General features: G+C 40.0%; 1 long non-coding RNA gene across 1 annotated transcript; it reads left to right on the plus strand.

The window, feature by feature from the left end:
- Positions 1-124,290: 124,290 nt before the first annotated feature.
- LOC119797390 lies at positions 124,291-124,677 on the plus strand. The gene is made up of 2 exons (XR_005282582.1): positions 124,291-124,516; positions 124,588-124,677. It is a non-coding gene; the product is annotated as an uncharacterized LOC119797390 (long non-coding RNA).
- The last annotated feature ends 19,502 nt before the right edge of the window (positions 124,678-144,179 follow it).

Consider the following 144,179-nt stretch of genomic DNA (forward strand, 5'->3'; position numbering starts at 1 on the left):
TGTAAAAAATATGTAAACATTTTGCTTTTAAAGGAAAACACAGGTTTTTTTTTACATTTGGCCCTTGATTTGATGTTATTACATCATGTTCTACTCACCCATATGAGTTTTGTGTCATTTGGAGCTGTTCTGAAGATATTCCGTTAGGCTATATCCAGTTAACGTCTTCCTATGGGCGATCGAGTTGAAGGCACAAACTAAACTTTTCATAATTTATTCGTTATGGTACGCCAGCATTCATAAGAAGACGTTACCTGGATATAACCTAATGGAATATCTTCAGAACGGCTCAAATTGACAAAAAACTCATATGGGTGAGTAGAACATGATGTAAGAACGTCAAATCACGGGCCAAATGTAAAAAAAAAAAACAGCTTTTCCTTGAAGATAAAAAAAGTTTTTGTCTTTTAATATTCTCCGTCCGTAACTCCTGAAGAGGAAAAGTTTCTGTGTCACCTAATTTAATTTACTATAAAAGTTTCTTTAAGGAACCTTTGGCTAAAAATAATCGACAGATTACCGTATTTTCACGACTATAAGGCGCACATAAACGTCTTTTTTTCCCCCTCAAAATGTGCGGTGCGCCCTTTGGTGCGGTGCGCCCTATGTGTGTTGCAACTGCGACTTTTGAGACCACCTCATTGAGGAGATGATGAAAGAGTGGCTGAATGTACGGAGACCAGGTGTTTTTTTTCCCACTCATCACCACACCATCGCTGTTAATCTGACTCCATGCGTGCCCATCTCACAGCTGATGTGAAAAACATGGTGAAACAAATTAATGCTGTGCTCGCTGTGCACCGGACGCAGCAGGTGCAGCAGAAGCAGCGAGTTTACATGCAAAGTCAACGGTTGACGAGCGTATAGACGCAGCAAAAGGTCCCGCAGCACGTTTTGAGCAGCAGGCGCAGCGAGTCGGGAGCGCGCCGCCAACGCGCTGCTGCTGCCCGAGATGGAAAAATTGAAGTTTTGCTGCTGGAAGCGCCGCATCAACCAATCAGAGAAGCTGATCTGGGAGCTGACAGCGAGACAGACACATCGCTCTGATGACATATGATTTTAAAGCAAATGAAAAAGGCTGGATGTATGAGGAGATGATGAAAGCGTGGCTGAGGGAGGTGTATGTGAGGAGACCAGGTGGTTTTTTCCACGCATCACCATCGCTGCGTGCCCATCTCACAGCCGATGTGAAAAAAAAGGTGAATCAAATGAACGCTGTGCTCACCGTTATCCCGGGAGGTCTGACAAAGGAACTTCAACCGCTCGACATCGGTGTGAACCGGCCGTTCAAAGTAAGGCTGCGAGCGGCGTGGGAGCGATGGATGACAGACGGAGACCACAGTTTCAGGATAAGTGGAAGGCAGCGCCGGGCAAGTTACGCCACCGTTAGCGGATGGATTGTAGATGCTTGGACTAATGTGTCTGCTGGCTCTGTTCAAGCTTTCGCAAAAGCCGGCATTATTTCTGAGGAGCTGCGCTGCACGGAAAGTGACTCTGACAGCGAAGAAGGGGAAATTGGCATGTCTGATTTAGCGCAGCTGTTTTATTCAGAAACAGAGGATGATGACCTTGATGGGTTCGATTAATACTTTGTAATAAATACATGAATAAAGCACAAACATACTCAGTTTTGCTCCCGCTCTATTTTTCTACCTGAAAACTTAATTCAACAGCAGCCTCTGGGCCAGGTCTCCTCCTCTTCACCGCGGCGGCTGGCAGGTGTTTTTTCATCTAAATAATCTAAATCTTGCAGCTATATTTGCTGTGATCAGTGGGAATAAAGTAGTTTTAATATGTTTTTAAGTGAGAAAGTCCACCTGAAAACTTAATAATTGCAGTCAGTTCATCCAGATTATCTATTTCTGTCGGAGGCGCTCAGACCCCCACATACCAGCGGTGCGCCGACAGTAGAAATCCGTTCAACAGCAGCCTCTAGGCTGGGCAGCCTCCGAGCAAAACGCGCTGCGGGACCTTTTCCTGCGCCTATACGCGCGTCAACCATTGACTTTGCATGTAAACTCGCTGCTTCTGCTGCACCTGCTGGGTCCGGTTCACACCGATGTCGAGCGGTTGAACAGCGAGCACAGGGTTAATTTGTTTCCCCATGTTTTTCACATCAGCTGTGAGATGGGCACGCATGGAGTTGCATATTAACAGCGATGGTGATGAGTGGAAAAAAAACACCTGGTCTCCGTACATTCAGCCACTCTTTCATTATCTCCTCAATGAGGTGGTCTCAAAAGTCGCAGTTACAACACACATAAGGCGCACCGCACATTTTGAGGGAAAAAAAAGACGTTTAAGTGCGCCTTATAGTCGTGAAAATACGGTATACTTGTAGAGGTGCTAAACAATTGATTCATCTTGTAAAAATTCTTCGTGAGAAACTTTCCTGTATCATAAGGATGAATGGTCTATAAAATGGAAATTGGGTTTTCAGGGGATAGTTAGGGATGTGTACCTTTATTCCCAAGCAAGGGCGTAGGTTTGATTTCAACTTTGGTAGGAACACTATTTGTCTTCAGTTTCATTGGTCTGATGTCATTGTTCCTTTGCAAAAATATGCAAGCTCTTTTTTATGCTTAATGTGAGCATCAGGGCTTATTTTGTTTAAAGAGACAGCAGCATTTCTTTACTACATTAATACAAATCTTATAAGCACTTGTGAGGGACCGAGCCATAAAATCAGAGAAGCACAGGGAAGTCATTAATGAAAAAAATGGTAACAAATTTATTTAGCAAAAATAAAGTTCAAACAAGACTGGGCCCATCAAGGAAAACAAATGACAAAAATCAGCATAATCCAAACCTGACACAGGACCTACCTAACTGACACACAAGGGAAACATATACATATATATATATATATATATATATATATATATATATATATATATATATATATATATATATATATATATATATATATAAAACTACAACAAAAGACAAAACTAATCAGCATCATACTAAATCAGCAACCTATGAGGAAGAGGACTTAAATATTAAATTTTCCAAATGTTATTATAGAAAACAAAACCACATACAGAAACCTAAACCCTTTCTACACCCCTTCTAAATGTAAGTGGAAGAGTCCACTCAGTGGAAGAGCTTCACTCATGACAGCCTCCCAGCAACTGGCAACTCAAATGAAAAATATATTAATGTACAGAAAACCAAACAAGCAAGAAATGACAAAATGAGTCAACTAAATGTGTGCACCCAAATAGTTAACCAATGCCAAATCAAAGTAGAAAAAAAGGAAATACAGCACAATAAAATAGAAGATTTAAAGAATTACCAGACCATTTGTTGTGTGGTTGCACATGCGGCCATCAAAGCACTACACACACTAGATGCTGTTTATAAATGTTTAAAGCATCACGGGCGCTGACGAATGTGGAATTAGGACTTTTTTCCACTTTGAAAAGGATTGCATTTAAACTTACCAGTGCCTATTTAACCAAATATAGTCTAAATATGCCTGTTATATGTGGATTTATCCTGTGTTTTCTTTTGAAGATATAGAATTGTGCAGAGGTAAACAGAGGTAAAACACACTCTTATTTTTTTTTTTTATCTAATATGCTCTCTCTGTATCAAGCAAAATAATACAAGGGACGGCAAATAAATGTATTGTATTTACATGTGCACTGAATCTATAAGAGGAACTGACACTTAGCATTTGAAATATTAATTTCACTATACAAGTTGTACATCTGGGCTGTAGTTACTCTGTCTAGCCCATTTCATGTATTTTATCTAGGGCTGAAACAATTAATCATTTTGATCTATTACTTAAATAATCATCAACTAATTTAGTAATTAATTAATCATTAACTGGAGTATAGGGCCACTAAAATGTGCCTTTAGCTGACAGAGCGACACACTAAGAGCAGGAATTATAACAAGATTGTAAAAAAAATATGTAAACATTTTGCATTTAAGATAAAAAAAAAAAAAAAAAGTTTTTGTCTTTTAATATTCTCTACTTAGGCAATCTGTTGACGACGAACCTGGGGAAGCAATATGAGAGTCCGACAAATGACCAGGATTATGAAGGCTGAAAGTGATGGAAAGACAAATGAACAGTAAAGCCTAAATCACTGAATGTACTGTAACTGTAGGGAAAGCATGAGCTAAGCTACTGAAGGAGAATAGCTGCAAATAATAAAAGGGAACACAGAGAAACACAGGGATTAATTAAATCATAAGTAAGCTCAATAAGCACCAAAGAAACACAAAGAGCTAAAGAAGCAGGCAGACTTTTAAAGAACAAGTTCTAGAACACAGAACTCAGATAAGGGTAAAGTTAAACAGAACCTGAATCCATGCCTCCCAGTCTTCCTATTAAAGCTTTTTATATTTGCCATATAAAAGCCAGATTCTTTCAGCAGCCTGATATACATATTCTAGACCCCAAGATTAAAGTCCACCTACCTATCTGTTGTGACGCCATACAACCATCTGGATGGTCTCACAATTTCTTGGTTTTTGAGTGTATTAGATTTTGTAAAAAGCTTTGTTATAATTAGGGAACGCTTTAACTGAACTGATAAGCCCCATCTGGCAGGTTGACCTCCTGCTTGGTTGGTCCCCATATCTGGCCCCAATTACGACTTTGCCCATCTGGCCTGTTTTTTATTTTTGTGTTTCGCTTTTTCATGCTGAAAATTATTTGAATTGCTTTGTGGTTTTTATCTTTATGTCAACCAATCCACTGTCATTCGGTATAATTACTGTACAGGACTTCAGAATGCTTTGAAAAACCTGATGTTTACACAAGAACACCTGAAGAATCTACATCTTGACCCCATTGGTACCTTTAAAAAGACAAAGGTTAGAAATCAGTGAAGCTTAACTTTATCAAAGCTTGCGAATAGAATATAGTTGTTCACTGTTTTAAAAAAAATGCTGGGCTCAGAGCAGAAGAGGCATAACAGCAGCCCATGGGTCTGTCTCTTTGGCTGCTTATGATGATTGTTTTGCAGCTTGCATCAACGGGTGCAGTGTCCATACCAAAATTTATTTTGGCTAATCTTATACCTTTTTGTCCAGTAAAACATTTAATGGTACATTTAAAGTGGACCAAATGTGGCAAGTGTAAATATACACTTTAATAATTGCTCACTCCCAGAAGCTCAGGGGATTCCAGTATGATAAGATGCCCCCTGTCCAACAAGTCCAGAAAAGGGAAAGGAGTTGGGGTCAACTTCAACTTAGCTACAATCTGGTGGGCTCATAAATTGATCACTTCAGGCATTCAAACTTTATTAGATTAACTCATAAGCAGTGAGTGTGAAAACATGGAATGGGTTCCCATGGCTGAGCAGATGAATCTAAGCCATACGTCACTAAGCACAAGTACTAGTCTGACTCCTACTCCTTTAGTACCTACTGCTGTTATCCTTAAGAATATTATCAAGGCTAAGCGGCAGTGACATACTTATCTTTACTGCTGCGCCCCTTTCTCTAAATGTCTCACTAAGGCTGCACAAAAAACACTTTAAATTAGATTCTTCATTCATTTTTGTCCGTTACTTTCCCTTTAATCCTCCACAAATCTTCTTTGAAAACTTCATTGACTTTATTATTTCTTAATTGATAATAATAAATCCAGAAGATTTATAAAATTTCTTTCCCCGTCTACTCAGTTATTTCAAAGGGTTTTTCTTTTTTTAAATCTAAACCAGCTGGCATGACACCATACATTTTCTGACTTTCATAAGTTTTAACACGAAATAAGCTAATGTTACAGTAACAAAACTACCATTTGAAATTAGAAATTGTATTATTCAATGTGAATTGCTGCCCGAGTTCACTTTTTCTTTGCTAAAAAATAACAGTCTATTTTTATTTCTGCTTAGAGTGAGGTCATTATGAAAACTGTAACCCACACATCATTCAAGCTGACAGTGAATATGTGCCAATGACTATTTTATTTTTTCACAAAATGGGTGAGAGGAATACAGCACTCTGTAATATTTTCAGCAGAGTATATAAAAATTCCTTACAAGCAAGTCAAACTCAGAGCTAATACATGGCTCAGTGCAGTGGCCACATAGTGGGAGCAGAAGTGACAGGGCTTTGACAGGAAATGCATGCTTTAGCTGACACTTCAGCTGCTTGAGCTGACCAACTGTCATTGTATGAGACACTGCTATCACTGCATGGATACAACACATTGATAAGACACAAAAAACGGATTAGTCAGTGAAAATTATTATTCATTTGTTTAAGTGACAACAGCTTGGCACCAAAATTTTACACAGAAAAAAATAAAACAAGAACATGTCCAACCTTGCTGAAGCTTTTCCAAAATGCAAGACCCAAAACCTGCACCTGGTGTTATTCTGATTAACTTCAAAGGTTAAAAATATTATGCATGTTTCCACGTAAAGGTCTCCGGATGTGATTTAATTCTATCAATTTTAAACGGTCTCTTCATCTTGTAAAAGCTCACATTTGCAGCATCGTTTCACTAAAGATTGCTGGTTATAATACAGCTTCTAGGTTTTTAAAGTCTTTCTCAATCACACACAGGCTATTTAACCTGCTTTGGGAGGCTTTCCTCATTGTTGAAGCATGTTGGAATATTTATTTTTATACTGTTCCCCTAAATATTTCTTACACACAGCTACTTAAAGCCATGTTGAATTTCAAAACACTTATCTTTAACCCGAGATTTTGGTACCATTACTTTTAATCCAGGATGTATGGTACCGTACTAGTAATAACACTATTAATACTGATACTACTTAAAATGATAGTTATAATATATACCCTTCAGAGTCTTGCTTTAACATTAAATACTTTTTATTTTTTGAATATATACACAGATTCCTTTTCGAAAATAGCAGCAAAGTGGAGCTCAAAGTCCCTCCGGTTCCTTTTGTTGCTGGTTAATCAGGGATTGGTTTTAACCTTTAACTATTAAACAAAGGCAATTAAACACCTGACATAAAAGCAGCAGGAACACGGGTACTGCTAAGTGGAAGAAATGAGAGTATGGGGGTAGAGATCTCCCTTCGAAGTCTGCCTTTTCTCTTAATTCTACTAACGCTGATTTAATTTGCATCTCTAACTTTGTTCACGTTTATTCAAAAACTACTACTTTTATTTGATAAGGTTTGCCAAAAATATTATCTTCATGTTATGTCCTTTCTAATGCATGCTTTTGTAACAGCTTTTCTGTTTATTATTATCCACCTGAAAACCATTACCACAAAGTAATCACCACTTACCATCTGTTTTCTATATTATTATCATTATTATATATTTTTGAAGACATGAGCAGTTCACATAGTGAGAACATATTAAGAATGGTAGGGTACACATAAATCATTTTTTTTTAGACCTTGTAGAAAACGCACACAGGCACATTGTCATAATTTTGACCATCCACACAAAAAATAAATGTTTGATCTGCACCAGAATCTGGAACTGTAAGATGTTGGTCATAACTAAACTGTTTTGAAATATAAATTCCAAGCAAACCATTTTATATACAGAACTCATTTGATCAGAATTGGTATTTTAATGAGGCTCGCAGGTATTAAACACTCTCAGCTTTTCTGATGAAATTCTAATCTTAATTTGTTAAACTTTGTTTTAATAAGGTGTAAGTCGGAAATCATAAGTAATGGAAATTAAAGTTTGGAAAACATTTTGGGTTTAATGAATCTATTAAGTGTAATTTATCAGGTTATTTTAGTTACTGTTCAAAATAGGACTTGTCAATTATTGTTTATAATTGTGTATGTTGTCTATGCGGTATACTCTATCCTACGTTTCAATGTTTCAGTACGTACTGCCTAACAAGCTGTTTTCTCTCAAGGTCATCAACGACAAAAACCATTAGCTGGTTGCAACAGCGATACAAGGGAACATAAAGAATGAAGGATACATATTGAGAGATAGAAGTGAACTTCTTTAGGCTACATCCAGTGCTAATGACACTTCATTGTGGCAGTAGTCTGCAAAACCTGACGGTGAATGCCACTCAGTTCCGGGAAAGTTTAAGAGAGGAGCATATTATCGGAGAATTACCTAAGACCATTTTAAAAGGTTTTCTTCTACATGGCGTTGCCTGGATGCAGAGAGCCTTTGTCCTGGACAAAAAGTCATTGTGTTATCTGTTTTAAAGCAGTTTTCACTTAAAAAAAAAAGAATCAGCAGCACTATTGGAACATTAATGAGAACACTATGTATCAGCCACTGTTTTCACCATATGAGCCTTTGGAGGTGCTGGTGTTACAGTCTAGGCAAATGGGTCTACAACACACAAAAATGCCCTATCCATTCAGAATAAGACTAACAGAAGACCAAACATAATCAGAGCAGTTATTGTGCACACAAACCTAACTTTGAACTTTTCTGGCTGATAATGCCCCCATTTCATCCAGGTCATATAATCAGGAAATGACTGCTGAAGCCTGGGGTAATGCCACTGCATTGTCCTTCACTTTCTCAACACCTGCATACCAGCGAAAATGAAATCTCTAACCTCACATCATCAAACCGTAATAACCTGATGGCTGTTTTATGACATATCAGTCTAGCATAATTTAACTGTTAGATTTATTGTCACAGAAAATTATTTTACAAATATTTGAAAAGCAAAGACAGCACAATTGTTGATACTCACAGTTTAGGTTGTAGATGGACATTTTTTATATTCCCAAAGCCTACCCCCGCCCAACTCCACAATTGGATCTGTCTCTTGAAATAATGTGTATGATGGAAAAAGTCATAATTTATGCATTTAATCTATCAACTTTGGCATGCTGTCACATTTGCCTGGATTTAAAGAAAAAGTCCAGTCAGCAAGGAATAATCAATGGATCATTAACTATACCTAAAACAAAAAGCTTTTGCTAGGATCAAATGCATTGTTTTTAGCATCTTGTAATAGGGATTTTGAGTAAAAATAGCTCATGCATCTGTGTGGCAGATGCATGAGCAAAGATCACTTATTGATGTCAGCGATCCCAGAAGAATGAGCAGACTTCAATAAGAACCACATCAGGTTTCACCATTAGCTTAGAAAAGGAAACAGGCTACAATTTAAACAGGCTCACTTTAATGGGACAGAAACAATTGAAGAAAATTTGCTTTGACTGATGGATGCTGATTCTACATGTGACACTAAGATGGTAGAGTCAGCCTATCAAAGTATGTGTGCCTTATGGATTTCTTCTTATTTCTTGTGTTTGACAGGGAGTTAACGTTACTTCAATGCCTCCATAGTCACCAGAAAACAGTCAAGCAGACTACCTTTGAGATGTGATGGAGAGGGAGATTTGAATAATTGATTTGTTGCAACAAATTTATATCAACACAGATTATGTTTTCATGTAAATATGGACTAAAATCTCTTAGGTACAGTAGGTTTTAGGAATCTTGTTGAATTTATGCCACAGATATTTAAGACAGCTCTGAAGCCAATGAGAATCAAATCTGCTGAGAGAAAGATATTTAATAAAGTGGCCCAAGGGTGTATTTGCATAACATTATCTGTGGCACTAGAGATCTCTTTCTTTGTTTTTTCTCTTTGTATAAGTGAGACAGTAGAATCATTTGATAGCTGCACTTGATATAAAGTTGATCTCATATGTTTTAACTGGGCCCTGTCATCCCATCACTTCCTCATTCTCATGCTGGTGACTATGAACTGTATGTGTGCAGAACATTTTACAAAGCTGGCTTTGTTTCCTAGAACAGAGTAGCAAAAAATTTTTTTTGCAACCCTGACTTGTCAGAAGGTTCTGATAAGGACTGCACAGTAATGATAATGCATACCTTACTGTAAAGTAGATAAACTCAAGGAAACAGAGTTGCACTGTAATAATTTAATGAAATATAAAAGAAAAAAAAACACATACACACATTACTACACTAAAAAGATATTTCCCCTTTCTGCCTTGAAAATTGCAAAAGGAAAAATTCCCAACTGCTTAAGTTCCATTTATTCTTCTATCAAAATTCTTTCAAAGGCATTTTTTTGGGGACTACTATTGAGTACTAAGTTGAAAAGATCTCAGGATTTATTCAATGGTTTCACACTGAGGCCTCTTTTATGACCAGTTAATGAAAAATCACCCAGGGACGATTTTAGCAGTAACAGTAAGATACATGTGGAGCTGTAGCCCTGGTAACATATCCCCCCCACTGGGATGGATATTAAAAGAGTCTAATCATGAGCAAGAAGCAAGAATTGGACAAGAGAAATGAGAAAAAAGGGAGTAAGTATGTATGTTTATTGGCTTTTTTATGCAAGTGGAGTTTTTCTTCTGTACTTTGACTTGAAAGCCTCATGTAACAGCTAAAGGTCAGCAGTTTGCTGAGGAACCTATTCATATTTCACTGCTTTTGAAGTAGGGAAAATAAAAGATGGCACATCAGCTGCAGGGATTGAATAAGTCTTTAAACACACAAGAAAGACTTGTTATCTGACTTCTGAAGTATGTTTATTAGATTTTTTCTTATTCCACTCTTTGTCCTTTTATCTGCACTTTGTCCATTTTAAAAATCATTTGGATTTCACAGATATTTTCCATTGAAGTCCAATATTTTGAGATGCCTTTTTTGATTATTTAATGAGTTTATAATCTGTCCTTTCCCAAATCAACTAGAGCGTTAAAAATGACTTATAATAATCGGTATTGGGTAAATGTCGTGGGTGCATCTTCTTGTACCTTCATGACACATAAATTAAGTAACATGGACAAGTTCAAATAGCTTTTAGATGAGTCTCCAAACTGAGGGTCTGAACCTGAAATTAGATGACTATTTGTCAGGAGCATAGAGAGAAACTGACATCTTGTTGGGAACAGGCAGATATGAAAGAACACATGATTATAAATAGTTTATCTTCTATTTTATCCTCCACTCTTATGAAGTGGTGTTTTGTCTCTTTATCCCCAGCTTTTTTTCCCCTCATTAATTCTTTCTGTCCTTGTTTACTTCAATTCTCAATAATTATTACTTAATTTGAGTTGGTCACTCAGACCAGGCCCCTTTGGCCTCTTGTTCTAAAGTGGTGGTATACCCTTGGGCTAGTCAAAGAGATAATAAGAGCAAAATTTAATTTGAATATATTGCTAACCTACGGCAGTGGATTCCTATATTCTACCTATCAATATTTTAGCAAGTGAATGACAAGACAACCCCCTTACTTCAATGTTTGAATTGCATTTATTGTTAGGTTTTAGCCTGAGGGGAACTGATTAGCAGTACTGTGACAACGTTTTGTTTTTCACGAAAAAGGAACACTGATTCTTGGTGTGTTCTAATTACACACCATGGCCCCAGCATGCAAAATTGTTACTGTAAAGCTTAAAATATTTCTGTTTATGAACAGAAAACATTCCTACTTGTGCTTTTATTTGCTGTTGTTATACACTTTTTACATGCATGAGCAAGGAATACTTAATCACCTTCAGTTAATTCCAGACTCTGCAGGAAAACTCCTAACCAGAAGAAGCCATGGTGCTTAAATCACTGCTGTTTAAATGTATCCACTCTAGTTACTTCATCATGTCAGAATTCATTTTAAAATCTCAAATCAAAATCTACTCATTGTACCAAGGACCAAATACAAAACCTGAGGGGGATCACTCATCCCAGACAATTACATCCCAACTGTGGTACAACCTTCCTTTTTTCCCCTCTGACTTCAGAGCTCAGAAGCATATAAGAAGAAAAAAGAAACTAAATCCAAGGAGCTTAGCACTCACCTGGATAAAGAGCAGCAGGCAACAAGAGGCTTTATGACTCCGCTGTGGGCGTATGACAAAGACATTTCAATTTCTTGAGTCATTTGAAATTCCGAGAAAACCTAATAAGTCTTTTGCTGTAAATAAATCAAATGTCATCCTCTAGTCTCCAGGAGGAGAAACAATACTGATAAGCTGGATCGCAATGTTTCATAAGAGAAGAACGGACAGGGGAAGCTAGAATATTGCTGATAGGGAAAGCCTTGACCTGAGGAAAAGAGCTTTCAGTTCAGGAGAGTGTTGAAGATAAAACTGAATGAGCCAAAACCCTCGGAGAAGGTTTGGACAGTCTGAATAGATTTATTTCTGACTAAAGAACAGTATATCATTTGTCAGCTCATTTAAAGTGGTAAATTGTTAGGCATAGTTTTAGCCCAGCATTTTCATACAATGAGGCACTTTTGCAATAAACATTTTTTTTTCTCCATCAAATATTTTACAACCCTATACAGTATATCATCAGAACACCAGTAAAGACATTTTTTTAGTTCCATTCTCATCATACAGGAGTTAAATATTTGACGGTATAAGATTGTTGCTTGAGGAAGTCTGATAAAGTCACCATGTGGGATTTATGAAACTGATGTAACCAAGCAATAAAGTGTCTGCCTGTCAGACCAATTTCAATGTATCTTCATTAATATCTGGTTCACTGAGAATAAATAGCACTTCTTCTCCGTAGCTGGCTTGATAGAATGAAGCAGACATTAATAAACTTGCTTTTATTACATGTGCCACCCACAGTGACTTGGAAGAAGATTTTTGTTACGCCAGCAGAGGCAAAATAAGATTAAACAAAGACCAATAAGCAACACAGCATACTGTTGGACCTGTTTGCTTGTCAATACCTTCGAAACTGGCCTGGTGCGCTGTTTAGCCATGACACCATCCTTGAGGGAGGCTTGTATCCTGCAAGTTTTAGATCCATCTTTGATCCAACACACCTGAATCAAATGTCTGAGTTACCTCTTCAGTATGTAGTCAGTTTCTCTAGAGTCTTCTCAATCATCTAAGTACTTGGTTCAAGTGTGTTGAACCAAAGGCACATTTACAAGTTGCAGGATACCGGCCCTCTGGAACTGGAAATGTCCACCCCTTGAGTAGATAGAACTGGTTCCGTATCTCAGTGTTTAGTCCAATTATTCGGTTAGACATAGACATAGTATGTATCGGTCAGTGCTTCTATAGCCTTGTTTCCATCAAAATGTGATGTTAATTTTGACGTGAAATTTTCAAAACTTGAAAAAGAAAATTAACTGGAAGTGTTTTCATCCATTGGAGCTCACAAACAAGTTATGCAAAGACAAGTCCTCATACATTGACATTATGACCGCTCACACTGAGCCTGGTTCTGCTGGAGGTTTCTGTTGTTAAAATTTAGTTTTTCCTCTCTACTATTGCTGCGTGAATACACATTATGAGTAAATGCTGCCAGGTGGGAGCTAATCCTGCAAAGTCAATGACTTAATGCAAACAGTTGTGTTTCCTTCGATAGAAAACCTTTACCAATCTGTTTGTGTGATTTGCATGATTTGTCTCTAAAGTGCCTTGAGATGACAAGTGTTGTGAAAGGGCAATATATATCTATATATATATATATATATATATATATATATATATATATATATATATATATATATATATATATATATATATATATAGATATAGATATAGATATATAGATATACACACATATATATAGATATACATACATACACTTGTTTAAATAAAATTTGGACCGAAATAAATAATTTGTTTTAAGACAACATTTTAACATATGTAAATTGATTGCCTGTGCTGACAGACCAAAGTTGAAGCATTTTGGAACTGATTTGTCAAAAAATGGCTCCAGGGCCTTAATTTGGACACCCTCTGCTATATATTAGTTATTATTAATTGTTGCAAAAGTAAAACTGAAAGTACAAAGTACAATGGGAGAGAATGAAAAAAAAAGTAAGATGGAGGAACAGATGACAAAAGAAAAAAGGTAAGTCATAAAACAGTTGCACCGGAGTCAATGCCAGGGGCAAAATATTGTCCAAGTAAGTACCTCAGCAAAATTGGCAGCAGCCCAGTTTGTCACTTATTGACTTTTTCTCTCCATGTTGCAATGCATTTTTATGATATATCTATGAACGGCTAATAGCATGTCATGGCATGGCTTCTATTTATTGGACAAAAGGGAGTAAGGTGACGAAAGAGAAGAACAAAAACAGGAAAATGGACTTATAGATTTTAAATGGATTTTGCTGTCAGCTGTCAGGGTAATGATGATGATGTGAGTGCCTGTGAGGATTCAGGCTCAGACACACAAAAGCTCATACTGTGTAAGTCCCAAACTCTAAAAGAAACTCACACCAACTGCACTGATTAAAAAAGAATGCGGCTTTTTAAGCAGGTTTAACATTTCAGCATTTAACCCCCAAAATAACAATATAACAGACAGACAGCCCACTAAAAGTAAATATGCACTTAATTAGTTCACTCTATATGCAAAAGTTGTTTTAGATGCATTTTCAGTTATATAATGGGACAGTTAATTTTTCAATTTTGCATTTAAAAATGTAATTGTCAGGTTTGGCTTGAGATTGGTTGAGGACCCAAATCCAGAGATGAGGGAGGCAGATAAGTTCTTGCAGGTTTAATAAAATCAAAAATGGCAACAGAAAACAAAATCCAAGAACAAAATACAGGAAACCAAAAACCAGAGGAAAACACACACAAGGAGCCAAGTAACAAGAAACCAGCAATGAGGAACTGCACAGGAGGTGTATATATGGGGGATAGAAAAAAGAATGGGCTAATAAGTTGATATGGAGCAGGTGCGGATAGAAGTAACTAGAAGGGAGCCAGGGGAAAGGAGACTGGCACAAGGGGGCAACAGAGAGTAACTAAAAAAAATGCAACACAGCTTAAATATAACACGTAATGGAAAAGAAACCAAATATCAACAAAGTAGAATGACATAGATGACTGAAAACTCAAAAAGAAAGTCAAATTGATGTCCCAAAGGGGGGAACCATAAATGTAATGGTATATTTAATATATACTAATTTGGTACAAAAAAATATTTAAAAAGACATTGCCATTTATGAGTTTCTGTCATGATGCATGGTTGGTTTGCTAGCCCAAGATGCAGAACTCACAGACTCAGAGGCAGGATTAAAGTCCAATGTTTATTTGGATCAGCACAGGGTTCTGCCCTGGAAGGCAGAGGAGACAGAGCGCAGGTTAAACTCAGGGAAAAGTAAACAAACTGAAACTCACAGGTTTGCAGACTCAGATAGGCAGGTTTAAACAGGCAAGAGACTCTGGTTTGCTTCCATGGCAAGGACAAGGACAATGACCACGATCCGGCTCAGAGTGAAGCTTTCACACAGCTTATATGGGGAGAGGTTAATGAGCAGAGCTGATGGGAAACAGCTGTGCGCTGAGAACCAGCTCCCAGGAGAAGGATCCACATCGCCCTCTGGTGGGCAACCTCTGGATCCCCACAGGAAAAGAAGCTCACAGGAAGGGATACAAACAGAAACAGAAGCTACAGAATGGGATCCACACTGCCCTCTGGAGGGCAAAACATGGATCCCAACAGTACCCCCCCCTCAAGTGCGGATACCAGACGCCCAAAAACAAAAAACCAGAAACCAAAACCACCCACCTAGGGCGAAAAGAGGGGGAAACAGGCACGGGGGGCCAGGCACAAAAAACAACAGGGACCAAAACTCAAAACAACCCACCTAGGGTGGGCGAGAACAGAGAAAGTCTCAGGTGACCGGCCGAGGGGCTGGTAGCAGGGCTAAATCTCAGGTGGCCTGCCGTGGGACCGGCAGCAGGATAGAGTCTTGGGTGGCCGGCCGTGGGGCCGGGGACAAGGCAGAGTCTCAGGTGGCCGGCCGTGGGGCCGGGGACAAGGCAGAGTCTCAGGTGGCCGGCCGTGTGACCGGCAGCAGGACAGAGTCTCAGGTGGCCAGCCGCGTGACCGGCAGCAGGATAGAGTCTCAGGTGGCCGGCCGTATGGCCGGCGTCTCAAAAGCTGCAGGGGCCATGGAGGAGGGCGCCTTCTCTGCTGCAGCAGGAAGCGCGGAGGAGGACGCTGTTTCTGCTGCTGTAGGAAACTCCGAGTTGGACGCCGTCTCTGCCTCTGCGGGGAGCAACGAGGAGAACGCCGTCTCAGCTGCTGCGGGGAGCGTCGAGGTGGACGCCGACTCAGCTGCTGCGGGAAGCGTCGAGGTGGACGCCGTCTCTGCTGCAGTAAGCTCCGGGGAGGACGCCGTTTCTGCTGCTGCAGGAAGCTCGGAGTAGGACGCCGTCTCAGCTTCAGCGACACAGCAACAGGCTCAGCAGCAACCGACGACTGTAGCTCAGGGGAAGGCTCAGAGGAAAGCGTCGACTGCAGCTCAGGAGGAGACTCAGAGGAAAGCGTCGACAGCAGCTCAGGAGGAGGCTCAGGGGAAGACGCCGACTGCAGCTCCACCCCTGGAGCAGGGGAGACCACCGACTGTGGCTCCACAGGAACCCAGGAGGCTGCAGATTGCGGCTCCGGATCAGGAACAGAAGAGGCCGCCCCTTGCGGCTTCACATCAGGAACAGGGGAGCCCGCTGGTTGCGGCCCCCGGTCAGGAACAGAGGAGCCCGCCGATTGCGGCTCCCGGTCAGGAACAGAGGAGGCCGCCCATTGCGACTCCCGGTCAGGAACAGAAGAAGCCGCCCATTGCGGCTCCGCATCAAGAGGGGAAACCACCGACTGCGGTTCCGAATCAGGGACTGAGGAGGCCGCCCATTGCGGCTTCGCATCAGGAGGAGAGGAAACCACCGATTGTGGCTCCACAGGGTCACAGGAGGCTGTCGATTGCGGCTCCGGAGGAGGCTCAGAGGAAGCACCGGAAACCACCGACTGTGGATCCGAATCTGGAGCTGAGGAGGCCGTCGATTCCGCTTCAGCAGGAAGCACCGGGAGAAACTCTGTCTCAGCTTCCGCTTCAGAAACTGAGGAGGCCGTGGACTGCGGCTCAACGTCAGGAAACGAGGAGGCCGTCGATTGCGGCTCCGCATCTGGGGCAGAGGAGTTTACCGGCTGTGGCTCCACTGGAACACCGGAGGCCGTCCCCTGCGGTTCCACCTCAGGAACAGGGGTCCTTGGACGACTCCAGATCTCCCGACTTCTGCGTTCCCACTCCTCTTCACGTTGACGCCGCTTCATCTCCCATTGGCGCTCCAACTCCTCATTACGTCGACGCCGCTCCATCTCCATCTCCTCTACACGTCGACGCCACTCCTCTTCTTGTCGACGCCGCTCCTGCTTCAACCCATAATCCAAAAAACGTCGGCACAACCTCTCCCTCACGACCTGCTCTGAGGTCTCTGGACGGCACAGGGCCAGCTCTGGGGTCTCTGGACGGCACGGGGCTAACTCAGGGGCAAAGGAGGCCACTAACTCATCATAGCGTCGAAGCAGCGCCACCTGCCAGGGAGACGGCGGACGGCGCTGAGCGGGCCTCACCAGGTGAGCGTGGATGGACTCTGCTGGGCTAGACTGTTGGCCGGATCGTTATGTCATGATGCGTGGTTGGTTTGCTAGCCCAAGATGCAGAACTCACAGACTCAGAGGCAGGATTAAAGTCCAATGTTTATTTGGATCAGCACAGGGTTCTGCCCTGGAAGGCAGAGGAGACAGAGCGCAGGTTAAACTCAGGGAAAAGTAAACAAACTGAAACTCACAGGTTTGCAGACTCAGATAGGCAGGTTTAAACAGGCAAGAGACTCTGGTTTGCTTCCATGGCAAGGACAAGGACAATGACCACGATCCGGCTCAGAGTGAAGCTTTCACACAGCTTATATGGGGAGAGGTTAATGAGCAGAGCTGATGGGAAACAGCTGTGCGCTGAGAACCAGCTCCCAGGAGAAGGATCCACATCGCCCTCTGGTGGGAAACCTCTGGATCCCCACAGGAAAAGAAGCTCACAGGAAGGGATACAAACAGAAACAGAAGCTACAGAATGGGATCCACACTGCCCTCTGGAGGGCAAAACATGGATCCCAACAGTTTCATGATAGACTTTGGCTAAAAATTCTATTGTCACCCCTCACTTGGTATTTTGCAACCCTCCAGGGGTCCCAGCCCCCACTTTTGGAACCCCTATTGTATGTATAGAATTTGAGTATAGTATACTGCATACCCTGGTTCAATTGTTTGCGCTAATAAATGCACACCAAACAATACATACACAATCATACAAAATTAGATGCCTCAATGAAAATAACTGCTTAGTGAAACATTCCCCTCAATTCTTCAAAGACAATATTACACAGACCTTGCTCAATGTGTGCACTGCAGTGGGTAGGAAAGTGAGACTGCAGGACAAATAAGTAGCCTTCAGCAGTTTTTAATGCTTTTCCTTTGTCAGATTAAAAGCCTTCTGTTCATTCAACAAGCTTTCCATTATCTCGCTGCTCTAAAAAAAAAAGATAAAGACCAAATAATAGAAGCATAATATTGATCTTGTGAGTTAGTAGGTCAGTGTGCAAATGCAGTTAGGTTATTTTGAGTCACATAACTAAAGAGAAGGGTTAATGAAATATGATGTTTACATATTTCTTTACGAATACACATTGCTATAAGAAGTGATCTATTGAAGTAAACAGAGTCGACCTTTTTTTGATTTATTGCCAGTATAATTCCAGCTGTTTTGTGAAGGCCTTATAGGTTTGTTTGTTTGAGGAAACCCTGGTGTACAAAAACCAAACGAAGACCAAGGAATGGGGCATAGAGGTCAAGGATTAATGTTTAGAGACCTCTTAAGCAGGGCGAGGTTACAGAAAACATCCCAAGCATTGGACTTTTTACAAAGCAAGGTTCAATCCTTTATATTAAAATGGAAAGCGTTTGGCTCAACTGCCCACCACCCAGGGCATGGCCTTAACTGAATGTGAAAGAAAAGTATTAATCACAGAAATAATCAAAAGAACCATGGATTCTATAAAAAAGCCATTTACTCAACAAATCTGGCTTTCATAGAGGAGTGACAAGCCACTGTTGAAGGAAAACCAAACAAAGTTTTAAGATTTGGCACAATTAGCCTACTTCAAAGGACACAGCAAAAATCTGAAAGAAAGTACCAAGGGTAGATTAAATTATAGTACACTTTAAACCCCCTTCCAAATACCATGTATGACAAAAATTAACACTTCACATCACCCTACACACCAAATATTGAAACAGTAAACACAATTGGTGGCATCATTATTCATTGGAAATACAATATTTTTCTTCAGAAGATGCAAGTTGAAGATGAAAATGGAAAAGAAAATGTATTGAAAGATGAAAGATTTTTGACTCTTTCAGAGGTAGCTATAACATGTTTTAAAATGTACACCCAGAGCTACAATTTAGTGATTTGGATTAAAAAAACTTTACAGTAATGTACTCTATATGTTTAAATGGCACAAAAGAGGGCCAGACCTAAATCTAATTATATATCAATAGCAAGTCTTGAAAATACTCAATGCTCAGTGTAATCTAATATTCAAATTGTTATATTTTTATTTATGCCATTTTTACACTCCCAGATATTTCTCTTGCATCTTTAACCCTTGGGGAGCAGTGGGTGCAGCGCCCTAGGACCAATCATGTGCTAAGTTTCTTGCTCAGGGACCCACAGTCTGTGGGGATCTGAGATGCATCATTCAGGATGCTTAGACCTAGACTTAAGCTTTAACAAACTTTTTTGTCATTCTGTATACACAGAATGCATTGCATTTTAAGTGGAACAAAGCTTCATCTACAACCAGTTCCCGATTGCCTGCAATATTGCGATTTCATAGAAAAGTTTAGCTCATTTCAGCTTAACCGGTCCCCGCTCTGCTCTCTCAATGCGGTGCTGCTGATTGACAACACCTCAGCTCTATAGAGTAGCATGAGGTGAGAGTGGAGCAGGGAATGCTCTCTTCTCTCCACCGCTATGTGAATCAGCCAGGTTTGTCACAGCCACCGCCTCCGTTAGCTGAACAACTGCATGTATGTTTTTGTGTTTCTTTCTCTTGATACACATATATTGTTTGCAGTGTATTAAAGAGATCACTCTGAATTACATCGTTTAGGCTTGCACTTTAGGGTAGTTAATTACTACCCTTTTAATGAAGTATCATAACGGGGGTGGGCGTGGGGGCACAGCTAGGAAGCCTAATCCCGGTAGAGGCCAAGATGGATTGTTTTTATGTTTACACAGTTTTACATTTGCATGAAAGCCAAAATAAAATTTCGACATGCAAGGGGCAGAAGTGGAAGAACTTGGGTTGAAAGTTAGAGTAGCACTATATAACACTATTTTGCCCTCGACATGTTGCCATAAAATCACCCTATAGAGAAGCATGGTGGTCATTTCTCTCAACACAGACCATGACATTACCATTTTGCCAGCAGACCAAGGTAGATGCATAGTAGTACTGGACTCAAAACTTATTACAAAAAGAGAATTATAGATTATCTCCAAAAACTGGAATAGCAGAAAGCTATTAAGCTCTCTTTGTACTATTAACTAAATCTATGGGATGCCATACCATGTTAATATGGCCTTCTGAAAGTTCCCACAAAGGTAGGAGACCCACTATCAGCAGCATTAACTCTGTCACACCCAATATTGGAAAACATCTGGCCACAATTTTGCCTCCATTTTTGGAAACTACACAGATTTATTTTCCAATGTCCGACATTTAAGAGTGGCACGTGGTGAAACAACTGCTTCTTTCAAAGAATGTCTCTCTTCACCTCCAACATCAGAAACAATCAATACAAGCAGGACACAACTGGAACATGATTAAGAGAGGACGAATTTAAGACATAATCAGATTTTTGACATTTTTAACCTCTGCCTATTTGCCACAGCAAAGACAGTGACAACTTTTATGAACAGAGACATGAGTGACCTAAACGTACAAAACAATATCTGTATTTTGTCTCATGTCAACCACTGGAACATTTTATATTGTGAGAAATCTTGAGTTAATGGGCTGACAATATTTACTCAATTACAGAGGAGATATTAAAATTGCATAAACATGTTAGGAAAGTACTCGAAGCATTTGGTTATCCAAACTGCGCATTTTTTAAAGTTGGAAAAAAAAAGACTAGTAGGAAGAGCATCACTACATCTTTGACAGATGAGAAAACAGAGGGTTACAAATACATTGCAAATCCATATGTGTCAGGAGTATCTGAGAAACTCAGAAGAAATTGCTTTAAGCACAGCATACCAGGAAATTTTGAACCCAACAACACACTCAGACAAAAACTGGTTCAGACAGAGCACCCAAACCAAACGCTGTTTATGTGGTCCAATACTGTGAGCACAGTTTGGACTCCTGCAATGGATTTTGAACTCTCTGGTGTCAAGTACAGAGGACACATCTTTGAAGACCCAAAGATTCAGATTTTGGACGGAGAGGAAAGATGGTTTGCATCAGACTTGGAAGGAATGTGCGTAGAAGGAAGGGCCTTCATGTTGGTTAAAACATCAATTCTTCAACTACAGGTTGCTCTAATGCGGGGGTCAGCAACCTGCGCCTGCGCCGCATGGGGCTCTTTAGCACCTCTCTTGCGGCTCCCTGGAGCTTTTTCTAAAATAAAACATTTTGTTTGTTTATTTTAATATGGTGTGCAGGAGGTCAAACAAACACTCATTATTTTTTCCAATGCTGGAAACTTTTGTATAATAAATAAATTCAAACAATAAATATAAACAGAGATCAGTGGCGTGGCGCCAAGCAAACAAGTCGGCAGGTGTGTGTCGGACCATGGATCCCAAAGGAACAAAAGGAAGATAGCTGATAAGAAAAGAGGATTCAAAGAAGAATGGACTGAATCATTTGTTTTCATCATCCATGCAGAAGGATTGCCTGCATTTTTGCTTTGTAATGAGAGGTTGTCAAAAACTAAAAAGAGTAATCTGGAAAGGCGTTTCCAGGGAAGGCATGCTAAATATGCAGCCGATCACAAAGTTAGGAGTGAGTGAAAAAGCACTATTGCAGAAATTCTGGATAAATTAGAGGAACGCAAAGATAGATTTAAGAAGTAGATTACGTCTCCTGCTGCTAGTTTTGTTGCAAGCATGGAAAATCGTTCACAGATCGAACAGGTAGCGCTATGATGCAGGTATGGGAATTTTCTTATGTATATGTGAATGTTCTCCTGTCTCTTGTTTACAAGCCATTCCCCCCCAAAAAATAAAACTGTATATTGCAAATGATAATGGCGGGACTGATTTTCTTTTAACCTGTTTGCTGATGTTGTGTTCTGGATGCTCTGATGTTCTTTCTTACCAAAAGCTCACATTAGAGTGAAATATTTCACAGATGAATGAAGAGAGCAGAAAACTTGCGCTTGCTTCTGGCTTATTGCTATTCTAAATGGCCAGTGAAATGACTTACATTAAAAATGAGACCAGCTTAGTTTTTCTGTGTTTGAACACATATATTATCTTTTATTACTCATGAGAAGATTCTTTCTTATACCAGCAAACCATTGTTTTTCTTTTGTTTTCATGCTCTGGGGATATAATGTTTCATAGGAGAGGATGAATTGCAAAGTGAAAAATAAGAGAACATGCAACAGTGGAGATTGAACAGCCTTAGAGGTTCAAGAATAAATGGAGAAAATTATGCTGCATGCAAAAAAAGATAAAGATAATAGAAAAAAGAAAGGGACCACTTTAGTCTTAAACGTCTTTGTTAGGAGACAGATGGAGAACTTGTTTGTTTCACTATTTTAGATTTTTATAACATGCTCTCTAAGTTATGCTGGAAGGGATATGATCTCATACACTGAGGAAATTATATTTTATTCTCAGTCCTTTTATTTAAGCTATAAACTTCCTTTATTCTTCTCTCTTTATTGTGTCCATGTTAGGAAAACTAAATTTCTTGTTTCAGCTAAAAAAGATTTTTGGGCATTTACAAAAGTTTTTTAAAGAGGTAATTCAAACTGCATACAGAACATATGTGCAAAGACATACAAGGACGTAGGCAAAGATAGAAACACATTTGTAACTACTCAAAAAGTAAGCCTATGGAGGTATAAGTGTCTCATTATTCACACATATGACTCACATATGCAACGGACAAAATGCAAACATAATTCAATAATAAAAACTCAATAATTAATTCAGAATGTTTACCTACTGCCTCAGAGCAAGAAGTTATGTTAATATCGCATCTGTTGGATTTTGAGCATCCTGCCTGAACGATGACCAGAGGGTGCAAAGAGAATGCAAATACATAATTGAGTAGTAAACATAAAAACAAGGCAAAGACAAAAAAATATTCTTACACACACCAAAAAATGGACTAGTAAATGGACTAACATACAATCACAGAAAAGATTTCCAAAGGAAAAATGAAGCAAATGACAAATGCTGCAATCACCGAAAATAGAAGGTGTCAAAGTGCAAATGGTACTAACGCAGACAAAATGCATGTAAGAAAAAATACTGCAAGAAAGAAAAAAACCTGAAAGTTAAGAAAAGCTTCAAACCAGTACAATGAAATAATTTCAGACCACTAGATGATCAGTAACTCATATGGGACCAGAACAAATATGTAGACTATTGCAAAGACATAACAGGAGGCCATCCAGAGGGCATTTGTTGGGAAGTTTTTCTGTTCATCTTTTTTAGAGCACTTTATCCCCCGGAGCATCTTCTTTTTAGTCTTTACAAAGGTCCTGGTCTAAATTGTGAATTTTACACCTTTGAATCCAATAAACAAACACTATTGTCTCTGTAAATTGCCTTGACATGACATGTGCTGTGAATTGGTGATATATAAATAAACTGAATTGAATTTAATTATTCATAAAGGGAAATTGAAAACAATAATTTATAGAAATAACATCCTCATGTTTCAGCCTATTTAAAACTTGTTTTCCATCAAAACAGATAAAGTCAAGATAAAGTAATTATCAATCAACAATAAAATTACAGATTATGGTGAATAATAGTAGATATAGTGGTAAGGACTCTTTATATTTCACAAAGTTTTTTTTCAAAATCATTTTTATAGTTATTTTTTTGTGAAGAAAACGTTTTTTTTTTTTATCATTTTTTAAAATATTTTATTTACATGAAACTGCTTTAACTAGCAGTACTTTTTGAGCCTACAGCACTGGCTCTGAAATATAAATAACTTCTTGCTGTTCAACTTTTGGTTGAGTAGCCTTAAAAACAGTTAAGGAAAAAATAGGCTTTATGCACCAGAAAGTTAATGAGCTCTATCATTTTGTGTCTGTTTCTTTCTCTGTTTAAGTCAGCAGTTCATACAGGCTTAGATTTCAAAATAAAGCCAGGAAGCAGCCTTTATTTTGAGGCTAATCTTTACCAAAGTAGTTTTGATCTGCAACCCCATTTTAATTGAACTATTGTAGAATGCATCAAAATTATGCCGTCTGTCAAATCTAACATAGATATTTTTTTTAAACTGCTCTCCTCCTGTTGGGAGCTGGAGAAATTCCACCTTTCTCCAGCAGAGTCCGCCGTGGATCCTCTGAGGGAGCCTCCTGCACAGCTGCAGCTCGTCAAGATCATCAGAGGATCCACTACTTAAGCTGTCTTCAGACCTTGCCTCAACGTCGCAGTGTTGTTCCAGTTGGTCAGCGCTTAAGCCTAGATCCTCAGAGTATTTCGATGACTTTTGAATCCAGCTTGGATTCTAATCCTTGTTCCTGTTTTCCAGGTAGCCTGTGCCTCCTCTGTGAAAGCTCAGGAAGAGCTAACCTGCCGAGCCGACCCTCAGAGCCAAACCTGAAGATTCACAGAGAACCTCCAAGCAGCTCTGGACTAGAGCTGGAAAACCCAAAGCCAAGGTCTGTTCAAATTAGACGTGAGACGCTGAAGCAGCAAACGGACTCTGCTGATGAACTCTTCTCCAGAACCAACAGTGACTCTCCCAAAGCTAACCTCAAGAACCCTCAAGGTACAATCAGTAAACTTCAGGAAATCAAACCTCTGTTGGCAACACTGACTGAACTGTCTCTCACGCAGACTCCGGTGAACCAGAACCCAGGCCCCGAACCTGAACCAGTATATTCTGTGTGCTTGTCCATAAATAAACTGTTAAACTTTCATCCTTGTGTCCGTCAGTGGTGTTCTGCATTCTTGGGTCGCTTTTAGTGAACCCATCATGACAGAACACTGCGGCCAAACTCAAGGCCCAGCAGATCACCTCACCCGTCGACTGGAGGAGCAGGATGCCCAAATTCAGGGACAAACCCAAACGCTCCGTGAGTTATACCGTCTAGTTGACACTCATAACCAGATGCTACAGAGCTGTGCTAATTATCTGAACAGCGCTAATGCTGTACCACAACCATTTCCGGGTCCAGTTCCACCTCCGAGGTCACCTGCAGTGACGTCATCAGAGTTCCGTCCTAGTCTCCCAGAAAGATTTTCTGGTAACATGAAAGATTGCAAAGGATTTTTATTTCAATGTCGGTTGATTTTTCAGAACTCCCCTGGCTGTTTTTCCACGGATCACAAGAAGATAACTTTCATTCTCTCGCAGTTAACAGGAAGAGCCTTAGAATGGGCTCAGGCAAGATTTGCCGCTGACGATAGCTTAAACTGTTACTACTCTGATTTCGTTTCTGAATTTACCCAGGTATTCAACCAAGAAACTGACCAAACTATTGATTCAAGAGCTCTTTTCAACCTTAAACAGGGAAACTCTTCGGTGGCTGAATTTTCCATTAACTTCCGGGTTAAAGCGGCAGCTTCCGGATGGAACCAAGACGCCTTAAAAGGAGCCTTTTTCATGGCATTAAACGAGCACATTAAAGATAAGCTCGCAACCCTCGACGAACCTGCTACCCTCGAAGATTTAATTCGCCTCTCCATTAGATTGGATAATAGAATCCGTGCCCGAAACAGTTCAAAGAAGCAGGGTACACTTTCTTCTGCCTCACATAACGTGACTGTTTGTTCTCCCTCTACAGAGCAGCTGCCCATTCAGAGGCCTAAGTCCCAGACTCTACCGTTGCCTGTTCAGGCCTCTCATTCGGGCGAAAGGGATGTCGAACCCATGCAGGTGGGACACACCAGGCTCACTTCAGAGGAGAGACAAAGGCGTTTTCTAAGCAAACTATGTATCTACTGTGGTGAGAGTGGACACTTCATTGCTTCCTGCCTGGCTAAATCAAAAGCCTGGGCCCGCCAGAGGATCTGAGGAGTCTGGCGGGCCAAATAAACACTAAGAAATCTCCTCGACTGTTGCTGCCTGCCACGCTTTTCTGTGCTAATCAAAGCCTCTCCTTCTCTGCATTCATCGACTCAGGCTGTGAACGTAACCTAATCGATTCTAACCTCGTCCAGCAACTCCAAATTGAAACCATTCCTCTGACTCAGCCTCTCAGTGTATCCGCTATTGACGGAAAAAGACTCCATCAAGTTACCCACCAAACTCAGCCCCTCGAGCTACTTCTGTCAGGTAACCACCGAGAGACAATAACATTTTTTGTTTTTCCCTCTGCATGTTCCCCGCTGGTGCTCGGTTTCGAATGGTTGGAGAAGCATAATCCTCACATTAACTGGACTGAACGTCACCTGGAATCATGGTCCATCTCATGCCAGGAGACATGCCTTCGTTCTGCTGCCCCCTTGGTGGGGTCTCCTAGAGGTGGGGGGGAGATGGACTCTCCTGACCTTTCTTCAGTTCCTTCTGAGTACCATGATCTTGCCCCTGTCTTCAGTAAGGTCAGTGCGACGTCCCTACCTCCACACAGACCATACGATTGCGCCATTGAACTTTTACCTGGTGCTCCTTTACCTAGCAGCAGACTGTATAATATTTCCAAGCCCGAGAGGGAAACTATGGAAAAATACATCAACGAATCATTAGCTGCTGGTATAATTCGCCCTTCATCATCTCCATTGGGCGCCGGATTCTTCTTCGTGGGGAAGAAGGATGGTTCCCTGAGACCTTGTATTGACTATCGAGGTTTGAATCAGATCACTATTAAAAACAAATACCCACTGCCTCTCCTCGCCTCTGCTTTTGAGCCCGTACAGGGAGCTACTGTGTTTTCTAAACTGGATTTAAGAAACGCTTATCATCTCCTCAGGATCCGTGAAGGCGACGAATGGAAAACTGCCTTCAAAACACCCTTGGGCCAATTCGAATATCTTGTTATGCCCTTTGGTCTAACCAACGCTCCAGCCTGCTTCCAGGCCCTCGTTAATGATGTTCTAAGAGACTTTCTCAACGTATTTGTTTTCGTATACATTGATGACATACTCATTTACTCCAAGAACCTCGATGAACACAAGAAACATGTCCGTCTTGTTTTACAGAGACTACTGGAGAACAAACTGTTCGTGAAAGCCGAGAAGTGCGAATTTCATCAACCTTCAGTCACCTTTTGGGGGTTTGTGCTCGAGGGCGGCCAGGTTAAACCATCTGAGGACAAGATTAAGGCAGTTTTAGACTGGCCAGTTCCAGAGAACCGCAAACAGCTACAAAGGTTTTTGGGTTTTGCTAACTTCTATCGTCGGTTTATCAGAAACTACAGCCAGACCGCCCTTCCATTAACTTCCCTGACCTCTGTCAAACGCAGTTTTCAGTGGACTCCCGAGGCTCAAGCAGCGTTTGAAAAACTAAAGTCATTGTTTTCCAGAGCACCAGTCCTTATTCAACCTGATCCGGCTAAGCAGTTTATCCTTGAGGTGGATGCTTCAGATTCCTGTGTTGGAGCAGTCCTATCCCAGAGACTCGACTCTGATCAAAAGATACACCCTTGTGCTTTCTTCTCCCGTAGACTTTCTTCTGCAGAGCAAAATTATGATGAGGGTGACCGGGAGCTTCTGGCCATCAAACTGGCGTTGGAGGAATGGAGGCATTGGCTGGAGGGAGCTGAGCACCCAGTTCTTGTATGGACAGACCACAAGAACCTGGCTTACATCCAGTAAACCAAACAAGCTAATCCCCGCCAATCCAGGTGGTCAATCTTCTTTTCTCGGTTCAATCTCATCATCTCCTACAGACCCGGATCCAAGAACGTGAAGCCCGATTCTCTCTCCCGTCTCTACTCAGTCGATCATTCCGAGACACCTGAGCCTGTTCTTCCGGCTTCCTGTACAGTGGGAGTGGTCAACTGGGAAATAACTGACCTCATCAACTCAGCCCTGGCCACTGAACCCGATCCAGGTAACGGTCCTTCTAACCGAACCTATGTTCCATCTTCCGTCAGGTCCCGTCTCATCCAGTGGATGCATGCCGCCAAATTCTCTGCTCACCCAGGAGTCAGTAGGACTGTAGCTCTCATCTCCAGACGCTTCTGGTGGCCCACTCTCCACAGGGAGTATGTGTTGGCTTGCCCCACATGTGCCCGTAACAAAGCCTCACACCAACCTCCTTCTGGCCTGCTTCAACCACTTCCTGTTCCCTCGCGTCCTTGGTCCCATATCGCCATTGATTTCGTCACCGGTCTCCCTGTCTCTCGAGGTATGTCCACCATATTCACTATTGTTGACCGTTTCTCGAAGTCTTGCCATCTTATTCCCCTCAGAAAACTTCCCACGGCCTTCCAGACAGCCCAGCTTCTCATCAAACATGTTTTCCGGTTACACGGCATTCCCCAAGAGATCCTCTCGGACAGAGGTCCACAGTTCATCTCCCAGGTCTGGAAGGCTTTCTGTTCCGCTCTCGGCTGCAAACCCTCTCTCACCTCTGGTTACCACCCCCAATCGAATGGTCAGACTGAGCATATGAATCAGCAATTGGAATCCACCCTTCGCTGCCTCACGTCAAAGAACCCCGTGGACTGGAGCCAATTTCTTCCATGGATAGAATACGCTCATAACTCCCTCAAATCTGCATCTACTGGACAATCCCCATTTCAGGTCAGTCTCGGCTATCAACCACCTCTTTTTCCCGCAGACGAGAGAGAGATTTCGGTGCAGTCTGTCAATCAACACATCCGCCGTTGTCAAAGGATCTGGAGGGAAACCATCGCCACTCTCAACCAGTCTTCTGAGTCAACAAAACGCTTCGCCGACGCCAGGAGACGTCCCGCCCCCGAGTACACCGAGGGCCAGGAGGTATGGCTGTCAACTCGAGACATCCCCCTCAAGGGGATCGAAAACTCTCCCCTAGATTCATCGGACCCTACAGGATCACTGGAGTCATCAACCCTTCAGCCATCCGTCTTCAACTACCTCAGTCCCTCCGAATCCACCCTACCTTCCACGTGTCTCAAATCACGCCTGTCTCCTCGAGCCCTCTGTGCCCACCGTCCGACTCCCCACCATCTGCCCTGGAGGTCGATGGTCATCCGGCCTTCACGGTTCGCCGCATCGTGGACTCCCAGTCGACGAGGTCGCGGTTGGCAGTACCTCGTCGACTGGGAGGGCTACGGACCGGAGGATCGCCAGTGGGTTCCAGGCTCGTACATCCTCGATCCAGCCCTTATCGAGGAGTACGAGCGTTCCTGCCTATCAACCTCTTCCGGACCGCCAAGGGGCGGTCGTTGAGGGGGGGGTACTGTTGGGAGCTGGAGAAATTCCACCTTTCTCCAGCAGAGTCCGCCGTGGATCCTCTGAGGGAGCCTCCTGCACAGCTGCAGCTCGTCAAGATCATCAGAGGATCCACTACTTAAGCTGTCTTCAGACCTTGCCTCAACGCCGCAGTGTTGTTCCAGTTGGTCAGCGCTTAAGCCTAGATCCTCAGAGTATTTCGATGACTTTTGAATCCAGCTTGGATTCTAATCCTTGTTCCTGTTTTCCAGGTAGCCTGTGCCTCCTCTGTGAAAGCTCAGGAAGAGCTAACCTGCCGAGCCGACCCTCAGAGCCAAACCTGAAGATTCACAGAGAACCTCCAAGCAGCTCTGGACTAGAGCTGGAAAACCCAAAGCCAAGGTCTGTTCAAATTAGACGTGAGACGCTGAAGCAGCAAACGGACTCTGCTGATGAACTCTTCTCCAGAACCAACAGTGACTCTCCCAAAGCTAACCTCAAGAACCCTCAAGGTACAATCAGTAAACTTCAGGAAATCAAACCTCTGTTGGCAACACTGACTGAACTGTCTCTCACGCAGACTCCGGTGAACCAGAACCCAGGCCCCGAACCTGAACCAGAATATTCTGTGTGCTTGTCCATAAATAAACTGTTAAACTTTCATCCTTGTGTCCGTCAGTGGTGTTCTGCATTCTTGGGTCGCTTTTAGTGAACCCATCATGACACCTCCACTGTTATTAGAATGAGCAGAGGCACCTGACTCTCTCCAAATGTGATCATGCCTATAATACCAGGCCCTTTCTGTCAGTTTGTCTCCTCCTTGCCTGCAGTCATTGTGTGCATAGCCTGCCTTCCTGTGTTCCTGTGCTCGACCTGCACTCACTGGATACTTCTGTCCTGCCTCGGACTGTCGGCCCTCATCTACCTGCTGAAAAGCCACCCACAGCCTTTTCAGTCATCATGTGCCTTAACAAGTCTTCAGTTAGCCTGTCACCAGCTTTTTCATTTGTCATCTGCCTTTCCTAGCCTGCTACCAGCCTGCTTCTCTACCATTCCAGTTATAAACTAGCAATAAACCTAACCTAATTTAAACCTAACACTGTGTCTGGTTAATTATTAGATCCCCATAAGCTTTTCTTAACCAGGACTTGTAATTACAAAGAATCCCTAGACTGAAAACTCATGATAGGAAAACAGTATAATTAATTCAAAAGTTTTTTTCTTAGAATTTTACCTCAATAAGACTAAAGTCTTTCACAAAGCACCTTAAGTGCTAGCAAGTTTGTTGGTCGTGGCCGTGGGCGTGAACGCAGGGAGGATGAAGGGAGGATCCATCACATTCATTTATTCTCACTCACCCTATGATGGGGATGAAGTCTGGAGAGGAAGCCATAGTTTCCTCCTGTGAACTTCCTTTTATACCAAAATACTGCCAATATGCTATTATACATTAGCTGTAAGTTAGAAACACGTTCAGCAGTCGTCTGGAACACGTCAAAAATGTCGATATTCATTGGAGACAAGTTTTTGATAAGTTATGCATAAGTTGTGCACAAGTTACTTATAGGTTTTGGATAAGCTAGACACCACGACTTATAAGTAAATAACACTTAACGTATGTCAATGATCAGATAACTTGCCTGTAACTTATGCCCCATGTAAGAGCATACCCATGCTTAAAATTTCTTGACGTACTCCCCGTATGTTGACATGCTTCAGCGTGCTCATAAGTTATACAAAATGTACGCATAACTTATCCAATGTATGCAGCGTTTTTGCCAGATTTTACATACATCAGGCATACACTAGTTTAAATTGTTAAGGTGTGACTAGGGGCATCAGATTTCATCTCAGCAACTACCTAAACCACTCTTAAACTAGGACTCCTTGGTAAGAAGTTTTAGGCTAAAAAGGGGCTCTACTGTATGAAATGATAATCTTTGTAAGCGCTGACCATGAAATTCATATTAAAGAGATCTGGATGTTTTAATCAAACACATAATTATCAACTAACTGGCTAGTTTTTAGAATCGAGTTGCCCAAAGTCCTCCATTTTTTTTTTATTTCTAGTTCTTCCATTTCTCATCTCATTATCCTGTGTTGCAATCTGTCATTCTCTGCCTGCTAGTTATTCTGTCTCTATCGCTTGCTTTCTCTCTTTGTCTCCCACACCTCATGTTAATGAATTGGCCACATGTGTTAACCAGCTGTGACCAGTCTGAACCTCTGTAAGACTCCCTTCTTTGTCCAGAGTATATGTACCAGCTGTGGCCAGCAGCTGTGTGTATAATACATTATTGTGTGTGTTTAGCTATTTACAGATGTGCGCATGCATTTTGTGTCAGCAGCATCTGTGTGTTATGAGTGTGTTTGGTTAAAGACAGCTGTTTAGCACCAGGTGATAATATTAGCAGCCAAGCAGACGGTCAATGAGGTATGCAGCCAGGGGCATGATAGTTGGGTCTTTATTCTGCTGTGATATTTCCTGCTAGATGAAAGAAAGATCAGTTAAATATTGCTGTCAACCCATACAGTACATTTCCCAGTGTTTACAGTAGTGTCTTTCCGGATAAATTCACCTTTGTTCATTGGGATCCACTACTTAAAGCAGTGCATAGTTAAGGGAGAAGAAAGAATATATAATCTTTAATCTTTGTACACAAGTAGATATCCTGAAATGATAGCATGGTTCTTTATTTAGTCTGCTTAAGTAAGTACTTTACAGAGTCACCTTCTAATGCAGTTGATTTAGCAAGTTTTGTTGTTTCTTTAGACTTTTTTTTGGACTTTAGACTTCAGACAGATTTTATTTGTCATTTTGTTTACTCAAGTGTAAAACAAAAAGAAATTTCGTTTGGAAACAGCTCACATCTTTTAAAAGTGCAGCCTTGAAAAATAGTAAAAATGACTGTACATTTACAGTTCTAACAATTTTTTTTAACCATCTTGTTCAGTTGCATTGGATGTAAAACAGTTGTAAGAAATATGTTCAAAAGTTTCGGAATCATCACTTATGATATATATGTCTGGCCTTTGACAGCCTACCATCTGAAAAGAAAATGCTGCTGCAACTTAATTGAATTACTTAAATTGGCAAAAAGTAATTGAATCGAGTTAATCCAACTTAATTTATTAACTTTATAAGTTGAAAAATTAAACTAGAAAAGCACTCTGAGAGTGCAGACCTCTGCTGAGACCTGTGAATTCCCTCCATCTCTTCCTTTTTCTCTCATATGGGATTTGTTTTTCAAATGACAAGGCCAGTGTGATCTGCTTTACAGCTGATTTATTTAATGTTTTAATTGGTGTGCGGGGAGACACTGACATCTAGAGGTCACAACATTTTTCATTTAGCTGCGGATGTCTTTTTATGTGGTGAAATAAATTACTGCTACCTTTTGAAGCAATGGTTTTACGGCACGTCTTACAAATTACCGTTTTTTGCTTGCGGTGTCACTATACGATCTCTACTGGTTAGCACGATCCGTACCATCAGCTAATTTGTGCATGCGCAACCAGATATAAATCAGGGTCGCCCTTGGTTTTACCTTTTATAGAATATCTAAATTCGTTTTTTCCCTCCCTAAAATTAGTAAGCTTACTATACTATAATTTGTTGAAGGTTAATAATTTTCCTGAGAAAATAAAGGTATGCAAATCCTTTCTGTGATATCACTTGTCTGTGCCCGATCTGTACTGGAAATGGGAACCTATGCTGCTTCCGGGAGCAAACTTTTTTGGTTTTGGATTTAAACATAAAACTACAGTAGTTTTTTTTTTGTTTTATTTTTTTTTTTCCTTTTGAGTTAACCGCATGGTTTATTGGGTGTAATCTTAAGAAAGAAACAACTAAAATACATATAAACATGGTTTAATAATATTCTGCCGGACTACTCTGAGCATCTCCAATGATGATGTAAGATAAGCAGTTTAACCTAGAAAATGTGAAAATCATCAAATTGTCTCAGATAAGTCATAAAACTTTTTTTGAAGATGTGTTTACATTACTTATGACAACATCTGCCTGCACATGTGCGAATGAGCTGACGATACGGTTTGGGTGGTGACATGACGTCCTCGGTGTGAAATCCAAACCACTGCCATATATTGCTTAGCTGAAACACCTGCTGCCGCCATATTTCGTTTGTCGGTTGCTGTAGTGTGCATGCAGAGCAGAAAAAAATCCTTTTTGGAGAAGAGGATTATGATGCCTTCAAAGTGTTATGCCATTCCATTTATTGGAATCCTCATGTCTATTCGCTGCTAGCTATTTCAAAGCGGGTAAACAATCATTAAACTAAAGGTTATTGGCTACTGATTAAGCAAATCATTAAATAAAACATTAATTGGCCAAATAATATTTTATTCACCTCATGGATTTGCATTTTGAATTGGTCTAAAAACATTCCAATTTCTTTAAATTAGTGAAAAGCTAATTTGATCATATCCCAAATTCTTCCAGATAAACTTTGGTTTTCAAACTCAAAATGCATCTTAAACTGTAATATGGTTTTCAACCCTGTTTCCCCCTTCCTCTTTGTACATAGTAGTTTAGTTTAGTTGCGTATCACTAGTTTTAGCTAAGAGTTTTAAACTGAAATATGTTTGACTTGGATCTGAATGATTTTTGTAAATAAACTCTTATATTTTGAACAGAAGTTGTGGTGAATTTATTCCATGTATGTGCAGAATTAACTGTTTGACCATGATTTAAGCTCGAATAACTCTTTCATTTATTGTTCTAACAAAACTGCTAGTAGGGCGTGTGCTCATACACAATATATAACAGCCAAAATAATATCTAATTAAATAACATATTTACCACCCCTGACGGGGAGGGCAATAAACATTTTAAAGTTTCAGAAATATAAATTCACAGCTTGTTGGGAATTGAATAGAACAGTTATTCACAACATAAATATGGCATATAACCTGGATTGGCATTGAATATGAATCCACAACAAAAGTGTGTGGAAAAATGAAAAATCTCAGTGAATTAGATGCAGACGGTTTAATGTCATAATGCCAATTTGTACTTCAAGGTTGCAATAGAGTCATTTTAACTATTGTGCATGGGAAAACTCGAGATACATCGAATATATTTGATATATCGCCCACCCCTACATCAGAGCAGACTTTTCCGTTCTCAGGATTGACAGCTGTCCCAGCATGCACGGCGGCAGCAAGAGCATCCAGTGGAGAGCTCACGGAGCTCAGAGTATTAAGTTAAAAGTTCACTCTTCTTTTCCCATTGTTCTTAACAAGTATGTTTTAAGATAATTTAAGGCTAGAACATTCTACCTTTATGCTTCACTATATGGCCCATTTTCTGATTTTGTGTGTAATTTAAAAAAACATTCCCATGTTGAGGGGACCATAGCAACCAGCGTCAGCCCGTCTGCAGCAGCCCTCTCTCTGCATGTGTAAAATGCTGCTGGCTCTGATGGCTTTTTTTCTTTATTTGGCGAAACCCTTATTTGATTTGGGTTTATCTGACTGCGTCAATCATTATTCCCTCTCTAAATGAAAAAAGTAATAATTTATTATTACTATAACAGGAGGTGAAATGCAGCTCCAGACTAGCTTTGAATGGGGTGATGCCACAAGTACGCTTCTTTTCTAGTTGACCCAGATATAGTCTGTATGCTCCCATTCTCCCGAGTCCATAATTTTTCTGTGTTCTCGTCAAGAACGTACTTGGCGAGAACATGAGACCGTACTCACGTCCTTGTGAAGTGAGAAACGGCCTCTGTTTACATTCGATAAACATGGCACAGCACTGGCGAGGGGGATTCAGAGGGACAAAGGAGCGAAACAATAAGGCTCATTTATAGAGGAGAGGTTGTTAGTGGAGATAAACAAGAAAATGTATGGCAGAGAATTGAGCTTTAATTGTGTTAGAATCATAGTTAAGCTCAATGAAAAATATATAAGACATGTTAACTTTAGAGAGAGGGCTTAGATAAAAAGTATGTAATGATCTATAATGACAGAAAACAACTGAAACAAAAAAAAGTGATGCACAAAACAATAAAACAGAGCAGAAATCTGCAGCTGTCAGCAAACTGTTAAACTAAGTGCTCCCTATAAAGAGTGAGTAGGGAGTAAATGGGACCCATATGGTTCCCCTCTGTCATTCCATCTATATTGAAGACCTGTCTAAAAACCTCATTAAGCCCTTATGACACCAGCCATACCTCCACCACCAAAACCAGACAGATGGTTATCAAGCTCTGTGATGGTGCAGCAGCTGTGGCTATGACATGCTGACACACTGTGTCTAAGATACTGGGCGAAAAACAAGAAAGCAAATGCTGTGCTTGCTCAAAATGCATTAAAAGGTTTATACATAAATGTACTTTTTGAGAAATTGTAGCATGTTTTTGCATGTGCCATTCGATAATTAGAACTAAAAATTGACAAACTATTTAACACTTTTTGAATTGTGAATTAAAATTTAATAAAACCACCCCATAATTATGTGGTAAGTATTTGATTTGCTACTGTACAATACATTGATTGATAAGTCCGAGAGAAAATATTATCATAAAAATAGAGCTTGAAAAAAACAGTAACAAGCTGTTGTTACTATGTTTCCCAAAATAGACACAGATGGCATTTGCAAATCTGAAAGAAATGTCACCCTCAGTTAAGGCCTTGCAGAGGAGGGAGAGCATATTACAAAATGTTCAAATAGATCTTAAAAGCTGTACAAACTATTCTCATCATTTTTTTAAAACCAGCAGTTATTTTTTTTAGTTAATGCTCATTGCTCATTTTTAAATGAGTGTATAGCTTTATTTAGAAATATTTAAATCCACTTAAATTTTATTAAACACAATTCTACTTTGTTAAAGAGGTATGATGCTTGGCAACATGTATCAAGGAGGTAACTTGCCTCAGCCACAGGAATAATGCTTATTGATAATTTAGTTGATTAAAAGCCTCACAGGTACTGTAAAATATGTCTCCAAGTTTACAAGAAAAAATACGCAATGCTATAATAAAATTCAACATATCTTTTTGTCTTCTGTAGTTCAGCAAGACTCAGAAATAGCTGTGCCAGCCAACCCAGAGACAGCCAGACTCACAGGAAACAGACTTAGAATTAAAATATAAGAAATCTAAAAGAAATAAAGCACAAATCATAAAAATCAGTGTATAAATGATTTTTGAAATATAAGGTTCAATACATAGACTTTGGCTGTCAATGACATATGGGAAACATTTCTAAATTTGATTTTGCTGCTTTTCAAGGAGGATAATCACTGATGCAGCTTAAAGGGAAGCCATGCATGGATGGATGGATAGAATTGAAGTTGTGTCCATAATAGGGATGCATGATATATTGATGTTGGCATCGGTATCGGCTTTAATTTGTAAATTTTTATAACCATAAATATCAGTGTACTGTGGTACTCTTGTGTTCTCAATGATAGGAAAGCATTCAATAAATATGTGTTTGAGCTCAATTTTCAAAAATATAAATGGTATTGAGATCATTCGGGTTGAGTAGCTGTAGGTCCATCAGCCACCACCCTTTGAGCGTCCCCACCAACTTTTATCAAAAGTAACACCCTTGGACTGACTAAAAGCTAAACATGGGAGGCAGGCACCTCTTAGTGATTTGCCCAAACATCTGAAAGAAATGTAATGAATGTCCCTCTGTTTTGTGTATTCCTTCTACAGCAGCCTTTTCAGATGGATACTGTGCAGAATTAAAATTGAAAGACATCTATCAATCTGGTTTACTCCAGGTTAGGGCATTCAATCCACTGTTAAAACTATCAATGGGGTGAAAAAGAAAGCACATGTATGTAGCTGCACAAATTGCTGGGTTATAAATGTTTTGTTTTGACCATCTAAAGCACCCACACACTTGCTGCTTTTTTTCACAGTTGATGTTCAGAAACCCTCTGTTATCTTTAGTTTCTAAAGCTTCACCTTCAAAAAGCCAAAGCCAATTACCTGCAACCAACGACAGCATTTATTTTTAACCTTAGAAGATGAGAATCTCACATGAATCACACAGAGCACAGCAGTGATGACTGTTTTAATAAAAGCGAATTATATGACAGGTGTTGAAAATGTATGCACAAAGCCATTCACGCATACACGTGTTAGCATGTGTACATATGCAAACTATGATTTATCCTGATGCGAAGACCTGGAATATGGAAATACCTAGTCTAAAAATAGCATAGCTACTCTGCAAGGACAAATGAAACTATCTAAGAATAAAGGGGAGATGAAGAATGGGATGCCATAGATACATATGCACATATACACAAGCCTACATGCCTATCTGGTGCTTTAATACTGGTAAGACTGTTAGCACTGCTGCCTACACATTGGCCTCTGAGAGAGTGGCATAAAGTATAAAATAAAACAAAGGTAATTCTGCACCAAAGGCACCATTTTGTGATACATCTGATTTTGTATTGCATCTAGTAAGCAACATTAGACCTTTGGTATTTCATCAGCCGTCTGTGTGTAATACTGCAAAACACCTAATCAACTATATTTAATTTATTTACCACGTTTTAAAATAAAATGTAAAGCGTTAAACAAATTGGATTAAAATGGCTAAGACACATTCTCGACAAATCTGAAAAAGTTGAAATGATACCCTTATACCAAAAATAAATGGTTGGTGTTAGGCTTGTGTAGACATTATGCAAACTGAATGAACGAGCATATTCTGTCCATATACTCTGTAGTAAAGATGAAGAGGCAACATGTTCAGAAGCATATGAGCTACATCTTTAAATGCTTTATTACCTTTTGATTTTAGCCCTGTTTCAGAAGTAAATAATAAGCCTAAATAAGCTGTTTGAAGAACATCAGTTCTGTCCTTGCTCCTGTTGGGGTTTGTGGAGATTTGGTTTGGATTTCACCCATCAGTTGGCGTCACAGAGGCTGCTGAATGAGGCGAATCTAGCCTCACAGGCAAGCCTGTCTGTCCCCTCTTGTTCTCAAAGTAATTGATTTTAAGATTCTGGCTCCAAGATCTAACCATGTTATTCTCCTTAGATGCGTTGCTGTCAGGATTTTTCTTACTTTTCAGTTCAGTTTATTTATACAGCGCCAAAAAGTGACAAAATATGTCACCTCAAGGCACATTACAGAGAAAATTCCACCAGATAGAAGAGTCAAATTGATTCAGTTATATATCTAAAGAAAACCAGTTGATTGCATCGACTCATCGACTCAAAGGTAATCCGTCACACCAAGCATGCTTGTTTGCAAAGTGGGAGGAAAACTCCCTTTTAACAGGAAGAAACCTCCAGCTGAACCAGGCTTAGTGTGAGCGGTCATTTCCCGAGGTTGATTGGGATTCAAGAGAAAGAAGAAGATATACAGAAAGAAGCAAAGATAAAGAAAAGCTTCAATCCTACCCTTAAAACTAGACAGGATGTCTGATCACAGATTGAAACTGGTTGTTGGTTCCACAGGAGAAGAGCGTGATAACTAAAATACGCTGCAACTTTTTGGATCATCTGAAGCTTTTAACTACAGTTTGAGGACTTCCTGATAGTAAAGAATGGTAAATGCTAAACCACCTGTACTTCTATAACGCTTTTTCAAGTCAGGACTTGGAGCTGGGGGTCAAACCGGCAACCCTCTGATTGCAGGGCAATCAGAGACAACACCACTGTTGTGAAAATTGTAAAGAATTACAATAGTCTAGCCTTGAAGTAACAAGCATCTCAGCATCCCCCCTGGACAAGATATTTCTAATTTTTACAATTTTCCAAATTTTCCATTTAAAGTTTCAATTCAACCGAAACTTCAAACTTTGGTTTAAAATCACAGCAAAGATTTAAGATGTCGCTGAAAGATCTAAAAATGATGATATACAACAAAACAAAATAGTGTCAAATACACAACCAATAGGACCTCCAAGTTTAAACCAGGATGTTTTAGATTTGATTTTAGATTAAAATCATTTGTGAGACAGTTCTTTTTTCTTGAACTTTTAAACTCTTAAAAGTTAAGGTTATTTAACTAATCTTTATTGAAAGTTTCTGCTAAACAACCAAGGCATGTTTAGATGGTAGGCTACTACCTTTAAATAAGGGAAGTATACATTTGATTACTAAATTGTTTTACTTGATGAAATAGTAGAGCTGGAAAGAGTATTTGGTGTAAAAAAAAAAAAAATCATAAATCTATTTATTTTTTATTACAGAAACCCAAAATAACTTAAAAAAAATATATATCATCAATAAATTCAGCAAAAGTAAATGATTCTTGATTCTGATTTTATTGTTTAGGCTGGGTAGCAGTGGGGTACCGAGGTATGTCTTGTTTATCTTTCTTTTCTCTTTCCATTTTTCTCCCTCCCCATTTCTATTTCTATCTCACCCCTTTATTCTTAAACACTCTCCCTTTCTCACCTCCCTTCGTTTGTTTCTTTTGCATATTATTATTATTTTTTTCCCCAAAGCCCTTTCTTATAAAGTTTCATACATAACTACCAAGTGGAGCATTATGGAAACAGCCATGATGATTTTCAGGCTGTATCTGAACACGTTCTGATTTTTGCATGTCTTGACATCTCACTTGTTATTTTGTTGTTTGTAAAAAAGGACCACATACCATGTTTGATTCATGGATGGATTCTCTGTATGTGATTTATACATTTAAAATGTTTATTTAGTACCTTGTTCAAGTTCATATCTATTCATGACTAAAATCCTTTTTTTAAACACAATCACCATAACCATATCAGCAGCAGCTGTGGAACGAGCCCATTAAATTCACTATGGAGAAAAAACAAACAACACCATCTGGTATGAAATTCTTGAATCAGCTTATAAACATGTTTTGTGTTGAATAAAAAAGACTAAAAACTAAACTTTATCAACCCTTTTCAAAAGTTAGGTTTGACAAACAGGCTTTTTGTATCTGAAAATTGTCCACTCTGTTAAAGACGATTAAAATGGCAAGATTACTTTAAAATAATAGGGGGAAAAATAAGAGCATGTTCCACGTTCACCAAATACCATTAGAGCAAGACAAATACTAATTTTATTTAACTTTGCTAGTCTGTGTCAGGCTTGAAAGGTTCTCATCTGAGCCATCATCTTATTTCTTAGGTCTGGGGTTCTCTTATTCATGTTTGCTTGGAACCAATGGTGGTGCCCTCATTTTTTCTTGGGGCTTGTTTCCCTATTAATATAGCTTGCACTTGTTGGATCTCCAGGCACTTCTAACTGTTTTAGGAACTGCTGTTTTTGAATGTTGGAACACTGAGCTACTAGGTGTTAAGCTTTTCAGACTGTGGGTATTGAAGCTTCCATATTTCCCACAGCTGTCTGGTTACTGAGTAGAAGCGTTACAATAGTGCCTTATTATGTATTCAGTGACAGGCTTTATAAGATGATGTCTATCAATGTTATAGTGGAGGATGTTCTTTTTCTGGGTGGATCATCAAAATAAGTGGTCCTCCTTATTGTCAATCATTCTGGTGATATGTTACGTAAGGCCGTCTTACGTGCTCGTCACCATTTTCACTTACTAGTGGTGAGTCTGACATAGTGGAAAAATTGCAAATTTTCTTTTGGAAAGTAAGCTTGTATGAGTAATGCAAACAGCAACTTTTAAATAAAACGTGCACAAGGAGAAATAGGCGTGTGCATGCTCTTGCAGGTGTTTAATAGGCATTCCCTCTCGGGAGCAGGTACAGGGTTGTGCATTTTTTTTTTTCAAGGGGAGAGGGTGGGTCTGTTCAAAATTTTGCGAAGATCCTCCACAATACCTTTAATATAGAAGAGGGTTTCCTCTTTCTTAAAAAATCTAGCCTATTTAACAACTGATCTTTGTTCACCCATTTGTTTGCTTCACCTATTTTGTTTGCTGGCAGATGACTCCCAACAACTGCAGTCCATATTGGCCAATCTGGAGAAGCTCAAGGTTTTCCCTTGGCAGATGCTAAACTATTCCAACTCACAGGGTGGCCTCCTTTGGCTGCTCATAATATTTCTATGTTCTGTCGCTTACCTCCCTGTGTATTCCCTCTCAGCCACTGACATCTTGTCCAGTCCCTGGTACTATCCAAGACCTCAATCCATTGCCTCAGAAATCTTGAAAGAAGTAATTTGGAAATCCTTTGTTTGACCTCATTAAATCTAGTCTTTCTTATCCCCTGGACCTGCTTTTAAAAATTCTCCTAACTTCACCAACACCACTTAATCTTGACTGTCTGAGATTAAAACTAATTCTGGACACTGATTTAATCTGAGCATCAAAGCTGAGATCACTGTCTAGTTACATCCAGGTCTTTAGCAGCCGGTGGTCAAGTACTGACTTAAAGGACCAATATACATATTGATGTTGACGATATCGCTATGACCTCTGTCATTTTATTACTTGGGTGTAAAATATTCACAGTGACTTAATTTCTAAATGTATTTCTTCATAATTTGTACCAGATGGTTAGCATAGAAATATAGAATAATTATGTTTTTTATCATGTGCACCTGCTGTTTTTTATTCCTTCGTTTACTTTTTTCATTTTTTTTTTCATTCAACAATAAATAGTAAAATACCTTTCCTACCATTTTAAAAGCTTATTTATATTACAAGAATTTCATAAAACTGATTTCAAATATCTAAATGTCCAAACAAGGAATGTTGGAAATAGAACCAGGTGCCTCCTGGTTCTAGATGTAAAGTGTCTCTGATTTTTTTAATGAAAATATATAGGCTTTACTGCTCTAGAGAGTTTTTAATAACAGAGCATTGTAAATAGTGATAAACTGAAAAAGCACATCAATTATTACATTGAATAATTAAAATCAGTTCTGACATCTTTGACTCTGACTTCAAATTAATATTTAATTTGAGCTATTTCAGGTCCCTGGCAGAATACCTGCCTCAAATATATGTCATCTGCACCATATATTCCATCTACGACATTTTTCAGACTATTCAAAGCGACAGACAGACTTCCTGTGAGAAGGAATGCTTGCGTCTGGATATCTGTGTGTCTATAAAGAAGAAGTACAGAGCTGTCTAAATGTCAACAGTATGCAATTAATGTCATCCTGAGTGCTGTCAATAGCTGATGACTGCTATTGCGAACAGGTGTAATTATGGACCATAGGGCCCCTCTGAGGGGTGTCTACAGGTGTCCGCTGTACTAAATGCATCAGGAGACACACACCAGACCAAACATTGATGAATATTAATCTAAGATGCAAATCTTCGTTGTTATTCCACTCACTTTACCATCTAAGCACTGTTGCATTCAACTACACATAGTTTATTTCTGAGATAAATGTGTGCATCTGTATGTGGGTGCATGTTTTGTGTGTGTGTGAGGCTGTGCACATACTGTTCCATCGTCAATTTCCTCCTGCTGTGTCTGTAATGAAAAGCTAAATGGCCTGGGTGAGCAATGATTAAAGATGGACAGCTACCTGGAAAGAAAATGGGTGGATGGTAAATGACAGTTTGAGGTAAATGACAACTCTTCTATGTTAAGGATAAATGGATTTTACAGCTATATTCAGCCTTCAACATCAATTATTCAAGAGCCCCCTGATAAGAAAAATGTACAGGAACTGAGATTCCTCTGCTGCAAGTTTAGAACTACATAACTCACAATTTTTAATAAAATTCCCCAAGCTGGAGCCCTTCGTGTTCTTTTCTGCTATAGCTCCAGTAATATATTTTAACTATAAGTGATCATCAAAAATTAAGATTCATGTGGTTTAAACCAGAACACGTTTTCATGAGAATATGTATAAATACCTCAGTGTAGATATGTGTCTGTGTTTAGGAATCTGAGAAAGGACAATTTTTTCCGATTTCACCATCACACTGAGGACCAGTTGTTGTAAAGTGAGGACATATTGTTGGTTCTCACAAGGTATTTTTCTAATGGTAAGGTTTAGGGCTAATATATCAATTGGGTTAACATGAGGTATGTATTGGTAATGGTTAGGTTTAGGATTAGTTTTAGGGTTAGGGCATAGAAAGGGTTGAAAATGACTGAAAATCAATGGTCAACACATGGTGCTCACTACATATAGCATAACAAAGATGTGTATGTATTGGTGTGTGTGGGAGTGTTCTTGTTTTAACTACAATGTGGAGGAAGTATTTTGTAAAATATCCTACCCCTCCTGCGGGGACTTACGTGGTACATGGGGACATTCAACTCGTTCTCATATGGTAAAGTTCTGCTCTTTGAGTTGGAGTTAGGTTTAAGACTAAGGTGTAAATTCAGTTTAGGTTTGGGTTAATATATTGACAATAATTGGGGTAAGGGTTTGGGTTAGGCTATATAAAATGAATGCAAGTCTAGGAAATATTCCCATATGTCATGAAACAAAGCTGTGTGTGTGTGTGCAAGTCTGCCTTTTTATTTGCATGTAGATAATGTGAAAATGACAGCTTTTTTTTATTTTGGCTACTGGTAATCATGCACAGAAGAGAGGATGATTGTAATATTTCTGGCTGAGAGCGAGCTGATAATAGATGAATGAAAGGGGTCTTTTGTCAGTTTTAATGAGTGTCTGTTTTAATGTGAACCTGTTTGATGTCCATTATAATCAGGGTTGTGTGTTACATTTTGACTGTAAGATTGTTAGCTGCTTGAAAGCTACAGGGAGCTGTACAGTAGTTTAACCCTCTCTTTTTTGGGATTACATTTGTTATTTTTTGTTGTTCATGTTTTGCATACCTTATTTGCTTCTTTTCATTATTTACAATTCTATTTTAAACCTGTACCAATTTAATGTAACTGAAATATAGATGATAGAATGTTTCATTAAAATCAGCAAATTTCTTGTAAGGTGTTTGCAAATATGAGTGCTAATGCTGTTTTTAAGGAAACACAGTATTTAGTTATATCTATTAGACACAGCTTTTAAAAACAAACTTTGAATGTCCGTTGGATGAGGATCGCCAAACCTTGGAAACCAAATCCAGTGGATTGTTTTTTAAAGTTTTACGGAATATTGAGGATCTTATTAAAGAATGATATGTGCTATGAGCAACATGCAGATTTTATTCTTCTTTATTTATTTATACAGCATCAAATTATTAAGCATTAAGCATTAAATTATTCTCCAATTACACCCCTCCCCGCCCCGTGTCATTTTTGGTTTAGGATTAGAATTCAGTCAGTGAAAGCAACCTACAGAGCCTTCTGACACAATCTGAAGTCATTCTATGGGACTGATAACCTCCAGTAACGGCCATTTATTGGGATGACTACATCCTTTGTAAGAGAAGACACAATCAAACTAAACCTCATGAGACGATAACCAGATTCCATCAATTACAAAAACTTTTAGACTTCATTGTCACCTCCTACCAGGTGATGGACCCTAAATAGATACATTGATACACTACCATTCAAGAAATGCCTTAATTTTATTGCGGTCACAACAGGCTATGGCAAGCTGTTTGGTTATGTATTAGTTTTACTGAATATGTAGTCCTAAGATATGAAAAAAGTAAATTTTCGAAATAACCTTTTCAAATAAAATCTCATTATCATTATCATCTAGAACAAACATTCTGGATGTCTTGAAATTAATTTCAGATCTCAATATTCCTAATATTACTGGTTAGCATTTGTTATATTTTGACTATGAAGAAATGTATTTTAGATATCATAAACACATATTATATATATATATATATATATATATATATATATATCATAGGCGTAACTTCCTTAAGGACTGGTGTGGACATGTCCCCACCAATCTTGACCAATATTTTGTACACGTATTTTGCTTTCGGTGCTGTGTATATCTGATTAAAACCCCATTCATGCCGCTCCTCAGAAAGAAAATTAAAAAAGTTCTCCCCGCTGCTCACCGTCCACAAACCCCGACAAAAAACTCAGAAAAAAGAATCTGTTGCCTCTCGCTTTCTCCCCATCACCCCCCCCCCCAGCCCTCTCCCCATAACACCTGTCGCTTCCCTCCAAAAATGCTAAGGACAGCAGTGGACTCAGACTTGCAGGTGAGAGGGACTTGTGGAAATATTAAGACCTAATTTTAGTCAGGAGAGACTTAAAGTAGTAAAAGAATAGAGAATAGTGTAAAAATAAGTTAATACCGTATTTAAAATATAACTGAACCATTGGAAAAAAACTCAAACCACTCTTTTCCGGCCCTGTTATGTCAGCTACACTAGAGTCCTGCAACGGGTCGGGTACCCGCGAAAAACACATAAAAAAAATAAACGGGTCGGGCGGATATTTTTTTAGTGCGGGCGGGTAGTTGGGGATTTTTTTATGCGTGTGTGTTGTTATGGACATCAGAAATGTTATATTAATCAGGCACTGGGTGCAGCGCAGCGTACAATAGCCTATGATGGGTTAACGGGTCGGGTTGCGGGTTAAATATTAACGGGTCGGGTTGGGTTCGGATTTGAATTGAAGATATACGCGGGTGACGGGTCGGGTTTGGTAGTCATCCTAACGGGTTCGGGCGGGTGCGGGTTGGTAAAACTCGACCCATACAGGTCTCTAAGCTACACTACATTCAGTATTGTTGCCATAGAAACAGACAACAGCGCCAATATATCAGAATTATACTAAAACACACGCAAATAATTTCCCACATAAAAAACAGGACTTTCAGTCCATTACAGTTTTCCGTTTTTAGAGGGTTGTTTATTTTGCGTTTATTAAGTGATGGCTGTGGTATATTAGCTTTCACTGCTATAAGCTTTCGCAGCAGTGAATGATTAATTTAAACACCTGCTCTACTGATGGTCTATCGGAGTTGGTGTTTAGGTTGAACATGAACACCTTTTATTTGAAGCTTCTTGTAGCTACTGTTTTAATCCCGGCTTTACTTAAAACTTTTTCCTGACTTTGATAGTGTTGCCATTCAGTAGCAAGCACTGCGTCCCTTTTTCTTTTATATGTACACGTACATTTAAGATTTAGCGTGTTATGTTGTCAACCAGTGGCGGCTGGTGAAAAATATTTTTGGTGGGGCTGATATAGCCTAGTGTATGTCTCCATCTAATCCGGAATAAGAATTCAAATAAACAATTGGACAATACATACAATTTAACAGTAATGATTTAATTTTCTATATAATAACTAACAGTGATGATTTGGGTCACTGTGACGGGGTTCTTTGGCCTCCAAGAATCCAGGCTCATTCGGGTTACGGGTGTTGGTTATTTATTGTGCTCAAAAACTCAAAACAGGGTGCAAAAGAAACTAAACATATACAAGATCCTCTGGGCCTCAGCCTCCCTCCAGTTACCAGCAATGTAACAAAGAAACAGAAAACAAAAATTGCCGCTTTTCTTCCCACAGCCCTCATTAAATAGTTTAAGCCCCTCACCTCAGGCTCTCTTATGTCTGATTTCTTCTCATTAATCAGTTTTGTCCATATATTACCTCCACAAACAATTGATGTACAAAAACAAATAATTTTTACAACTTAATTCTTTTACACAGATTCATTGACTTATTCAATTACACCAAACTGGGTTTGAACCCAGCAAAGACGCAGCCAGACTGAAGATGACAAGTCCCCATAGCATAAACACGTACACACCCCCCCCCACCCCCCCCCCCCCCCCCCCACACACACACACACACACGGCTAACCCCACTGAAATATTAAGTGTGCACCCTCAATATGCCAGCAGGTAACCAGGAACAGCTTGTGTGTTTTAAGTTCATGGAGCTACTTGGCTCAGCGCGAGTGTATTGGTCCTCACAAGCACAGTATAACAGGAATGTGTGTGTGGCGCGCAAAGTTAGAGAGGTTGTTTTAAGCGACGAGGTGGATTCGTCACAGTCACAATAACCATGACATGAAATGTTCATATCCTACAACAGGGATGTTCTTCTGGCAAACGGGTAGATAAATAAGGATCTCACCGAATTTGGTGGAAGCTGCATCTCGGTCGTTACATTCGCCATCTTCCCTCTAATTGTCTGCACCTGCGCTTGGGTTCAGAAGCCTGTTAAAGCGCAGTATTTTCAGCGCCCCAAGACCATAAAGTTCCGAGACGCTGATTGGCCATTAAATTCACCTAGCAATAGTACATGATTGACAGATTCTCTGCAAATGTGGGTCAGTCTGATCACAGCCCCCAGAACAGAGACGGTATGAGTCTGTCTGTGGAAATCCACAAATTAATGACAGTAGATAGGGAAATGTAGTTTATATAATTTGTTTTGCTTATAGGTACACAGTCCTCGAGAGTAAAACTGACATTTATGAGTTAATTTCTAAAAATATATTTTACGTTTCTCTCTTCTTATCAGGGGGGGCGGTGCCCCAGCGCCCCCTATGGGCCGGCCGCCACTGTTGTCAACTCATGAGCAAGCTGCTTTTTGCAATCTAGCAGGAAGGTAAGGATAGGATCTTGCAGGTGTGACGTCACTCTGCAGGGGGTCCAAAGATAAAAGATTTAAACAATTTTGGCATTGGAATTTCAGATTTAAGGGAGTTAGAAAGTTCACTTAGTAAAAGTGCAAATAATAAATCTGATTAGCGATTACTTTTAAGCTGGTTGAACATACTGCGACAGACTGGTGACCTGTCCAGGGGGATCCCACCTCTCAGCCAGAACAATATGCACCAGCACCTCCTGATCCCACTGAGGGATAAGGTTAAAGAAAATGGATGGTTGAACATAGTCCGCTCTCCCAGATTCTATCAAATCAGTATTGATACCCTCAGGGGCGGATTTAGGAAATTTGGGGCCCTAGGCAAAGACAGGCAGGGGGCCCCCTGAGAAGAAAACCCATAAAACAGCCCCATTCTACAGATAGAGAAATGTTAATAGAATAGACATCCATTATTTGTTCTAGGTTTTGTTCCTCTCTTCTTGTCCCTTTTTCCTCTCTATATATCAGCGTTCTGATGGCATTTTAGCCAAAGGATTTTTATCAAAAACATAATTAATGTGCACAAATAAGGATTAGTTGTATTAACCATACATGGAAACAGAGTTTTATGGGGCCCCCAGGAACTTGGGGCCCTAGGCAACTGCCTAGTATTGCCTAATGGTAAATCCCCCCCTGGATACCCTGCTGGTGGGTGTTCTTGACAGAAAGGAGTTGCTTAATCATATTCTGCTTAAGGCCCCATAAGATCTTGTCCGAGTCCTGGTTTAAAAGTAAATTAATTTAAAAAAGTGACCCAAAATTGACTGTCAATAAATGTTCTACAAAATTGATATATTTATTTGATTTCTTTGATTTGTGCTGTCTGTTTAGATTTATGTGATATTTTTTGCACAAAATATATAAGTGAATATTGTAACAGTTATGTTTTCAACTGTAAGCATTAAATTGATAAATGTTATTCACATTTTTTTTGGCTTTATCCTTTCCAACAAAAAAAAAGGCGTCGCCCAGGTAGCTCCCTTTCCTTATGAGCCGTCCCCACCAACTTCCAACACAAAGTTACACCCTTGATATATATATATATATATATATAGTCAGGAGTAGGTTGTGGTTTAGAGGACCTAAATCAAGTGGCAGAGAGGCTGAGGTGATTTCTTGCAGTTTAATTGGTGAAAATAGTAAACAAAGGCAGGAATCAAAAAATCCCAAATGTAAAACAAACCAGAACCATGGAGACATCAGGGGAAACCAAGCACGAGGAGCCAGGGAGAGACAACAGCAACAAAGAACCAGCGACGAAATGGAACCTGCAAAGAGTGACAGCAGTGGGAGAGTATATATGGCTGATTGACTAACGAGCTAACAAGCTGATAAGGAGCAGGTGTGAGTGGAGAGCAGTCTAAAAAGGAGCCAGGGAAAAGGAGACCAATACAAGAGGGCAACAAATAAAAACCAAAGAACTCATATATCCAAAAAATACAACTAAATATGAATTAAACCAATAAAAATAGAAAACATGGAGCAAAGTAAAGCATAACAGAACCAAGACCATGACATATATGTATATATATATAAATCCCTTTATTGTCAATGGGGAAATTCGCTCTCTGCATTTCACCCATCCTCTTGGGAAGCAAAGGGCTGGCATTGTGTGGCACCCAGGGAGCAGTGTGGAATACAGAGTGGAGGCTGTGGGGATCAAACCTGGTACTTGCATTATTCTCACAGCATTTATATTTTTTCCTCTTTCTTTAGGTACAACCCACCACTTCTGTTTGTGTTCCCTTAAAGATCAGTTTTAAAAGGTAGAAAATTGGCTCCTGATTTACTGCTAATTTACATTCAAATCCAGAACTATGCTCATGACATAGGGACCTTAACCGAAAGCACAAGATTCTGGGTGGAAGAGGCTGTAAGAGCTCCCTCTGTAGGCTGACCATGCTCTGCCTTTAAAGGGTAAGGTGTGTGGAGCTCTGTCATTTGAGTTGAGCTTGTTTGTGCAAACATTTGTTCAGAATGCATCTTAAGTTCCTCAGTTTGAAGGTGTTCCAGCCACAGCTCACTGCAAGGAGATCTGGGGCAGACAAATATGAATGAATGCCTAAGGCTAATTATATCCTAAAAAGCCTTACAATGATACTACCTCATAATTTCATAGTTTTGCTTTAGGAGCATAGCTCTTCTTGAAAATACAGATCTAAAGTTCTTCTTTGTTACAAAATATATGAAAGAAGAATGAAACTTGGAACTTGTTTGTGTTTTTTTGTGTGTCATGATCTAAAAGAAAATATATATCTTTTTAGAAACAGAAATTGTATTTACTGTCACTTCCCATGGATTTTGTATCTTAAACTAATTGCTATTAGAAGTAAAAATAAAAAAGAGAAACACACCTTAACTTAGAATGTGTTTTATATTTATTAGGCAATCTAAACCAGTAGAACCCTTTTATAAATTAGGCATGAGTTTTTTTGTTTGTTTTTTTTTTCGGTCAAGGCAGCGTTTCATGCTGTTAGCAATTCTGTTCTCATCCTGTTCTATTAAATTAAAAGGGGAAATGTGGGTGTGGTATTGGTGTGATGTTGTATATAACAACCAGCATTGAGTACTGGATCAGAAAAATGCACATTTTATTAATAATTGTTTAGTTATAATCAAGGATGTTCAATGCTTTTATCCCTGTTTTTATAAGATATTCCAATTACGGGTTTCAGCTAATGAGAGTGGGAAAAGAAGTGATATGTATCCTACTCATCAACATATGTATTTCCTATATTTATATCCACAGGGTATAACATTCTCAAAGAGCTCTTTGGTTTTATTATTTTTATTTTCCTGTCTGTCTCCCCATCAGTCTTTCGTGTCTTTGAAGAGTTATTTTACTTTACTATACTCTCTTTTTCTAAATATATGTTTCTAACACTGCTTCTAGTCCTTCTCTCAGATATATTTTTTGTGAGTCAACAACTTGTCCATTGGATCAATGATGGAATGACAACTCTTGTTATTTGTCTTAACAATAAATTCTAGGTTTCTGGTGTTTCACTGAATGCTGTATACTTAGAGAAGATGACACCCTGCAGCCTGGTGTGATGAAATATTAAAGGTATGACACACCTTGGTGTGTGACAGGTCAAAAAACACATTATTCTTTTTGTTGTATTTTATTTTCTACCAAACCATAGAGTCTTACAATGGCACTTAGTAATGTACAGTACTTAAACCATAACTTTGGCCATATGGTAAAAAGAGGCAGTATTGTAAAATAACCCCGAAAAAGCATATGTATGCAAATGAACCAGTAATGCAATTTAACTTTTTTTAAAGGCATTGCCATGAGATCATACTAAATTATGTAATGCAGACAAATTTTAAGCTTTGTTAAGTTTTTATTTGTTTGTTTCATTAACAAAGTGTGCTGCCACACTGTTCCTTATGACATCCATGCATAGCTGGAAACCTTTTTTTTTTTACCTGGGTCTAAAATAGAAAATAATGATGCAGCTTCTCTGAAAAAAATAAATAAATAATCCAGTACTGTTGTGTCTTGAAGAAAACATGTTGCTTAAGATCCAGTCATGTTTGTATATTATGTGTGTATCAGAAAATAAGTAAGCAACACTTTCTGCGATGTATTTGGGGTTTTCTTGGTTTTCTTTTCCTGGACACCTTTCTATAAAATGTCCAAATAGACAAAGTGCCCCTCAGATTATTGCCTAAATCGATAGTAAAAAACCTACAACTCCCCTGCCCCTGGGGGCGGTTCAACCATTGAACATGATGAGGTGAGTAAATCTTAATCAGGCTAAACCTTATTGTCTGCATAGCTTAGGAAGACCTCAAGTATTGTTATTATTACGTCATTGTCACATCATTGAACACTCTTCCAAAAATTCTGTAACAGTGGCACTATATAAATATAAACTTGCAGGGTGGTGAGAACATGGCAACAAAGTTGTATAAAATACCACCTACAGATGCTAAATTGAGTTTTTGCTGATGTCTCTCCTCTACTCTCTCAGTCCATTGTTTGTCTAAAGGTACGGTAGATAGACACTTTTTAAACATATATGCCTTTTTATTCTCACTGTCTGATCTTTAATCAGACATAGATTATTTTATTATAATCATTTCAGATTCAGTCGACACATTTCCTCGGTATGAGCTACAATAGGCCATTTCTCAATATGTGTATTTGTGCGTTCTCATGTGCTTGTGTACTCGTGAAGCTTAATCAGCCTCAGCCCTAGTACTGTTCCAATTCAGAAGAACACAAGACCGAGAACAGACAAAGTTCCTGGATGTTGTTCTCGCCCCTCTCTCTTTACCCAGCATGCATCAGAGCAGACTTGTCCATTCTTGAGATTGACAGATGTCCCAGCATGCACTGCGGCAGGAGCAGCAGCAGCTTCCAGGGGAGCGCTAACAGAGCTCGGAGTGTTAAGTTAAAAGTTCTCTTTTCTGTTGGGGTTATTCTATAAAAGTACATTTTCAGATTATTGGAGGTTAGAGCATTATACCTTTAAGCATCACTATATGGTCCGTTTACTGATTTAGTGCATAATTTAAAAAAAATTTCCAATGTTTAGAGGACCACGGCAACCAGCGGACCTCAGAGGGTAACCGCAGCCAGGGCTAATTTTGGCCCGTCTGCAGCAGCCCTCTCTCAGGCATTTATTTTATTTTTTTGGCAAAATGTGAATTTGATTTGTGCTTATCTGACTGTCTTAATTATTATTCCCCAACTAAATAAATAAATAAATAAATAATTAAAATCTATTGTATCATCTATGAGACTATTAATAACAGGAGGTGAAAGGCAGTTGTGGTGATGTCATGAGTATGCTTCTGTTACAATCGACCCATATTTATGCTGCATGCTCCCATTCTTCCTAAATCCATACTCTCCTATGTTCGTCGCAAGAGCATACTTGATTTTCGTCCCCGTAAACCCCCGTAAACTCCCGCAGATCTGCCTGATTTTCGTCAGTTTCCGACAATTTGCAACCCGTGCTTGTCCGCGTTTGTCGTGCCACAAATTGTCGGAAACGGACTCTGACGTATGTGGAGAGCGATCAGCTGTACTAATGGCCCTAATTAGCATATGAATGCAGCAAACCCGCGCGGCTGGCCAGGTCTGGCTTGAATAACCTTCTCAGTATTGGCTGAAACCACTATTCTCAAACAAGTGAAATCGCTCGTGATTGGCAGCAAAACCACACGTGGCCACGCCAGGCTTTAATTTTCTTACTGAGTATTGGACGGAACCACTTCTTTTTAAACAAGTAAAGTCGCTCGTGATTGGTTGGCATATATATATATATTTACATATATATATTTATTCATTCATATATATATATATTCATATATTTATTCATTCATATATTTGTTCATTCATATGCTGTGTATTTATGTTATTCTACACTACTACACAATTATTATGCTACCATCAAGGACATGAATGAATTTATACAGGAAATGAAGATTTGCCGGGAAGCTGTTTATGCAAAGAAAGAGCTTTATTAAAACACACACAACTATATACAACGCGTATCCAAACACATGCGTATCTAAAAATTACAACTCCGTGAACGGTCCGTTTGCTTCCTCGGGGTTGGAGGTAACTGGCAGCATTCCCTCCGAGGCAGGTCCGATGTGCAGACGCATACTGTGCGTGGCCCTGTACTTCGGCATCGCTTCTAACCGGGACTGCAGTTTAACACAGAGTTCAGTGAGATCCGGCCTACGAAATGGCGGCGACCGTACAATCCATCCAGAGACACCGCCGACGACGCCATCTTCTTCGTCGGACATGAGGTCGACGGTGGCGGACTTCCAGAGTTCCACTTCCTCATCTGCCAGCACACTCTGCCTCGCCTTCAGCAGCTGAAAAAAAAACAATGAATCAGCGCACTGCATATGGACACAACACATCTATCAATGCACCTGAAAAATAGTCACCAAATAAAGTCTTACCCTCTTTCTTCTGGCCCGACTCCGAGCAGATAGCCTGGCAGCCTCCGCACGCAGCGTGCTGGCTAGCAGCGTGTATCTGAAGCTCCTGCATACCGTCTCATAATACGTCTTACAGGCAGCTGGAAAACAATTAAATGAGAGTGGTATGAATAAATAAATAAAAAAAAATCAAACGCAAGTCACAGTAACAAGGAAGGAGAAAACATTAAAAGAAGTCACTTACACACAATGTCGTCTTTATCAACATCGTGCAAATCCGAGCAAATAGGAGGTCACCGCCTCATTGTGAGGCGACTGTAGTCTGTGAAAAAAAAAAAAGTACAGCTATGGTCGGTATCCATCCGTATCCATGTCCTTTTACCGCAGAATGAAAGCATATTCTTTAAACCTTACCCCTGCTCCGGTTCATAGCGCCTGCAATTAGTCTCCGAGTTGTTAAGACGGCATATTGCTTCCTGTGAATCACAAAAAATACACTTTAATAAAGCTTTAGGCTAGGCTGCTTTTAGCTTACCTAGCTAGGCTAGGTTGTCTTTAGCTTGCCTAGCTAAGCTAGGCTGCTTTTAGCATAGCTACCAGTAATCGAACATATATTTACCGCTAGCGTGGCGTTGTGCACCCGTCTTCTCTTCCTCGAGTTCGTAGCATCGAATTCTCCAGCTGAGTGAGGCGCTCATTAATGTCGGCAGTATGTTGGGCAAGCTGACGAGACAGTCCGCTGATAGCAATCAGCAGTTTCTTCTCGTCAGTCTGCGGGCTGGCCGAAAGTTGTGGACTAAGAGCAGTTGGAGGCGAGTTGAACGCGAGACGTCGTGCAGCCATTGTTCACGTAACAACAAAATACAAACACGGTAACTGGAGATGAAGCTCTTCTGAGTATAGTAACACAAACATGTCTGCTAATATGCTGGTCTTGCGAGAAGTCGTAGTGCACAAAAGCTCACACGTGATTGGACGATGGGGCCGAAGGCTCATCAGGCTACTCCAATCACATACGACGTCATTGTTATACGGAAGGACTCACGAGAAGAGCTCGCGTCGCTCCATTCTGGAAGGTGGCGGTAATGCACCTATAAATTGTTTGCAATTGCAATTGTTTGTCTCCATAAGATTGAATTTGAGCAGGTGGACATTAGAGATAATAAATGCAACAACAAGTTTTTGAATCAATATTCTATAAATAATATGTACCCAGGAAGAACAAAAAGCACAGCTCTCTTACAAAATTTTAAGAAATCTATGATAGTCAAAATTAGGACAAATTATTTGAAATTCCCAATTCCTTCTAAATATAAAGAATTACAATTTAAAATAATAAATAACATATATCCTTCAAATGAGTTTTTAAGAGAGAGATTTAAGTTTAATGTTGAGAATTGTGGCTTTTGTACAACTCAATTGGAAACAACTAAACATCTTTTTTATGAATGTAAAGAAGTATTAAACTTATGGGATCAACTTCGAACCTTTCTGTCTTCTAAAACAATAAATTTAGATTTTCTTTCCTGGCAAAACATTCAATTCGGTTTATCCATTAAAGAAAAAAAATTTGGAATTTTTAATCAATATTCTAATAATTGTAACAAAGTATTATATCCATAAATGTCGCAATGCAAAATGCTCCCTCTCAATCTCTGCTCTCAAAAATGAACTTTCCCTTTTCAAAAGATGTCTGAGAAAGATGCAGAATTTAAATGCAATTAAATTGTTTGAGTTAATTGAAGAATTTCAGTTGGTAGTCCCCACTGATTAATTTACTTTAACTACTATTATTATTTTAATTATTTTTATTTATTTTATTTTATTTTATACTTTGTTCCAGCCTGTGCATTTAATTTTATTTTTCAAAAGCAGGAGTTGTGATATTTCTTCTTGTATTGAAATATTTGTTATTGACTTGTTATTTGAGATTGTTATTGTTTTCTTATATATTCAATAACAAAAAAAAAAAAAAAAAGTGGAAATCTAAAAAAAAAAATTAACCATTACAGCCAACTGATTCTGATTAAAACTAATTTTTGAAGTAAATTATTTTGTGTATTTTTTTTACATAACATTTGCATACACAGTAATCTAGCGTACTTTAATTAAATAAATCAATTCAAGCTAAAATGTAAGAGTCTATAATTAGGCTATACTGAGCCTGATCTATTTCTACCATCTATTTGGGGGATATTTATTGCCACACTTTGGGCCACTTAAAACCAATTTAGCATGCTGACCTATGTCCTTATGACCACAGTGTACCAATCTTCTGATGGTTACTTCCAACAGGATAATGCGCCATGTTATAAAGTGAATCATCTCAGAATCATTTCTTGAAACTTTTCCACTTAAGTAATTGTGAATTGAGCATATTGACAGACAACATTTTATTTTTTATCTTAAATGCAAATTTAAAAAAAAAAAATTACTGCTCTAAATGTGTTGCTCTGTCAGCTAAAGATCTGTTTTGGTCTCTATACTTTAATTAAATAAATCAATTCAAGCTAAAATGTAAGAGGCTATACCTGATCTCTTTGTATCAGAGATTTTCTTACCCAGGGTTGCAGGGGGGATAAAACCCCCCCTGCAACCCTGGTTTGCATTTGTATAGCTCACAGCATGTTCATTTACATGTTAAAGCCTCCCCTAGAATTCCATGTCAATTTCTGACAATTTACGGGAGTTTTCGGCGAAGCCTGCAAATTGCCGTATACTGCCGCTAACCTGAAGTTCCACGACAATCTACAGTGCCGTATATTGACGAAAATCCCACTTTTCATGCAGTGTGGTTGAGAGGAAGGACTGGTAATCAGAAAGTCAAAGGTAAAGCTGGGGCTGATGAATGGTAGCAGGCAGCTTAACTAGAGGCAGGAGCAGGTGGATCAGATGAGAAGTAATAAGAAACCAGGCAGAGTTAGACAGGTGAACGAAATTAGTAATTTCATTATTATGTAATTATTCCAGTCATCAGCTTCAAGATCATGACACCTTTGGTCATGAAATCTGGATCATGGCCAAAAGAAGGCAATCTTGCATACAAGCAGCTGAAATTAGCTTCCTTTACAGGGTGGCTGAGCAATCCCTTATAGATAGGGTGAGGACTTAAGTGATCCGGGAAGGGTTTAGAGTAGTCATCCACATTTAGAGGAATGAGCTGAGGTGCAATCTCTTCTGCATGTCCTCTGGGTGCGTCCCTTGTGAGGTGTTCCATGCACATTCCTCCGGGAAGCCTAGGGGATGGCCCAGGACACATGGGAGAGACTATGTCTCTCAGTTAGCCCTGGAGTGCCTTGGGCTTTTTCAAAAGGAGTTGGAGAAGATGTCTGGCGAGGGAGAAGTCTAAGAGTCTCTACTGAGACTGCTGCATCCACGCTGCTTATCTGGTCGCGGATAAGCAGAAGTACATTGTATGCAAACATCTGTTTTCACCTCTATAGCAAATTATCAGATGCACAGAGCTAATGTTGCAGGGTGACACTCAGTATTTTGGTATACAGATGATACAGATTATTTTCACACAGTAGATCTTGTTTATATAAGTTAACAATTGCACAAGATGCAGTTGGCTGCTATTACTGGCATTGAACTTCCCCTGACCTATCAGATTCCAACAATACCATAAATAGTAAGACAACAAAAGGGGAACAATCCATCAATAATACATGATGAAGGGATAAAAGACTATCCCAGCTCACTCATATTGCTCGAAACAGGAAAAACTTAATTAAATTTGATCATCTATAAGTATTTGATGAATATAATTGATGCAAAAACACATTTTGTTCACAAAGTTCATGAGAAGGCCTCATATTTTATGATGCCTAAGACACCAGATCTGTTTGCAGACTGTTAAAACGGGATGTTCCCTCTCATTCTAGAAAGCTTTCTGAGCATCATTTCTCTTTTCCACTTGTGCATGCTTGATTCTCACTTTATTCTCACATATTTGAAATAAACTTCCACAAAAGAAGTGTTGCTTCATATAGCATATTTAAAAAATATATTTCCTTAATATAAACTATATATGTACTTAATAATTTGGAACAATAACATAAAAAGCCTGGGTTTGTGGGTGAAACAATTATTCTACTGAAAGTTACAAAGTAAGATCAAAGCAATATCACAGCTTAATGTGATTGCTAATCCATACTTTGTGGATCTTGAAAGAAACAGTTACCGGTATGTCAAGTTCACATTGAAGACTGTGCAGCTTTGTTATTATCAGAGATGGGAAGTAACGAAGTACAAATACTTTGTTACTGTACTCAAGTAGATTTTTCTGATATTTTTACTTTACTTTACTACTTATTTTTATGGTGACTTTTTACTTCTACTCCTTACATTTTTACACAAATATCTGTACTTTCTACTCCTTACATTTAAAAAAATTGGCTCGTTACTTTAGTTTTGAATCATTTCAATGGAGTTACCGTTATTATTTTTCACGTCATCAATAACAAATTCAATCTAATTGGATGGGAATCTACGTTGCATTTGACGCACCACTACAAGATGAATCGACAGATTCGGCGGTATTCATTCGCGGCAAATCATTGCAGCTTGGTGGCGGTGGCGTTAGCATAGTAGTATGGACGACGAGTTGATTGAAAATGAACACAACGGAGATCTAGTCCTATTGGCAGACATCCATTTAAAATGTAGGCAACGGCATGAAAAAAGTGGTTTCTACTTTTACTTTTATACTTTAAGTAAATTTACAAGCCTGTACTTTGTTACTTTTACTTGAGTAAAGAAGTTTAATCAGTACTTCCACTTTTACCAGAGTATTTTTTAACACAAGTATCTGTACTTTTACTCAAGGACGGAAAGTGAGTACTTTTGCCATCTCTGGTTATTATTATGTCAAATAATCTGAGCGTATCTTTAACTGTTTTAACTTATTTTTGCAGAGAAAAAAAAGATTCAGTAAATAATTACAGTATTTTGTTTGACAACTCTGACATAAAAATACAGCAATTTTAGAGTATTTGGCATGTTGTTATTTTATTACTTTCTACAAGATTGTCACATTTATTAAGCCTATTTAATTCCTCACTGGTCTCTGGAAGTCTATGCTCTGTAACACCCTGTTATTTTCAAAGCATTTAATTATATTTTATGCCATTATTATGCAGTCATATTGTGGGGTTCACAGTCATGTTGCAAATGTTCTAACTAAATGCATGTTGAGATCAAAACATCCAAGTTTCCTTGAACTCTTTCATGACAGTTTTTTTTTTTTTTTTTTTTTTACATAACAGTGCAGTGCAGATGTCTACTTTGGAATGTGCTTTCTTCAGCTTATCATCTCATTTTCCTATTATTTCTCCCACTCTGTGTCATGATGCGTGGTTGGTTTGCTAGCCCAAGGATGCAGAACTCACAGACTCGGATGAAGGATCAGTCCAATATTTATTAAAGAACACAGGGAACCTGCCCTGGAAGGCAGAGAGGACAGAAAACAGGTTAAACTCAGGGAACAAAAACTAAACTGAAAACTCACGGGTTCGCTGGTTCTGACAGGCAGAGAAGCACAGGTAACGGACATGGCAAGGCGTGGCAAAACATGGCTAGGAAACACAAGGCTGAACATGGCTGTGGGTAACACATGCTACATGGCTAGGGAACAGATGGCTGCGATCCGGCTCCGAGTGGAGCTGTGACACAGCTTATATGGGGAGAGGTTAATGAGCAGAGCTGATGGGAAACAGCTGTGCGCTGAAAACCAGCTCCCAGGAGAGGATCCACGGCGCCCTCTGGTGGGCAAACCTCTGGATTCAACAGAAATAGAAGGCCAACAGAATGGGATCCACACCGCCCTCTGGAGGGCAAACCTTGGATCCCAACAGTACCCCCCCCTCAAGGGCGGATACCAGACGCCCAAAAACAAAAAACCCAGAAACAGAAACAACCCACCTAGGGCGAACAGAGGGGGAACAGGCACGGAGGACCAGGCACAAAAAACAGATCAGAGTCCAAAAATCAAAACACAACCCACCCGGGGTGGGCGAGGACAGGAAAGTCTCAGGGGACCGGCCGTGGGGCCGGGTAGGAAGGCTTAGTCTCAGGGGACCGGCCGAGGGGCCGGGTAGCAAGGCTTAGTCTCAGGGGACCGGCCGTGTGACCGGCAGCGGGACAGAGTCTCAGGTGGCCGACCGTATGGCCGGCGTCTCAGAAGCTGCAGGGGCCATGGAGGAGGACGCCTTCTCTGCTGCAGCAGGAAGCGCGGAGGAGGACGCAGTTTCTGCTGCTGTAGGAAGCTCCGAGTTGGACGCCATCTCTGCTGCTGCGGGGAGCAACGAGGGGAAAGCCGTCTCAGCTGCTGCGGGGAGCGTCGAGGAGGACGCCGTCTCTGCTGCAGTAAACTACGGGGAGGACGCTGTTTCTGCTGCTGCAGGAAGCTCCGAGTAGGACGCCGTCTCAGCTTCAGCGACACAGCAACAGGCTCAGCAGCAACCGACGACTGTGGCTCAGGGGAAGGCTCAGAGGAAAGCGTCGACTGCAGCTCAGGAGGAGACTCAGAGGAAAGCGTCGACAGCAGCTCAGGAGGAGGCTCAGGGGAAGCCGCCGACTGCAGCTCCGCCCCTGGAGCAGGGGAGACCACCGACTGTGGCTCCACAGGAACCCAGGTGGCTGCAGATTGCGGCTCCGGATCAGGAACAGAGGAGGCCGCCCATTGCGGCTTCACATAAGGAACAGGGGAGCCCGCTAGTTGCGGCTCCCGGTCAGGAACAGAAGAGGCCGCCCATTGCGGCTTCACGCCGGGAACAGGGGAGCCCGCAGGTTGCGGCTCCCGGTCAGGAACAGAGGAAGCCGCCCATTGCGGCTCCGCATCAGGAGCTGGGGAAACCACTGACTGTGGTTCCACAGGAGGAGGCTCAGAGTAAACCGCCGACTGCGGCTCCACCCCAGAAGCTGGGGAGACCATCGATTGTGGCTCCACAGGTAGACAGGTGGCTGCCGGTCGCGGTTCCGGATCAGAGACTGAGGAGGCCCCCCATTGCGGCTTCGAATCAGGAGCAGGGATCCCTAGACGCCCCCTCATCTCCTGCACAAAACGAATCCTCTCCTCGTCGACTCGTCTCAGCTCCGTCTCCACCTCACGAAGGTAATCCCCTAAACTCCGGTGCATCCGCCTCCTTAAGAGCTGCTCAGGGGTCTCTGGAAGGCACGAAGCGGGCTCAGGGGCTAAGGAGGCCAATAACTCATGGAAGTGTTGCAGCTGCGCCTCCCACTTGGGAGGCAGCAGATTGCGCCGAGCGGGCCCCACCAGGTGAGCGTGGATGGAGTCTGCTGGGCTAGCTTGTTGGCCGGATCGTTCTGTCATGATGCGTGGTTGGTTTGCTAGCCCAAGGATGCAGAACTCACAGACTCGGATGAAGGATCAGTCCAATATTTATTAAAGAACACAGGGAACCTGCCCTGGAAGGCAGAGAGGACAGAAAACAGGTTAAACTCAGGGAACAAAAACTAAACTGAAAACTCACGGGTTTGCTGGTTCTGACAGGCAGAGAAGCACAGGTAACGGACATGGCAAGGCGTGGCAAAACATGGCTAGGAAACACAAGGCTGAACATGGCTGTGGGTAACACATGCTACATGGCTAGGGAACAGATGGCTGCGATCCGGCTCCGAGTGGAGCTGTGACACAGCTTATATGGGGAGAGGTTAATGAGCAGAGCTGATGGGAAACAGCTGTGCGCTGAAAACCAGCTCCCAGGAGAGGATCCACGGCGCCCTCTGGTGGGCAAACCTCTGGATTCAACAGAAATAGAAGGCCAACAGAATGGGATCCACACCGCCCTCTGGAGGGCAAACCTTGGATCCCAACACTCTGACTCTATGCTCTATTTGATATGATGAAACTTTAGCTGAGAAATATATATTTTTCATTTGCTTACTAGAGCTGGATCCACCATGATCCTTCTTACTTCCCCTTCCTCTATTTTCAGATGCGTAGCTAAGGTACAGCATACTCATCCAAACCCTCCTCATTGATTACATCCTCTTTAACTGTATTAGAGACCAACACCTCAAATAAAAATATGATGGCTCATATGAAATTCCTTGCTATAACCTGAAAAAAGTTCAGAGATTGATGTATATGATGTCCAAATAAAAATAATAACAATAACAAAGATGTGTTTTTATGACTTCATAAGACATCACATTATTCTCTGGATGTTCTGTATCAGGCTGAATAATATCATAGTTCCCACTAATTGGCTGTGTGACAGTGCTTTTGTTTATAATATAACCCTCTGGGTCAAATAGAACTAAGTAGTGCGGTGGAGAAGCAGAGTAGAATAAAAGGAGGGAGAGAACAGCATTAATGTGCCGAGAGGGAAAGAAGAGATGGTGGCAGGGGTAAGACTGTTCTAAAAATAGTCAAGGGAAAAGCATTGAGAGAGTAGAAGAGGTACAGACAAAAGCAAATTGAAATGTTGAAGAGGATGGTTAAATTCATCAGCCTAAAATATGTTCTTAGCATCTGCAGTCTAAAGCAGACAGCTGCTTAATGGAACAGTAGCTATTTTAGCATAAAGCTACCTAATTGAGCAGCATTAGTTCACTTCAAGGGCTCATTTAGTCACTTAGTGTTTCTAGAAAATGCACAAAGTGAGTTTTCTGAATCTGAAAAGTAGGCTTGGATACCCTTTTTCAACAACAGCATTATTTAATCCATTGTGAATGGACATATGAATGAATAAATATGGGCATACACCTATAATAGAAATATATATATGCAACCCTGTTACCTATATTCTTGTTAAATACAAGAAAATTGAGTAACCCATGTTCTTCACACACTCATTGTAAGACAGAATTGTCTTTATCTTTATCTACTGTAACTGTACATCCTCATAGTTTTCTGATAACTTTAGGTGCAACAGTTTTTTGCTAAATCTGGATTTTATTCGGTGAGGTGAAAAAGTGAAGCATTTTGGTGTGTTTGACAGCATTTTCTGGTATTTTACGTGGTTGGATTGTAAAACAAAAAGAAGATACTTGTGTAGTGTTTTGTGTTATCCAATGAAGTTTAGAGCAAAACTGAGTTATATTTTGACTTGTGAAATTGTTATAACAGCTTATTAATCTTCATAAAAAACTGACCTATTGCTCTCCTTCGTCTTTTTTAAAACTGTTGTAATCTAATATAATTGATTAACAAAGTGTCATTTTTTCCCTTTAAGATTGGCTTTTGTAACATGGTTGATGAAATTTAAAACTGTACTCATACAGTACCAATTAATTCATGGTTTGTCAACCTGCAATGTCGCTACATCTTTTAGTAGGGGTTTATTGTATACACTAGTAAAAAATTATGTTTTCCAATAGTATTTATGGGATTATGAAAGTAATTGCATCTCAAAGGAGAAGTCCGTTTATATTCAGAATTCAAACTTCTGAAAGTACTTTAAATATGAAATTATTAAGCAATGTACTATAAATGATAAGTGTTTTAATTAAGTGTAATTTGCATTTGAATGTGATTTACTGGAGACATTCATTTTTGTCAAAGAACACTACTGCCACCTAACAGTTTGTGACGTCACGGTGCAGTATCGGCTGTTAAAGCTACAGTGTGTAATAATTACAGGGATATAAAGTCAGAATTTGAATATATTATACATAACTATGTTATTTATCATCACCTATGAGCTCAGCCTTTTAACCATAATATTTGCGTTGCCTTAGAATTCGTTATTTATGATTACATAGGAGCGGGTCTCGCAGCCTTGGAGGCAGACATCTTTGCGCTACGGCAGCGCAGAGGCAACAAACTAGCGAGACTGAGACGGTACTGAACAATAGATGGCAGTATTATGCCTGAGAAGCGTTTAGTCTGCCTGAAACCAAAGAAGAAGAAGAAGCAGGTATACTGCGCTTCAGTAACAAGTAAGGTGAACAAGGCGGCAGGAGTGAGTGACTTTGCAAACTGTTTGGCACTGTGTGGCCAAACATCAGACGAATGGAGGATCATGCCTACTCTGTATCACAACGAAAAGCGGCGGACACCGAACCCCCGTCATCTAAGAAGTGGAAACACGACGAGAATAAATGCAAGCGTGACAAGAAATGGCAAAAAACACGGATCAACATTGGCACGGCATTTACACGATGGAAGTCACTGATGGAGGAAAAAGGTTTTCAAAGTGACGCTCAAGTTGCCAGTTTTCTGTTGGACAGGTCATTAATCCTACACACACAATTGTCTTTTTATACACGTAATACCCCACCCCCACATCCCGTTTCAACCAAACTATTGTCAAGATGTCTGGTAGCATTACCTAGATAAGGCCACAGCTTCATAAAATTACCACAGCTGATAGTGCCGTGTGTGAGTGTGAGAGAGACAGATATATGAAGCTGCATATTAGCGAGCTACGGATATATACCTTGGTTACTTCTCTCCGGCTCCTTTGGAGATCTTCAAGCCTTTCCTCCTCTGCTCTAGTTACTCCACTGGCACCTCTCCCTCGCCTGGCCCTGGCTGCACGCCCACCCCGGCCTCTCTGCCCTCTTCCTCTCCCTCTTCGTCGCCTTGTAACCCCCATGCCACAAACATGACTTGGACTCTGTAAACGGGGAATATACAGGTGCTGGTCATAAAATTAGAATATCATGAAAAAGTAGATTGATTTCAGTAATTCCATTTAAAAAGTGAAACTTGTATATTATATTCATACATTACATACAAACTCATATATTTCAGATGTTTATTTTGTTTAATTTTGATGATTACAAATGACAACAAATGAAAATCTCAAATTCATCATATCAGAAAATTAGAATATTGTGAAAAGGTTCAAAATTGATGGCCCCTGGTGCCACACTCTAATCAGCTAATTAACTCAAACCACCTGCAAAAGCCTTTAAATGGTCTTTCAGTCTAGTTCTATTGGCTACACAATCATGGGGAAGACTGCTGACTTGACAGTTGTCCAAAAGACGACCATCGACACCTTGCACAAGGAGGGCAAGACACAAAAGGTCATCGCTAAAGAGGCTGGCTGTTCACAGAGCTCAGTGTCCAAGCACATTAATAGAGAGGCGAAGGGAAGGAAAAGATGTGGTCGAAAAAAGTGTACAAGCAAGAGAGATAACCGCACCCTGGAGAGGATTGTGAAACAAAACCCATTCAAAAATGTGGGGGAGATTCACAAAGAGTGGACTGCAGCTGGAGTGAGTGCTTCAAGAACCACCACACACAGACGTATGAAAGACATGGGTTTCTGCTGTCGCATTCCTTGTGTCAAGCCACTCTTGAACCACAGACAGCGTCAGAAGCGTCTTGCCTGGGCTAAAGAGAAACAGGACTGGACTGCTGGTGAGTGGTCCAAAGTCATGTTCTCTGATGAAAGTAAATTTTGCATTTCCTTTGGAAATCAAGGTCCCAGAGTCTGGAGGAAAAGAAGAGAGGCACTTCATCCACGTTGCTTGAAGTCCAGTGTAAAGTTTCCACAGTCAGTGATGGTTTGGGGTGCCATGTCATCTGCTGGTGTTGGTCCATTGTGTTTTCTGAGGTCCAGGGTCAACGCAGCCACATACCAGGAAGTTTTAGAGCACTTCATGCTTCCTGCAGCTGACCAACTTTTTGGAGATGCAGATTTCATTTTCCAACAGGACTTGGCACCTGCACACAGTGCCAAAGCTACCAGTACCTGGTTGAAGGACCATGGTATCCCTGTTCTTAATTGGCCAGCAAACTCTCCTGACCTTAACCCCATAGAAAATCTATGGGGTATTGTGAAGAAGAAGATGCAATACACCAGACCCAACAATTCAGAAGAGCTAAAAGCCACTATTAGAGCAACCTGGGCTATCATAACACCTGAGCAGTGCCACAGACTGATCGACTCCATGCCACGCCGCATTGCTGCAGTAATACAGGCCAAAGGAGGCCCAACTAAATACTGAGTGCTGTACATGCTCATACTTTTCATGTTCATACTTTTCAGTTGGCCAACATTTCTATAAATCCTTTGTTTTTATTGGTCTTCAGTAATATTCTAATTTTCTGATATGATGAATTTGAGATTTTCATTTGTTGTCATTTGTAATCATCAAAATTAAACAAAATAAACATCTGAAATATATGAGTTTGTATGTAATGTATGAATATAATATACAAGTTTCACTTTTTAAATGGAATTACTGAAATCAATCTACTTTTTCATGATATTCTAATTTTATGACCAGCACCTGTATATTCTTCCAGCGAACACAATCTCGCTGTTAAACTAATGACTACAATTACTTCGTCTGTTTATATCACCATGCAAAGCAGCTCACCAAAACGTCACAACGATGTAGAAAAAATAACGGGTATATTTATTATCTTAAGACTACATGAAATCTATACCCTACACAGACTAATGAAATACTATCTGTAAAATTATCTATGTAAACAAACCTCATCACTTGAGAAGGTAGGTGATGCGGACGTCGTGGAAGACATTTTGTCCTGTAACACTCGCCGTATTGTTGGGGGGGAGAAGCGGTGGGGGGGAGATGTTCATGTTGCTGCAGTCTGCAGTCTGGACGTTAGATGTCGCTGAAAATTACACACTGTAGCTTTAAGCAAGTCCCAATGCTGTATCTGGTGTTTGTCACAATGTGCTCTTATCCAAGCCATCTTGAAAACATTCTTCTTCGAAATGTTGGCTACATATGATGCGTTTTTTGTACCAATGGCGAACCGTCTGTGGTGGATCATGAATCGGAAAGGTGAAATAAAAAATTATTTTTCACTTTTACCTGATGTATTACAACATCCAACTGCCATGTACGTGGGTATTGTCATTACTCACACAAATTTCAATGGTGAAGTCCTCTCAAAATCAAGTAAAATAATTGTTGTTCATTGCAGGTGTGTGTAATAGTTCCTATTGATTGATTTTTGTGAAGCGGGGAGAATGGCGCTCGCCTTACCGCACTGTGACGTCACTGCCAGAAGATGTCAGGAGTAGGGTGTCACTATATTTGGGCAAAAATGGCCGATCCTAGACTCAGTGACAGCAACCAAAATTATTGTTTTCATTTTTTACTGATTAACACTAAATTCATTAAATCACTGTGTACATATTACTTTTAGGTCTAGATAATGATCAACTGATTATTCCTGGCTAATCCGTGTATCATTCGTTCTTTCTATTTTCAATTGTAGATCAAAAAACAAAAAATAAAAAATTGACTGGTTATTTTGTTTTTTGTTCTTTATGGTTAAACCAAAAACGAAAAAAGGATTTGTTTTTCATATATCAATTTTAAGCTCAGATCAAGAATACGAAATGGAAAAACGGACAGCAACGCATAATTTGATTTTAATATTTAATCGGTACAGTTTACGTGACCCGGAAGTTTGGTGGAGCGTTAGCTAAAAAAACAATTGGCTTACCCCCACCACGTTCGATCAAGCTGCACCAGATAAGGCAGTCGGACCTATCAGCCATGGACAGTTACGTGTTATTTCGAGGATCCAAGCGTGTGACTCTTAAGGAGGAGGACATGACAACGGAGAAAATCAGCAGGATTTTCCAGGTATAACTTTTGTCTTGAAACTTTTCTGTGCACTGTACTTTTAACTAGCAACAACAAACAGCTTCTCATCAACATAGTGTATGGTTCTAGCGTCGCCATGGTAGCCACTTCATTACCCCAACTGCTGCGCAAAGAGCTATTTCCGGGTCACGTAAACTGTACCGATTAAATATTAAAATCAAATTATGCGTCGCTGTCCGTTTTTCCATTTCGTATTCTTGATCTGAGCTTAGAATTGATATATGAAAAAACAAATCCTTTTTTCGATTTTGGTTTAACCATAAAAAACAAAAAACAAAATAACCAGTCAATTTTTTATTTTTTGTTTTTTGATTGGCAATTGAAAATAGAAAGAGCGAATGATACACGGATTCTGGCTGACCAGACTTTTCCTTTAATAGCTTCAATGTAGCTCTACTTTAATTTCAGTCCTGTGGTACATATGAGAGGGGAACATTTCGTCAAAAGTATTTTACAGATATTCAACGACTCAGCATCTATATTTTCATCTTCTTTGTAGCTGATAAATAAAAAAATCATCAAAGAATGATGCTGAAACAATAAGAAAATGTTTAGTGTTTGTTTTACCGCCACTCAAAAAATTCTGCATGTAGGTAGAAAGGTTTAATTTAAGTCTCATCTATCGAGCACATTATGACTCTACAAGGCTTGAACATTTTTTTTTTGTCTCATTATAACAAATGCTTCTTTTTTCTACATAGATAATGTCCTGGATGGTAAAATTAGAAAAATGCTGCAATATCATGGAACCTGTTTTTAAAATTTTGTTTAAAATGTATCAATAACAAACAACACTGAACAGAACCATTACATGAAGATTGTATGCTTTATCTAGCCAAAAATAACTGGAACAGTATCCAACCACACTCAATGATGGGAAATGGTAGGCCCGCCATGAGCCAGGTGCCTAAGTATTTGTATAATCAAACACCCTTTACAGATCAGCTATATTCTTTCAATGCAATTGCATGCTTAAGGAAGAAATACTGGTTGAATCTGGAAGCTTAGTTGACATTTGCATTTTAAACCAAACAATCATTTGCAATTTGCTCTGCAAACTGATTGGTGAACAACTTAAAGCAGACAGGAATTGTGTAATGTTTTGCCGTTGCCAAAGAGGACACCAGCTAGGGCAAGACTCTTCCTTAAAGAACTTGTGAATAAGTTATTTTCACACTGAATGTATGTGTATCTCTAAAGTTCTGGTTTATTTGAACAAGCCTTTTTCTTCTGCAACATGTTTAAACTTAATACTCCTAATACTGTGTATCCTTCTGAAGAACAAACTTTGTCCCAGGTACTTCTAATTTACAAATTATTCACTGCATGTTACTTTTCTGCATTGAAAACAAAAACAAAACAAGTTTTGACTGTCATTCTCATTTGGAAGTAGACCAGGTTTATTTATCCTAGTGGGAGAATGAAGAGTACTCTAGGCAATTAGCAGAAATGTAGGGCACATCTCATCTGCATGTTTATAGAACCCAAAATAATCAACAAACTAAACATTTAGATTTTTATATCTAAGCCATTTTAATTAATTAAATATATAACTTTAGGCAACTTTTCTCCAAGTCAAATGAAGGCAGCCAGCTGTTTAAGACTCCAGTACATAAGGCCTAAAACATTTGGTCCTTGGCTCAGTCTCTAGAATATTGTGGTAATTAATCTGTCAAATACTTTGAAACTTAATACTGATGAAAACATTTATGGCTGCATTAATCTACCTAATTTTCTTGTCTATCTTCTTGGACTGCTTTAAGAGCAGAGGAAATGAACATGTTTGTTAATGAGCATGTTTTGATTATTCTCATCCCTGTGATGATAGCTCAGAAGGTTTAAATAGCTAATTTTTCTCTGTTCTTGCTCCACTACATCTGTGGATGAATGTACGTCAAGATAAAGGTGTCTCTTCTTATGGGTAATGAGCATCCACTGCTTTGATCACATGAGTGTGCTTTTTATAACCTTAACGACTTATTTTTCTAGCATGTATACTGACTACCGTGGGAAAACGTTGCATCTACCTCTCCTTCATGTCATGGTAGCACACATCTGCACATATATTAAGTATTATAATCATTGCCACCAGTCAGCAACCTGCATAGATCCCCTTTTTTTCTTTTACTTAAGCCAGTGAAACATCCCATAATCTCCTCTATCATTGCCATGCCAATGATGTTGTAACTTCCAAGGGTTTTTCACCATCTATACAACCTCATCCGTGACCCCGAGGATGACCTGGAATTGAACCTGCAACCCTTTTCCCAGTAGGATCAATTCCAAGATCTGAGCATCCCTGCCGATGTGCCTAAATCCTGCTGAGGCACCTACGGCATATTGATGTGAGTGTGTGCAGAATGAAGTTAGGGAAACATTCAGTTTTATTAACACAGAGGCAGAGGTATATTAAGGATTTGGTTGATCGTTCACAAATCAGGTGTTAACACAAGATCTGTCTGCTTGTTTTGTGGACAAATAATTTCAAAGGTAAAGTTCATAGTTGGCTGTTAATTTGTTTTAATTTAGTTGATGTTTGGCAGTACATTGTTCACAGATATTTTTTTCCTTTCAATAAAGAAACTGTGAATTTAATCTTGTATTAAATTTCATAGCAAAATTTATTGCATAAACTATTTGCTTAGACCAAATCCCAATAACAAAAAACTCCTACTATATCATATAACCAAAACGGGATAGCATGAGGCATAAACCTATCACGAATGAAAGCTGATGAAGACTCAGCCATGTCTTCTTCCTCCAGTGCTTTAGCAATTCTAAATAGGGATGTGCTGGATGTATTGATTAAGGCCTGGTGTGATATTCTTTCTGCTATCTTTATCACTAGGTTTTTTGGTGAGGGCAGACATATTCTTCCTACAACCTGACACAAAGAGCAAGAATACTAAGTGACTAAGTTCTCACCAGACTGATGTAAAGATTAAGGATGTACAAAATTACCTCTGTACACGATCCTTGGGAATATTTTAAATGTACCATGAAATGGCCTAATTCCATAGTTAATTGTCTGAACAGAAGGGTTTGTACCCCCTTGAAATAACTTCTTCCGCTCAGCTTCTTTTAGGACACTAAACCAATTGTGCATGACCATTCTCATTGCTTTAAGTGTTGAAGGTATAAATCTTACAGGGATATTTGTCAGTGAAGTTGGTAATTTTTAGAAAAATGTTCACAAGACCTGAACATTTCAATAGGGAGAAGAAAAGGTTTAGACTTGTTCATAGCTCTCTGTTCAGAGTTGTATGAACTGTCAGCAAAAACTGATCATAGTGTCATGATCTGCCCTTAGGCTCACCTTAAAGGAATAGTACACCCAAAACATGATTAGCCTTCATTTTCTACTCACCCCCATGCTGAACAATTCTCTGGAGTACTTTTTTGATATCTCAAATGCATCTGGAGATCTGGGAGGCTTCTTGCTGTCTGCTGACATTCAAATAATGGAGGTCTATGGTGCCCGAGACAGAAAGGTCCATAAAAGTCCACAAAAAACGTGTCAATATTCCTCCATACTGCTCGTCCAATGTATTCCAAGTGTCCTGAGTGGGTAGCATCCAGAATTTACTCGAAACGAAGTCATTTAGAATGTTTTTAGAGCATAAACAGTAGTGTATAGGATTTCCTGAAAGCGCGCACATGCGCGTTCACGACGCTACGGAAGCCGGCAGACCAAACCAGATGAAAGTGCGCATTCAGCGTCTGCTCTACCAATAATGCAAGCGTAGAAGAAGAAATGTGCTGTTTACCTGTGCAAAGAAAGAAACAACGAAAGAAAAATGTCTGAGGACTTCAGTGTTGAGGAAGAGCATGAGTTCTTTGCCGAGCTGAATGCGCTGGTTTGGTCTGCCGGCTTCCGTAGCGTCGTGAACGCGCATGTGCGCGCTTTCAGGAAATCCTATACACTACTGTTTATGCTCTAAAAACATTCTAAATGACTTCGTTTCGAGTAAATTCTGGATGCTACCCACTCAGGACACTTGGAATACATTGGACGAGCAGTATGGAGGAATATTGACACGTTTTTTTTTGTGGACTTTTATGGACCTTTCTGTCTCGGGCACAATAGACCTCCATTATTTGCATGTCAGCAGACAGCAAGAAGCCTCCCAGATCTCCAGATGCATTTGAGATATCAAAAAAGTACTCCAGAGTGTTGTTCAGCTTGGGGGTTAGTAGAAAATGAAGGCTAATCATGTTTTGGGTGTACAGTACTATTCCTTTAAATGTTCATTTCACTCACCTGCCTAACTCTGCCCAGTTTTCTAATTATCATGGATCTCATCCACCTGCGTCCGTTCCTTTATATTTGGTTCAGCCTGAGCTATCGTGGCCAGATCATTGTTTGATTTTTGTTTCTCCTGTCTGTCGGTTTCATTAGTTTTAGCTATTTCCAAGGTTCATGTCCCTGTTACCAGTAGGAGATTACTCTTGAGCCCTTGTCTTAGGGTGAATTAATTCCCTAACCAGTGGTGAGAGCGTTTAAGTGTTTTCTTAGTGATTCTTTTTTTCTGATTCCATTCCCTCTCACCCACTGGCCCTGGCTCAGAGCGAAAGGGAAAAGCTTGCGAATGAACTGATAGGGAGGCTTCTGATGCTGAAAATAGATTCTGCAACATGTAGAGACCGGTCTGTGCTGCGTATCAACGTGCAATACTTGGACAGAAAGGGGGTTGTGTTGTGGACCCTGACAGTAAGAGATCTAACAGAGCAGCACACATCTGAGTACATCTCCTCTGTGGTGATGGACGTCTTGCGTCAGTATAACATTAGCTGGTGTATTCGGTCACCTCTGATAATGGGACGAATATGCTCAAAGCCATAAACTTCCTGTCAGATATCCAAGAGAGAGCTGTGAGCAACGAAGATGCAACCTGTGAGGAGGCGGAGGAGATTGGGAGCTTATCTGTCAACTCGATTCTGTGTGGCCCCATCATGTGTTGTGAAGTGTAAGATGTGCGGCACATACTCTACAGTTGGCCGTTGACAATTCATTAAAACAAGCGTCCAACATCATAGCAAAGGCAAGACTGTAGCAAAACGATTGCGCTCGCAGAATGTGGTGTGTGTTCTTAAGAGAATGGGGCACAAGAGAGCAATTGTGGATTGTGCACCTCGCGGGCACTCCACTCATGATATGCTCAAGCGGCTGCTCAACATGACCCCCAGCAACCCCGAGCTACATCTAAGTGAATCTGAATTGGAATGTTCCCAACACAATAGATGCACTGAAACCCGCGAAAATCGCAGCTAGATGTCTCCAATCTGATCTGCTAACTGTAGGTGATTTCTACGGTGTCTGGCTCAAATGTTCCCTTGACACAGAAAAACTAGCAGGCCCATTTGCAAGAAAGGTAGCCCAGTGCCTCAAAGCACGCCAGAGCACATTATTTGACAATGACGCATTCAAAGCGATGTTATTCCTTGATCCTATATATCATTGTTTTTGACCGAATGTCAGACAGAGAAGGCAAAAATACAGCTGCACCTTACATGGGAGGCAATACAGCACATAGAAACATGCAATGCAGCCAGAAGCACCTCTCTGCTCAGCAGCCTTACCTACTCCACCATCATCTGACAATGAAATTGAGCACCTTTTGATGGAAAAAGAGAGAGACCACTTCAACACAGTGAGTCAACCAGGTCTCCATCGTGTCACTTGTATCTGCCAGTCATTATTATCGATGACTATGCTAAAGCATAGAGTTGCATTTTGTTCAGGTCTGTATTTTGTACAGTTCTCAATTTGCTCTGGGTAATGGGAGACAAACACTATTTACATTCACTCTTCCCTCATGTGTTGTTTGTAATTTCCCCAATGTAACCCAGGTTTCATGAACACCTTGCTTGTGGTCACTTTCAAAGCAATACTTTGCATTTTCATTGAGGTAGGTCTCAGTGTTCATAAATATTTAACGTCTGTAACAGTTTTGATAGCCTAACATGTAGGTTAGTGTTCTAATTTTTCTTTTAGCTACAGTAAATGATCTGTAAGCCTCACATTATTATGCCACTGAGGTTAAGCTGAAGATTTAAAAGGGAACACATTCCATGCTTTCAGATGTTTGGGGTAAACACAGGTGGGGAGAAAGTGGTGATTAAATAATTTATAGGCATACTGTGGAGAGACAAACTTCAGAATATCTCTTAAAGCATTCACAATTCATTTCCCACCATGCAGTATGACCACACCTCTCAATAAACAACAGTTAGGGGAGCCCTCACAGATGAGTTAGCCAGTATTTCCCAGCTTTGCAAGCTAATGTGACAAATGAAAACTATAAATAAAGCAGCTTTTGATGAAGCCACTCACTTGCACTGTGTTTCTTATTCTTTGAACATGTGCAGATGTTAAACAACAAAATAAATCAGACAGCTGCATTTATATGCATGGGGGTAATCACTGTGCTACTTTGGAGAAATCCAGCTGTGGTAATGTGATTTTCAGAATTCAGAGAATAACTGTTCTCTGATTATGCTTATCACATTTTCATGATCATTTCATGACCCCAGAAATAACAGGGCAATCATAATTCTGTGTGAATGCAACCAGGCTCAGTTAATGTCCCACTGAAAGATACAAGGTATAGGTAAGTTGAAAAAGTGTGTGGGGGAATTAATAAAAGGGTTAGATACCTCAAAAAAAGAAAAATACAACATGGAAACAAAATGAGGACTTGCATGGGGGCAGACCCGTTGCAACAAGGCATGCAAACCAAGCATTTGCCTAGGGCCGAAAGATGGCCTGCAGCCTCGAGTTGTCAATGACCTGGTTATGAACTGAATCTAACGACAAACAGTCTGGATGGCCATTGAAATTCAGTGACTATCATGACAGAAAATAACAATAATAATAATAATTATTATTATTTAAATTTTATTTTATTCATCTTTTTACTTCTACTCCTTACATTTTTACACAAATATCTGTACTTTCTACTCCTTACATTTTAAAAAAATTGGCTTGTCACTTTAGTTTTGAATAGTTTCAATGGAGTTACCGTTATTATTTTTCACGTCATCAATACCAAATTCAATCTAATTGGATGGGAATCTACGTTGCATTTGATGCACCACTACAAGATGAATCGACAGATTCGGCGGTATTCATTCGCGGCAAATCATTGCAGCTTGGTGGCGGTGGCGTTAGCATAGTAGTATGGACGACGAGATGATTGAAAATGAACACAACAGAGATCTAGTCCTATTGGCAGACATCCATTTAAAATGTAGGCAACGGCATGAAAAAGTGGCTTCTACTTTTACTTTTATACTTTAAGTAAATTTACAAGCCTGTACTTTGTTACTTTTACTTGAGTAAAGAAGTTTAATCAGTACTTCCACTTTTACCAGAGTATTTTTTAACACAAGTATCTGTACTTTTACTCAATTACGGAAAATGAGTACTTTTGCCATCTCCGCATCTCACATTGTAGAAATTTACCTCTGCATTTAACCCATCCCCTTGGGGAGCAGTGGGCTGCCATTGTGTGGCGTCCGGGGAGTAGTGTGGGGATAAGGGTCTTGCTTAGGGACCCAGAGTGCAGGCTGTGGTGATCAAACCGGGTACTTGCAACCTTCTCAGATCACAATCGCACTTCTCTAACCACTAGGCCAACACAATGATTTCTTTTCAATCTCTACAATGTTATCAGAATAGGCCTCAAGGAGGCCCCTTTCACTTAAAAGCTGGCAGGGAAGGATGAAGGACAGGCTCCATCACAATATGTGTCCACTCCCCTTTTGTTGGATATCAATAGAGTTGGTAAGGGCAGATCTTCATTTCAAAAATTTATTTCAAACCTGCACACATTTTACAATACATATAATGACAAACAATACATATGCATGGCTTGAAAAGGTGATGGAAGAAGCAAAAGCTTATACATGTCCAATTCCCTCCCGCTCATCCCAAGGACACTCCTGCAAATGACAATATAAAGACAAGACAAACAACCCATCCACACTCATGCATACACAAGACAACACACTGGCCCAATTCTCCCCATCCCTGCAACCCCCTCCCTACACCACACCACCCTCATAGAACATCACTCACTCTCTTCCAGGTATTTTCTCAGGACATTCCGCTTAAATACTTTTTGAAATGGTTTATGTTTTCACAACACTTTTGTTCCTCCGGTAAACTATTCCAGAGGGTGACACCACGACTTGAGATGCACATTGATTTCAAGGTAGTTCAAGGTACTCCACAGGTTATGCCCCTGAGCCCAGATTTATGTTGTCCAAACTGTACAATTTGCTTTCAATCCTTCAAATAAGAAATCATCATGAGGAACGGTCTAACAATGCACCTACAAACACAGGGGGACACAAACAAAATGGAATAAACGGATGAGGAGGGAAAGAAAAAACAAGACATTGGACTTCTTCAATTCAAAGAGTCAGAATTAGCGTTGAGTTCGAGGCTTTATAGAGTGGACCAAAACAAAAGCCCTGTTTTGGCTTAGAAAACATGCAAATAAAATAAAAAAAACAAAAGAAAACAAAAAAGAGGCTTAACCCTAGACAAAGTACAGTTAACATTTTTATAGGCATTCAAGTTCATTTTAGCTTGGGGCCCCCAATTTCTTTGAAACAGCCATGCATGGGGGCAGATATAGAGCAGTGCTGCAAGTGCAGCAGGAGGCAATAGGTAAAAAAAGGGAGAGGAGAAAGATTGTGGTGTTATTTATACCTCCCTTGGCACTCATTTTTACCTTTTTTTCTCCCCCCTGCGAGCTGTTTTACATCGCTGATCTAATTAAATCAAATAAATCACAGGGCAGGAAGATACACACACATCCATAAGTAGGCATACAACAGCCTCTTCTGATTTTCGGTTTGTGAACATCTCTTTTCCCTCCTGCCCCTCCACACAAAATGGAATAAATCTTGATGATGGTGTATTATACAGCATATCATTCACTTTGTTTATAGGACTAAAATATGCTAACAGACTGAGGGCATAAAAATGATCGATGCTCAGATGGCTCTGTTTTCCTCTCTTGGTGTTCCATCTCCTGCACACTACCAACAATTTTCAGTTTAACATCTTATGTACCAGTTAAAAACATATTGTCTTGCATAGTTAAATCTGACCATTTTTCAGTACAAGCATTCATTGTAAGACAAGATAAACAATGCCACAAAATACAGTGGTGGACCTTTTTCAGACTAAAATTTTTTTTTAATGCAGGAGAGCAGCATGAAAATTTTTAATGGGAAAATTATATTTAGTTCACAATCAGAATCAGAAATACTTTAATAATCACAGAGGGAAATTATTTAGTTGCCAGTGAACAAAGATTTTGGAGCAGGTGCACCCAAAAGAGAAGAATAGAACAATGTCACAAAATGTTATCTGTCAAATTATATTAAGGTTATTGGATATATTTTTACTTTTTCGTGGATCAAGCCATGCATCTACCTAAACTGACTTCTGCGATGAACAGAAAACAGCTTTCATAACTTCACATTTAATACAATGGGTGGCAGAGTGTATATCTCCATGGCTACCATATGTATATTACAAAGGTGCCTAGATGTTATATGTCAGAGAAAGTGGACACAGAAAAATAGCTGTGGGGTTTGACTTAATTCTTAGAATCGCAAAAAGGGTTAGTGATATTTTTGAAACCGCTTCAAACCCAGTGGATGTAGAGTATCACCTTCAGCGTTGACAAGATATGCAACCAGACCTATAACGTTTTACAAGTAATTACTAGTGATATCACAGCTACCTCAAACACTAACGCAAGCAGGAGCAGAAACATCTGACGAGATATCAGGTTTGTGGCTGGGTTGGATCTCAACGTGAATTGTGCAAACTGAAAAAAGCCACTAACCTACTCAAAATCTGTGTAGGAACGAGGACACTGAACTTTGGTTCCACAACAGCGCTCTGAATTGTGTTTTGTTTTGTGGTCACGTCACTGCTGGCTTGTTCTGCTTTAAGGGAGACCATGCTGTTCACAAGAAAAGATTGGGTCAAAGGGACAATTAGTCATACTCTCAATCCAGAAACAGCATAAGAGCGAAGAAGTGAGTCAGGTGGGGTAGTCAGAATAAAATAGTCCAGCGATGACAAGGCAAAAGCGAGGAAACTGTGAGGCAAAAGCAAGGTCAGAATCAGGCAATCAGGTATTACCGTATTTTCACGACCATAAGGCGCACCGGACTAAAAGGCGCACTCTCAGTTATGTGTCCCATTTCTGTATTTAACACACACATAAGGCGCACCGGACTATAGGGCGCGTTTTTTATATACAGGTACATGTCCTCTACTACCTTTAAATACCTCGACTGCGTATTTAAAAATACAGCGGGGGCAAAACTGAGTATGACTGTGCTTTATTCATGTATTTATTACAAAGTATTAATCAAACCTGGCAGCTGGCCGTGAGACAGACACATCGCAGATGACACAGCGCTGTGGTCACTCCTAAATTAACTTAAAATCCTGAAACCTGCCGACGGAATATGTTCGCTTTTATTGCCGGTATCCTGGTGCCTGCAGTTTAAATTATTTAGATGAAAAACACCTGCCAGCAGCCGCGATGAGGCTGCTGTTGAAGGGATTTCTCCTGTTGGTGCACCGCTGGTATGTGGGGGTCTGAGCGGCTCCGACAGAAATAGATAATCTGGATGAACTGACTGCAATTATTACGTTTTCAGGTGGACTTTCTCACTTATTCCCACTGATCACAGCAAATATAGCTGCAAGATTTAGATTATTTAGATGAAAAAACACCTGCCAGCCACCGCGCTGAAGAGGAGGAGACCCGGCCCAGAGGCTGCTGTTGAATTAAGTTTTCAGGTAGAAAAATAGAGCGGGAGCAAAACTGAGTATGATTGTGCTTTATTCATGTATTTATTACAAAGTATTAATCAAACCCATCAAAGTCATCATCCTCTGTTTCTGAATAAAACAGCTGCGCTAAATCAGACATGCCAGTTTCCCATTCTTCGCTGTCAGTCACTTTCCGTGCAGCGCAGCTCCTCAGAAATAATGCCGGCTTTTGCAAAAGCTTGAACAACAGAGCCAGCAGACACGTTAGTCCATCTACAATCCATCCGCAAACTGTGGCGTAACTTGCCCGGCGCTGCCTTCCACTTATCCTGAAACTGTGGTCTCCGTCGGTCATCCATCGCTCCCACGCCGCTCGCAGCCTTACTCGCAGCCGACCGATGTCGAGCGGTGGAAGTTCCTTTGTCAGACCCCCCGGGATAACGGCGAGCACAGCGTTCATTTGATTCACCTTTTTTTCACATCGGCTGTGAGATGGGCACGCAGCAATGGTGATGCGTGGAAAAAAACACCTAGTCTTCTCAGATACACCTGCCTCAGCCACGCATCCACCCAGCCTTTTTCATTTAATATCATATGTCATCAGAGCGCTGTGTCTGTCTCACTGTCAGGTCCCAGATAAGCTTCTCTGATTGGTTGATGCGGCGCGTCCAGCAGCAAAACTTCAATTTTTCCATCTCGAGCAGCAGCAGCGCGTTGGCGGCGCTTCAGATGCTTAAACGCTCCCGACGTGCTGCACCAAAACGCGCTGCGGGACCTTTTGCTGCACCTATACGCGCGTCAACCATTGACTTTGCATGTAAACTCGCTGCTTCTGCTGCACCTGCTGGGTCCGGTTCACACCGATGTCGAGCGGTTGAACAGCGAGCACAGCATTCATTTGTTTCCCCATGTTTTTCACATCAGCGGTGAGATGGGCACGCATGGAGTCACATATTAACAGCTATGGTGAGGGGTGGGGAAAAAAAACACCTGGTCTCCTTACATTCAGCCACTCTTTCATCATCTCCTCAATGAGGTGGTCTCAAAAGTCGCAGTTAGAACACACATAGGGCGCACCGCACCATAGGGCGCACCGCACATTTTGAGGAAAAAAAAAGACGTTTAAGTGCGCCTTATAGTCGTGAAAATACGGTAAAAGGAACAACAGACTTCTACTTGGTGTGAGGCTTTACAATAATATAGCAATGAGACGAGGTAGACCTGCATAGGTGGAGTAGATGGGTGATTGGGATGACAGGACTATAGCTAAATAAATAATCCAGCGATGTTAACAGCAACATAATGGCAGACTAAGTGACTTTTTATTGCTTAAATGAAGGGGTTTCTGCTTGTGAATTATATCTTTTTTAAATATTTTTTGCAAAGGCTTTCATACTTTTTTAACAGCATAAAACTTCTGAGTAAGATCAACTGCTCAGGAAAACTAAACACTGTAACGTACACATTGCAGATCTACTACCTGTTATCTAAATTTTATTGAACCCAAATGACTAGATTTCTTAGAATGATTCAGATTTTTGTTTAGTAAGACTTGAAACTGACCTTTTTTTGTTGCAGTTGAATTTTCAAAAACAAAACATGTCCATGCCTAAATGATCTAACTCAATAAAGAGCATTTAGAAAAGAGGGAAGGCGCTCTATTGATGGGAGCACAGCAATATTTTATTTACAAAAATCAACAAGAATCTGGAAGGCGGGAACTGCAGGAAGTCAGTGGAACTTTCTGGTTGGTCTGAAGGGAGAAAGCAGAATAATCAGGAAGGAGTTTGGTTATGACAACTGATTACTGATTGATTTGCTTACTTGAGGGACGGAGGGGAGATAGTATGGATCTGTAGGGGTTTGATTCAGCAGGCTTCACAGACTGTACCTCAGAGTTCCAAGAGAATTTGAGTGAGATCTGAGAGCATTGGTACCTGCAAGAGATGTTGTGCTTGAGTGCAGGCAGGCTATGAAGACTGAGAACTGCTGCTCACAGGCAAGACCTTTTCCATGAAGATCGGAGACGAAATTGAGGTTCACTGGTTGTCTGGAACCATAACAGAGTCCACATTAAAACAGATTCACAAGAAGATACGTTTTCAACAGCAAAGGTATTCCTAGTTCAGGTATACCATGGGTTATTCCAGCCAAGTGAAAAGATTATCGTTTGCCTCCTTATATATGGGCTAGTCATGTTGATTGAGAATTGTTCTCAGGTGCATAATAACACGAGTCGGCACAGCAACCAGAAAAGATCCTCACTATGACAGGAAGCTCCCTCACACCAGAAAAACAGCAATACCCCAGAGACATTAACAAACATCCTTTTTTTTTTGTGTAATGTAGGCCTACTGTGATTAGTTTTGTGCTGATCAATGTTAAGGATTCCACAAACTCTTACATTGTCTCTCTATTGTTATGGGTCAGAGGAGAAGCGTGATTGCTCCAGCCATTAGGCTCGGCACTCATGAGGGCTAAGTGTAAGTGGATTGAGGGGCTAGGAGACGCTAGAAGATTCTGTGGCTCAGAACCATGTAGAATTCTCTCAGGAACTCATATACATGACCTTCACATATAAAAACAGCTTTGGGAAACTTTAATGGAAATGGAAAGTTAGTTATATTTTAAAATATCAAATGAAAATTATTTGACTCTAGGCAAAGAGTACTTTTCTCATTCATGAAAAAAAAAGCCACATGCTTAAGCCAGCTGTAGGGGATCTTTGTGCATATGCCTGATATCAAGTAATGGCCAAAATGGCAAACCAAACCCATTCTTTTTAGATTCATAAATTAAATGTAAGGGACTTCTTAAAAGCATTAAAAACATTATGGCTATTTGATGTTCTGGAACATTTAGTAGTGTGTCAGTGACGAAAGGAGAACAACTAAGATCTTTGAAAACTTGCTAGGAAGGCTTTGGCCACTCACAGTCCCTATGTTGAGCATGACCTCCTCTGTGTTCTTTATTAGCATAATAATGTCTAACATTACCAAACACAAAATATTTTTGGAAAAAGTAAGTATAAAACACACGAAAATCCACTTTTAATTTTACCTCTTTGCACCACTGGACTCACTAGATCAAGTATTTGCCAGAGAGTATGTACTATAAAACTAATTCCCCTGGCATAAGCAAGCTGGACAGTAAACTAAAAGTTAGACTTGCTGCTCGCCTATTGTGTCAACTTAAGATGAGGTTTGTTTACACAGATAAAAAGAGTTTTGTATTAGTCTATGTCCGATATAGATTTTATATATACCTGACTTGCCACAGTCACTTTCATGTGTAATGGTGATTTCTACAGCCCCTAGTTTTGTCAGCTCTGTGCTGCTGTGGAGTAATGATGTCTGCCACCATAAATTTGCGAGAACAAATTATAAATAGCAATATCCAAGGCAATAAACAACATAAAGTTTGAGACTTTTAGTTCATTAATAATACATTACATTTTTGTCTGTAAATTACATTTAGACAACTTTATTGTCGTTTTGTATACACAGATTTTATAGAAAAAATATATTTTTTTTTATTTATTTAGTTATTCTTCATATGCTAAATGTCTGCAGAAGTGTCTGTCTCCCCTAAAAACTCTAACTCTAAAATTTAAAATACGGTAACCATAGTTAAGAACCGATCGACATGAAAATCTCAAGAACCAAAAAGATTAGGAGAAAAAGGGAGGAATAAACCTAAAGACTGACAGGGATCCAGGAATGAGTACAGTAACTGAACAGGGAGTGTATACATGGTAAACAGAAACAATGGGAGGACTTATTCGCTGATAGGAAGCAGGTTTAGACAGGTGTTGACTGTAGAGGTAACTAGAAGGAGCAAAGGGGTAAGGAAAGGACACTGCGGGCAGAAAAACTAAAAATACAAAAAATAAATAAATAAATCTAGAGAAAGAGAGAGAACAAAACAAGGCATACTTGAGAACCCGTGAAGTAAAAACCTAACAGGAACAAAAGGTCCAGAAAGTAAGATCATAACAGGTTGTGACCTGGGGCTCCTCCCTGTGGAACTTGCCTGGAACACCTCCCCAGGGAGGCATCCAGGGATCATCTGAAAAAAATTGTCCAAGCCACCTCAGTTGACTCCTCTAGATGTGGAGGAAAAGCCGCTCTACACTAGCCAATCAATAGATAAAGCTCATTTCAGGAGCTTGTATCCGGGATCTCATTCTTTTGGTCAGCCCATAAGTGAGGGTAGGAACAAAGACTGACCGGTAAATCTAGAGCTTTGAACAGTCTCCCACTTCATTCTCTCCTCACTCTTGAACAATACCGGAATGTACCTGAACTCTTTCCCTTGAGGCAGGAACTCTCTTCCAACATGAAGGAGGAGGAGCTGATTCTCATCCTGGCTACTTCAGACTCAACTGCGAATAACTCAATGGCCATGACAAAAACCACACTGCTCCTTCTGAGGTCCAGGTTCAGCAATCAGCTGCACTCTCTACTCCAGCACCATGTATACAGTAGGCCTTCCCGGAGAGGTTGACAAGTGTGATCCCCCTTTAGTTGAAACCCACGCTCAGGTCCCCCGTCTTACTAAGGGGAACCATCATCCCATGCTGCCATCCAGGGGGCTGTCTCAGACCTCCAAATTACATTGGATAGGCATGTCAGCTATGACAGGCCAACAACATGCAGAGCTCTAATGTGCTCAGGGCAGATCTTGTCCAACCTGAAGACAACATAAAGGGAACCAAGTTGCCTAGAGTGGTCTGTAGCAGCCTATCATTCAAGCTACGGTCTTCATCTGATGTTTTATTCCACATTCCCACAATTTTTCCGAACTGTGACTGATTGTCATGGTTGTGGATTGTTGGGGTGTGGCCCTCGGGAGGATGGGGCTTGGAAAGCCAAAACGGCTCGTCCTGAGAAAGGCTAAATAAGGAAAGTGTTGGTAAATGCTGTCTGACTAATCTGATAGAAATTCTACAGCATCAATGACAAAAACATGCTCTCTGGGCCTCATTGTTAATATTTTCACTTCAAAAATGTTGCATAATATTGGTCTTTTGAAGGTATTTTTGCTGAGTAGGACATACGGCAGGAGTTTGTGTCAGAGACACGCAACGATCGCATCTATGCCGCAATTGCAGCCAGACTGGCCAAAATGAATGTTCTGCTCAACACAAAGCAGGTGTGGGTCAAACTCAAATGAAAATTAAGCACAACTACAAGACATTGAAGGACCACAACAATCTTAGTGGATTAAACCACCAGAAAAACCGCTGGTATGATCAGCTGGATGCAATCCTGGGAAACAGGCCTGCATACATAGTCACAGGAGCCACAAAAGGCTCACCGGGAGCGCTGCTGGAGGCTGTTAGCCCAAAAGAGCTCTAGGACTGCAGAGCGGCCTGTTCTTGTATGTTCTTATTACTTTGGGTAAAATAAGGATTGAACATACCACCATTTTTCTAAGTAAATATATTTCTAAAGGTGCTATTGACATTTTCATGATGTCGGTAACAATCCGTGCAATCCACACATACAAAGAAATAAAAAATAGGTGTCCAGAAAGTTTTACTTACTAAAGTAAAATGACGCAGGGAAAAAGTATTTAATACGTGAAAAGAGGGAGGTGCAAAACCGCATGCAAAACCAAGACTCCAGCTGAAATCTCTTAGTAATTAGAGAGCAATCCTGCTCCTTCTCATTTCAAATAACTATCAGATGGTTCAGTTCCAAATGATAGCCTATAAAAAGGTGTTTCTGGTATCACGCAATAAATATTTCATGATGGGTAAAAGTAAAGAGTTTCTTAAGACCTTTGCAACCTTATAGTTGCAAATAATTATGGCATTGGTTACAGAAGGATTACTAAACTGTTGAATGTTTCAGTGAGCACTGTTGGAGCCATAATTGCAATTACATGGGCATAACCATCTTGAATTGATAGCTGTACACTCAGAGATACAGTCTGATGGAAAGCAAGATTAGGGGGTGTGTTTAATTAAAGGAGATGTATAGTACTGCAGAGAAATCAATGTTTTGTTTCACAAGCGCTGACAGGGAAGAATTGGCAGAGTGGTTTCATTAAGATGAGTTGAAAGACACAGGGTTTACATCTATGGCAGTGACTGCTAAACTCTGACCTGTGTATATGGACTTTATTACCTTATTATTACCTTAATGCACAAAAATGGCTGCAGAAGTATGCATTTAGAACAATTTGTGACTCAGTATTTTTATTCCTTTTTTTAATGACGATCAGTCTTGTAGTCATAGTCACAGATTCGATTTAAGAAAAAATTTAATAAAAAAAAAAAAAAAAAAAATATATATATATATATATATAGTCTCTTAAATCGAAACTGTGACTTAATGGAAGTACAGTATCTTGGAAGATAATGCTAACTTTCTTTAAACTTTAAAAACTCTCCTTTTTTGTGTCTGACCATACACATTAGAGTCAGTTCTGTCAAGTGTCCATTTTCAAACTTTGGTCTTTGGGCGTTTTTGTACACCCCAATCCCTGGTATCTATGGATTTGGAGTAAATGTTTAACCGAAAATCTATATTTATTTTGAAAGGTGATATAGTACCCATATTAGATTATATAATCTAAGCCAGTCTGTGCTACTTGGTATTGCAGCTTTGCAATCATTATTCAGCCACTGTGTTAAGATTTCAGGTGACAAACAACTTCAATGAGTCTGTGAAATGTCAAAAGCTATAAAAGAAATTTCTAAATTACATGTTTTTATATATATATAATTTTGTTTTGTTTTTTATATCAATAACAGTGTTTTTTCCAGTTAGAAATAAATCCCAAGGCCTTGCCAGTAAAGATCCAGCCATTGATCCAGAAACCCAAGACCCAGTTGCATATCATCCCCAAGAAAAGGTCTCAGGCCTACTAAGAAGCAAATGGGATGGAGCCAGTGCAAACTGAACCACCCAACTCTGGACACAGGGATATACCAATGTATCTGTAGGCAGGTCACCAGCCACTGGCGGTGGTTGTGAGAGGGGTGAAATAGGCCCCGCATTTGATGGGGACCTGACATGATCCAGAGTAAGGGACAAACCTAAAGGGGGGATCACATGGCAGGATGATTATGGTGATTTCTGCCATGATCTTTCCCTTCAGGGGCAATAATCTTGCCATGTCTGGTGTGTTAGCAATGATGGGGTCTGCTCAGTAGAACCTATGGCACACTGTGATAGAGGAAATCCAACATGTTTGATTGTCTTGCAATTAGGGTTGGGAATTGAAAAGATTTTCACGATTCCGATTCCCTTTTCGATTCTATGAAACGATTCGATTCTTTATCGATTCTTTTTTCGATTCCAATTTGGGGGAAAAAGGAGAACAAACAGTTTGATTATCAGAATCAACTTTGTTTACTTAACTATTGCACAATCTTACAAACTCAACAAGATCAAGATGTCCACAGGAAATGTGAAACTGGAGTAACATCTGTGTTTAAATGAAAAATGAATACAAGAACAAACTTAATAACCAACAATGTCTAATAACAAATGATGGGATAATAACCTATTTTAAATAACAAAAAATACTAATTATAAAACAGTAGTAGGGAAAATTAACAGTTCTTTTGCAGAAAGATGAGCATATCTGCTTTTTCTGGAAGGATACAGGATCAGCTCTATTGGTTTTTGCTTCCTGCTTCCTGTTTGGACCTGTTCACTTCCTGTTTGGATTAACTGAGTGTGCAGCTGTTCAGAGGATCTCCATCTGAAGTTAAGTTATTTTCTCTGTGATATCTCTGTATCTAAGTAACTCTAACTGACTACTTTAAAACATAGCACCTTCTGCTGCACTTTTCTACTGAGCACTTGTCAGTTTCACACGGTTTTATTTCTGATAGCAAGAAGTAGCTAGCCTAGGCTAGCGCTAGCTTAGCATTGCTATGGCTTCTCTCTCTCCCTCCCTTGACTCTTTTCCAACTCTTCCTTCTTCCTCTCCTCTCTCCTGCTCTCTGTGTCAGATGTTCAGTTATTCCTCTGCCTCCTTTAGTGATAATGGGATGTGTAATAAGTGTAGTATTTTTGTAGCTTTGGAGGCGAGGGTGTCAGAGTTAGAATCCAGGCTTCAGGCTGTTGAACATCCAGGAGTTAAAGTAGGCCCCCCACGTAGCTGTCCTCCAAAAGTGCCTGAGCAGCCAGGCGATTGGGTAACTGTACGCAGAAAGCGTAGTCGTGGATCTCTGCCCACTGGTCACCACCAACCCGTTCACGTTTCTAACCGGTTTTCCCCACTCAGTGACACACCCACTGAGAAGCCCACTCTGGTGATTGGCAGCTCCATAGTCAGAAACGTGGCATGAGAGACACCAGGGACCATAGTCAAATGTTTGCCGGGGGCCAGAACGGGCGACATCAAATCCTACCTGAAACTACTGGCTAAGGATAAGGTTAAATACAGTAAGATTGTTATTCACGCTGGTGGTAATGACACCCGGTTACGCCGATCGGAGGTCACTAAAATTAGTGTTGCTTCGGTGTGTAAGTTTGCCAAAAAAATGTCGGACTCCGTAATTTTCTCTGGTCCCCTCCCTGATCTGACCAGTGATGACATGTTTAGCCGCATGTCGTCATTCAACCGCTGGTTGTCTAGGTGGTGCCCTGAAAACAACGTGGGCTACATTAATAATTGGCAATCCTTTTGGGGAAAGCCTGGTCTGATTCGGAGAGACGGCATCCATCCCACTTTGGATGGTGCAGCTCTTCTTTCTAGGAATCTGGCCACATTTATTAGTCCTCCAAAACCCTGACCACCCAGGGTGCAGACCAGGAAGCAGAGTTGTAGTTTAACACACATCTCTGCAGCTTCTCTACTGTTACCCACTCTTTACTCCATCCAGACAGTGTCTTGCCCACGACCAAAATCTAATAAATTAGCAAAGATTCCCAAAGGAGTAAATCATGATAATCTAATTAAAATCAAAATAACTCAAATTGGGGAAAAAGTTAAAACAATTAAATGTGGTCTGTTTAACATAAGATCGCTTTCCTCTAAAAGTCTACTAGTTAATGACTTGATTTGTGATAATCACATTGACTTGTTTTGCCTTACAGAAACCTGGCTGCAGCAAGAGGATTATGTGAGCATAAATGAGGCAACTCCTTCAAGCTATTTAAATTTTCACATCCCCAGAAGTTCTGGGCGAGGAGGAGGAGTAGCAACAATCTTCCAGTCTGACTTACTGATTACTCCCAAAACAGTTAATACCTACAACTCTTTTGAACATTTAACCCTTAATTTCCCTGATCCAAATTTCAAGGCAAGAAAACCTCTTCTTTTTGTAACTTTGTATCGTCCACCAGGTCCTTACTCTGAATTTTTAGATGAGTTTTCAGAGTTCCTTTCTGATTTGGTATTAAATACTGACAGGGTCATCATAGTGGGAGATTTTAACATCCATGCTGACATTGAAGGCGATAGCTTAAGAGCAGCCTTTAATGCTATCTTAGACACTATTGGCTTTGTTCAAAATGTGAATAGTCCCACGCATTCTCATCTTCATACTTTGGATCTTGTGCTGACATACGGCATAGAATGTGAAGAAATAACAGTATTTCCTCACAACCCTGTCCTCTCTGACCACTTTCTAATAACCTTCAGGATTACTTTAACAGAGTTCTCCTCCCCCAAAAGAAGGTTCAATTTTAGTAGATCTTTATCAGATAGTGCAGTTATAAATTTTAAAGAATCTGCTTCACTTTCTCTCTCCTCTGTGTCACTGAGCAGTGCTGCAGAGTGCAAAAGTTTAGCTTATTCCCCTTCACAGGTTGATGATTTTGTTGATGGGGTTGCTAGTTCTCTGCGTATTGCCTTAGACAACGCAGCTCCTTTGAAAATGAAAACCGTTAAAAATAGAAAGCTTGCTCCTTGGTTTAATGCAGAGCTGCGTACTTTGAAGCAAAATGCTAGGAAACTGGAGAGAAAATATCGCTCCACAGGCCTGCGAGAGTCCTTCCTAGTCTGGAAAAATGGTTTACTGCTGTATAAGAGGACCCTTTGTAAAGCAAGAGCAGCATACTTCTCCTCATTAATAGAGGAGAATAAGAATAATCCTAGATTTCTTTTTAATACAGTTGCCAAACTCACCCAGAGCCATAGCTCTGTTGAACCGTCCATTCCACCTGCTCTTAGCAGCAATGACTTTATGGGATTCTTTATAAATAAGATTGATCTTATTAAAAATAAGATCATAAGCACTCCTCTATCCGCGATTGTACCTGAGGTAGTCATGGAATCTGAACTGGGTTTAGACTGCTTTGATCCAGTTGAACTCTCTGAACTAGCAAAATTATTGTCTTCATCTAAGCCTTCAACTTGTATGTTAGATCCAGTTCCAACCAGGTTATTTAAGGAGGTATTCCCTTTGATCTCCTCCTCCATTTTAGATGTGATTAATCTATCTCTGTTACAGGGATATGTACCTAAAGCTTTTAAGGTTGCTGTAATTAAACCTCTGCTTAAGAAACCGTCTCTTGACCCAGATGACTTGGTCAATTATAGACCTATATCCAATCTTCCTTTCTTATCCAAAATTCTTGAGAAAGTAGTTGCCAAACAAGTTTGCGATCACTTCCACCATAATGAACTTTTTGAAGAGTTTCAGTCTGGCTTTAGAGCTCATCATAGCACTGAAACAGCTCTGGTGAAAGTCACTAATGATATTCTCATGGCCTCAGATAATGGACTTGTATCTGTGCTCGTCCTGTTGGATCTTAGTGCTGCATTTGATACAGTTGACCATAATATTCTTTTAGAAAGACTTGAATATTTTGTTGGAATTAAAGGAACAGCACTAGACTGGTTTAAATCTTATCTATCTGATCGAATTCAGTTTGTTCATGTTAATGATAGATCTTCAACACGCTCAAAGGTTACCTGTGGAGTACCACAGGGATCAGTGCTAGGACCAATTCTCTTTACTTTATACATGCTCCCAATTGGTAGAATTATTAGACAGCATGGGATTAATTTCCACTGTTATGCTGATGATACCCAGCTATATCTGTCTATAAATCCAGATGAAGCTAACCCATTACATAGATTACAGGCATGTCTTGAAGACATAAAAACCTGGATGACTCTTAACTTTCTGCTTCTGAATGCAGACAAAACAGAAGTTATAGTCTTTGGACCAGAGTCTCTGAAAAAGAAACTGATTAGCCAGTCACTTCATTTGGATGGGATTAAACTGATTTCAGATAATAAAGTAAAAAATCTTGGTGTTGTTTTTGATCAGGACCTGTCATTTAGGTCCCATATCAAGGAGGTTTCTAGAATTTCCTTCTTTCATCTGAGGAACATTGCAAAAATTAGAAATATCCTGTCCAGGGGTGATGCTGAGAAACTAGTCCATGCATTTGTTACTTCAAGGCTGGACTATTGTAATTCTTTACTATCAGGAAGTCCACAAACTGTAGTTAAAAGCCTTCAGCTGATCCAAAATGCTGCAGCCAGAGTTCTAATGAAAATTAAAAAGAGAGATCATATCTCGCCTATCCTGGCTTCTCTTCATTGGCTTCCTGTTAAATCAAGAATAGAATTTAAAATCCTCCTTCTCACATATAAAGCCTTAAATGGCCAAGCTCCATCTTATATCAGAGATCTGATTGTTCCTTATGTTCCTTACAGAGCACTTCGCTCTCAATCTGCAGGTTTACTAGTGGTTCCTAGAATTTCTAAAAGTAGAATGGGAGGCAGATCTTTTAGTTATCAGGCTCCTCTCCTGTGGAACCAACTACCAGTTTTAGTCCGTGAGGCAGACACCCTGTCTACTTTTAAGGCTAGGCTTAAAACTTTCCTTTTTGATAAAGCTTATAGTTAGAGTGGCTCAGTTTATCCTGAGCTATCTCTATAGTTATGCTGCTATAGGCTTAGACTTTTGGAGGACATAGGGACCCCCATTTCATCATTCTGCTTCATTCTCTCTCTGTTCTCCTATTCTGCAGAATCTGTTAGTTCAATCTCTAACCTTCTGCTCTCTCTGCTTTTCCTCAGAGTAGCTTTGCCTCGTCTGTTCCTGTTTGGCTGTGACGTCATCCTGGAAAGAAACATCAGCTGTGCTGCTTCTATCAACACCCTTGTTTATAGATGTTGGAGATCGGCCTGTTTTCCAGTGTGGTCCTGTTTCTCTGACCGTGACTGAGTGGATGTGCTTTCTTCGTCCTCTGGCATGGGAGCTGCCTTGGAGCTCGTCTGCCTGGCTGTGTGTTTCCTGGACGGGGCCGCCTTTTACAGCTGCTTTTTGTATCTCTGCTTCTGTCTCCTTGAACCCCAGTCGGCCTCGGCAGATGGCCGCTCACACTGAGCCTGGTTCTGCTGGAGGTTTCTTCCTGTTAAAAGGGAGTTTTTCCTCTCCACTGTCGCTACAAGCATGCTTAGTGTGGGGGATTGTATTTGAGTCAATGAGTCAATGCAATCAACTGGTTTTCCTTAGATAGAAAACTTTGTATCAATTTGATCTGGTTGAACTGTAAAGTGCCTTGAGATGACATGTGTTGTGAATTTGGCGCTATATAAATAAACTGAATTGAATTGAATTGAATCTTTCAGGGCTTATGGTGTCTCCAGCCGTGGAGAACACCCTCTCAGATGGGGTGCAGGAAGCCTGCACACAGAGGTAGTTTTCAGCCAGTCCAGATAGCAAGGGCAGCGTATCTTGCTTGTTCCACCACCACAGTGTGGCGCTATCCCTGCAGGGGATGGAGGGCAAGCTTTTATAGAGCTGGATTTCCTGATCTACCCTCTGGGCTAAGGAAAGACGGGGCTTTGATTCAAAAAGTGACCGCAGCTCGCTGTCTTCCTCCTCGAATAGTTATTTCCAAATTGCGTAACTTGCGTAACTTGCGTAACTTACGTAACGTACGTAAAAAACGTGACGTAAGTCGTGCTCCCCAGAGCCGGCGCTCTAGGCTCTGGTGCTGCGGGAATCGAAAAAAGAATCGTTCAGCGAGCTGCCAAACAATGCCATGGAATCGGAAAATACGGAACCGGTTCTGAACAGGAACCGGTTTTCGATTCCCATCCCTACTTGCAATCCTTTTCAGTGAAGCATAGACACGTATTTAGACAGTCACACCACACACTTAAAAGACATGGGATTAAAACAAAACATGACACCTTAAGTCAGAGATAAGGTGTTAGATTCATATCTATTAACATTTATACAACATAACAAATAACAAAATTGCATGAATAAATTTCTTATAATAAAAAGATAGAACTTAAAAATATTTTTCAGATTAAACTGACTATTTAGTAATTTAAGAGCATACAGTATTTTAATCTTGACATACAAACACCCCTCCAGTTCATCATAGAACCTAAAAAGACCTGTCATGTTGGGCTGGATCATTATTGTCCATCAGGAATATGGATAGGCAGATATGGGGTCAAATGTTTGAAACTATGAACACCATTACACACATATGGTATTCATTTAGCTATTTTATATTGTTTATTTACCTTACTGGTTTATTTAGTCCTTCTCTTCATTGTATGGCCCCCAATTGCTCACATTACAAAGAACCCCAAAACAAAAGAAAATACACATTTGTAAAAAATACTGTAATGTTGTTTTTTTTAATCCTGTCTTTCATCCTTTTAAGTGTGCTTTTAGAATCAGAATCAGAATCGGGTTTATTGCCATTGTTAGTGAAGAAGTTCACAACTAGGAATTTTTTGTGGTACAGTCGTGCAACATGAAACATATATGAAATAGTAAATAAAATTATAAAAATCTCTAAAAACACTAGGGTATAAGGCATGCAAAAAATATACTAATATATACACTTAAGATAAAAATATGGATAAATATAAAAAGTAAAATGTACAAGGTAGTGCAAATAGAGCAGTGTGCAATACAGCAGTGTGAATGGCATGGGCAGGTTATGGAGTCTGACATATAGTGTTCATGAGTCTTATGGCAGAGGGGAAGAAGCTGTTTTTATGGCGGGAGGTTCTGGTCCGTATGGACCGTAGCCTCCTCCCTGAGGGGAGAGGTTCAATCAGACTGTGTCCAGGGTGAGAAGGGTCGGCTGTGATGCGACCTGCACGCCTCCTGGTCCTGGAGACATACAGGTCCTGGAGTGATGGCAGCTTACAGCCGATCACCTTCTCAGCAGAGCGCACAATGCGCTGCAGTTGGTATCTGTCCCTGGCGGTGGCGCCAGCGTACCACACGGTGATGGAGGAGGTGAGGATGGACTCAATGATGGAGGTGTAAAACTGCACCAACATCCGGGTTGGCAGCTTAAGTTTCCTCAGCTGCCGCAGAAAGAACATCCTCTGCTGGGCCTTCTTGACGAGGGAGCTGATGGTCGGCTCCCACTTGAGGTCCTGGGTGATGGTGGTGCCCAGGAAGCGGAAGGACTCCACGTTGGAGATGGGGGTAGGGCTGTCTGTGAGGGCAAGGGGGGACGGTGGGGCTGTGACCTTTCTGAAGTCCACGATCATCTCCTCTGTCTTTTGGGTGTTCAGATCCAGGTTGTTGCTGCTGCACCAGGACACCAGCCGGTCCACCTCCCTCCTGTAGGCAGACTCATCACCGTCCGAGATGAGCCCGATGAGGGTGGTGTTGTCCGCAAACTTGATCAGTTTCACGGACTGATGGCTAGAGGTGCAGCAGTTGGTGTACAGGGAAAAAAGCCAGGGGGAAAGGACACAGCCCTGGGGGGATCCGGTGTTGATGGTCCGTGTGTCCGAGACAGTTGTTCCCAGCCGCACGTGCTGTCTCCGGTCCGTCAGGAAGTCAGTAATCCACCTGCAGAGGGAGCTGGGCACGTTGAGCTGGTACAGCTTGTCCTGGAGCAGACCCGGGAGGATGGAGTTGAACGCAGAGCTGAAGTCCACGAACAGGATCCTGGCGTAGGTTCCTGGGGAGTCCAGATGCTGCAGGATGAAGTGGAGGGCCAGGTTGACTGCGTCGTCTACGGACCTGTTGGCTCTGTAGGCGAACTGCAGCGGGTCCAGGAGGGGGGCGGTGATGGATTTTAGGTGTTGCAGAACCAATCGCTCAAAGGACTTCATGACCACAGACGTCAGCGCCACCGGCCTGTAGTCATTTAGTCCTGTGATCCTTGGTTTCTTCGGGACAGGAACAATGGTGGAGGATTTGAAGCAGCCCGGCACATGGCATGACTCCAAGGAGATGTTAAAAATGTCCGTGAAGACAGGAGACAGTTCGCTGGCACAGTGTTTCAGGGTGGAGGGAGAAACGCCGTCAGGGCCAGCAGCTTTACGGGTGTTCAGCTTCAGAAACTGTCTGTGCACGTCCTGCTCCAGGATGCAGAGGGCAGGGGGGGACAAGGGGTGGATTGAGGGGGCCTTTGATGGAGTGGCCTCAATTGTGTTGGGGGAGGAGGGGGTGGCTGGAGAGACCAGAGAGGTGCTAACGGCTCTGGGACAGTCGAAACGGCAGTAGTGTGTATTCAGTCTTTCACACAGTGCCTGGTCATTCAGAGCTCGGGGGGCTTTGGGCTTGTAGTTGGTAATAGCCCTGAGGCCCCTCCACACTGTGGCAGAGTCGTTGGCAGAGAACTGCTGCTGGAGGCGATTTGCATACACAGATTTAGCCTTCCTCATCTCCCTGCTAAACCGGTATTTCACCTCTTTGTAGCTGTCTCTGTCCCCGTTCTTGCGTGCTGCCTCCTTCTCTCGTCGAATCTGGCCGAGCTTAGGTGTGAACCAGGGCTTGTCGTTTGCATAACGCACCCTGGTGCGCGTTGGTAGGATGCGCTCCTCTTTGTACTGTATGTATGAGGTCACAATGTCCGTGTACTCGTCCAGATTATCTGTAGCAGCCCTGAACACCTCCCAGTCTGTGGTTTCCAGACACGTGCGGAGCTCCTCCACAGCCTCACTGGTCCAGATCTTAGTTGTGCTAACTACAGGCTTAGCTAGCTTCAGTTTTTTTCTATATGTGGGTATGAGATGGACCATCACGTGATCTGATAGTCCGAGGGCGGCACGGGGGACGGCGCGATAGGCGTTGTTTGCTGTTGTGTAACAGTGATCCAAAGTGTTCTGTTCTCTGGTGGGGCATTTAATAAACTGTCTGTATTTGGGTAGTTCCTGGCTCAGATTTACTTTGTTAAAGTCACCAAGCACAATAACAAGAGAGTCAGGAAAAGACCGCTCCACATGTAAGACATGGTCCGACAGCGCGCGCTGAGCCTCACGTGCGTCAGCGGCGGGTGGAATGTATACAGCCGCCAGGATGAATGAAACAAACTCACGCGGAGAATAAAATGGTTTACAGTTAATGAAGAGATATTCCAGAGAAGGAGAGCAGTGTTGTGAGATCACCGTCACATCGGTGCTCCAGCTGTTGTTGATGTAGAAGCAGACTCCGCCGCCTTTTGTTTTTCCGGAGAGCTCTGCGCTGCGATCCGCACGGAGGAGTTGAAATCCCTCCAGGTGTAGCGCGCTGTCCGGGATCTGTCCGCTGAGCCATGTCTCCGTGAAGCACAAAGCACAAGAGGAGGATAGGTCTTTGTTCCTTCTCATGAGCAGCGCCAGCTCATCCATCTTGTTGCTGAGAGCTCGGACATTAGAAAGAAATACGCCAGGTAAAGGCGTGCGTGTCCCCCGTCTGCGAAGGCGCACAAGAGCTCCGGCACTTTTGCCTCTCTTACGGCGTCTTCCTCTCTTGGCCAGAAATAGGACCGAGTCCACGGCAGAAACTAAAAAAACTGGTAATAAATCCTTAGGAGTGGTAGCTCTAATGTTTAGAAGCTCTTCACGGGAGTAAGAGCACGCAGACGCACAATTAACTAACAAAAACAGACAAAACAGGGCGCACGATAGGACCAGGGCGACCGTAGGTGGCGCCATCTTGGAATGCTTACATAGTGTGATTGTTGCCTACGGGAAGTGCCTACGGGTGTTGACTATGATGTGAGCTATGGGAAACAGTCAAATTCTTTTTTCCTGCACACAAACTTGCCGATTGAAGTGAATTCTATTTCTCAGCCTTGTTGTGTTCGGCGTTTTGCATCCTGCTCAGTGGTTGTCATTCATACTGCCAAAGGAACAATTTTGAATTTCTCAAGTCTATTACTGTCTTTCGAAGTCAACTGTTGATAGCAGGTGATTCATGAATAGGCTTGTGGGGTTTATTATTGTTTGTGCCTTTTTGTGAAATGTATGTCTGTGTCCCTTGGATTCATTGAATCTATCTGTTAAATGTGGTGGCTGCAGCTCAGTGGGGGCCTCTAGGCCACTCATCTATCTGCCCAGTCTCTGCTGTTGGGCGCAGATACAGCGATCCTGATTGGCAGTCATTATCAAACCCCGGTGGGAGGACATGCCTCATTGGAGAGCAGATATTAGGGATGGTTTGAAAATGAGGGATAAAGCAGTTTCTGTCAGTGTTTATTTGTTGCTTGAATGGGTTTTATTAACAACACCGTGGTGTACATAAAACAAGGTGCCACTTTAGCATGATTCATGGGCACAACGTGTTTGATGTCTTAAGAAATGAACCATGCTTTGAGTGCATCTCGGTGCCCCTTGGATTCATGTGCATATCTTTAAATCAAGGAGTATATATATTTACCCACTTCTCTCTGTGTATATGTCCGTGCAGTGTGGGCGTTTCTCTCATCATGCCTTTTAAAGTAGCTGGACACTTTAAATGGAAATGTTCTTGACATTTAGGAGGAGATGTAATCAGAAGCCATTAGAAGGCAGCTGATTTCCTCTTTAAAACTCATTCATGCCATCTTACTCCTACTTTCCTACTGCTTCCCTCCCCCTCTTTCCTTTTTCCATCTCACACGTTTGATTTACTTCATTTTTCTTCACATACTGCTACCTAGTCCTTCGTGCTCTCTTTCAATCTAATTTACCTGTATACTTTTCCACTCACCCCATCCTTCCCCATCCTCCAAGTCTCTCTTTAGCCATCAGAGCATTGTAGTTCAAGAACAGATGCTTTATTTAATTTAAACATTTTTTTTTCTTTTGATTCTACATTATTGTGATGTGTCACTTTAAATTTTAGGGGGATGTGCTTGATGTACCGGCTTGTTAATTAAGTCGAAAAGGTAACCTTTTGCACAAAAAAGTTTTTTTTTTTTTTGTCCATGTCTTCCTTTGTTAGTTTATAAAAACCCTGTCAAGCGCTCAGCAAAATAGGCATTAGAAATACCAGTAGATGAGTCTGAATTGGTACTAGCAGTAGACATGCTTGTCTTTCATCCTGTTTGCCGTAAGAGGTGCCATAAATCCTCACGTAAGCTGTGTGTGTTGCTCATTATTCTCAGAGGGAACATGCCTCTCATTTGTGTTCATTACTTCAAAACGAATTACTTCAAAACCCTTCAGTTCACCATTCACTAAAGATATGAACGTATTCAGTGAATGCCGTTCATTGAACACATTCATGCACAACACTGCTCAGGCCTGTTTTTATTAGGCTGAAAGTTATCACAGGACAGTCTGTGTAAAGACACCATACCAACATTAGGTTTTTATGCAAATCATTTATGATAATTTGTTCTGTGGCTGTCATTGCTATGCTTTGTGTTGTGATGTGTAGTTCAGAAATTGCCGTCAACGTTGCTTTGCCTTTGATTCAATATATTTTTGGATCTAACAATTTATCTTTTCTCATTCATTCATATTAAAGAAAAGTTAGGAAATCAATGATCAACTGAAGTAAATAGGCAGACGTGGATGAGGTAAATAAGAGGTTTGATAAATTATATTTTATTTTTTTCCTCTGTAACAGTCCATCACAAATGGAGCCTGATTGCACCTGATAAGGTGTTTGATTTCTGCTGTGTTATTTTTGGCTGATCAGTGAGAGTGTTTTGAATTGTAAGGTAACATTAAGCTGCAATATTTGACCATTAGTAGTATCACCCATGTAGGTTCTTAACATAGCTGTTGATTTAAGACAACGATAGCCGCTGCTTAGTCTGCACGGGTTTAATCAAAATGCTACAAATAAAGAATAGGGCCATGATTTTTGTTGTTTGTTTCATTAGCAATTCATTTTGATGCAATTAGCATGTTGATGAACAGTGAATGCTATCCCTATTGGCACATCCTAATTAGATCCCTCTCCTTGGACAATCCTGAAAATGTTTTATATGAATATTTCTTTATGTTTAAGATCAAATGTCAAATGATTTAAGCCAGAGCAACTTCCAACTGATGTTATATCCCTGTGACAGAGATTACTTAAGCACCTGACTCCTGGCGAGTGGGTTTGGTTCCCGAACTGAATTCAACCGAACAGGACATCATCCCCTCTTTTCCACTGATTGTCATGTTCGGTTTAATGAGCTAAACCCATATGCAGAACACCAACAGGAGACAGAGTAAAAGTTAACAAGGTTTATTAAGGAAATGTACAGAGTAACTCAGGACTGGTTCTGGTGCAGGTCCGGGACTGGTTTCACTTATTTCTGGAGAGATGATAGTTTAGTTAGCCAGGCAGTTAGATGGTTTGACGAGAGAGTGAATTATGAAAGTACCTTGAAGAGGTTCAGACAGATCCTTGGAATGGGGAACCGGTTGGGTCCAGAGATAGTGGGAGTTGCAGAGAGCTCAGCAGCAGCAGCGTCTAGCTTCTGGCTAGTGAGTCTTAGCCGTGGGTTTTGTTCCTAGCTCTTCCCTGAGAGCTGAGGGAGGAATCCAGACTGAGATCTTCAGGTTAGCTTCCTAGCTCTCCCCTGAGAGCAGAAGGAGGAATCCAGACTGAGATCTTCAGGTTTAGCTTCCCAGCTCTTCCCTGAGAGCTGAAGGAGGAATCCAGACTGAGACCTTCTGGTTTGGCTTCCTTGGGCAGGCAGGCAGGTTTCCAGGTAAAGCTCATCCAGAGCTTCAGACCTTGGTCAGGCTTTCTGTGAGTAGAGAAGATAGAGGCAGGTTAGAATTCAGTTTCTCTCAAGAGTCTACTGAAATCCACAAGATAAACAGAGGCTAGGGTTTGCTAACCAAACTTGGTCAACACTGCGGCGTCGAAGGAAGGTCTGACTGTTGCTTATGAAGGAAGGTCTCCTGATGGGCTGATGAGCTTCAGGTGTGCTGGAGGCTCCAGCCCAGGAGACCCACAGCGCTCTCTGCTGGAGACAGATGGTAACTCTCCAGATCTCAACAGTAACCCCAGTCCTAACAGAAAACAACATAAAACAGAAGAGGATCCTCGGCGCCCTCTGGTGGGCAAGCCTAAGGATCCCAACACTGATCTAACACAGTAAACCTCCTTTTTCCCTTAGATGTAAAAATAAAATTAAGCCGAGAACATACATAATTGTCTTATATTTCCATGACAATCCAGACCTAAATTTCAAGAAAATGTTAATTAAGTTGTTCGAATATTCAAAGGAATCAGGGAAATCTTTTCATGACAATACAAGGAAACATTCCCATCCATATGAGAGAGAAATATTCAAAGATCTATTGACATCACTTCTTTCTGGACATTTCTTGATAAGGAGTTTCTCACTAGTCTAGATTATCTTTAATATATTTTCTCACCTAAACAAACTAAATCCAGGATTGCAAGGGGTTTAAGCAACTGTGTTTAATGTGTAAGATGAAGTTGAGACTGTGAAAAAGAAGTTACATATCTGGGTAAATTGAACAACCACAAAAATATTTTTCCTTTCTCAATTTTTTTCTGGGCTTCTAGACCCAGTGTGTGTCTCCTTTCCTCCTTTCAGTGGCAACAAAAGATCTTTGCTGCAATGGGATGAATGGCTGCTTAAGTTGATAAGTGCTGGATTAATACAGTTTGGGCCTAATGTATCATATGTCACTGTTAGAAGAAATTTCATTCGTAATTTCTCAGTAAATGTGTACTTAAGCCGTGTTAATAATGAAATGTCTCATAGTACATTATTTACCTTGATGTTAAATTTCTTCTGCCCCATTTTCTCTTTCCTAATATTTCAACTGTAAGTGGAAGCTTGCTACGTTTGTAGCAACCAACCAAGCCAAGAATTCACTGTGGTCATTTGAGCAAATATAAACTAGTTATTTAAAATGTGTCTCTTTTTGCATCCACAAGTAGTAACATTAGAATTTATATGGGTAAGTGTTTAGTCCCCTTGTATTTCAAAGGATAATATCTCCTGGTTTGGTTTTTTTGTTTCCATGAAACCTTGGATAATATAGTCTTTTTTTTTATGAGAAATTCTTGCCTTTGTTGGGACTTTTAGGTTATGTAAATAAACAAGCAATAAGCAAAGCAATAAACAACGGCACTGAAAACGCAGGGCAAGCAAATTATCCATGGCATCAAGTTCTTTATTGATATACTTCTCCCTTATATCAACAGTATATATCAATGATTGTTGAAGTTTAGAAATCCTTCTGTTACCAATGCCATCATTGAGGTTGTGAAACTCTTGAGAAAGCTATTTACTTTTACCCGTTATGAGATGTTTCTTGTGTGATACTAGAGACACCTGTTTTTAGGCCACCATTCGGGACTGAACCTGCTACTAATTTTCACTGAAAATGGGGAAGGATTGCTTACTAAATATTGGTAGAATTTGGCTGGTGTCTTGGCTTTCCTTTTCCTTTTCTTTTTCACCTCCCTTTCTTCACATGTTCAATACTTTTTCCCTGTGCCATTCCACATTAATATGCATAATTAATTAAATAAATCATGCAATGTTAACTGTCATCTCGTGAAAATGTTTATGTCAACATAAAATTTAAACATGATGTTGTGTTCAAAACTTATTTTACCCAGTGTTTGTGTGTGGTTATATATCAGTGGGCCAGGCCTTCTACATTGTCAAAATTCCTAACTGTTTTTCTTCTCTCAAATTTTAAGTTAAATAATACATCCTTTAAAATACTTTAGAATGTTCTTTGTTTTTAAAATGTAAAAACAGAAGAGGACGAGTGTGCTTAATTGTTTTGGCCTTTCATAATGTAGAGAATGAATAATGTTGCTATAAAACTAACAACACTGAAAAGAAAGTGATCTAATCACAATGGCCAATGGTGCATTTTTTTCTTCTAGTGGCTATAGTAATTCCACTTTAAAGTAGCATTGAGCATTTAAAACCACAAAAGCTCTTGTAATGGGACTGCACATGCCCATGCTAAGATATTTTTTATCCAAATCTTAGAAGAATAAAGGTAGGATAGATGTGCTTTGGCTGAAATGCTGTATTCAGTCTGATGTGAAAAAGGAGATATGTTAAAGGCTTTAATTTAGCCAATACATTCTGCTGGTATCTTGCCAGAGATCTATGGTAAAAGCATAATCACTCAGACAACAGCACTATTAAACAGGACCTGTTTGTGATGGGAGAAGAGATATAATGACTGTGTCTTATGGTTTGTCACAGTACTCATTAGTATATTGGCCTGGTAGGTCTTGGTCATCAGTAAGAATAATGGATTTACTGTAGATAGTTGCTTGCACTGAAGCCTCAGTGCTTGGCTAAAATTAAGAATAGACTGTAGAAATATATGTGTTCAACAAATGTATAACATCTACATGTTTAAGATTCATTTCAATATCTAATCCCATGACTTAATATTGCAATGGATGCTATTTGAGAATTATAAATGTGCTTTGATGTTAATAATAACTTGCTCATTTAGTAAACGTGACTAACTTCAGTATTTTTTTATTTCTACAACCAAATCATTTGGCAGATTTAATTGTCAAAAAAAGTATTTCTATACTGCAAAAAATATTCACATTAAAATTACAGTTCCACCATGTGTTTGGATTAAAAGCCTCTCCAAATTAAGCTCCCACACTAAATTTTGACCTTAGTCAACTAATCCTTGTGTCAGGAATCCAGTGTGTGTGGTCTGTTTTGTGTCTGTCTCTCCCTCCACCACCAGGTGGCACCCTATCATTGTTGGTCCTCCCTGCACCCCTGCGGCTCTTTGGATCATTATATGTAGCAGTACTTAAGCAGTGGACTGTCACTACCTCGACGCCAGACTGTTTGGCTAATCTAAGCATGGCTAGTACAGCCATGCTTAGATTAGCAGAGTCTAACCTGAGTCTTTGTTTCCCTGAGCCTAGATGAGTTTTTGTTTCTCTGATCCTAACCTTTTCTTTGTCTTTGCCTTTGGCAGGAAGTCCTCCTGCGTACTGGATGTATGGCCTTCTTCCCCTGGAAGGATTGTTTACTGAGTTCACACTGAGCAGGGGAGAAACCTCCACATGTGCCGTTCAAGTCCCTCATGGAAATCCAAGTGACAGTCCACTCCATTGCTCCTTCGGGTCCTAAGTATGTCTACCAGTCCACTCTTCAACAAGTCCCCTCTTCTCAGGATCAACCCACACATTCTGGATTCAAAGTGAAAGAAGAAACCCCCCCAAACCTGAGTTCCTCTCTAGCATCAACCTTACGGCATTCAAGATTCCTACGGTCCCTGAACTAACCGTTGTGATATCCTCTCCAGACTTTTTTAGTTGCTGTTCACCAGCTTTCTGAGTTCCAGATATACGCCCTTTAACCCTACCTCAATAAACCTGTTAAACCTTTGCCCTACACTCTGAGTGGTTCTCTGCATCTTTGGGTTGGACCTTTAAACACATCACGACACCTTGTTGATTAGTCAGTTTTTCTGCAGTAGATAAGATTGGGCATATTTTACTGAAATATCTTTTTTGGCTAATATTTGTATATTATAACACAAAATGTGTTCAATATCTTCTCATTTGGACCAATGTAAAAATCATTGTTAAATACACTAACTAGAAAGAGTGCGTTAGTCAGTAGAGGGTTATCATACCTTTAGAATTTAAGCTGCTCATGTACAGGAATAATGCAGTAAATTAAAATGGGAAACTTTTACCTTAAGTGGCACAATATGATAGAAATTAGAAAGCAACAAACATATACACCAATGTTGAATTTCATTTTAGGTCGACAATAATGGTAAATTTTATAGCGGTCTGTCTTGCACTGGATCTACAGTACCAAGCCTTCACATGATCTGCCAAAAAAAGGTTTACAAAAAAAAAAAGAAGCAAGAGGACTTACAGGAATTAATAAAAATTTTTTTTCTAACCCAAAAAAAACAAACTTACAAAAAGAAATGAGTTAAAGTCATAACAGAGGTCAACCAAAAACAGAAAATTTCACTCAAGCAAATCAAACTAACTGACTGCATAAACAAACAAAACTGACCTAACAAAGAAATGACACACAAGGGTATATATACACTCGCTGATCAGACCATTAACACATTAGGGGTGATTCCCACTAAACAAACAATCACAAATTACAAACATCGGCAGTACAGTTAGGTTTGGCGATAAAACAAATCTATATCTTAGAAAAATTAAAACACACCAACCGCAAAACAAATCCTAAGCAAAACATGCAAAAATGGGAAAAGGCAGCAATTTTCCCTTCTGCATTTAGCAGATATGAGCCCTAAAGATCTTTTGTCTGGCCAAACTCCTAGGCACCATAGAAGGTAGGAAACAGATTAGTGACAAAAACCAGAAAGAAATATGACTGAGTGCAAACAAATACAGTGGACTAAATGTGCGCGCTTACTAATAGAACACATGCATTTGAACTTAGATTAAAGTTTTATTGCAAATATACACTGCAAAGTATGTGTATGGATTAAATACACAAAGGTGCACGTATAGTACAGACTTTGGTCATCACAAAGACAATAATGTCTGGTTGTTGTTATTGTCCACCTAGCTCCTCTGTGCAGTAGAGTGATAAAATAAGTCATATGCTAATAAATCTAACAGCTAGGCATGGGGATATGTAGCTATAGTGATTTCAACATAGATTGGTTGTTATTTTGCACCCTTAAGGACAGGTTGGTGACATCCTTAAATTTGTCCAATTGCATCAAATCGTTAATACACCAACGAGAATTGAGAATGTACTTGAAAAGTACATTCTGTTCATCCATTCTTGTAGCTTGACTGTATTTACACTCCTCTACCACCCACACATTTATCTTTTTCTAATCCATCTCTGATGGTTGAACTTTGTAAATATAAATACCTTTTGCCTCCATTAAAAAAATGTATCTTTCCTTTTATACAATACAAAAGATTTTTAGTTTTTTTAATGCATGGTAATTAGATAATTCACTGTATTCAGAGCACAACACCATTTTTTTAAACATGGACATATGTGAGCAGCTTCTTCTGATGAAGGGCTTTTGATAAGCAAGGGGAACAATGTGATTTTCATCTTCTGAATTGACAGTGTGGTTGCTTTGCAGTTTTTCAAGCCTAAAAGCCAATGCATCAAAAGACGGAGAGAAGATAATGAGATAGAAGGCTGAAAGTGCTTTTACTGGAAGCCTGGTATAAAGATTGGAAGCTAAATCAAAAATGGGAGATCTGGGAGAGTGATTGGCAGTGAAAGGAGCAGAGGAAGAAAAACACTCATTAGGTTCTTTATTTGTTAAGATTTCTTAATTGTGGAACAAAGATTGAAAGAAAAGAGTCCTCTAAGAGGGTCTCTTCTTACTTCCCCGGTGATGATTAATCAATATAATGCGTTTAAGCAATTAAGGTAGATGTTATCTGCCAACAGAACTAATTCAAGGAAAATATTTTGTGATTTACAATGACCAGTTTTTGGTAGTGCACGCTTAGACAGTAGAGAACTAAAACAGAAAAATGTAAACCAGTATTTTTTATTGGATCACAATATATGATGACCTTTAGGATTCATATCAAGCTTTTTGTTATTTCTTTCCTTTATTGCTCTCTTAACCCAATGACTAATAAGTAAAAAGCAAGTAAAAATCTAGTTTTCCATTTAAACAAAGAACTGGACCCAAGTAAAATCTTGATGGAATTGAGTTAATGCCTTAGGAATGAGAGAAATGTATTCTGGCCTTACTGCCTCATTAAAGCGGAACACAATTAGCAAAGATTTACACAGTCCTTAACTCAGGATTTACTCTACCAAGTTGTCGCAACACCCACTTCACCCGAAATATTGCAAAACAAGGTAGTCTCATAAACATTTTATAAAAGATAACCATGCATTGTGCAGAGTATTTACAATAACATAGGGAGAAATACAAAACAAAAAACATTTAACACAAGTTAAGAATTTTGCACTTAAAGCACCTACCTGTTGTAACAGATTCATTAGGTTGGGGGAATGGCAGATGTCCAGCAAGAATTGTTAATTTAAATGATTACTCTTAGAGAACAGCTGCCCCCTAAACCCTTCGATCCACTGAAACCGTGCCAAGGTGTCTTTCAGATATCACATTCCATCAGGAGCATTTCTTGAGTGGAACAACACCGCACAGTTGGACTAGATGACAGGGTTTCATCATTGCGCTATAATAGTACAGTTATAGACTTTAAATAGATCAATAAACGACTAAAGTGTTTCTTTCGGTAGTACTACCCGCATCCAATGTGCCTGCCTTTATCCAATCACCCGACCTTCTTCTTTTTTTACCTATTGTGGGAGAGTTAAAAGATAATATATATATATATATATATTAGTGCTGTCAAAATTATCGCGTTATTAACGCGTTAACGCGAGGCCATTTTAACGGCGATAATTTTTTTAACGTGAGATTAACGCTATGTGGTTTTATGGTACAATTTTCCAAGTACATCCCGCTGCAGCCTGCGGGAAGGCGGGGCTATTTTCCCCCAGTGTATGCATTTCTCATAGGCTTCGAAAGCGGAGCTCCTCAAGGGAAAAAGACGCTCATACACTGGGTAGCGCTAGTGCCTTTTCTTTAAGCCCCACCACCAACAAACAAGTTGAGTGTCTGGTAACTAGTAGCAACCTGAAATACGCTGAGAAAACAGATTACTGAGGTGAAATGGAATCTGCTACGGCACTCTTGCTGTCTGTGTACGCCACAGGTCGGTATCGTGTGTGTGTGGGTGGGTGTGTCTGTGTGTGGGTGAGTGGGTGTGTGTGTGTTCTCATTTTTGTTAAGAGGCTGAAAAGTAACTTTCTAGAGCATAGACTACCTTCATCTAGTGATGTCGGTCTATTGATTTTGATGTATTGATTGAAAATTGTTCATTATTACCTTGGTTAATTAACATCTAATGTTAACTCTACTAAATTTTATAGCAGTAGGGTAAAATGCTTGTCTTTGTTCAAAAGACTGTATTAACTGTAAAGACTGTCTTTTACATCAGCCTGTTTTCAGGGCCTTTTTTTGGCTACATATTTGTTATTTTTTGCTACATGCCTCCCCATCTTCTTGCCATATGTTTCTATGGCATAAATCAGTATCTGTGACCTGTTTTCATTTTAAAAAAAGAACACTGGCACAAACCTAGCCTGTATGTATTTTTTTGTATGTCATTGAGAGTATTTAAATGATTTTCAATCAGGAAAAAAATGTGAGATTAAAATGCGATTAATCGCGAGTTAACTCAGGCATTGATGCGATTAATCGCGATTAAAAAATTTAATCGATTGACAGCACTAATATATATATATATATATATATATATATATATATATATATATATATATACTGCTCAAAAAAATTAAAGGAGCACTTTGAAAACCAATCAGATCTCATTGGGGGAAAAAGGAAAAAATCATGCTGTTTATTTATACTGATATGTATTGGTTAATGTGTTGGGAACAAAAGGATGCCACATAAGTTGTTGGAAATGAAAATTATCAACCTACAAAGGGCTGAATTCAAAGACACCCCAAAATAGTCCATTTAGCTGAAATTTGATTGCAGCAACTCAAAATGGTATTCAGTAATTTGTATGGCCCCCACGTGCGTGTATGCATACCTGACAACGTCGAGGCATGCTCCTAATGAGACGACGGATGGCGTCCTGGGGTATCATCGCCCAGATCTGGACCAGGGCATCACTGAGCTACTGGACAGTCTGAGGTGCAACCTGGCGGTGTCGGATAGATCGAAACATAATGTCCCAGAGGTGTTCTATTGGATTTAGGTCAGGCGAGCGTAGGGGCCAATCAATGGTATCAATTCCTTCATCCTCCAGGAACTGCCTGCATACTCTTGCCACATAATGCAGGGCATTGTCGTGCACCAGAAGTAACCCCGGAGCAACTGCACCAGAATAGGGTCTGACAATGGGTGCAAGGATTTCATCCCGATGGCAGTCAGAGTGCCGTTTTCTAGCCTGTATCGGTCTGTGCGTCCCTCCATGGATATGCCTCCCCAGACCATCACTGACCCACCAGCAAACCGGTCATGCTGAATGATGTTACAGGCAGTATAATGTACTCCACGGGTTCTCCAGACCCTTTCATGTCTGTCACATGTGCTCAGGGTGAACCTGCTCTCACCTGTGAAAAGCACAGGGCACCAGTGGCGGACTTGCCAATTCCGGTGTTCTGTGGCAAATGCCAGTCGAGTTCCACGGTGCCGGGCAGTGAGCACAGGGCCCACTAGAGGACGTCGGGCCCTTAGGCCACCCTCGTGAAGTCTGTTTCTGATTGTTTGGTCAGAGACATTCACACCAGTGTCCTGCTGGAGTTCATTTTGTAGGGCTCTGGAAGTGCTCCTCCTGCTCCTCCTTGCACAAAGGAGCAGATACCGGTCCTGCTGATGGGTTGTAGACCTGCTACGGCCCTGTCCAGCTCTCCTGGAGTAACCGCCTGTCTCCTGGAATCTCCTCCATGCTCTTAAGATTGTGCTGGGAGACACAGCAAACCTTCTGGCAATGGCATGTATTGATGTGCCATCCTGGAGGAGTTGGACTGCCTGTGCAACCTCTGTAGGGTCCAGGTAGTGCCTCATGCTAACAGTAGTGACAGTGACCCTAGCCAAATGCAAAACTGGTGAAAAAGAGTTTGAAAAGATGAGGAGGGGAAAAAATGTCAGTGGCCTCCACCTGTGAAACCATTCCTGTTTTGATGGTCGTCTCATTGTTGCCCCTTTAGTGCACCTGTTGGTTATTTCATTAACACCAAATCAGATGAAACTGTTTTACAACCCCCTCTACTACTTACCTGACCAAATCAATATCCAAGAAGTTTAATTAACTTGATGCTATACACTGATTACAAATTGTTCCTTTAATTTTTTTGAGGTGTATATATATATATATATATATATATATATATATATATATATATATATATATATATATATATATATATATATATATATATATATATATATATATATATATATATATATATATTGGTTTTAAGAGTTATTAATTGGATGGAGGATGAAGGAAAGAAGAGATGGAGCTAAGGATTGTGATCATACACTTGGGTTGGATATGGAGATCAATCCAGGAACTTGCAACTTTCTTTAGAATAATGTGCTCTAACAACTAGGCCACCCTCCCAATTATGCAGTAGTTAAGTTTTAAAATGCTCACATTTTGAGCAAATACACGTCACTGGAGAGACTTGAATTTACCAAGCAATTAAGCATTTGAATAAGCAGTGCACTTACAAATTTTAGAGCTCATTACAACAATAAAAAAGTGAAATGGCGAGCTTGATTAAGGAATAAGAATGGGCATTAACCCTTCAAAGTTGCTTTCTTTTTATGGCTGTTTTATGAGTTTAGAACCAAACCTTAAGAATTCCAACAGAAAAGTTTTTGCATTTTTTTCTCTGTTTCATATGTTTCTTTCAAATTTTCCCTCATCATTTTTCTAAATGCCATCCTTTTTTAGCTGTTTTCTTTCAATTGACACTCACTCCTACACACTTGAATATTTGCAATGAAACACACCTGTACTTGCACAAACAGAGAAATCAGTTTTACCAGCTTGTCAGAGTGTGTCTAATTGATCACTACCTAGAAGCCTTAGCTTTGTTGATATTTGGACTGGCAGCACAGACCACATGGAGCTGAGGGCATATATTTAGGTCTTTCTCTCTTTCTTTTTGTCTGTCTGTCTCTCTCTCATTCTTTTTAACCCCATTTCAATCCCTTAGTCTCTCTTTCTCCATTTTCATCACAACTCTTTCACACTTCCACTCGCACACACTCATTGACCCCCCTTGATCACCAAAACATGAATCTATTTACTTTTGTAAATTTATCTCTGGCACTCTTCAACTGTTGTGAGTTTTTTTAAATGGATTGTTTCTCAGACAGGCAGGGATGTAAATTATGTTGGTGTCTATAACAGTGGGCAATTTTTTTTTGCATCTAAATCAAGTTTCTCAGCAGCGATAGCACTTGAACACAAATCAACTATAAATGGCAGCTTACAGCTCAATTTACTGGAAAGGACAAAAGAAAGGAGCCTAATTTCAGCACTACAATCTTTAGCAAAGTTTAAGATTGTATATGTACCGTGATTAGGTAAAGCTTTTTTTGCTGCCTTTTCATACACATTAATTTTAAAAATTTATTGTTGCTGCTGGAATGTAAAAAATAAAAAGTCATACATTCAGACAACTTCAATAGGGATACATATTGTCTGTAAATTCTAAAACTTTCTCCTTTATTTACAAGGCCAGATTATCCAATGGGCATAATGGGCACGGGCCCATGGCCACCTGGGTCCCACAGTGTCTTATCCATATACGGCAGCTTCTAACCAATAAGACATGCTGTTGCTGATACATAAAAAAAATAAATGAATAAATAAAATATAACTACTTGGTCTGATAATATGGTTGTCAATGAAAAATAAGACACATGCTGTCACTGATATTTTAAAATAAAACCTTAATAGAATTGCACAATTCATCAGGCACACTAATGGTAACCATGCTAACCGGTATGTGGGTCCTTCCCTCTACCCCGTCTTCGAATGAGCCCACACTGAGAAACCTGTGAGAGTAACAGCAGTTTTGTAGTGAGAGAGAAGGGCTGATAATAAGTGTTTTTTTTAAAGGAGACAAAAAGAGAAAAAGGTTGTGTTTATTATGAATTGTGCAATAAATAGACATGTTCTTCATCAAACAGAAATGTCCAGATCTTGAGGATGCTACTGTTAGCCTGACAGCAGCGACAACACCTAGGGCATTCTGTTTGAAATCTACGTTTTCAAACAGAGGGAGGAAACTGAGGGCAATGATGTTTAAGAAGGTAACATGAAAGCTAAGCTAGAATACAACTTTATTGTCGTTACACTTTCATAAGTACAAAAAAATGAAATTAACCCATTTCCCTAAGTTTCATGGTCTATTGTCTGGAGATCTATAACCCCTCCTCTTTCATAGGATAGGAGCAGCCATTTTATGACTTCACAAATTAAGATAAGCTTAATTTTAGTCCAAACCTTCCCCTTTAGTCATGGGATCACCACCCTGAATCTTTCCAGCCTGTTTCTGTCCCACTCCAGACCACGTAGTAAGAGCATTTATATCTTTATTGCATTTATATCTGCTGCTATTTTTTAATGGACGTAAATGATTGTATTGACATTTGGTCTCCCTTGGATGCCCATCTCAATGGACTCTTAGAACCCCTTTTCCCATCTTTCTAAAGTATTCATTTGCCTACCTCATGTTTATTTTCAAGTAGTGTATAGTGTTTGCATAGATCTTAGATTTCCTATAATCCTTGATTGTAGAACTAAAGACATAATTATTTTAACCTGTAGTCATGACATTTGAATTAACAGAGACAAATTTATCTTTGGTTTTTAATTAATAGCTCTCCTGATAGCCTAGCCCAAGTCACTAAACTCGGGAGAAAAACTGGATTTTAACAGCCGGTCCAAAACTCGGAGTGTGAGAGGCCTAAAATCCTGGTGGGTAAACAGGTCAAAGTTATAATTATTCAACTAGGAACATTAAATTGGTTTTACCCTCAGTTTTATATGATTTAAAGAATTAAATACAACTCCAGTTCTACTTAATCATATATTCATAATCTACAGGTAAAATATCACAACAGTGATTAAAATATTTTAGGGATTTAAGGGCTTTGAACCAGTTGAAAAGAACAGATCTGGGTGATACAGTGTTGAGTATGCTTGAAAGTATTAACTACAGAGGCCCAGCAGATGACATTGCAAGTAATCTGTTGGGGTGCTATAATGGGCTGCAGGCTTACTTGAAGAATAACAGTCCATTAATCCATTGCATGCCCTACACAACACATTCTCTCATTTTGGTGGGTGTGAACAGTGTAGAAAACAGCTTTTAAGATGTACACAATTGTTTTGACCTTGTGCAGTCCTTAAAGTATATGCATTTTGTGCAAATTCAACTCACAGATGGAACAGAAAATTGGATAATATAGACATTAAACTAAACATCGGTTTAAAATCCCTTTTATCAACACTCGAGTTGTCCTGCAGATGCATGTAAAGCCCAATTGTGGTAATTATGTGCAAATAAGAAAGATATCTGAGAGCACATCATCTATGAGAAAAACGTAAAACACAGAATAAGACATTAGCACTTTTTTCTCATCTTGGCAGATATTATTTATGGCAGTTTCTGAACTGTTTATTAAGAAGATTTAAAGCAGTAAAGGCAGACATTGTCCTAATGACTGCTATTTGTCTGTTCAACTCAACTTGTGTTATCAATTCGAGAACAGTTTGACCACTTAAAAAAATCTGCAAAGAACTTTTGTTGATGTGATGTGTGCCAATCATATAAAGAAGAACCATTTTCTCCGGTAAAAGGTTTAGTAAGTCATGAAGAAACTTTGTAAATTCTGTAAGTCAAATGTATTGAAAAAAGAATATGCAGTAGGAATTTCTTTGGCATCAGAACCTTTAACTAGTTCTTCATGCAATTAAAGTTGAGTCTAAAGATAGGAAACTGCAAACTGTGACTTAGTTTAATAACAGGGTTTCCGCAGGTCATTAAAAATCATCAAAAATCATTAAATTATTATTTTTTTAATTAAGGCCTTAAATGGCTTTAAACTTAATTAAATGCGATTATCGTGGTATTTAAATTACTGTATAACAAAAAAACAAACTTTATAAAAACAAATTCGTCAGATATATTATATCACAATATATTTGCACGGAACAGCTTCCAGTTGATTGTAAAGTATGGAAAAGAAGCTTGATGTGGAAGAAAAGCCAGAGAATGGGAAAATGCAAATTTTAACAAAAGTGGCTGGAAAACGAGGAATTCGGGACATGGCTGCAGCGCGTCGACTGTAAAGATGACAAACGGTTTTGCCATGTTATTTTACATATATATATATATATATATATATATATATATATATATATATATATATATATATATATATATATATATATATATATATATATATATATATATATATATATATGTATATATAAGAAGAATTATTAAATTAGAGTTACTCACTCCTGTCTAAACCTGAATTGACTCTGAGTAGGTTCACTTTTACGTGTGTATTTACTAGGGCTGGGTACCGAACTTCGGTTCTTTTATGGTACCGACCGAAATGCTTCGGTTCTACAGAGTATCGAAACATGCCTCGTCTTTCGGTACCAAGTTTCGGTGATTGGCTGTAACGCTTAACGTGATTGCGTCATCCAGGAAAAATACACAGGTACCCCTTTAAAATGCCCCCCAGGTCAAAAGTGAGCTTCACTTTATTAAGACTGATGCCAATAGTGCGCAATGCAATACATCGTGCAAGGAAACAATTTAAGAGCAGAAAGTTGCTCGGTGTTTGACTGCAAGAAGAGCGGACCGCAGCCAGCGCGACCATCCTCCTCTCAGTAGCCCGTGGGCAGTGCAAAGCCAGAGCGGAGTGAATCTTGCTGCTTTCAAACTGGACGCAGCAAGAGCAGCAAAATCACATCTGCTGCTTCCTTTTTTGCTGCTTGTACCAGTTTAGTTCTGACGTGCGGCTGAAGAAGCTTTGCTGCTCTGGCTGCGCGGTCAAAAAGTGGCTCTGACGCGCGTTGGGCGGAGCTACTCTATCCATTATTTGCCTTGCAGCTATATTTGCTGTGATCAGTGGGAATAAAGTAGTTTTATTGTGTTTTTAAGTGGGAAAATCCACCTGAAAACTTAATCAGTGCAGTCAGTTCATCCTGCCTTCCAATATTTCTGTCGGAGCCGCTCAGACCCCCACATACCAGTGGTGCATTGTCAGTAGGATCCCATTCAACGGGCTTGTTTGTCAGACATGGTAATTTTTCTAAGTAAAAAGGTCCTCACAATGTAACAGTGAATATTTTTTATGTAAGAGGAAAAATGTAAATGGAAAAATCAGAGCCTAAAATAAAACTCAAGATTTGTACTTTTTTATGTTGTGTAATTTTCTTTTTCTTTGAATTGATATTATAAAACTGGTATCGAAAACAGTATCGTTCAGGAACCGGTATCGAAGTGAAGGTATCGGTATTGGTACCGGAACCGAAAATTTTTGAACAATACCCAGCCCTAGTATTTACTATGAAATGCTTTAATAAGTGATTCGATGAGTTACCATGACAAAAGGCAAGAGCAGGTAGCTATTTCACAGCACCGAAATAAGAAATTTTAATGCAGAATTAAAAACCAAAAACTGGAGAAAGTGTTTAAATGAAAGAGCATCAATGATACAGCTGCAAAGGAGAGTTAGATTCATTCCTCGAGTTAATGCGTAAGTTTTTTTTTAGCCAATGACTAAAAGCACATTGATCTCTATCGCTCCATTTGTAGCACACTAAAATAGGATACTTCTATGTAAAAATCACATTCCTAGTCAGACATATAACATAAATTTCCTAAATTACAATCAAATTTTACTTGTAAAAATTAAGTATCATATACTGAGAAAGTATAACACATCTTATCTGATAACTGAAGTTTATTTTAGATAGGAAGAATTGCATTTTTTTTTTTAAACGTCTATTTTGACAAGGAAAATCTGGGTTTCAGGTATCAGAAACACATATTCAGTCACACTAATTAAAATGGCCTGCCAGAGCCTGTTGTAATCATGATAACGTAACAAGGGAAAACTAGTTCATTGATTGAATTTAATTGAATCTATCAATGTATTCTTTTGCGGTGCAATCCCATAGGACAGAAGTGCACCATGCAGCAGGTCCAGATGAAGTATAAAAACTTTGGTTCCCTGTTTTCACGGTTAACAGACTTCAAGTTTTAATCAAAACTTCTTTGTGAAACAGGCCTCTGGGCAATGGAAAGGAGGTCTTCCAGTCTCAAAGACTTATATCCTATTACAAAAGATGAATAATAAAAACACTCCTGAAAACATGCATTTGATGTCTGTTTCCACTGCTTATTGAAAAAAGTTACTGACAAATCATGTACGGTGCAGGAATGATTTATCTTCTTATAAGAGGTGCCCATATCCTTTTCTGTCTGCAAAAATCTTCTTGGCTGTTAATATGATATGGATATTAATATTTTTTGCTGTGTCATTGTTGTATGTTAGTAGATAATTTCAAGAAAATCAATAAGTGATTCCCACTTGAGGAGTTTGCTGAATTGAGAAGTTTGTTGAAGACATTGTGATAAACACATCAGTGATAATAATTACAGAATACCCAAAGGAAGTCGTGTAATTAGCTAAAGTCTACGGAACCTGACAGGTGACCATCCTAAGCTGTCATGTTTTTAATCCACTAGAAACAATGGAGTCTAAAAGGTACAACATTTTTTGCATGGTGTAGGTAAATTTAATGTATCTTGTGATGGTTGTTTTTCCCAACATTTACATATTTTATATTCCTGCAGACAATGTTTAAAACTTTAGGCAATAAGTTATTGTGCGACAGGTAAAAGGTAATAAGAGTAGAGATAAACCATCATAATGAATGCTCTTGTTATTTACCTTTATAGTCGTGCTGAACGGTCCTCATACTCTCTCCCCTGCAAAGTTGCAAGACGCATTAATGATCTGATGTGGGATCTGCCCTCCACTAGCCCAACCAGCTGTGACACAGCATTTGCAGTGTAAAAAGCTGATGTGAGACTACCCGTTGTTAAACTAGAGCCAGGTGTTGTTGAGCACCTGACACATTTAATGAACTGAACAGGGAGAAGACCCTTTAACACTCTGACCAGTTGGATCACATTCCACAATCCTCATAGAGGAAGATATACAAACACCTAGAAGAACATCTAACCAGTATAATACATTTCAAAGAATACATTGCTCCTGGTAAAGCTTTTATTAATAGTTAGAAGATGCAAGTGAATTTGGTTTCACTTATATATGGTAACATACATTTTAGATGATCATTAAGACATTAAATTATATTATATTAATATCATTAAGAAGAGTCTAAGTTAAGAAAGGCCCACCATGTGATAAAGTAAGCCTTCCTTTTGTAATAACTAACGTATTAAGTAGCAGCACTTGATTTGGTAAATGGCCTTTAGTTATACAGAATTTTTTCAAGTTAGGAGACTTGACCAAAGAGCTTTACACTACATTCAGTCATTCACCCATTAATGCACACACTGATGGTGACAAGCTACATTTTAGCCACAGCTGCCCTGGGACTCACTGGCAGAAACTAGGCTGCCGTACACAGGTGCCACTGGACCCTCTGAGCACTATAAATAGGCAATGCAGGTGAAGTGTCTTGTTCAAGATCATACCAACATTGAAAGCCAGAGTCAGGGCTTGAACTCACAATCTTCCGGTTGGAGAGCAAATTCCATCCATCCATTTTCTTACACGCTTATCCCAAGTGGGGTCGCAAGGGGTGCTGGTGTCTATCTCCAGCTGTCTACGGGCAATAGGCGGGGTACACACTGGCTGTCTTTCTGTAGTCAAGCTTTAATTGACCTTAGTTCTTTACATTCTTTGGTCCTATTTTTTCTGGATAAATTATGAAAATTAAAAACAAAACAAAAAACAAGAAAAAAAACAACAAAATAAAGTGTACCTATCAGAGAATTAGATTATCTCTGAAGTTCTTTCTCTAGAATTATCTGAAATGCTTATACCAGTTAAGCATTTCAGGAACCTGCTTAAATCAGTTGCTGTTTTGGTTATTTTCTTGTAGGTTGGTAAACATTTATGTGCTATTAGGAACCAAATGGCAGGTACAAAAACAAAAAACATCCTAAAAATACAAACATATGAAAACAACTTTGTTTGTTGTAGCAGTCTGAATGAGCAGATGGGATGTATCTACAGAATGTTTCCAGAAATTTAAGCACCTCACAAATATTCGAAATAGATAACTAAATATCTTCCTGCAGGATACTTGTTGTTAATGCAACTTTGTTGCTCTTTTTTTATGATACATTCTAATATTTATGATGCGTTCACACCAAACGTGAAACCTATAAAAATGTTGCCAGTTTTGCCTACGAAAGCATTTCGCAGTAAACTTATCCGACAATGCTGGTGATTGGTTTCACCTCATCATGGTGGACATGGATTTACAAAGGGACTGGCAGCGCTTTGTATTTTCTTTTTTTTTTTATTTTGAAAGCTAAGCCAAGCTGGATTATATATCCGTCCATCCGTCTACCCACCCAATCACCTCTGCTTATTCGGGGTTGGGTCACGGGCGTAGCCGCTTCAGTAGGGAGCCACTTGGGCCAACTCATCTGGAACTCTACACTTAGAAATTAGGTCCATAAAAGTTATGAACAAAATCTGTGACAAAGGGCAACCTTGGTGGAGTCCAAACCACACCGGAAACTGTTCTGAATAACTGCTGGCTATGCGGACCAGGCTCTGACACCGGTCATACAGAGACCTAACACCCTTTATTAAAGGGCCTAGTACTCCATACTCCCGGAGTACACCCCAGAGGACCCCCCGAGGGACAGGGTCCAATGCCTTCTCCAAATCCACAAGACACATGTAGACTGGTTGGGCTCCATGCTCCCAGGATCCCTGGGAGCATGGAGGTGTAGAGCTGATCCAGTGTTCCACGGCCAGTACGAAAACCAAACTGCTCCTCCTGAATCCAAGATTCGACTATCCAATGGACCCTCCTTTCCTGAACCCTGGAATATACCTTACCAGGGAGGCTTAAGAGTGTGATTCCTCTATAGTTGGAACACACCCTCCGGTTCCATTTTTTTAAATAGGAGGACCACCACCCCAGCCAATCCTGGGGAACTGCCCCTGATGTCCACATAATGTTGCAAAGGCGTGTTAACCAACACAGCCACACAACATCCAGAGCCTTAAGGTACTCGAGGCAATGAGATTTACTCGGGCTCCCTGTCACAACTCCAGTCCGGCGCATGGATGACATCATACACACTCAGTTTTGTTTAAAAAAAATATAAATATAAAAAATATAACCGCAGATGTCTGGGGGACAGTGATTCGGCTACATGTTATGAATGCTGGCGTACCATAAATAATAAATTATGAACAGTTTAGTTTGTGCCTTCAACTCCTTGCCCATAGGAAGACGTTACTTGGATATTACAAAACCCGAATATCTTCGAAACAGCTCCAAATGACACAAAGCTAATATGGGCGAGTAGAACATGATGTATAATAATGTAAAATCAATGTAAAAAAAGGTGTTCCCCTTTAAATAAATATATAACATGTCTTCACAATAACACGTTCATTGAGCATAAAAGGGTAATACCTGGAGTGAGTGAAGTCTCAAGAAGCTGATGCTAAAGAAGGAGACAAACCATTGACTACGATCTCTAACAAGGTAATTCAAGCAACTTCAAGCATGTTGACATCCTCTATACTACCTGAATGGGTTTCTTCAAAGAACAACCCAGATAGAGAGGTTTTAGTTTATGCACCCCTTGATTCACAGAGTGATCCTTCATCTTGGATAAAGTAGCCAAAGGTCTTGAGCAGGTCAACTATGTCCACCAGGTCAACAGTTATACCATGTGACAAGCTGGTAAACCTTCAAGTTATAGGATATAAAGATGAAAAGAGAATTACATTGCCACCAGTCTATATGAGAGAGTTTATCCCTGCCGACAGATCACATATCTCAATGTCTGAAACTGCCTTAAAGTGGCCTCATCTGGAAAAGCTGGCAGATAAGCTACATCCAATGCTTGAATGCGAAGTTGGTCTACTTATCGGCTATAACTGTGAACAAGCCCTCCTACCAAGTGAAGTTCTTCCAGTCAAACAGAACCAACCTTACACACAGTTAACACAGTTAACCAATGTGGGCTGTAGCATAGTTGGTTGCCGTCATTGATACAAGTCACAGAATCTTTGTTTATGAAGTATATTCTCTTGTGATTAAGGCTTTGGAATCCATCTTTTCAGAGCAGCCTTATCTCCTGGATGCTGTAATTTTGGACTCAAACACATTGCATAGCAAGGAAGAAACAAGTTCAGCAAGGAGACTGTGAAGTACATCCAAAGAGGCTTTTTTATGTTGATGATGGAATTGCTAGTGTAAGCACAACAGCCAAAGCTATACAGCTGGTAAAAGAGTCAAGGGAACTTTGCAAAACAGGAAATCTACATTTGCATAAGTTTGTATCAAGCAATAAGGAAGTGCTTGCAACAATTCCCCAAGAAGAACAAGCTCAATCCAACTGTCAGAACATGGCTTTTGGAGAACTCCACATTGAACATGCACTTAGAGTACAATAGTTCATAGAAGCAGACAAATTCCAGTTCATAGTTCAAGTTAGAAACAACCTATTGACTAGAAGAAGGTTACTTGATTCGACTGTTGCTGCCATCTATGACCCTCTTGGGTTTGTCCCTCCATTCACATTGATTGGAAAGAAAATACTTCAAACAATATGCAAAGACAAGATTAACTGGGATGATGATCTTCCAGACCACATTCTACCATGATGGGAGGCATGGTTGAGAGACCTGCCTAACCTGGCAGCTCTGACAACCTCGCAAAGCTACTCACAAGACATCAACATCGCACAGTATGAATTGCATAACTTCTCGGATGCAAGCCTCAATGGTTATGGCACATGTTCATACCTTAGAGCAATAATCAAGGAAGGACAGATAAGCTGTTCACTCGTCATGGGAAAAACGAGAGTTACACCCATCAAACAAATGACCATCCCAAGACTCAAACTTTCGTTGGCTGTAACTTCAGTCCGCAATGAAAATGTAATCAAACAAGAACAGGTAGTTGAAAATCTACTAGAATATTATTGGACGGATTCACAAGTCGTACTGGCAAATATAAGCAATGAAAGAATTCACACATTTGTTGCCAATTGGATTCAATGGATATGACAAAGTACGAGTCCTGAAAAATGACAGCATGTCAGCTCAGAAGAAAATCCAGCTGATCAGACCTCAAGAGGTTTAAATGCCACACAACAGAAAGAATAGAACTGGCTGAAGGGCCCAAATTTCCTTTGTAAAAAAGATCATCCAATCAAAAAGGAAATGTTGGGAGAAGTTAAAGAGACAGATTCTGAACTCCATACTGATCATGCACACATCGTACAGTCAAAGGAAGTGAAACCTCTTCTAGGACTTCTAAAAAAATTATCTGATTGGTCAAGAGCTGTAAAGGCTATTGCCAGACTCAAACGATGCATAAAAGAGTTTAAAGGTATTCAAGAAAGAACAAACAAAACAACAGATCTTGAAGAGAGAAGAGACACATACGTTTTCATTATCACACTAGTGCAAAGAGAAGCTTTTTCTGAGGGAATACAGAAAATAAGACCTCAGAAAGAAAATTCTCTGGACAAGCATAACAGACCAAAGCAGCTAAATGCTTTCTTAGACAAGTCCAATGTTCTCACTGTGGGTGGAAGATTGTACCAATCAGCCTTACATCGTCATGTCCAAAATCCTGCAATTCTTCCAAAAGAGTCCAATGTATCAGGCCTCCTTGTTAAACACTACCATGAATGAACGTGTACACGACCGTAAATAGATATATATATATAAATATATATTTTAGTAAGTTATAAGTTCATATAATTCTACATTTATTGTTTTATATCCATCATTGAACCAAACTTTAATGTGATGAAGGGGTTTTCATATGATAAAGAAGCTAGGTGTTGGGGTCTTAAATACCCAAGAAAACCAAGATAACCAAGTAAGAGTTTGTTGATGTAACCCAGTTCTGTGGAGTTGGGACCTCTGGGGTTTGTCATGTAGCCTCTGTGTAACAGAGGTCCAGATCAGATTTACATAATATACAGATACAGCAAATTAAACAATGTTAAAAGTTGAACTAACAAATAATGCAAAATTGGAAAATAGAAGTGCAGTGTTCCAGGAAGGGGAAAGATGTTTTTTATGTCCTTAAAGAGCCTAAGCCTATAGAAGCATAGCTACAGATATAAAACTACAGTTTAAAGCCCAGTCTTATATGTGCCTTTTTGCCTCACAGGCTGAAGTTGCTTCCAAAGGATAGGAACTTGATAAATGAAAGATCTGCCTCCTGTTCAGTAATGTCAAGTAAAGTATTTTGATGATTTATCATGATAAACATAGATAAAATAAGTTATACAGAAAATTAACAGACATTTTTGGAAATTTTATTCACAAATTAGTGAAGTTAGTTTGCTCTGTAGACGTGGTTATGAAGGACATTGAACTTATTCCTCTACTTTCCCTTTTTCCTATGCAGCCTATGTACTCTATGTACTGCAGCATATCTTTGTACTTTACTCCTCTTTCATATACAGAGCTGTACAGAAAAATAAGAGCAACTTTAAATTGCCTCCTTCATCATGACCAGTGGTGCTGCAGGGAATTTGGACATATGCCCCTTAAACCCTGCAGAGCTAAGTGCTGTGGAGTAAATCCCCAAACCGTCTCTCTGATATAGATTATACTGCACATGATCTTTCTCTCTCTGGGACACACAAACACTCACTCGCACACAGGTTTACATCTTCTTATTGCTTTGGACAGCATGCTGCGTTATGCTCCATATTCCTCTAACAACCTTGAAGATTCCTATCATATTTTTATTATAAATATGTGATTCGCATCATACAAATTGGAAACAGATTTCTCTTATGAAATACATACAGAATTCAAAGTGTAGATGTATAAAATAAAATTTGTCTATCAGATCTTAATAAATGTTATAAAGAATTTCAATGTAGGTATAGTACCTGAAAGGCAATCAAGAGTTGCTCATGTTTCTACCTTAAGGTCACTGAGTTATTATTTACGTTTTTTTGGCTTACCAATGATTTTTCAGTGTGTTTTATCTTTTATCATTATGTTTACCAAATCTCCAAAAACTTAAACTTCTGGACACCATAGGCAGTAAGTTGCTTATCAGTTGGTTATTCATGAATAAAGTGTTAAGGAAAAATTATTATTTTTAGTTTTTAATACAGTTAATCTTATGGCATGTGTAAAAGGTATGTTGAACACTCTCATTTTGAACATATTTCTTAATTTTGAACAAGTTTGTGTTATGGGTAAGTATTCAAAGTACAGGAAGGAAAATGTAGATCAAAGGGGATCTCGCAATGAGGCTCCTGTTGTTTATCAGAGAGGACAGGAGGCCATAAAATGAGTATCTCCTGGAGGGCAGCATCATTTGAGCCTCGAGGAGAGAAGTCTGCTTGGTTCACAGAAGATCAAAAGTCTTCCAGAACTAACATCTGGGATGGTGTAAAACTGAATACAACGTAGAATGTTAAAACACTAACATTTAGTTTTTAAGACATTTTTCTAAGTACTAATAGCATGTTTTTTAAATGAAAATTGTATTATCTAGTTTTAGAATTAACTAGTTTAGTAGATGATGAATGTATTTGAAAATTGTACTATCTGTGACAATATCAGAATCAAATGGAAATTGTTTGAATGAAAATGTTTTGTTTAGTATTAGAAAATTGCTCAGGATCTATGCTAAATGGGGTTTTGGAAAATGTGTTAGCTTGTATACTTAGGATTGAATATTATGTTTCATAGGTTAGAAAAAGGAATTGTACCTCATGTTCTGTTGATTCTATGTGTTATTTTTGGTTTAAGGCAGGACTCAATCTTGTGCAGAAGAGCAAACCTGGGTTTGTGAAGATAACCTTTCCTTGAACCAAATTACTGAATTTGAGTTTGTTCCTGAGAATTTATGTAAGGAGAGATAGCAGGAGAGGCTCCGGATTCCACAGCTATCTGTGAAATCTTATCTTGTGTTTTCCTTAGCCAGATGACCTTAGAATCCTGGAGGCCAGGACAAGCTCTCCGCTCTTTTTGTTAAACAAAGGAGCAAATGGCCTTTGATTTTTGCCGTAAATTAGGGGAAGTTCTAAGTTTTTCTGAGTGTCCAAGGTAGCTTCCAATTGGTCAAGCGGAGGGACGCCTTAACTGAATATACTAAAAGAAAAGACACACCTACATTATAAAAGTTGGTGCACACGAGTAATAATTCAGATAGCTGCCACTATTTTGCCTTTTTTGCACCAGCTCTCTCCAAAGACGCGTCTTTGCCTTTCTTTTCTATTTTCTTTAACTCAGGTAATTGAATGTATGTTTCTGTTGTTCTGCAGTTTTGTTGTTAATTCATAAGCTGTTTCTTGTTGGATTAAACTCTGTGATTCTGTGACGTCCACACGCATTGTTGGTTTCCTTGTGGCCACACGCGGCTCGCCGGGAGGGCCTGGGATCTAGAGGAAGAGAGAGAGCCAAACTTTTTCCAAAGTTAACTATTTTAGAATATTTTCTTCCTTAACAGAAGCCAAGAATTTTGCAAATAATTTCTGCCTGTGCTATTCCCATCTGGCTTTTACTGGTCTTTCTGCTTTTTTTGCATACTCTGTTATTTCTACTACATATAGAGCTTTTCCCCCAAAGGGAAACCAAAGCGAACCTGATTGCGAATGGGTTGTGCTTGTTTTGATCAAACAAAAGAGGTTTCAGAGCAGGAACACCGGTTCGTGTCTGTCACCACAGAAAAGCAGTTTTTTTCTGAATGAACCAGTGAGTCACCAGTGGCATAACTCGTGGGCAGTAAGCATGGGGGGATGGAAAAGGAAAACAAAGGAAGAGCATTATTATTACAGAGTACACAAGCAAGCATAGCAGCAAAGAATTAACAGAGATCTGCTAAGGAAACCCAGCAGTTGGCTGTATTTTGGGCTTCTCTTGAGGTCCAGGCCAAGGTGGACTCCAGCACCTGCAAGGACAAGTAATACGTCAAACTCTGAATTATAAATAAAATAAATAAATAAAATATTTTTGTTTTCACCTGTAGCAGTCTTCGACAGCTACGTTTGCTCTAACAGATGGTAGCAAAGCTGCTCTCCTCTAAGTAGTAGGGATGCTGTTTATAATGTAGATATTTGTGACTGAATCAGAGACAATTGTTATCATGTTTTGGGAAAAGTTGAAAGGTGGTGTAATATAGCGGGGGGGTCAGGGTCACATATCCTAATGGAAGTCTCATGGAAGAAGGCCTTATGAGGGGAGTGTTTGTAGAATTTGGAGTGGAGAGTCTAACTGCAGAGGAAAAAAAAATGCATCCTCCCACACCAACAATCAAGGTTATTATCTGCATGGACACTGGTCCGCAATGTCCAAAATAAAATATTTCTTGGCTTAACAGATTGTCTATGTCCTTATAGGTGGTCATTACTACATGATTTGGTTCTGCTACCTCTAAGTCATTCCCGTAATGTCTGAGAGAAATGTTTAGGATAGCAGTTTTTCAGGATCAGATTCTGAGATGCACTTGACACATAGAAGGCTCTGATTCCTCTGGCCTTTACGGTATTTTATTCATGAGGTCTCTTCAATGAGGTCGCCTGGAGAGCCACAGGAAAAGAGGACTAGGAAGCATGTACCGGGTGTTTTTGCCCCAGGAGCAGTTGTGGGCAGAATTGCATGTTGCTCTGTGAGTGTTTTGGAGAGGGGGTGGTGCCGCAAAATGAAGAGGAGCAAAAGTATTTTGCTTCTCTAATGTCAAAAGTTAATATGGCTTTAAGGCTAACACAACTAAACTGAATTTAATTGTGTTAGCCTTAAAGCCATATTAACTTGCTCTTATATGAAGTAGTGGAGAACAGTCTCTCCAATTGGGTGTATTTTTTTAAACTATTTATTTCACATGTAATTGATCAAGATGCATACATTCAACACATTTTTAAGAACACATTTGAGGAGACGCTATTACCCTTCTGTCATGTGGTCTTAAGTGTCATACAACCTAACTTCTTCCTGGAACATAAAAAATGTGAAATCTAGTGTACATACATTAAGCGAAAACTGCACTGCATTAAGTACAAAAAACAACAAATTCAATGTGAAGAAAAAATAAAATAAATAGAAATCAGAAATGAAGGGGGAGGATGAATTAAAGTCCTAGCATTGTATCTATGATTGGTAACCTTTTTTTTTTATCAAACCTGACTTCAGCTGTAGCCTTGCTGTAACTTTCTCCTTTAGGAGCACACTTTTTACCCTCTCTCTCCATTCAATTATACTGGGTGGCTGTGGTTTCCACCAAGAGGCGGTTATTGGTTTAATATGTTTTTCAGTGAGAAAGTCCACCTGAAAACTTAATCTGTGCAGTGAGTTCATCCAGAACCCCTGAACAACAGTGGTGAGCTGTCAGTAGGAATCCCATTCAACAGCAGCCTATGGCCCGGTCATTTCTTCGCAGTTTGCAATGGTGCCTGGAAGGCGGTTTTCATGTAAGTAATCCAACTGTGAACTGGCAGGGAACATCCTTTATATATTATCATGCAGCTGCCCTCCTAAAAGGGAGACACTGTGTGGGAGAACCCCAACTCCTCAGTTTCTTGCTCCCCAAATCTCAGATGCTTCCCCTTACCTGCTCTATCACACTAACACACATAGGATCTTGGCAAAGAGATCATCACCAGGGTGGGTCTTCCAATCCAGGTGGTGGCCTATGCCCCAATTGGCAATGAACACCCTAGTCAGCGCCATTAATAACATTACAAAGAAATGCATATGTAGGGCATCATGTTGGGTAGAGGCGGTTCTGGCTTTGCCTCCAATGCTTGTCGCAATACATTTAGACACTTAGATTGGGCGAGGTGGTATGGAACACCTACCCTTTCCCCTGTTTAAATACACAGTAGTCCAACAGGCAACAAAACAAAATCTGAGCAAGAGGGAGGCTGGAATGAGATCTTTCCCACCTATGTTCTCCGCTATGTCCGGGGATGGAGCTAGGCCCCTGGGGTTGGTCATGGCTTAGCTGGGGTTCCCTGCCCACCCACCCCCAGGCATATTAAGGATGTTTACAGTGTTGGTATTGTTATTGTCACTTTCCTGTGTGAAAGACATTACTTTGCTCTGGACTAGTATCTCTACTGCTTCACAATTCATATATCTGTTGGGATCTGGAGGTCTGTCCACCTTTCTCCAGCAGAGGGCGTTCTAGGTCTCCTGGAGCTGAAGCTGACTACCACACCTGTGGCTCGTTTGCTCATCAGGAGACCAGCATTTAAGGAGAGGCAGAGCAACACTCCAGTGCCAGAGTGTTTTGCCAGTTATGGTTAGCAAGCCTAAGCCAACCTGCCTGTCTGAATCTCCGACTCCCCTGAAACCTGAACCTAATCTATTTTTGTCCTCTCTGCTTCCTAGGAAGAACCTGTCTGAACCTAGAAACTCTGGAAGAGTTTTCTCAGTCTGAAACCTGTCTGTCTGATCTCTGAAGAACCCTGGAAAGTCAATCTGTCAGATACCTGCCTGCCCGCTCTCAGAAGAAACTGAAAGAGAAGCTCAGATCCGAATCTGCAAGATCAGAAACCAAGCTCTGCCTCTGCATAGCCCTCTGTCTGCCTTCAGCCTCTGGACCCTGCTGGTTCCCCTCCTCTGCCGCTTTGCTCAAACCTCTGAACAGGTACAGACCTGCACTCATTCAACCAGCAAACATACCTGGATATCTGCTAACCTTTCTGTCCCCCTCTGCAGAGAAACCAGTCGTGAACAGTCCTGGACCTGATACCCCCCTGCATCAGTACTTTATTATCATTGTGTTTCAAAATAAACTGTTGAACTTTTTCCCTGAGTCCGTGTGTTCTGCATGTGGGTTAGAAACCTTAAACCTATCATGACAATATCTCCCTAAAACGTTTGTAAAGCAATAGAAGAACCGGGACAGAGAGAAGACATGTCTTTTGTACAGGAGAGTTAAGTGTATTTAGAATGTTGTTAGTGTTTTCAGTCACTTTTACTTTAGTTTACAGGATACGTTACATAAAAATTTATTTTTGTGAAAAGAAAAGAACATTTTTTTAAGTTATTGCTCCCTTCATTGTACTGCAAACTCTGTGAATCATCAGACAGCCATATGTGAATGGCTGGAGGGATAAGAGACGGAAGTAGATGAGAGGTGTTTTCCCACAGGGCTGATGAAGGAGTATTCAACACTCTTGTAAGAAAAACAACATATTGCTTCACTTTTTAATTGGAGCTGGTTAATGGTTTAGAAACACGTATGTGATAGTCACTGAGTCAAGCTGTTTCTATCGAAAATGAGTGCTTGTGTGTGTAATAAAGAGTTTAGTATCCATTTTTTGTCAAGCCTGAAGGATATCTCTTTTTTTTATCCGGATATTGATTGGGAAGTTGTTTTAAAACCAAGATTCTGCCTTCACTTAACTTAGCAGTGCTGGAATTACAAAATGAAATATAAATAATTGCAAAGCAGAAATTTTGGCTTCATTTGGCCATAATCTGGTTTATTAATTAATTGCTTGAAAATGTTTATGTGAAGTAAATGTTTATGCCTTTAGTGGAGTGTGCAGTAAATGTGTTGTTATTGAAGTAAGGAAGCTGTGAAAACACTTGCATGGTGTTTTTGTCATTAGCACACTTAATTTGATTATAGCCTTAAAATACAATAAAATAAGACTGACAGTAGGAAAATACCTCATCTTCACAGAGGGGCTTGTGATACTTTCCAATCTATGATTTTAACAACTTTGAACCTTTTCAAATATGTTTCCATGAAATTAAATGGAATTACCCTTTTACATTTAACACTGTAGAATTTGCTGTTCAGAAACTGAAATACTGTTGACAAGACTGCACAATATAATCGATAGTTCTACAGTTATTCTCTCATAAGCACAATGGATCTTGTGTGCTTTCACAAAAACAAGAGACAAGATCAGTACTAAAAGACAGCCCCTTTAAAAACATATTGCCGCCATAATTACCCATAATCGAATATCCACATGACTGGATGTGGACATGATTGTTGCAAATACCTCTCAGGTTTTTCCAAGCCATTTGCTCAAAGGTGTTGCCTGCCATTTTCTTCCTTTTTCCTCCAATTCCTAGTGTCCATTCTGCCCTGCTCTCAACATGTTTGCTATCCAGCTTCACATTTGGTCAATCCTTTGGATTATCTTCTTGTCTTTTCAACAACCTGGATCAGGTCTTCAGCAACATACAGCACTAAACTCAACCGAATCCCCTCCCAGCTGTCTGAACTGGTACTGTCTGCATCCATTATCGATTTTGAGTTGGCTACACTGAACGATCACAGTTACCCACTTTACTGTAAATTAAATTGGAAATTAAGTCTGGGCTGTCAATTGACAAAGCATGAGATTTGTTATTTATGTCTCCTTAGGTTCCCTATTATCTAGGTAATGATAATAGCAATTTCTGCAATAGACTCTTAATACACGTAATTGATTATTTTTTACCAGTCCTGATATAAGAGAGACAAGGGGGAATAAGCTAAATCAAAGAGAGTTTCTTTAATTAAACAGCGTACTGATTACCATCTGATTACTAAAATCCTGACAAATCAGGCTTATTTATTCATCATCCTTTCCTGTTTGATTGACAAGGATTAAAATGAATACCTGAACAAAGATAGTCCTAGTAAATTTTTAATTGTTTCAATTAAGTAATAGCACCACTGATTTTAGCAACATTTGTTTCATGATTTAACAAAGCAGTCTAAATAGCTTACAGTTCAACAGTGAGTTATGTAAAATCATTAAAATAGGAATAAAAAGAGGTGCTGCATTTATACTGCTAAACTAAAGAAAGAACAAGTGCCCTGGGCTAACTCTGAAATCTTTCTGAGAAAACAATGGTGAAGCATTTTCTGTTCCTAACACCTGTATGAAGTGCTGTTTGTAAATGACCATAACCCTCCAGAGGGGAATGTGAAATAAGCTTAACAGATCAGGTGAAGAGTTCAGAGTTCAGAGTCAAGCCTCCTCCTTGTCAAGAAGACCTCTGAAACAGTACAGAATCTCTCCTGGGTTTCCTTCTTTGGATAGAATCAAGCTTTTCATTCTGAGAGCAACACTGAGAATGACCCAGGACTGGCCTGGGAATGTCTTTTAACTCTCCCTCCCAATAAGCTAGAGGATGTCACTGTGGAGAGGGATCTCTGGGTTTCCTTTGTTGGAGAGAATAGATGTAAAGGAGTAATGATGCTGAATAACTTTACTGTGAAAGTTAACATGCAGTGCACTTGAAGTTCATATTTATCCTTGATATTATTAGGTTACAGTCATCAACCAACATTTAGCTTATTCTTTGTGTTTCATTTTTCAGGATAGACATAAGTGGAAATATATTTCTCAAGCTGGTGATAAAGAATATATATAGTCTGTTAATAATACTGTATTTTTATTTTGACTTAATTTTTAGTTTTTAAAGATTTTCATCAGACAGAAAAGTATACAAAATTGGATGTGACCGAGTAGCAAAAGAAAAAAGTAGTAGCTTCATTGTGTGGGTTGTGTAGAAGGTAAAAACAACCAGAGCATCAATTGCACATAAAGGAGCACAAGATGGAAGAAAGAATGGATGATAGATCAAGTGTCTATAGGTGATAAAAAAGCCGTCACTCAGAGGACACAGGGCAAAGGAAAAGTCTAAAGTTTGTTCTTGATCCTCCTGCTGTTTGTATCTACTTTTCACACAGCAGTAGTAAAGCTTCCAAGGCAGTAGAATTTTATGGTTTATCCACAAACCAAAATTTCACCTACTCCTGATAGTCTCTCCTATCTTCCTTTTCTGTTGTTTATTTTTCATAGAGCATCCCTACACATGTGTTCTTCAGTTAGTTTATTATAGCAACAGATGCAAATAAGACGTGCTGTGTACTTTCTTGCTTTGATCTTTTATTGTCTTGCACAGTCTTAGTGCTACATACTGTTAACTTCTAACTATGACCTGGCAGGATGACAAGCAGTGAGCTATAATTGTTTAGCGTGTGTATTTGTTTCCTGCTACCATAAAGCTACATTGTGTAATTTTCAGTCACATCTAATGGATTGCAGCAACCGGAATCTCCTCTCCAACTATACAGAGGTAGTCATGGTACAAAATAAAATCTGCTACGTCAGTTTTCTCTATCTTGTCAACGGATGACAAGGTTTATTTACATTAGATCAAAGGATCAAATTCTTCAATATTGTTGTCCTAAGTACAGTGAGAAAGTATCATGAATTGACCACGGTTTTAGTGGAGGTGGCCGCAGAGACAAACTTTTAGAAATCAAAATGGAAGACAAAAAATAATGCTTACAAAGGATAAAGTGGGGAATGCTCTTAAGAAGTTTGCAAGTGACTTTTAAAAAGCCACTTGTAAACTTTCTAGCCCTAGAAAGTTTCTTATTCTACCACCAGAACAGAAATGGGGCAGTTGCTGCTTCTCTAATTCCACTCCGCTACTCACTCTGTCCACAGATTACTCTGATCCTCAGCAGTCCTCTGTCCATCTCCACTGTTAGCCTGTAGAGCCTATGCTTGGCCTGTCATCGTCTTTGTCCTTTGATGTCAAGCCCAACTACTCACGATAGGCCACAGCAGCTCTATCCTGCCTTCGGATCTCTCTCCGTTCAATGACTAATACGATCTTCTGCTGTTCTCCTTCGAGGAATGTATATAGGCAGAGGTGGGTAGAGCGCCCAAACATTGTACTGAAGAAGAAGTAGCACTATGTTGTGCCATATGTCATGATCAGGGTTTTTGGACATTGTGAACCAGTGTCCATATTTCATCTTAAAATGATGACCAGAGAAGAGGATGCAGCTTTGGTGAATAAACAGCTTTAAGATCTCTGAAATCCCCCCCTGTTCAGCCAAGGCCTCCAAAGGCAGTCACAGGAACTCCCACAGAGGTGTGACCAACCACCCCTCTTTGTTGAGGACAACTAAAGCCTGGTGTACACTGTGCGATTTTCAGGGCGATTTTCTAGTAGTGCGAGAATCTTTCGATCAGCCCGATTTTCAGCCTGATCGTGCGTCGTGTAGTGTACAGGGGGTTACGTGCGGCGATCAGCCTCCCACGACCACATCCCGATCAGGAATCGTGAAGTCGTGACCGTCTTTGGCAAATCGCTCAGGGGGCATGTGCAAAAAAAGATTTTTCTTTTTATTCTTCCTTTCAGATGTAAACAAAGCAGCGTAGCAGGGATGCAATGAGTGAAATGCAGTTTTGTCTGTAAAACTGAAAGACCATAGTAGCCACGTTTGCTCAGCCATGTCTTTTTTCCAAGTACGCGTCGTCTTTTCTTTTTAGGACTTTCAGCACAAAATGCACAAATTTCCAAGGCAGCATATTTCACTGTAGTGAGCATCATATTCCTTTTCTATTTGTTTGGCTTCAGGATAGAGAGCTACAAAGCAGTTCCATCTCACTGCGGAGCTGAGTCTGACGTGGTTTTTAGTCGTGCAGTATTAGTAGGTAGATCTCATGAGAGCATTGGGCCGAACATAAATCGTGAGCTGTGAGCTCTCACTGTATGACTAAACCCTGCGATTTGTCGTACAGTGTGAGCAGCAGCTACGTGCAACAGTTGAAAAAAAATCGCACAGTGTACACCGGGCTTAAAATTACAGAACAAACAGGATTTTCTCTCTCTTTCCACATGAAGCTGCATGGGATCCACTTGAGAAAGGTCTCCACCAAAATAGAGACCCAGGCCCAAAAATACCCAGATCTTCAGAATTATCAAGGATAAGTCATCATGGTGACCATTCAGAACCAAACTGCTGCAAAACAGACTTTCTGAAACACATTTGTCTTGAGTTTCAGAACTTATAGAGCCAGACTGGATGAGAAAGCATGCCTTGGTGTGAGCCACAAAGAAACCCTGGTTGCTGTTAGTCTGACTGCTTAGCTGCTGCGGGATGAAACTCAAGCCCTCCAAATGGACATGGACAAAAGGTTTGCAGGTCTGGCACAATTTCGGACAGAAAAAACAATACGTTTTTTGATGTTGATCATTTCATGTGTTCACTGATGAGTAAAGACAAAGCTAACAGGATGGACTGCATGCTATGCTATGCTACAATAATATGTTTTAAGATGTTGTTGAAGCTTGGACAAGCTTTATTTCACTAAGAGTTTAACTCTGATATAACATTAGTGTTCATATGTTTCTCATATGCTCATTACATTTTGATTACCAAGTATGACCAAGAGTCATTTAATATAATCCTCATGTCTATTCGCTGCTAGCTATTTCAAAGAGGGTAAAGAATCATTAACTAGGGGTTATTGGTTCCTGATAAAGCAAATAATTTAATAAAACATTATTTGGCCAAATAATGGTTATTCACCTCATGGATTTGCATTGTGAATTGGTCTGAAAACATTCCAATTTCTCTAAATTAGTGAAAAGCTAAATTGATCACATCCTAAATTCCTCCAGATAAACTTTGGTTTTCAAACACAAAATCCATCTTAACTGTAATATGGTTTTCAACCATGTTTCCCCTTCCTCTTTGTACATAGTAGTTTATTTTGGTTGAGTTTCACTAGTTTCAGTTAAGAGTTTTAAACTTAAATATGTTTGATAGTTAATTGTTAATAAACTCTTATATTTTGAACAGAAGTGGAGGTGAATTTATTCCATGTATGTGCAGAATTAACTGAATTAGTCATCCAAGAAATTACTCAAGTAAAAGTAAAATAGTATTCAATAAAAAGGCTACTTGAGTACAGAGTAACTGTTGGATAACAACATCTAATTGAATGTTTATAAATGATGCTGGCAAAAAAAAAATTATGTGCAAATTCTGGGATTTTAAAGACTCAAATGCCTAAAGAATGCAAACAAATGCAATCAATATAAAAGAACAAATTAATGCAGAAGAAATAGTTTAACCAATTTTTTTCCCCATCTTGAAGCTTTAGAAAACCAATCCTTACAATGAGAATTGTATACAGTATATGTTAGAAAAGTGTAATGAACTTCCACTGTTAATGTCTAGCGTTTAATTTATATTTATCCAATTTTGCTCAAGCAGAAATAGCAAAAGCTGCAACACAAATACAAAATCCACAACACAAATACAAATGCTGCAACACAAATATAAAAGCCATTACAGATATTTATATCATTGACTTTCAGGTTAGGGTCTTAAAGAACCCAAGACTTCTGGGTATAACATGTTTCGTGTGTGCTAAATCAGGTTATTGTCAAATGTCCATCATGAATAGTTTTTCAAGTTTTTGCACCATTTGTGCCACCCCATCACTCCTAAAGACTAGGCTTTTATAAGGGCCTGCTTTGAGATTAATTTTTTTCTTTCGTTTTCTCTACGCACCAGCAGCGAGCTGGCTTCCTCAAGGTATGTGTGCTCCAGGACTGGGCTATCTCACTGTCCCCTCTGTATGTCTGTATTTTATGATATCTTCTGCTTTGAGAGACTTAGTTTAGGGAGGTGATGTTTGTCTATTCTCATTCTTGCAAGATGAGTGTCTACCGATTTCGTTTGTTAACTCAATTCACTTGTGATTAACCTTTTATTCAATTCACACACCCCACAAAAAAGCTCACAGACATACACAGTACAGAAACACATACAGACCTTTATGTAACCTTAGCTGATGCCCTTGCTCTCAGCTGCTACTGGCTAACATGTCACACTTAGAGGTAGTGAATTCTGTTCATAGATCCTGGCTACAGCCTCTGGTTGCACACAGACACATTAGATATTTAGGTACACACACAACCCCCCCTCTCCCCAACACACACATAAACACCCGCACACCCACTCTCTTCTTGCTATAAGTAGTGAGGATTGCCATTGACTTAATTTAATTTTCAGTTATTTTCAACCCTTTATATGCCGTAACTCTAAAGATATTCCCAAACCTAACCATTATCAGTGCATACCTAACACTAACCAATTTGACACCTTAGCCCCAAACCTAACTATAAGCAATGTAGCTTGTACTTACCTGCCAAAATTACCTTACTTTGTAAAATGTCTTTGCTCCACTGTTAAAACTGAAAATTGTCCTCACTCTTAATCTTAAACAGGAACACATCCACAGACATGCACATGTGTTAAATTTTCTCTAGGGGAAAGAGGACAGCGAATTAAAGGACACAGAGGAAGAGTCATATTTGACATGAATAGACTCAGACAGCCTTGTATGTCCTCTTCTTTGTTGAAACTAGGTTAAAAATACAGAATGACTTTTTAGTTTTCAGCGACTAAAATCTTACATTGTATTTATTCAAGTGAAACAAAATATCTAACCACTCCTGTTTTGGTACAGACAGCACTAATCTTCTCATACAGCTAAAGCCAAGGTGTATGCTCTGCTTGATGATTAGTGGTAGTCAGTGAGTTGCATTTGAGAAGAGGAAATGTTGTAATACTTTAGCAGCATGAACAATGGCCAAAATATTACAGTGAGATAATTTAGCTCCAAACAGCAAGGTTTGAATAAGGCATCTAATTATCTCTGATAACTATGCAGTTTTGATCTGAGAAGAGAAAGACATGCACAGAATTGAAAAGCGTGGAAATCATAATCTGGAACTCATGACAGGGGTGGTTTGGTTCTAATAGTAATAATATTGTGGCTGAATTCAATTCAATTTAATTCATTGTATGTATATAGCCACAATTAACACCACATAATCTCAATGCAGAGACATTTCAGTCAGATCATACAGTCAGGTTGGTTGAAAGTTTTCTATCTAAGGAAAAGCAGCTGATTGCATCGACTCATTGACTTGACAGCAATTTCTCAGACTGGGCACACACACATTGACAGTGAGGAGGAAAAACTCCCTTTTAAAAGGAAGACACCTTACAGCAGAGCTAGGCTCAGAGTGAATATCCTTTTGCTTAGGCAGACCTGGGGTTTAAAGAGACAGAAGCAGACATACAAAACAAACATAGAAGCATTAGGGTCTGTTTCAATGAGCATGTTTAAGAAAATCAAACTCAAATCCTCAATTCTGAAATTATCTTTCCTAATGTTGGAAACTGAGTTTTCAGTTTCATAAAGGGTGCTGTGAGTTAGTTTAATCAACTCTAAGTAGGTCCACTCAGAGTTGAACACACAACAAGTGCAACAAGTATGAAAAGCCATTATCAGTGGAGCCCAGATTCAACGAGTCACCATGACGAGAAGTTCCAATTTCACCCCAATAGAAATAGAGATTTTAATGCAGAAATAAAAAAGAAAATAAAGACTGTGTTTAATAGACAGATACATTGCTGCAACTGCAATGGAGAGGAAGATGGAAAAGGAGAAATTGTCAGGACTCCAGCCTGTGTGTTTGTCTTTTGTGTTGTTCTCCCTTCCACCAGCAGGAGGCGCCTGGTTCTGGTCCGCCTACTCACCTGATGATGGTTGCCTCATTAGCGGAGTGCTCTTAAGTTGATTGCCACTACCTCGACGCCAGAGTGTTTGCCAGTTTGGGGTACTTTAGCCCTTTAAAGCCCGATCCAAGAATAAAACAAAACAGAAAATTACTTTTTTTTTGGTTTGAAGTCCTTATTTGGCTTTTTAACAAAACATGTAAAAAGAAAAAACAAAAATAAATTTTTGATATTAATAATTTATTACTATGCGATAAGTCAAAATTATTTTTTGTGTAGTCTTCTGCGCTCTGTTATCAGGTATATCTGATTGTGTACAATAGGATTTTGAGCAAATTTTTTACCATTAAATTATGCAAAAGGTGTCAGACGCAAAACATTTCAGAAACCGAATGTATCAAATATGATACATTTGGCATTACAGGGCTAGCCAAGCTGAGTTTTTACTGAGTAAGACTGAGTTCTTGACTACCTGGGTTTTAACTTTGTTTTTGTCTTTGTCTCTCGGCTGGAAGTCTTCCTGCAAGCTGGATCTTTTCGGACCTTCACTCCCTGAAGGAATCAACTGATCCTCAAACCGAGCTGGGGATTCAAACAGGAGGTTTGGATCCTTCTTCCTAGAAGAGGATGTTGAGTTAACTCTCTGAGCAAGGGAATCATCTTCATCACAACCCGTTTAAGTTCCGCAGGAAATCTGAGTGGCAGTCAGTTTCTCCTTTCCAATCTGCAGGTACCCTGTTCCGCCCTCCCCTGAATCAGAATAACACAGGAAAGCAGCACACAGATTGTAGTCAAAGATCCCACTACTTCTCTGGAAACGTGAGTCGTCAACCAGACCCTCTTCTACATATCCACGAATGATATTTCCCACTGAGCCAGAACTAATCGTTTGTCTTCCCCTCACCTTCCAGTTCCGGTCGGGCTGAGTTCAGAGCAACTCTGCTCCGAGCCTTAAACTTTTCAATAAAACTTGTTAAACCTTTCACCTGTGTCTCTCTGTTTGGTCTTCTGCATTTTTGGGTCAGACCTTTAGTAAAATCATGACAGAAATCTGCTGATTTATTTAATGGGAAAGTTTATATGGAGTCCTGTATGGCAGGCTGTTTTTAAATTTATATAAATATTTGTAGATTGCTAAAATAGATTTTTCCTGGTCAAAATCCCACTCCTAGTCTGAACTATAACATGTAACATATTATAAATTTCATTTTTCAGCAGAAGCTGAATTTTAGAAACTAAAAAACAAAATTGTACCAGTAAGAATTAAGTTCTATATATCTAGAAATTTTACTCACATTAAGTGGATTTTTTGACATTCATCAGCTTGACTGAATATGTATTTATGATATCTGAAATACATTTCTTCATTTTCTAAATAATGTGCAGACCAGTACCAATAGTAATATGGAGATCTGAAATTCCTCTCTAGACATCCGTAATATTTATTCTAGATTTGAAGAATGTCAATTTGTTTGAGGAAAACAATTTTTTTCAGACATCAGAAATTTATATTCAGTCAAACTAATGCATATCAAAATGTCCTGCCTGCCAACAGTCTGCTGTAACCACGATAACATTACAGGGAAAACTACAGTAGTTCATTGCTTGAATGCTAGTGGATCACCGTATCTATTTAGGTAAATCACTTGGAAGTACGAGAAGATGAAGTGTAAAAATGTAGTTCAAACAGGTAGGACCTATGCATCAACTCATGGGGTTCCTCCTCATGGTAAGTCTTCCATCTAGGCCCCACAAAATTGGAAAATCCTGGTAACCCCCCTTGACCCACCCCACCCCTCCCCTTTCCCCCATCCCAGTGACACAGTTCCCGTTTTCTATTAATAACACTATCGATTTATTCATTTTTATTAATCTCAGGAAGTAATAAGTGTGTTGATGCATTCCTGAATTTAAAACTTGAGTTTTTTGCCCCATGCTGTTTGCAGCCAAAAATTTTGTCTTTGTTCTGAATTCCCCTATAGTGGGCAGTTCTTCGGGGTCATTGTTGGGCCAGCTTTCAGCATGTGCATGTTATACTTAACCAAGCAGGCAACAAAGACTTCATAGTATATATATATATATATATATATATATATATATATATATATATATATATATATATATATATATATATATATACATATATACACACACACACACACACACACACACACACATATATATATATATATATATATATATATATATATATATATATATATATATATATATATATATATATATATATATATATATATATATATATATATATATATATATAATATAATATAAGAGATATAAATATATATAAAACACAGATATGTCTTGATTGATCAATCTTTGAATGAAGTCTTAGATTTGTTAGTAACCTATTCTGGAAGCAAGAGAAACATATTTAATAGTTAAATAGGTAAAAAATATTTATTTATTAAGGATAAAAAAACAAAACATATTTTTGTATTTAATGCAAGCTTCTCTCGTAACATTAAATGTGTATATTTACAAATAGAGATCTTTGCAGGTTTTATTTTATGAAATATGCGGCACATTTGGCTTTCCATACTGTACCTGCTCCAGTCACATTTTATCCCAATTATAGATTTTTACTTGTGTGACATGTTTGAATTGGACCACAAATGTTCTTGTCAAAATCTTTCTTAAACAGTTAAGGCTGTACAGTAGGTTTGTCTATTTATTCACTTCCACAGCAACATTTTTGCAGCCACGGATGCACCATGTAGTCACGTCAGTCATATTCAAAACTTCTTAATCTCTTAACAATACTCATTGGTCCAGTCTTAATTATAACTTACTCTAGCAAAGATAGGAAGCAAAACCTTTGCAAAAACTGCAGAGTTGTTTGCCCCATTAGAGCGCTTACAACCTATGACAGCCATCTCAGGCTTTGGCAGGTAAGGGCGATCCAAAGTTCTGTTCGATCTGAAGCTGTTCCTCCAGCTTGAGGCGGCTTCCTCAGGTGATAGCCACTGTACCTTTCATGTTAAAGTGATGGAGCTGCTGCTGTTTATTTAATACTGACTAAATTTGGTATTTTAGATAAATTATATTCAAATTTTATCATATGGTTCCATACATGCTGTGCTCCATTTACAAAGAGGAAAATAAAGAGAATATTAACTTGATCCTAAATTCTGTATAATAATTATACAATTTTTAAATTCTTTTTGTTCCTATGTTTCATTTGTTGTCAACCAGTGTGACACAAGACTCAAACCCTGGCTGCCTGCCTCTCCAAGACCCCTTCAACTGCTGGATTTTGCTTGTGCTGGATTTCACCAAGGCTCTTGATGAAGCCGACATCCCGATAGAGAAAGCCCCCAAGCTGGTTGCTTTTTTGCAGTAATACTGCAACCAGGGTGGATCCCTTCCAGCTGCATCCCACCCTTGCCCTGACTAACTACCAGAGCTGTTCCCTCAGTATGTGGAGGACATTAGGCATGTTGTAGAAGAAAAGGCTGTCTATTAGATGATCTATTAGAGGAGATCTATTAGATGAGACAACAAATGCCTGTGGCTATCGTGTGCTAGCCATTCCTCTGCTATCTGTTGGTAGTCCACCTATCGCAGCAGACTTAATGTTCATTGTAACAGTTCACCGTAATGTCCCAGGCAATAATTTCTTCCATCAGCAACAACATCAATTTTAATGATGTCTGGGATTTTGTCACTGACGCAGCAAGCTACATGAAGAACGCCTTTAACACCATGCTTAATGACCTGTACCGACACGCAGTACATGTAACATGTCTGGCACATGTCCGAAACTTGGTTCTGGAGGTCTTCCCTGATAGCTTTGAGGACCTTAACAGGGTGTTTGCACTTGTGAAGATTGTGTTCTGTAAGGCACCTAAATGCTGTCAAGAGCTCCGGGCCTATTTGTACTGTAGGCATTCCTGTCATGCCAGTGTTTGCTGTCATGACCAGATGGGGTTCCTAGTTGACCAGTCGAGTATCTTGCAGACGACCTGGATGTTTTATGTGACTTAATTTGGGACCTAAGAGTGCTGCTAGAGGAGAAAGAAAGTGCCATAAAGGCCCAAGCTATCTTCATTGTTTTGCACAGTGCTGAGATCAAGACCACACACACAATATTACAGGATACTTCCAGGCCCTCTGCTGCCACCATCCACAGTCAACTAAAGAATCTCCTCATGCTGTTTGAATATGGCCACAGTGTAGAGGCTGACGGTTCGCTTTCCAGGACCACAGCATAACCGAGACAACTGGACAATGACAATTGTGCTGCCTGCACTCAGCTCTTCCAAAATACCATGGCTTATTGTGCTGCAGAATGTGATAAAGACATGCCCCAGCATGGAGCTCTTCAGAGCCCTCCCAGTTATCAACCCAGCAAAGGTAGATGGTGTGAGAAAGAGCCTACAGGAGTACATCCAGGTGACCCCTGCCCTTACACCTGTGTCAGCTGAGGAATGGCACTGCTATATCCACCTGGACAGGAGAGATGCTGAGGTGGTCCACTCTGTGGAGTGGTGGACTGCCAGGGAGGACAGAATGGCCATGCTTGCTCCAATAGCAGCATTGTATCTTCATCTCCTCACTACCTCAGTGGATGCTGAGATACTTTTCTCAAATTATACAATGCTGCTAACACAATACAGATGGAGCTTGACTGGCTGACTGTTGAATTTAGCAATTAGCATCATTTTGATGTTGTTTTCACAGGTTTAAGTATTTAATTGACAAACGGTCTTTGACTGAAAAGGTTATTTCTTTTTAAGACAGAAATATACTCATGCAGAGCATTTTGCTAATAATTAAATATTCCTTTTACTGAATGTTAGAGTCAGTTCTGAGAATCCCTGTGGTTCACTGATATAGAGAGCTATGTTTCTCTCAAACAAGAATTTGCACATTAATGTGCAAATTGCCCCTAATTTATTCTTAGATAAAAAAATTAACAAAGCCAATTTGATGTTTCTAAATATTGCCTGATGATGATGTTTATGAAGTAGACATAAAAGCAAACTGTTCTATTTCAATGTTCAAAAGCAAACCTATTTAAAAGAAATAAAAACCTGTGAGTTTTTTTTGTTGTTTTTTTTTTGTTTTGTTTTTTTGCTGTACCTGCTTGCTACAGAATCTAAAAAATCTAAACGTTGGTTGTGTTTTGTTTGCCCTATATTTGCTTATTTGTTAATATCTTCATTACACTATTGAAAGAGAATTATTTTTTATTGGCAGACAAATAATTTTCTTTTTAAATGTTTATGTATGCCAATTTGAATAGTTTCTTTACCATCAAATAAAATGTCAAACAAGAATGTTGACTATATGGTGACTGTTTTCTACAATGTGGTACTTTTTGATATATGCATAACTCTACTTCTTCCTGAACTTCAGCCAGCTCCTTTTTTTAATGCCTTTCATCTCTGGACAAACTGATTAATTCTATTGTGTCTGACCTCAGTAAAGAAACTGGCTTTTAGAAAATAGTGAAGTTGTAGATAGAGCCCATTGCTTGGTCTCTCCTGTTCACAGCAATTTCATTGAAACTTATACATTGCATTCTATTGATTGCAAATCAGATTTTTCAAGCCATGCATATATTGTTTGTCATTATATGTATTGTAAAATGTGTGCAGGTTTGAAATAAACTTTTTGAAATGAAATGAAAATGAAAAATGAAATGAAATGAGATCTCTGAGACAAGTATCCCCTCTAAATTGTCAGCTATCAATAAGATTTCTACAAAAAAAAAAAAGCTTTTAAATGCAATGTGTCTGCATCCTGTGCTGAAAATGTATGCTAGTTCACAGTAATATTTGGGGGTCGAGATGACGCAAGCACTGCAGTAATGTCTGAGTCATAGTGATAAAGCCGTGATGGGTCTCCTTTACTAACCCCTACCCACCAATGACACAATTTTAATACAGAATTTGTTAAAGGTTGTGTTGTGGCTCAGAACATATGGAGGATTGTACCAGATAAAGAATGTTGAAGGAGAAAAAAAAACTCTGCAGAATCCCACAGATATACCCCCCGAACAACCACATAAAAGAATAGAGAATTGAATAGAATTAGGGCTGCAACTAACTATTATTTTAAAAATCGATGAATCGGCCGATTATTTTTTCGATTAATCGATGAATCGGACAAAAAATATTTTTTATATTAACCTCTTTATTCCAAAATAAACATTTTAGACAGAACAAACAAGCACACAAGTACAGGTTGCTCATTAACTGTACTGTTGCAATATGAAAAATAAATGTTTGTGTTAAAACTACGCAAACTGGGTACTTTGTTTCATAAAGTGCATAAAAAGACATTTTTGTTTTTAAAAGCCCCTAAGGGGTTCAAACAATAGGTCCCCCCATTTCAATAAATGAGTTTTTTTTAGACTAGAATAGTTCTGCCTTTTAAGACAGGAAAGTATAGCAGTTAAAGTTGCTACTTGAGAAAATACTGAACCATAGAGATAAAAATAGCCCTGTGATTCAAATTATAAATTGTATTTGGAATAAAAATGAGAGAACTAGGGGTGCTAAAAAAACACATCCTCCAAAGACAGATATTTACATGGGAATGTGGCATATAATTAATTGACATATTACTGATCTTGCTGGATTTTATTCTGCTTTACTTCCATAAATTGCAGGATTTTTACTTTATCTTTGCCAGAAGATTTAAACTTTAAAAGCCTTGCCCTCATAATTTGCAAGTTAATTTATTTATAAAGTAAATAGAAACGTCGCTTAAGCTAATTCAAATGAAATTAAAAGTAAAATAAGTAGCCAACCTTATCACTGTCTATAACCTACTAACACGGTAAGGAAAGCATCAGATGGGCTACCTGAGAAACTAACGTTACGTTTCCCCACTTTAAAACGAAACAAACATGGTGCTTCCGTGCTTTTGTTTTGACAAAAGTTGTATGTTACGACTTTTTTCACTGTACAAAGCACAGGCTATTTTAATTATTGTGATAAGTTTTCGCCGTCAATCCTGGCGCATGCAGCTTCATTTGCAGTCTGGAAGCTGAGGGTAAACATCCTGCTGCTCTGACTGCAGCGCTGAGAGGGACACCTGCGGGAGAGGGAGAACAGGGTTGGGATGGGGGAGGCGCCCCACGGCAGAGTAGGAACGATACATGCTTTCACGTAAGAGTCTCCAAAAGCCGCCAGTGACACCGTAAAAAGTCGACAGATTTGTCGCTAGTCGCTTTTTTTGAAAAATAGTCGCTGGAGGGGTCTGAAAAGTCGCTGAGTTAGCAACACTGCACCTGCGGCGCTGACTCGCTCTGCCGTTTTTTTTTCTTCCCCCGTTTCAGTCAAGTGGATATGATGACGGCGGCGGCGGATGACGCATTAATCTCGCGACACAACTAATCGATGATGAAATTCATTGCCAACGCTTTTAAAAGTCGATTTTTATCGATTTTATTGATTCGTTGTTGCAGCCCTAAATAAAATAAAGTCCATAGATTCTGTTTTGATTTAGTCATTAGGTGTCATGATACGTGGTTGGTTTGCTAGCCCAAGGATGCAGAACTCCACAGACACTGAGGCAGGATTAAAGTCCAATATTTATTAGTGACACACAGGGTTCTGCCCTGGAAGGCAGAGAACAAAGAGCACAGGTTAAACTCAGGGACCGATAAACAAGCTCAAACTCACTGGTTCGCTGGTTCAGACAGACTGGGTTTAACAGGCACAGATTAGCAGATTCAGGCAGGCATGGCAATGGCATGGAAGAGCATGGCAAGGCAGCACATGGCAGAGCATGGGAGAACATGGCAAGGCTTGGAAACGATCCGGCTCAGAGTGAAGCTATCAAACTGTTTATATGGGGAGAGGTTAATGAGCAGAGCTGATGGGAAACAGCTATGCGCTGAGAACCAGCTCCCAGGAGAGGATCCATGGCGTCCTCTGGTGGGCAAACCTCTGGATCCCAACAGAAACAGAAAGCTCACAGGAAGGGATACAAACAGAAACAGAAGCTACAGAATGGGATCCACACCGCCCTCTGGAGGGCAAACCTTGGATCCCAACAGTACCCCCCCCTCAAGGGCGGATACCAGACGCCCAAAAACAAAAAACCAGAAACCAAAACAACCCACCTAGGGCGAACAGAGGGGGAAACAGGCACGGGGGGCCAGGCACAAAAAACAACAGGGACCAAAACTCAAAACAGCCCACCTAGGGTGGGCGAGGACAGAGAAAGTCTCAGGTGACCGGCCGAGGGGCCGGTAGCAGGGCTAAATCTCAGGTGGCCTGCCGTGGAACCGGCAGCAGGATAGAGTCTCAGGTGGCCGGCCGAATGGCCGGCGTCTCAAAAGCTGCAGGGGCCTTGGAGGAGGGCGCCTTCTCTGCTGCTGTAGGAAGCTCCGAGTTGGACGCCGTCTCTGCCTCTGTGGGGAGCAACGAGGAGAACACCGTCTCAGCTGCTGCGGGGAGCGTCGAGATGAACGCCGATTCAGCTGCTGCGGGGAGCGTCGAGGAGGACGCCGTCTCTGCTTCTGCGGGGAGCAACGAGGAGGACGCCGTCTCAGCTGCTGCGGGGAGCGTCGAGGTGAACGCCGACTCAGCTGCTGCGGGAAGCGTCGAGGAGGACGCCGTCTCAGCTTCAGCGACACAGCAACAGGCTCGGCAGCAACCGAAGACTGTGGCTCAGGGGAAGGCTCAGAGGAAAGCGTCGACTGCAGCTCAGGAGGAGGCTCAGGGGAAGCCGCCGACTGCAGCTCCACCCCTGGAGCAGGGGAGACCACCGACTGTGGCTCCACAGGAACCCAGGAGGCTGCAGATTGCGGCTCCGGATCAGGAACAGAAGAGGCCGCCCATTGCGGCTTCACATCAGGAACAGGGGAGCCCGCTGGTTGCGGCCCCCGGTCAGGAACAGAGGGGCCCGCCGATTGCGGCTCCCGGTCAGGAACAGGGGAGGCCGCCCATTGCGGCTCCCGGTCAGGAACAGAAGAAGCCGCCCATTGCGGCTTCACATCAGGAACAGGGGAGCCCGCTGGTTGCGGCCCCCGGTCAGGAACAGGGGAGCCCGCCGATTGCGGCTCCCGGTCAGGAACAGAAGAAGCCGCCCTTTGCGGCTCCGCCTCAGGAGGAGAGGTGACCACCGATTGTGGTTCCGGAGGAGGCGGCGAACAGTGCATAGAACGCCAAAGGGTCTCCAGATTACCCATATACTCCCGATTCCAGCGATCCCGCTCCTCATCACGTTGGCGACACCACATTTCCCATTGGCGATCCAACTCCTCTTTACGTCGGCGCCGCTCCATCTCCCGTTTCTGGATCACCTCCTCCCACCGGACTGATGCTGGCGGAAGAATCCGAGCAGGCTTAGGGGTCTCTAGACGGCTCGGGGCTAACTCAGGGGCTAACTCAGGGGCAAAGGCAGCCACCAGCTCATCATAGTGACGACGGAGCGCCTCCCACCCGGGAGGTAGCGGACGGCGCTGGGCGGGCCTCACCAGGTGAGCGTGCTGGGAGTCTGCTGGGCTAGTCTGTTGGCCGGATCGTTCTGTCATGATACGTGGTTGGTTTGCTAGCCCAAGGATGCAGAACTCCACAGACACTGAGGCAGGATTAAAGTCCAATATTTATTAGAGACACACAGGGTTCTGCCCTGGAAGGCAGAGAACAAAGAGCACAGGTTAAACTCAGGGACCGATAAACAAGCTCAAACTCACTGGTTCGCTGGTTCAGACAGACTGGGTTTAACAGGCACAGATTAGCAGATTCAGGCAGGCATGGCAATGGCATGGAAGAGCATGGCAAGGCAGCACATGGCAGAGCATGGGAGAACATGGCAAGGCTTGGAAACGATCCGGCTCAGAGTGAAGCTATCAAACTGTTTATATGGGGAGAGGTTAATGAGCAGAGCTGATGGGAAACAGCTGTGCGCTGAGAACCAGCTCCCAGGAGAGGATTCATGGCGCCCTCTGGTGGGCAAACCTCTGGATCCCAACAGAAACAGAAAGCTCACAGGAAGGGATACAAACAGAAACAGAAGCTACAGAATGGGATCCACACCGCCCTCTGGAGGGCAAACCTTGGATCCCAACATTAGGTGCCTCATAAAGGATTAGTATTAGCATCTTGTCATCCAAACAACCACACAATTCTGCATAAGCCATTTCATCTTTCCTACCGACTCCCTCAGCCTCTGGTGCATTAGCCCCTGATGCTAACTCATTCCCAGGATAGTGCCTTTGAGGCTGATAGTTTTTAAGTACCTCAAGAACTTTGCTTCCTACAGTAGATGTGATAGCAGGAATTTTCTCCGTCAAACCTCAACAGCAGTCTCCTTCCATGCATCACTGCACCTGGAACTTGCTTGGGCCCATAATCTGTTGGCTCTCCTGTAACGGCTCTTTTGTTATTCACTCTGGGGGCTTCTGATCCTTTCCCACTATCTTCGGTGTATGTAGATACACTATATTGCCAAAAGTATTTGCTCACCCATCCAAATTATTGGAATCAGGTGTTCCAATCACTTCCATGGCCACAGGTGTATAAATTCAAGCACCTAGGCATGCAGACTGTTTTTACAAACATTTGTGAAAGAATGGGTCGCTCTCAGGAGCTCAGTGAATTCCAGCGTGGAACTGTGATAGGATGCCACCTGTGCAACAAATCCAGTCGTGAAATTTCCTCGCTCCTAAATATTCCACAGTCAACTGTCAGCTGTATTATAAGAAAATGGAAGTGTTTGGGAACGACAGCAACTCAGCCACGAAGTGGTAGGCCACGTAAACTGACGGAGCGGGGTCAGCGGATGCTGACGCGCATAGTGCGAAGAGGTCGCCAACTTTCTGCAGAGTCAATCACTACAGACCTCCAAACTTCATGTGGCCTTCAGATTAGCTCAAGAACAGTGCGCAGAGAGCTTCATGGAATGGGTTTCCATGGTCGAGCAGCTGCATCCAAGCCATACATCACCAAGTGCAATGCAAAGCGTCGGA

This window comes from Cyprinodon tularosa, unplaced genomic scaffold (assembly GCF_016077235.1).
Source record: "Cyprinodon tularosa strain WSP-4 unplaced genomic scaffold, ASM1607723v1 ctg581, whole genome shotgun sequence".
Lineage (NCBI taxonomy): Eukaryota > Metazoa > Chordata > Actinopteri > Cyprinodontiformes > Cyprinodontidae > Cyprinodon > Cyprinodon tularosa.